General features: G+C 40.0%; 16 protein-coding genes and 2 long non-coding RNA genes across 27 annotated transcripts; 9 read left to right on the top strand and 9 right to left on the bottom strand.

The window, feature by feature from the left end:
* Positions 1–513: 513 nt before the first annotated feature.
* Positions 514–9,100, top strand: LOC116266181 (very-long-chain aldehyde decarbonylase GL1-5-like). Its single transcript, XM_031647294.2, has 10 exons — positions 514–673; positions 906–1,129; positions 1,487–1,719; positions 3,933–4,152; positions 4,788–5,163; positions 6,456–6,563; positions 6,710–6,910; positions 7,588–7,686; positions 7,793–7,966; positions 8,736–9,100. The coding sequence occupies exons 1-10, from the start codon at positions 614–616 to the stop codon at positions 8,913–8,915; spliced, it is 1,875 nt and encodes a 624-aa protein (XP_031503154.1). The 5' UTR covers positions 514–613; the 3' UTR covers positions 8,916–9,100.
* A 913-nt stretch (positions 9,101–10,013) lies between these two features.
* On the bottom strand, positions 10,014–11,771 carry LOC126410605 (uncharacterized). Of its 2 annotated transcripts, XR_007574970.1 has the most exons (3): positions 11,441–11,771; positions 10,387–11,329; positions 10,014–10,304 (listed from the first exon to the last, which is right to left on the bottom strand). It is a non-coding gene; the product is annotated as an uncharacterized LOC126410605 (long non-coding RNA). The 2 variants fall into 2 exon arrangements; XR_007574969.1 differs by having other exon boundaries at positions 10,014–11,329.
* An 8,592-nt stretch (positions 11,772–20,363) lies between these two features.
* Positions 20,364–26,702, top strand: LOC116266056 (very-long-chain aldehyde decarbonylase GL1-5-like). Its single transcript, XM_031647127.2, has 10 exons — positions 20,364–20,462; positions 20,661–20,884; positions 21,284–21,516; positions 23,415–23,634; positions 23,750–24,125; positions 24,638–24,745; positions 24,892–25,092; positions 25,809–25,907; positions 26,013–26,186; positions 26,339–26,702. Exons 1-10 carry the CDS (start codon positions 20,403–20,405, stop codon positions 26,516–26,518), a joined length of 1,875 nt encoding a protein of 624 aa, XP_031502987.1. The 5' UTR covers positions 20,364–20,402; the 3' UTR covers positions 26,519–26,702.
* Positions 26,703–27,745: 1,043 nt separating this feature from the next.
* On the bottom strand, positions 27,746–29,712 carry LOC116266032 (uncharacterized). The gene is made up of 4 exons (XM_031647097.2): positions 29,508–29,712; positions 29,157–29,371; positions 28,128–29,043; positions 27,746–28,045 (listed from the first exon to the last, which is right to left on the bottom strand). Exons 1-4 carry the CDS (start codon positions 29,589–29,591, stop codon positions 27,977–27,979), a joined length of 1,284 nt encoding a protein of 427 aa, XP_031502957.1. The 5' UTR covers positions 29,592–29,712; the 3' UTR covers positions 27,746–27,976.
* Positions 29,713–32,182: 2,470 nt separating this feature from the next.
* On the bottom strand, positions 32,183–36,731 carry LOC116266036 (uncharacterized). 3 transcript variants are annotated; one of them, XM_050080952.1, is made up of 3 exons: positions 35,563–36,731; positions 35,181–35,318; positions 34,797–35,023 (listed from the first exon to the last, which is right to left on the bottom strand). In XM_050080952.1, exons 1-3 carry the CDS (start codon positions 35,913–35,915, stop codon positions 34,981–34,983), a joined length of 534 nt encoding a protein of 177 aa, XP_049936909.1. In that variant the 5' UTR covers positions 35,916–36,731; the 3' UTR covers positions 34,797–34,980. The 3 variants fall into 3 exon arrangements, with proteins under 3 accessions (XP_031502963.1, XP_049936908.1, XP_049936909.1); XM_031647103.2 differs by lacking the exons at positions 34,797–35,023; positions 35,181–35,318 and adding an exon at positions 32,183–32,594; XM_050080951.1 differs by having other exon boundaries at positions 34,795–35,318.
* Positions 36,732–39,380: 2,649 nt separating this feature from the next.
* LOC116265655 (uncharacterized) lies at positions 39,381–40,547 on the top strand. The gene has a single exon (XM_031646422.2). It carries the CDS (start codon positions 39,557–39,559, stop codon positions 40,409–40,411), a length of 855 nt encoding a protein of 284 aa, XP_031502282.1. The 5' UTR covers positions 39,381–39,556; the 3' UTR covers positions 40,412–40,547.
* Positions 40,548–40,767: 220 nt separating this feature from the next.
* Positions 40,768–47,067, bottom strand: LOC116265654 (actin-related protein 2/3 complex subunit 2B-like). Of its 2 annotated transcripts, none has more exons than XM_050080861.1 (10): positions 46,934–47,067; positions 45,993–46,059; positions 44,536–44,746; positions 42,635–42,795; positions 41,915–41,992; positions 41,713–41,845; positions 41,501–41,592; positions 41,354–41,410; positions 41,230–41,278; positions 40,768–41,128 (listed from the first exon to the last, which is right to left on the bottom strand). In XM_050080861.1, exons 1-10 carry the CDS (start codon positions 47,062–47,064, stop codon positions 40,947–40,949), a joined length of 1,161 nt encoding a protein of 386 aa, XP_049936818.1. In that variant the 5' UTR covers positions 47,065–47,067; the 3' UTR covers positions 40,768–40,946. The 2 variants fall into 2 exon arrangements, with proteins under 2 accessions (XP_049936818.1, XP_031502278.1); XM_031646418.2 differs by having other exon boundaries at positions 44,536–44,743.
* Positions 46,965–48,197, top strand: LOC126410606 (uncharacterized). The gene is made up of 2 exons (XR_007575005.1): positions 46,965–47,103; positions 47,398–48,197. It is a non-coding gene; the product is annotated as an uncharacterized LOC126410606 (long non-coding RNA).
* Positions 48,198–49,391: 1,194 nt separating this feature from the next.
* On the top strand, positions 49,392–56,415 carry LOC116265719 (F-box/LRR-repeat protein At3g48880-like). 2 transcript variants are annotated; one of them, XM_031646542.2, is made up of 3 exons: positions 49,392–49,563; positions 51,798–52,294; positions 55,704–56,415. In XM_031646542.2, exons 1-3 carry the CDS (start codon positions 49,402–49,404, stop codon positions 56,224–56,226), a joined length of 1,182 nt encoding a protein of 393 aa, XP_031502402.1. In that variant the 5' UTR covers positions 49,392–49,401; the 3' UTR covers positions 56,227–56,415. The 2 variants fall into 2 exon arrangements, with proteins under 2 accessions (XP_031502402.1, XP_049936780.1); XM_050080823.1 differs by lacking the exon at positions 49,392–49,563 and adding an exon at positions 51,543–51,713.
* Positions 56,416–58,101: 1,686 nt separating this feature from the next.
* On the bottom strand, positions 58,102–62,137 carry LOC116265300 (MDIS1-interacting receptor like kinase 2-like). The gene is made up of 2 exons (XM_031645852.2): positions 58,981–62,137; positions 58,102–58,861 (listed from the first exon to the last, which is right to left on the bottom strand). The coding sequence occupies exons 1-2, from the start codon at positions 61,901–61,903 to the stop codon at positions 58,494–58,496; spliced, it is 3,291 nt and encodes a 1,096-aa protein (XP_031501712.2). The 5' UTR covers positions 61,904–62,137; the 3' UTR covers positions 58,102–58,493.
* Positions 61,981–62,967, bottom strand: LOC126410589 (probable leucine-rich repeat receptor-like protein kinase At1g35710). The gene is made up of 2 exons (XM_050080727.1): positions 62,072–62,967; positions 61,981–62,025 (listed from the first exon to the last, which is right to left on the bottom strand). The coding sequence occupies exons 1-2, from the start codon at positions 62,855–62,857 to the stop codon at positions 61,981–61,983; spliced, it is 831 nt and encodes a 276-aa protein (XP_049936684.1). The 5' UTR covers positions 62,858–62,967.
* Positions 62,968–67,759: 4,792 nt separating this feature from the next.
* LOC116266334 (MDIS1-interacting receptor like kinase 2-like) lies at positions 67,760–79,778 on the top strand. 2 transcript variants are annotated; one of them, XM_050080991.1, is made up of 2 exons: positions 67,760–72,011; positions 79,286–79,778. In XM_050080991.1, the coding sequence occupies exons 1-2, from the start codon at positions 68,735–68,737 to the stop codon at positions 79,666–79,668; spliced, it is 3,660 nt and encodes a 1,219-aa protein (XP_049936948.1). In that variant the 5' UTR covers positions 67,760–68,734; the 3' UTR covers positions 79,669–79,778. The 2 variants fall into 2 exon arrangements, with proteins under 2 accessions (XP_049936948.1, XP_031503360.1); XM_031647500.2 differs by lacking the exon at positions 79,286–79,778 and adding an exon at positions 72,150–72,776 and having other exon boundaries at positions 67,766–72,011.
* Positions 79,779–79,994: 216 nt separating this feature from the next.
* On the bottom strand, positions 79,995–86,440 carry LOC116265163 (cellulose synthase A catalytic subunit 4 [UDP-forming]). Its single transcript, XM_031645691.2, has 12 exons — positions 86,318–86,440; positions 85,669–85,861; positions 84,962–85,086; positions 84,797–84,866; positions 84,324–84,480; positions 83,388–84,000; positions 83,005–83,142; positions 82,696–82,821; positions 82,263–82,475; positions 81,569–82,090; positions 81,033–81,383; positions 79,995–80,759 (listed from the first exon to the last, which is right to left on the bottom strand). The coding sequence occupies exons 1-12, from the start codon at positions 86,396–86,398 to the stop codon at positions 80,175–80,177; spliced, it is 3,174 nt and encodes a 1,057-aa protein (XP_031501551.1). The 5' UTR covers positions 86,399–86,440; the 3' UTR covers positions 79,995–80,174.
* A 4,693-nt stretch (positions 86,441–91,133) lies between these two features.
* On the top strand, positions 91,134–96,007 carry LOC116265164 (probable inositol transporter 2). 2 transcript variants are annotated; one of them, XM_031645692.2, is made up of 7 exons: positions 91,134–91,502; positions 92,282–92,564; positions 93,160–93,230; positions 93,421–93,756; positions 93,910–94,017; positions 94,143–94,739; positions 95,253–96,007. In XM_031645692.2, exons 2-7 carry the CDS (start codon positions 92,432–92,434, stop codon positions 95,718–95,720), a joined length of 1,713 nt encoding a protein of 570 aa, XP_031501552.1. In that variant the 5' UTR covers positions 91,134–91,502; positions 92,282–92,431; the 3' UTR covers positions 95,721–96,007. The 2 variants fall into 2 exon arrangements, with proteins under 2 accessions (XP_031501552.1, XP_031501553.1); XM_031645693.2 differs by lacking the exon at positions 91,134–91,502 and adding an exon at positions 91,559–92,096.
* An 819-nt stretch (positions 96,008–96,826) lies between these two features.
* Positions 96,827–98,888, top strand: LOC116265935 (protein PROTON GRADIENT REGULATION 5, chloroplastic-like). The gene is made up of 2 exons (XM_031646945.2): positions 96,827–97,169; positions 98,665–98,888. The coding sequence occupies exons 1-2, from the start codon at positions 96,906–96,908 to the stop codon at positions 98,767–98,769; spliced, it is 369 nt and encodes a 122-aa protein (XP_031502805.1). The 5' UTR covers positions 96,827–96,905; the 3' UTR covers positions 98,770–98,888.
* A 715-nt stretch (positions 98,889–99,603) lies between these two features.
* LOC116265934 (peroxisome biogenesis protein 12) lies at positions 99,604–107,825 on the bottom strand. 2 transcript variants are annotated; one of them, XM_031646943.2, is made up of 10 exons: positions 107,426–107,825; positions 107,230–107,335; positions 106,729–106,880; positions 105,584–105,830; positions 102,979–103,088; positions 102,288–102,362; positions 101,186–101,272; positions 100,579–100,665; positions 100,163–100,300; positions 99,604–99,916 (listed from the first exon to the last, which is right to left on the bottom strand). In XM_031646943.2, the coding sequence occupies exons 1-10, from the start codon at positions 107,531–107,533 to the stop codon at positions 99,845–99,847; spliced, it is 1,182 nt and encodes a 393-aa protein (XP_031502803.1). In that variant the 5' UTR covers positions 107,534–107,825; the 3' UTR covers positions 99,604–99,844. The 2 variants fall into 2 exon arrangements, with proteins under 2 accessions (XP_031502803.1, XP_031502804.1); XM_031646944.2 differs by lacking the exon at positions 101,186–101,272.
* Positions 107,826–114,099: 6,274 nt separating this feature from the next.
* Positions 114,100–117,258, top strand: LOC116265885 (peroxygenase-like). Of its 2 annotated transcripts, XM_031646858.2 has the most exons (6): positions 114,100–114,202; positions 114,344–114,493; positions 114,607–114,692; positions 115,861–115,961; positions 116,509–116,628; positions 116,819–117,258. In XM_031646858.2, the coding sequence occupies exons 1-6, from the start codon at positions 114,100–114,102 to the stop codon at positions 116,964–116,966; spliced, it is 708 nt and encodes a 235-aa protein (XP_031502718.1). In that variant the 3' UTR covers positions 116,967–117,258. The 2 variants fall into 2 exon arrangements, with proteins under 2 accessions (XP_031502718.1, XP_031502719.1); XM_031646859.2 differs by lacking the exon at positions 116,509–116,628 and having other exon boundaries at positions 115,861–115,955.
* A 132-nt stretch (positions 117,259–117,390) lies between these two features.
* Positions 117,391–118,817, bottom strand: LOC116265884 (acid phosphatase 1-like). The gene is made up of 3 exons (XM_031646857.2): positions 118,298–118,817; positions 117,847–118,056; positions 117,391–117,683 (listed from the first exon to the last, which is right to left on the bottom strand). The coding sequence occupies exons 1-3, from the start codon at positions 118,684–118,686 to the stop codon at positions 117,506–117,508; spliced, it is 777 nt and encodes a 258-aa protein (XP_031502717.2). The 5' UTR covers positions 118,687–118,817; the 3' UTR covers positions 117,391–117,505.
* Between the last annotated feature and the right edge of the window lie 3,079 nt (positions 118,818–121,896).

Here is a 121,896-nt window from a genome sequence, read left to right as displayed (position 1 = left end):
CATGCAAATGACTTACAAGGCACACCCTTGTCATAGCACCATGGCAACATACCTCAATGATCGTCGAGCACAGGTGGTGAGCAGAGAAAGAGCCACATATAGGGCAGGTGTGGGCAGTTGCCCACCTAAGCCCCATAAAACCTCTTAACTTAATGCTTTAAAAGATTTGCTCGTGGTAACCTTTTAAAGGTGTAGGGGTTGTTTAATTAGTTCTTTAATGAGCGTTCATTCACCAAAAATTTGGCTCCGCCACTGGCGGGGAGGAGAATGACCTCGTAAGGGCGTCGCAGTCAGTTAGACAGCGAAGGGCAACCGACGGTGTGGATGCAAAGTTAGGTGGCCTTGGTAGTTCCCATCCGATCCAGTCCGTCCATTTCACCAGGCGAAGGAACACTTGCTGCATAATGCATATGGTGTGAGCAGAGGGAGCACTCGCGCATGCGCTGACGCAGCAAAGTGGTAAAAGTCCATACGAATCAACGAGTGGAATTTTCTTTTTCCCCTCTGCCGTGGAAAAAATTTTCAAACAGTACAGTCTCCAAGGGTCCTCGAACTCTTTTCCTCTATAAATAAGGGCGGAGCACAGCAGGAGAGAAGCAGGAGGAGATCAGAGATGGCTTCACACCCAGGTCCCCTTACCGACTGGCCATGGGAGAAGCTCGGTTCTTACAAGGTGATCAATGCTCCCTGTGATAACGCTCAAAAGAGCAGCATAGCTGTAGAAAATGTCGTCGCCTTTCATACTCTGTTTCAGTTTCATGTTCATCACCGTCAGGTTCTTTTTAGTGGCTCCGTTTCTGCAGGGTCTTTCTGTTTAATTTGTTGACGAGTACTCTTTTGTGTTTTTACTTTGGTTTTGGTCCATCTTCTTTTGTGTTTTTACTTTGGTTTTGGTCCATCTCCAGTATACTGTGCTGCTGCCCTTCATTGGCCATGCCGTCCACACTCTCTACCACAGTGAGCCAGAGGACAGGGACTACACTCTCCTCTGCCCTTTCTACCTGCTAGTGAGCAGGCTTGTCCACGACCAACTCTGGATAAGTTGGTCGCGCTTCCAGAATGCAAGAAGCAAGCACCAAATCCAGAGCAGAGGCCTCGAGTTTCAGCAAGTCGACCGAGAAAGGCGCTGGTATCTCTCTCTCTCTCTCACACACACACATTCCATGACGCTGTGTTTTTATGTGTTCCGGCACGTCACCATTATTGCTCTGTCAACTTGTTGTGTGTTTTGGTACCAAGCCGTATCTGTGAACAGTGGACTCACAGAGAACCATGAAAACTCCAACCTGGTCAAGGCCATCGGAGCTTATACATGGATTCCAGCATGACCCCGTGGGGTGGCCGGAAAAGTGGGCCGGCCGAGCTGAGGCGGGGTAAACTCCGGCTCCAGCTTGGTCCAGGCCGTGCTTCGAGTGGGCTCAAAACTATGCTGGTGTTGGTTAAGAAACTTGAGATTGATAAGGGCCATGTTGATGATTCTGTGCAGGGACGACCAGGCCATCATGCACGCCATTGCCATATATCTGGGACATGTGCTTCTTCAAGGAGCCTCGCACCTGCCTCTGTGGAACACCAAGGGCTTGCTCTTCACTGCTCTTGTGCATGCTGGGCCGGTGGAGTTTGTGTACTACTGGGCTCACAGGGCTCTGCACCATCATTTTCTCTTTACTCGTTATCATTCTCACCACCACTCATCCTTCGTAACAGAGCCCATCACCTGTAAGTTCCCCTGCCTACCTTCCTCTGCTTCTGTCTGTGTGTCAGAGAGAGAGACAGAGAGAGAGAGAGAGAGAGAGAGAGAGAGAGAGTAAGAGACGGCATTCTTGAAAAATGGCAGCCTAAGAATCGGGCTAAAATCCATCCCATTTGCCTGTAGAGAGTAGTATTCTCCTAAGAGGAACCTTCAGTACACAGGCCACTTGATGGGCTCTCTTTTTGAAACTAAAGTTCCTGCACAATGAACAGTGAATCCTGTAAAGACATGGTTAAGTTGGTAGGTAAGAGACTTGAGACTTGATCTGAAGTCTTTTTGCAACTTAAGGCCCTTCCACATCCTTCTCCTTATCATCTGGCCACTTCATTTCAGTTTCATGTTCGTCTCTGTGCTTTCATTTTGATGTTAAGCATGCTAAAAGCAGTCTATGCCAACTGAAGCACATCGAGTTCTCAAACTTTTTAAATCTTGAAGGTCTGAAATCCGACGGCCTGGGTATTTCCTGCATGCTTACTCAACTACCTAGATGCTTTGGGAACCAACGTAGTCCTGAAACCTTTCTTCTCTCTTTCGCTCTCATCTATTTAAGGTCGGTGGGCCACTTCAGAAAGGTCAAAAGAATGCTCTTTGATGAGCGAACAAACTGATTTCCTTACGCAAAACATGACTTGAGTATCGATGTTTTTTGGTAGAAGAAACAAGGCCTTGAAATTCTTCCGGAAACCTGTTAGGGATTTGAAACCTAAAAGATTCTCTTCATTAAATAAAGTATACAGATTTCACAATCAGTATGTTAAAAAACAATATTATCGGTGGTATTCATAAATTAGAGACCCGCTAAACAACGTTTCATTATAAAATATACGTGTGCATAATTGCCTGTCATTTTTTGTTTATTTTCTTGCGCTAATGGTCTAACACGTCTGATCTATGTGCAGCCCAGCCATGGATTATTTTACTTTGCATATTTCCATTGCGCATGATTTTTTAAAGTTTCTGTACATTTATCATATTACATGTTGTAAGAACGGTTCAAAAAAATAACATTTTTTCTGTCCGTCGGTTTGGCTCTTATTACCTTAGTCCTGCCGTGAGCCTGTAAGCATTGGTGGGGATCTCTTGAAAACGAGGCAAGAGCCGACACATGCCGATTCATGCAATAGTTAAATTTTTTTCCCAAAAAAAAAAACTCTATCAACCTAAGACAAACTATGAGACTTTACTTAAACCCTTTGAGAGAGTCTCAGTTGTCGGTTTGTTTTCGTCCACAAAATAGTGGAATCGTGACACGCTAGTTGAAGAGTGTACTATATTTCACCCAAATTCCGACATAGCTCATAATATGGGGTAGAAGAAATAGGAGGGTTTTGGGTCTTTTTTGAACGACAATTGTTAACCTCTTACTCACCGAAAAGATGATTGTCATATGCAGAATAAAATCATACTGAAGATTTGTGATGAAAATGCTGGAATTGATTTTTCATTGATGTTATTATGAGCCTTTGCAAGTACAATATTAGCCTGCACTAGTAGCAACATATGCTCTTATTGAATTGCTATATGCCATAATTCTTGTAGCAGCTTAAGCTGAAAATAAGTTCTCTCTACTAAAAGGATACTTTGTGAGGTGGTTTGTTCATATGTTTACTCTGATCTCAGATCTGAGAACTTAACTAGCATTATTTCTACAACAACCCTTCCATGGATCCAATCACCCAACCATTTCCCTTCACGTGCACACTAGCTGCTCAAAAAATGAGGACCAGAGATCCCTCCTTTGAAAACCTCAAGTTTGGAACTCGATCAGGACTTAGAGCGGCTTGGTTTGGTTGCCCATACCGGTGCCATAAAAGTTTCATATTTTCATATTGATGCACATAACTTTTTGTTAATTTATATATACTAGTGCCCCTAGTGACATTAGTTCAAGAAATCTGAAACCCTTCACTTAGATTGAGAGAAGGGCATCTATACATGACTAACCAAATGATTGGAGACAACCAACTGAACGAGTAAATTTTGTGGGACTCCTCGGCAACTGTCACAGGAGCCCACATATGGCTCGGCCACCGCAGTTAGCCGCTTGACAAGCCCGGCCGCAAGTGGTTCGGCCAATGGGCCTCACCTATTCGAACGATTTATGTCTGACATTGCGGCTGCCATTGTTTTTTTTGGTGTACAGAAACATAATCAATCATTTGTGCTCTGTGTATCACAGCTGTTGTTCATCCCTTCGCCGAGCATTTACTGTATTTGGCCATCTTTGCTCCTGGGTTTGTGGTCCCTTGGATCACAGGGACGGGCTCGCTCGCCGCATTATGTGGCTACATGACATTTATTGATCTCATGAACAACTTGGGCCACTGCAACTTTGAGTTCATCCCGAAATGGGCCTTCGCCATTTTCCCTCCACTCAAATACATTATGTACACCCCCACGTAAGTATACATCTTCTCTTGCCTCTCTGCCTATGCGCTAGTCTTCTTGCGGTTTTGTATTTCTCTACCTGCCGCCATGGGTGCATGTGTATTATGTACGTGTTACCAGACATTGTTGTTAAGAGCAATGAATTTTTATGGTGGGTCTGGCCTTCGGTCACTGTCTTTTATCTTTCAGAACCAAATTCCAGCACTTCATATGGTTAGACCCATCTCCAGCTTCATGATTTAGAAGCTTAGAACCTACAGGCCCTCGTGAGCGGTTGCCCACACAGGCCCACATGTAACTCCGCCCCCGGTTTGTGATATCCCGTAGAAATCTGCCGGTTCCTGCTGCGATATAAAGAAAATGGTCACTTTCATATTAAAACTCCCTGCCCTTTCTTTTCTTTCACAGTAAGTGAACCACCAATTGTAGGTGTCTTCTGATTAGCCAGTAGCCAACGTTGCCTGCAGTTTCTTCTTGTTTGATGTTATTCAGTATATAACTCTAGGCACTTGATTTTCTTTATTGGGCCTCCCAACTAGGTTCTGTTTCTTATCTAAATACAAATCAAAGCTTACTTTTAGAACCTAATTGATTAGAATATGTTTTGCTAACTTTGATGTGTGTTATTGTGTTTGGTCAACATTAGGTTTCATTCCCTCCATCACTCCCAAGTTCACATCAATTTCTGTCTGTTCATGCCCATATACGATTACATGTACGGTACGGTCGACAAGACTACGGATTCTCTATACGAGACGTCGATCGACGGACGGGAACAAATGACAGATGTCGTCCATCTAACACATCCAACTAGCATCCACTCCATTTGGCAAATCCGGTTCGGCTTCGCCTACCTCGCAGCTGAACCATACTGCACCAAGTGGTACTTCTGGCTGTTGTGGCCTTTCACTGCTGTCTTGGCACTGTTGACATGGATGTTCGGGGCAACCTTCACTGTCGAGAAGATCCGACTTGATAAGCTCAAGATCCAAACATGGGCCATCCCACGCTTCGGTTTTCAGGTGATATTCAATACTGCTTTTTAAGTTTGCTGTTGTTCCTCTCTGTAGTAGTCAACGATTGTCACTCTTCTCACTAACATCGTCCCCGTCCCTCAACAATTAAGAAGCGACAAGAAGGACAAAAGAAGAGCGACGAGTTAAAGCTCTTTTTTGCCAATTCAGTGAATCCAAATTAATGTATGAAATAATTGCGACTAGGAGCCCTCCAACCGAATGCTGCCCATCATTAATTTCCTAATATTTTGTTGTTTCTTTAAATGCCAAAAGCATTTAAAGAGACGACAGGACACCACAGGCTGTCTGATTTTTCTGTACATTTTGGGCCCCTGTGGTAGTTAGGATCAGAAATGAAGATTTGGATTGAAGATCATGGTTGTTGTTTGGGAGAATCATGCTGCGAAAAAAATATTCAAGGGAAACGAGAAAATAGGGCGTCCTCGTGTTTCCATCTGCACAGGGAATCAAAGTTGGTAGCTCCTTCAATAATGTTCAGTAGGTAGACCATTAAGAATCACAAGAAAAAAGTAAAACATTCTCTTGTTCGTGTCTGCACGCAAATCTAAAAATGTTGACTTCCAACGCCAACACGTCATTGCTCTGTCCTCCATCAATTAATGGCTTTTCTTTTCAGCTGCAAAACAGACTTCTGCTCAAGAATGTATTGGAAGGATGTGGACGAATGTGTAGTTCTTTTGATAGGAACAAGTAATTCTAGCAACTCAGCCTCTAAGTGAGGACCTTAATCTACTGAAATATATCTTTCTTCAAGTTTGATGCTAAAACCATCGTTTTGATTTGTTGTTCCTGTCTGGTGGATCTTAGAATGAAGTTGTGGGCACCACTTACCTAATCCAGAAAGTTTGCCGTTGGACCAAAAATCTGCCACCACCACGCAGCATATCTTAAATGCGAGTCCTACAAATGTACATGCCATTTTACCCATTTCATTCCTTAAAATGAAATGAAAGTGGTCCTTGCTGTTCTCCTCCATTAATAAACCTCCAATCCTTTTACTGCAAACACGTTTGCAGCAAAACCTCCATCGAAGTGATCGAGGACATCCGATCAAAGAACTAAATCAGAATTGTTTCTGCCAATACTGCATGCAGTTCCATACTTCTTCTTAATAACGTTTTTAATTATTTCTTTACTTTCATGTTCTTCATCTAAAAACTTGATTTGGCATCATTTCCTTTTGGGAGAAAGGAAAATGGAGAAGACCCATCCATCACACGTATATTTATTGTTTCATCTTCCTTGGTTGCTCCCATTTACTGTTCATTTATATGCAGTACAATCTCGCTTGGCAAAGAGAACCAATCAACAGCCTGATAAGGAAAGCCATCAAAGACGCAGATGCGAAGGGCGTGAAGGTCATAACTCTAGGCCTTCACAACCAGGTCAGGCTCGTACCGTCTACACCTGCACCAGTGCGCCACGTGATTGGTGAATGAGCCATGAGAAGGCGCACTTTCCTCTCAGCAATATTGGCAAGCATTATGATGGGGATTTTGACAGATTTTTATTGATTTGTACGTGAAAGCAGAACGAGGAGCTGAACGAAAATGGCAAGAGTTACTTGGACGGCGTCGGGAACGTGAAGGTGAAGGTGGTGGACGGCTGCTCTTTAGCTGCTGCAGTGGTGATGAATAACATACCACAGGGGGCTAGGCAGGTCCTGGTGTGTGGCAGGCTCACCAAAACCGGCTACGCTGTCGTGCGTGCTTTGTGCCAGAGAGGGACCAAGGTGAAATCCCTGTTCACCTTTTCTTCCCCTTCTTTTACCGTGGTGAATTTCTCAATGTATATTTGTCAAGCAGACGTCAACAGCAACATTAATCTACTGGGTTTCTTCCCTAATGCTCTTCTAAATTCATAAAGCAAGGAAACCATTCCCCACATAAGTACATCTTATATTCTTCCGGTTTGGGTATTTCTAAATTCATAAAGCAAGGAAACCATTCCCCGCATGAATACATCCTATATTATTCTGGTTTGGGTTCATCAGATATCTTAAGCACCTCCATTTTCGAAGATTTATCCGTATCTTTTGGCTTAATTGAACTTCTACATGTGGTTATACTTGCTATTCACTAACAATCAAGCTCTAGATTGGAGTCATTTTATTCAAGAAAATGAATGGAAGATAAACCATCGGTTCTTTTCGTATCTCTAAAAACTCATGTATATAAGAACAAGGCTTCATTTGCAGAGTTCCTGGTAAGTTGGCAACTTTTTTTTTTCTGAGGAACTTCTGCTAAGTAAATTATGCACAACTCTTGTGATTGAGATTGAACATATATATGACTCTGATGAATTGATTAGGTCATGATTAAAAATACGGCGACGATTCAGGTTTATAGTTTGTTACCGCCTATTTAAACTAAAGGCCTTTAACACTGCACTTTCTTGGATTTTCCCCAGGTTCTTACAGTCACAGAGGAGGAGCTTCAGGGTCACAAATCGAAGATCCCAGCCGAGCTCCATGACCGTCTTGAACTTGTTCACTACTATGACTGCAAGGTTCCCTTGCTTGTTTCATCCGCCCTGCAACTCAAACTGCCACTAAAATTTTCTCTGCACAAGTCCCTTGAATTTAGTCTCCCTGAGAGTCTCATCTACGTTTCAGGTATGGCTAGTAGGAGATGGGCTGAGCACTCAAGTGCAAAGGAAGGCACCAAAAGGGACACTCTTTGTTCCGTTCTCTCAGTTTCCCCCAATGGCTGTCCGCTCCGACTGCACTTACCACACCATTCCAGCCATGGCCATTCCCAAGGCTTTAGAGAACGTGCACTCTTGCGAGGTGAGTCCTCTGGAGCACAGTTCAGGAGTCTTCAGCACTCTTTACATTCTAAACTTACCATCTCCATACATCATCGCTGCAGCGATGGTACAGAATATATCCTTGCAAACGGTGATTGTGTTTTCAGTAATAGCAGCCCTGCTCTAATTGACAGGAGACTAACTAGAATTCTGGGGTTAAAGGATCAAACTAGAACATGATTCGCCGAAGGAAAGGAATGTGATTCGTTGGCCTGCCAATCATCATCGAAATGTTTTTTTTGATTCAATTAAACAAATTCCAGCACTTTTTTGCAGACAAATATCACAAAAACAAGTTGCAGTCTTGTAGATCTTATGCCATTAGTAAACGTTCATAAACTAAAAAGATATTGAAACGAATTAAAATAGAGAAACTATAACAACTAGAGCATGAACGGATTTCATATTTCGATCCTCAAAACCCAGGGTTGTGAGAGTTAGGCCCTTTGATGTTTGTTCTTGAATAGTATACCTAGAACACAAAAAAAATTTATGTTTACACTCAAAAGGTTATTTTGCATACCATTTGCTTTATTCTTTTGCCAATTTTTTTCCAACAAAAACTTGACAGAAGTCCATACCCTCAGTAGGTTTTAATGCCATTTTAAGCGTTTGGTTGCTTCCTGGAACACATTTCTGCGCTGCCATTGCATGAAAGCAGAGAGGACAAGATGATTCATTTGCATTTCAGACAGAACTTTTGAAAACAAACTAGTCTACATATGGCTGATGAGTGAAAATGTGTGTAGAATTGGCTGCCAAGGAGGGTGATGAGTGCATGGCGTATTGCTGGAATTGTGCATGCGCTGGAAGGGTGGGACACTCACGAGTGCGGTGAGAAGATGCTGGATATGAAACAAGTATTCGATGCTGCTATCAGTCATGGCTTCCGCCCTCTAGGAGTTGCACGTTCCATGCAATTTCCATAAGCCTAAGGCGCCTGTGATGTGAGCCTTGATGCTACCCAAGGGGTCCTCCTGCTTGGCTTATATAAATAATGTACTTTCAGTTTTCCCTTTTTTTCCCCTTTTAATGATAAACTCAGCTTGAAGTGCTCACTATTGGCTGTTCTGTGCTTAAAGTTCCTGATAATGGGAAACCTGAGTTGGTCATAGATTCTTCTCTGTTCAGCAGAACTTGGGTCATCTCCTGATGAGCTTTGCCTTAAGACGTCGTACTGATTAACTTGGTAAGGCAATGCCTCTTACGGGCAGGCTCATTTAAGCGGTCTGGTGCCTAAAGAGTTCCTCGGCATTAAGAAAAGAAAGAAAAAAAACTTCGACATTGGCATTGGGAAAACCTTCAACATCGGCATTGGGAAACTTATTGTTTGCAAATAATCTCCGGATAAGTTAGCAATTTCAACCCGTACCCATGTGCCTTTTGAAGAGAGACAACTGTAGCCTTTTTTTTATTTTCACAAATTTTAGTCCACAATCACCAGACTAGCCAATCATAATTTACAGTGGTAATGTATGTTGCAAAAGCAAAATAAGACATGGTTCCCTGGAAATTCAATTGAAGTGTGACATGTGTAATGTGATAAGATTACAAATTTATTTTGATAATAGCATCTGTGGCATCCCATGTAAGGAAAACTGGCCAGAATATTCATATCCTGAAAGTTTTGGAGGTCTTAAGAACCTTATCAACTTGCATCTCATACTACAAAGTACCTTGGTTTTGTAATTTTCCGGTATGAGCTAGTTACTAGCAGATTAAAATCCGCCACACCAGAATGCAAGATTTGGGTCAAGTCAGAGGCAAGTGTTTTCACAATTGAACTTCAAATGCTATTGGTTGTAGACACAAGTTTTTTCTGGGGGAATGGATTGCAGTTGACAACATACCATACCTTGGGGAAAATATGATACTAGTGGTGTCGAACACATGCACGACACACTGCAATACTGACTTGTAGCAGCAGAGCACAAAAAGTCTGCTTCTAGGAATTGAGTGCATCATAATCCATTTCATTTTAATTTTTATGCATGGTTTAGAAAACAAGTGAGTGGCACCGCGACGAATAACAAATGCTTCACACTGTTGCACCGAAGTTCTATTTCCATCAAGCAAAAAAGCCATGCATAACTGCACAAAAGACCCAGAGAAATAATCTTTGTACCTCTAGAAAACCTTCCGAACCTTGAAACAACATTAAATTCCTCTCCATTTTTAAACTTTTGGTTAAATCGCACAAAAGTACACAGTCTTTAGCAAAACAGCAGCAAGGAAGACGACTGGAATATGCTTCACCTTAACCTTCACCTATCTTGCCTCACCTGGAATGGGTTGGAGTAACAACTCACTCTTTGATCCTGCAGCATATAAAATTTGTCAACTTTATTTTTATTTTCATACACATAATCTTTCAAGTCACTCTTCTGTTTGATTTGGTACCTCTCTGTATTTACTGGTTGTATTTGGTATTCCTTTAATCTCACTGCTAAATTTCTCTGAGAATTCATCTGAGGCCGAAGATTTACTAAGTTTGTCACTGGGGACTGGTATTCTTATCCTTGAGGATGCATCCTATTGATCTTTTCATCTGTTAATGCCCCAAAAACCACTCCACATTTTCCAATGTTACTTAAGTAAAGAGTAGCATCCCTGAAATTCTCTGCAGTCGTGCCAATAGGGCTTAACCAATTCGAGAGACTAGAATCCACCCGCATTTCTTGCTCTGTATCTGAACTGAAATTGATCAATGCTTCTTGTTCAGAAGGAATGTTCTCTTTCCTTCCTAATACTGGTTTGTTCCCGGCTTCTCGGGACTTCAGAGCTTTCCATTGTGATGCATTTTTTACGGGGTTTAGCACGGGATGAACATATTGAGATCGCCATGGCTGGTCTCTGATTCACAGCTTCATTTTTGGTTGATGGAGGTGAAACACTTTTTGGTTTCTGACTCAACAGAAGAAGCAGAATACCATTCAAACAGCTCCCCATGTTCAACTTCTGCATCGTCATCATCATCAGTAGGATCATCATCAATATCATCACCTTCATTATCATCATCATTTGTGCAGTTACCGTATCTGTGAGAAAAACGGTATGAAACACTGTAGGTAGTACAGTCATCGTTGGGAGGTGTCAGAGTTTCGCATTTGTTTTCTTTTTATTCATATTCTGATCCTTCGATTTTTTCTTTTATCATTCTTCTTCTTCATTAGGAATCTCCGAATAGGTTTTTTTACCTGGAGATCAAACTTGGCCTTCCTCTGGGATCTAGAGCTCAGAACCTGTTGGCCTTCCTCTGGGATCTAGAGCTCCGAAGCTGTTGGCCTTCCTCTGGGATCTAGAGCTCAGAACCTGTGTATGTCCTGTTTTCTATGTTCTCTTCCTGAGCGAGTAAAATGGGTTCTTACAAGGAATTTCTAAAAACAAAAGTGACAGAAAAGCGGGAAAATGAACAAGGAGGCAAGAAAACAGAAAAATAAGCTTAATATCGGACCTTGATTCTAAAATCGAAGTCCCCCGGATCTCTGCGATGGGCGGCATAAGGGAATTGGTTGGAGCCTTCAGGGAACAAACTTGTATCTGAGAATCTCTCGCGATTGGCTTCAAAACACAAGTTGGAACTGAGGTTCTATGATCGGTGGCTTCAAAGAGCAAGTTTGCACGTTCGAACAAGCTGCTAGCTGAGATTCATGGCGTTCATAATTCTGAAAATAACTTCTATAAGACGAATTTTGCCTCAAGGAATGTCCCTACTCTTTCCCTTAACTATGATGCAGATTACTTGTAAGCGTGGACACATGGTAAAGCCAGATCTTTGTAGTGCTCGGTACAGTTTCTAGTTTCCTTCAGTTAATAGATGCCCTGCCTTCTGTTACACCACAGTAATTAGCCAACCTTTTGCTACACATGTTCGACTGGTTGTTTTTACGTCCACAATGTACTTCGCTTTACACCTAGAAACTTAAAATTAAAGATCTCTCTCTCTCTCTCTCTCTCTCTCTAGAGATACTTATAATGGGACCATAGGGTTGCTCATTTGTCGCAAGGCTGGCTTTTAAATTTTAGGCATCGTGTTACTTTTCCTGTTTTGTATTATTGTGATATTTTCTTGGCCACAACGGCACCGTTATAATATGCTCATCTTTTACTCTAGAGAGAGAAAAAAAAGATCTACAGAGAGAGAGGGAAGGGACCTATGGATGTGAATCTGTTTAATATAGATTCAATAAATAAGCCGTGAATCCATTTTACTGTTTAAGGGGCTGCCCAAGAGTTCCCAAGGGTGCATCTCATAGAGCCCGTTCATTCAAGAAAAGGAAAAAAAAAAAAAAAAACCTTACTTAAATGGGCATAAGATAATTGGTTGGTTGGGCACGTTGACATGTAAAAGGCACATTATTCATTCGGTTTTCATGGGTGCTATTCTTGTACTGTAAAAAGTGATATCATGACGCTCAAGTTCAAAGGTATACCGTATCATACTCAAAACTCAACGAAGTCAAAGACCCCAAAAGCAAGAAGAATCAGGAGACCTTGGGTCTCCTTTGGCGATGATGTTGTAACCTTGTGCTCATGGCTGACCTGAACAAAAGAAAATCACAGAAATGACGTTTGTCTTAAAAAATTTCTGATCGATATATGCCCAATCGACAAAAAGAGATTACTTGAATTTTTTGTAAGGCAAGTGAATTGAGAGTTGCTGCGTGATTACTGAGTGTAATGTCTTCATGATATTTTGCTCATGATCTGTTTTAATTTCAAAGGCTAATGTAACCAATGATTATTGAAAAAATATGCAGGATGTGATTGATTTAGGTAATCTGGTATGTGAGCCCCAGCAAGTACACCTACATTTCTCTCCGCAGGTAATGGTCATGAAAATTGCAGGTCAATGCGTGAGTACACCTCCATTTCTCTCCGCAGGTAATTTCCTAGCAGAAATAAAATAAAATAAAAAACACACCTCACTAATTTAAATACTAATGATAGTAACTAGTTTTGATCTGTCAATGACATGCGTGCTTTTATTACTAATGTCAATTTTAATACTAATGAAAGTAACTAATTTTGATCTAATCGATAAGATAGGTTCTAGATTTTATGAATTTACTCTAATTTTTTAAGACAGATTCATGAAATAGTATGCAACAGTTTCCTTAGTCAAACAATCCCCTAAGAAGATTTATTAGTCTTCATCGTGCAATTCGAATATACAAAATTGTAATTTTTTTGCATATTTGAAGGGTTTTATATGTTTGGGGCAGGCCTTGGCTGTGTCACGAGCAAATAATAAAGCAAAAAGAATTGTCAGTTAGCTATTACAGTTTTTTAAATAAATTGTTAGGCCTTTAAAAATTTTCAAATTTTTATTTCATGGTTACAAGTCTGTCCGGCCCTTGTAAAGAGATTATTTTGAAGTTATAATTTCGTCCTTCTCATGAAAAAATCATGGCTCCACCCCCCGTCAGTATGTACAAATTTGGTTAGAACTTGCCCACATTGGATTCTTGCGCACATTGGATTCTCTAGATCCATCGTGGAAAATGACAACTGTGAATGCAGACATCTATGACTTCTGTATAGTCGCAAGCCTATTGTGTTTCAGTGTTCTTCTGTTTTCAATATTGGAGACACGTGAATGCTGGTAGAAGTTTTGTAAAGAAAAATAGTATTCTTTTTTCGCACACGGCGTCCTTCCTCCTTATATATATACAAGTGGTTCTCAGAGTGGTCTTTAGCTAAATTCGGATTTTAATCTCTTGTCTTAGAGAAGGTCCGCCGTTCCAAATCTTGTTTTATGCGTCGGTTATTGATTTTTGAACTTCTATTGAGAGGACTACCAGCATCGCGAAGGCGATGTTTCTAATGCGATTAACTGTAGATCAGCAGGTGCATGTGACCAAGACTGAGCCAACCATGTCATTATTCCATCATGGGGGTAGGTGCGTATGCCCTACCACCTCATTTGTATAAGGTTGGCTCAGTTTTGGTCACATAAATGTGCTGGTTTATATATATACAATCCCATTCGATCAACCGCATCAATCAATTGCAATGTCTTCTTCTGCAACATGCAAAGCATGCTCGATCTCCTCCAAGCACTCAGCCATACCTTCTCTAGTTTAAGGTTGACAGAGCTTGTTTACCGGCAGCTCGGCTGACTATCCAAGGTTTAATAATTGATGGGGGTAATGTAAATATGTGCTAATTGGATGAAATATAAATAATGTAACAACAAGTCACTCCCCATATCAGGCTCGGACCTCTAGTTTGGCGGATTCTACTTTGTTTCTTAGTAACTTCAGTTCCAGTCCTAAAATGGGTAGTAACTAAGACAACTAACTATTTAACAACCCATCTTTATAAGAACCTTAATATTTTTTACAACCCCAATTACAAGATTAACCTTTTCAAAGCGGAATATTACAAATAAGATACAACAACAAGACTGGTTTTTGACAAACATGAACTGTAAAAAAATTTTGTAAACATTATCTCTAGTACAAATAAATCAAAACTATTAAACGTGACTTGATTTCGTAGCCAAGGATGCACTATAAACACCTGGCCAACTTTGTTAACTTTGCTTTGAGACTTAGCAAAAATGATAAAAAAATATTACTTCCCAAATTAAACAGCTGCTAGAAGATAGACCCCCTCTTGCTTTATTGGTTTCTCATGCCTTCAGGCGACCCTTTCCCTTTCAAAATTTCATCTCCATCTCATGAGTTCAAAGAAGAGGCACCCCATAATTTAGTCCAAAGAATGAAATGACCTCAAGAGTAAGCAGGGGCCCAATATTTAATTTGCTTGTAAGGAAGACTGAGGGAATTGTGAAGAGTAATAGTTTTGTAAAGTAGACTGGCATGTGCCTGGAGTACTTGCATATGATTAGTATTATAAAAACCAAAGACAATTCTAGTAAGTGCTTAACATACTTGTCATTAGTAAGTGCTTAACATTCAAAACTAGTATCAGTTTTTGATAGATCGAGCTTTCATCCACAGCCTTTACTTCTCTAGTAACGTCCTTTTTGATAGGAAGTAAGAGGAACAGATCACGTAACATCAACGCAATGGGGCCACTACCATATTTACAATGAATTTTCCAATTTCAATATTTTATGGAAGCAAGAATCCATATTCAACATGCATACGAAGGAAAATGTCTGTTCCATCGTAAATGACAGTTCGACTGAACCTAGTTAAAGGTCTATTTCTCATATCGTACTTAATGTACAAATTGATAATGACAAGTCTGCAACTCTAGACCCACAAGTAAATTCCAACAGAAACACTAGTGTAATAAATAGTGTGCCACCCAAGGAGTAAGGAAGGCAAAATAATGAATATACTTTAATCGGCTGTTTGGTATACTTAGAATAATGGAATTTTAGAATCAAAATGTTTATTTAAGAAAAAAAAATAAGAATTATTAAACAAACATGGTATATTGTTTCCAAAATTAGGAAACTAAGGCCTGAAATTTTGAGTTTGAGAAAGAATTATGATTCTGTAACAGCCAGTCGTATTTTTCCTCGTAGAGAAGAGAATTGAGTATCATACATACCAATAAGTGAGTTAATTTGTCCGTTCACATGTTGTGGTAGTTCGCACGTCATCGTTTCAAACTTTTACTAATTATAATTATGACCGTCGTTATTGTTCTGTAAATGTCTCTTCTCGGTCACTATTGTAATAATTAAGTATCATGTTATATATATATATATATATATATATATATATATATATACACACATATATATAACTTTTCGATGTCATCAGTTAGCTCACTTAGACACTCTTGGCTCATTGTCGGTAACTCACTTAAAAACTCTTTGTATGTTGCCAATGGCTTTTTTGAAAACTTTTGGCAAGTTTTTTATTTATTTATTTAAGGGTGAGTGATTCATTTCACTACCCCTAAGAGAGGCCACTCACCCCCTCTCCGTGCCCATCCTTTGGGTTTTCACAGAGCATGTTTCGGGGTCTTTTTATGGTCCAGAGATAAAACGCATTAGGACGTGACAATGACCACTACAAAACTCAAACTTGAGTTATTAGAAGTGCTGGACCACCTTGCCACCCAATACGTTGCCAAGGGTTTGTAAGATATTAAAATATGTAATGTTCAGATTTTTCAAATATGGGTGGTGATAGAACTTAGTACTCGACGAGCATAAAATTGATCATGGGGTCCGGCACGACAACTAAGTGGGCCAGGCTTGGATTGCTGGCAAGGACTTCGGGCTAGCCCGAGCCCCAATTTATCAAGCCTTGGCTCAGGGAGGGCCCGATGCCTAGCCTTCAATGTCCCACTCTGTTTCATGTGAAATAAATAACCATTTTAATGAAAGAAGGGTGTCTGAAGACCAGACCGTTGAGGACGATTTTTCCACTTCTCCTTTAGAAGTTGCTAACCATTGTTTTATTTGAGATGCACTCAAAGTACTACAGTGAGTTCCATATACCTCGATTGCACCAAATGCATGGATCAATTCCAAAATAAATTAATCTACTTTAAAAAAAATAAATTTCACAATTTGGGAAAAAGCATTGAAGAGAACAGGAAATCAAGATCAACATTGTGATGGATATCTACCAAAATTTTCCAGCCAAGACTCTTTATCTACTTAAATGGTTTTTGTCGAGGTTAATGTCTGGAAAAAATCATACGAGCTAAAACAATGAGAATCTAATAATAAAAAGTGATTGGTGTGGCCAATGACACTTACATTGTCCTGTTGCTCACATGAAGAATGCACTTAGAGGGATCAATCTCATACTCGTAGCATTTGATAGCATTTGAGATAATGACAAGAAGTAGTATGAGATAATGATTGAAGTATAAGATAATGATGTGTATGAGATAATGACAATGGTATGAGATAACAACAGATATATGAGATTACGTGTACGAAATAACAAAAGATATATGAGATAATGACAAATATATGCGATAACGCTATGAGCAAGACAAAAAAAAAATCCCAAATTTTTTTATGGTTTCATTTTCCGTCCCTACAAAAAGTTTCTTTTTGGATTAATCAGAAGTATTTTTTGTCATTATTAAAATCACGCATGAAAAATCCATACATGGCATGGTGTATATAACCAACTCTTTGATTTTGATTTTTAAAGTGTCTTTTTTTTCAATCTTCTCTTATTCATATGATTTAATGGGTTGATGCAAAACATATATTAACTTGATCATTCGTTAGACTTTAATGGTATTTGTATAATAAGAAAATTGAACAGTTCCCATGGCATGATAATAAAAAATCAACATTTTTCATGAAAAAAACTTGAATCAAAGCATGTTTTATATCAAATTAGTCTTTATAACTATGTGAAGATGTTTATATATATTGTATTTAAAATAGTTTTTGAACAAAAAATCAATGGGTATATATATATATAATGCTGGCAGTAGGCTCACTTAGAAACTATTGGTACGCCACGGATGGTATGCTTTGGTGTGATGCTAGCAGCCAGCTCACTTAAAAGCTATTGGTACGTCGCTGATGGTTCCCTTGGAGACTCTTAACATGTCACCAATGATTCCCTTAAAAAGATAAAATGTTAAGAGTTTCAAATAAAAGTAGACGTCCGGCACCCGTTTTGGCTTGATGGCTGGGCTGCTGGCAAAGGTGTGGAACCTACCCGGGCCAGTTTGATGTCCAGCACTATTGTTTTGTGATGATACTTGGCTGAAATTTGGAAGATGGCACTGGCTTACTCTTTTTTGTCCATTGTAGATTAAAAAAATTAAGCATGAATTTAAGCTATTAAGCATAAGACCTGTTGATAATGTGCTTGTGATTTTTGCAATTACTAGGAGGCTGCGTTTTCTTTTAAAAAAAAAGTCAATCTACTCAAATACTCAGCTCCAGCACTAGATCTTGAGGCTTTGCCTATTCAAACAACAAATGAAATTTAAGCAAAACCCTTCTCATAATATCCGACCAACCCACTTGATGCCCCACTAGTTGAGGTTGTCTGGGCATACCCTTGTCATAGCACTGTGGCAGCACATTTGAATGATCGACAAGCAGCACATTTGAATGATCAACAAGCTTGGTGGTGAGCAAAGGAAGAGTCACATATAGGCAGGTGTGGGTAGTTGCCTACTTAACTCCATGAAAGATTTTTACTTTCATATTGATGCTTCAAAAGTATGGACATATCAACGAGTCAGGCTGGGCTAGAACTCACGCTCGACTTGAGTCGGCTCATACTCGAGTTTGACTCATCTAGTAAACGAGTCGAGTTAGAGTTTAAATTAAAACTCGAGCTATAAAATGAGCAGTGTCGAGTTAGAGTTTAAATTAAAACTCGAGCTATAAAATGAGCAGAGTCAAGTTCCAAGAGATCCTTTAAACTCAACTCAGTTGGTATATGTTTCATTTTTATTTCTTCCCCTTGCTTTCTTTTTCATTTTTCATTTCTTCCTCCTTACTACTCTCTCGCTCCTTCTTATTATTCTTCTTACTCCTCACCGCCTTTTTTTCTCGAGCTGCGACTGCAAGTGGCAACCCCTCTCTTTCTTTCTTCTTCTTCTTTACCACTTTTCTCCATCTCTCTTTTTCTTATGGGCTGCAACCACAGGAATGGAAGACATGGGGAGGTACTCTCTCTCTCTCACACACACACACACCTCTGCTTCTTTCTATCTCTTCTCCTCCTCCTCCTCCTTCTTCCCCTTATCCTCTCTCTCTCTCTCTCTCTCTCTCTCTCTCTCTCACGTTGAAGGTTTCAAAAGCCCTCGACCTGGTTCAGGGTTTCAGAACAAGAACCCTCGATCGAGGGTTTTGAGAATATGTAAAAAATTGTTCATAAATTAAGGTATTGACATGGGTGAGATGGATAGGCACCTAGAATCACTCCCTCTTTGCTGCTGCCACCAACATTGTCTCACCTTCTTTTCTTCGGAATCCAACGGCTAGAGTTTTTCTGATGATACAAGACGCCATCAATTATTTGCTGATCAGCCGGAGATTTAACGACTAGTAAACACATACATTTCTAGCTAATTTGATGATTGTTTGTTTATAACAAGATGTTTATAACAAGAAGACGATGATTATTCCCTTGGCAATGAGCTTTAAATGAGTCGAGCTCGAACTTGTCCCATAAAGCTTGGCTCATGCTCGAGTCTTGAGATCGAGTCGAGCAATATATGAGTCGAGCTGAGTTCGAATTGGCTAAGTTTGGGTTTGACTCTCTCATTTGAACATCTCAATTAAAAAGATTGGCTGATGTGGTGACTCTTAAAGACGTGAGGATTCTTTAATTAATGTTTTTTTATCCAAAACTTATGGCTCAACCACTGGTACAGAGGCGAAGCTGGTTTTATATACCATGTCATGTATGAATTTTTTGTGTGTCATTTTAATCATGACAAAAAACGCCTATGATTAATACAAAAAGAAAATTTTGTAGGGACCAAAACACAAATGGTAAAAAGAAGATTTTGATAATGCATATTATTATAACTTATATACCATGCAAAAAAGCATTTTTATTTATTTATTTTGTCCTGCTTATAGCATTATATAATATATCTGTCATTATCTCATACAGATTATCTTATACTTTTGTTATTATCTCATACTTTTATCTTATTCTATTATCATTATTTCATACTCATGTCGTTATATATTAGTCATTATCTCAAACGTTGCGAGTATGAGATAATAAGAATGAGATGACAACAAGAGTGTGATAATGATAAAAATAGAGGGCATGTGATAATGGGTATGAGATAATGGTAGAAAACATGAGATAATGAGTATCAAATAACGATATAGGTATAAGATAATGGATAATGACAAAGGCTATGAGATGATTGGTAATGACACAGGTTATGAGATCATGTGTAGGAGATAAAGGAGAAGGGTAGAAAGTAATGACAGAGATATGATATAATAATAAAGACATAAGATAACATCATAATTAAAATGTTCATTGTAGACATGTAATGGTTGTGCATTAAAATAAATATGCATATTAATGAGTGACGTTGTTATGAGGCGATATTAATGAGTAACCTTCTTATGAGGCGGTGTACCGATCTAGTATGGAGGAAGATGACGTCGTATGAGCATTGCTGTGGGGCCTCGTAATCACTAAGACAGCGAAGGGCAACTGACGGTACGGATGCGAAGTATGGTGGCCTTGGTAGTTCCCACCCGATCCAGTCCGTCCATTTCACCAGCCGAAGGAACAGAACAGTCGTTGCTCACCATGCAGAGGGACGCCACGCGTAGAGGCTGACGCAAGGAAGCGGTAAAAGTCCATACGAATCAAACTTGTGTAACTTTTCCTCTTGCCGGGGAAAAATTTTCAAACATCCAACGGCCTAGAACTCGTTTCCTCTATAAACAAGGGCGGAACGATCCCACTTCATAGCAGGAGAGAAGCTGGGAGAAGTAGGGAGTCAGTAGGATATGCGAGATGGCTTCACACCCAGGCCCCCTTACTGACTGGCCATGGGAGATACTCGGTTCTTACAAGGTGACCAATGCTCCCTGTGATAACGCTCAAAAGAGCAGCATAGCTGTAGAAAATGTCGTCGCCTTTCATACTCTGTTTCAGTTTCATGTTCATCACCGTCAGGTTCTTTTTAGTGGCTCCGTTTCTGCAGGGTCTTTCTGTTTAATTTGTTCACGAGTATTCTTTTGTGTTTCTTCTCTGGTTTTGGTCCATCTTCAGTATACCGTGCTGCTGCCCTTCATCGGCCATGCCGCCCACACTCTCTACAACAGTAAACCCGCGGACAGGGACTACACTCTCCTCTGCCCATTCTACCTGCTCGTGAGCAGGATTATCCACGACCAACTGTGGATCAGTTGGTCGCGCTTTCAGAATGCGAGAAGCAAGCACCAAATTCAAAGCAGAGGCATCGAGTTTCGGCAAGTGGACAGAGAAAGGCGCTGGTATCTCTCCCTCCCTCTCTCTCTCTCTCTCTCTCTCTCTCTCTCTCTCACACACACACACACACATTCGCTGTCTCTGTTTTGTATATATGCCGGTACGTCATCATTATTGCTTTGTCAACTTGATGGGTGTTTGGTACCAAAACCATATCTATGGACAGTAAACACACAGGGAACCATGAAAACTCCATGACCGAGATGGTCAGTGCCATCGGTCTAGTCCATTGGATCCTATACGTGGATTCCAGCATGACCACGTGGGGTGGCCGGAAAGTTGCCTGGCCGAGCTGAGGTGGGGTGAACTCCGTCCCCAGCTTGGTCCTGGCCGTTCTTCTTGTGGACTCAACTGTGCTGGTGTTGGTTAAGATTGATAAGGGCCATGTTGGTGATTCTGTGCAGGGACGACCAGGCCATCATGCACGCCATTGTCACATATCTATTGCATGTGTTTATTCCAGAAGCCTCGCACCTGCCTCTGTGGAACTCCAAGGGCTTGCTCTTCACTGCCCTTGTGCATGCTGGGCCGGTGGAGTTTATGTACTACTGGGCTCATAGGGCTTTGCACCATCATTTCTTCTATACTCGTTATCATTCTCACCACCACTCATCTTTCGTCACAGAGCCCATCACCTGTAAGTTCCCCTGCTTACCTTCCTCAGTTCCTTGCTTCTCTGTTTGTGTATCAGAGAGAGTGAGAGAGAGAGATGACACTTTTGAAAATGGCAGCCTAAGAATCGGCTAAAATCCATTCCATTTGCCTGTAGAGTGGTTTTCTTTTAAGAGAAGCCTTCAATACAGAGATCACTTGTTGGGCTCTTTTTTTGAAACTAAAGTTCCTGCAGAGTGAACAGTCAGTCCTGTTAGACATGGCTAAGTTGGAAAGTAAGAGAGTTGAAACTTGGTCTGAAGTCTTTTTTCAACTTAAACAGCCTCCTCCATATTATCTGCCCACATCATTTCTACTAGGATTTGACAGAGATGACTTCGAATCACTGTGCTTTCTTTTTATGTTAGGCAAGCTAAGAGCTGTCTATGCCAACTGAATCACTTTCAGTGCTGAACTTATAGGTTCTGCCAACAGACTCCCCTCGGCCCTCCCTGCTGAATTCTTTAGTCTATTGAAGGTCTAAACTTCTAAGTCCTGGAGCCTCTTTTGTTCCTCGATCATTTCCTGCATGCTTACTCAACTAGCTAGATGCTTTGAGAATCAGCGTAGTCATTAGAGATGTCAGGAAACCTTCTTCTTCTTCTTTTGCTTTTTTTTTTTCCCTCTTTCTCTTGCTGTCATCTGTTTAAGGTCGGTGGACCACCTTGGAAGGTCAAAAGGATATTCTTTGATGAGCGAAAAATCTTACTTCCTTACTCGAAACGTGACCCGAGTTTCATATGTCACATGGATGTAGGTGCGGTTGGGGTACGGATATTTTAAAAAATGTAGGTATGAGAGTACCGCGGGATATGTATGTATGCAAAATAACACAAAAAGTAAAAGCAATATTTAAATAGACAAGTGATATAGATAAAAATTTTATGTTAGTGAATAATAATTTTAAAAATAAAATGAAAACTGAGTTGAAAAAATTTAAATCAAATAAAACTGTGCAGTTTGGATCAATTTCAATCTGTGGCTTGTATCCAGAAACAGCAATCACAGAGCTTCAGGAAGGTAGCTCATTAGCATCAATAAGCATGATGAATTTGAGATACTTGATCTTGTACGTGACATGGGGAGGCACGTAGGAACTCAACAAGGACAAACTTGGCAGCGGGGAAAGTACTCAAATGTGTCCATATACCCACTTTAAGTAAAAGTATGACAACACGAGTGTGTGGACTGTTATTGAAGTACTTATGTGATTTGAGAAGAAAGGTCTTTAAAATCTACCTTCTCACAGCCACTTAAAACTTTGGAATGTGAAAGATTTCAATATATTCACAATCACTATGTTGAAAAACAACATCGACAGTGGTATCCATACCGGTAAACAATGATTCATAATAAAATGTACGCGTGCATAATTGCCCGTAACTTTTGCTTACCTTATTTTCTTGCGCTATATGAAGAATGGTCTAGCATGTCTGATCAGTTGCAGCCCAGCTATGGATTATTTTTCAGTTTTCCTACGCTAAGTTTTCCATACATTCATCATATTACATGTTACAAGATCAGTTCAAAAAGTTGTTTTTGCTGTAAGCCTGTACGCGTTGGTGCTTATCTCGAAGGCAAGAGTAGGATGTCAACAGATTCTCGATTCAAAATGGATATATTCTTATCTATATATGTTTTTCATATATTTATATATTCCAATACGAATACCAACAAAAAAAAAATTATATCCGAATCTAAAATCTTATTTCACAATCTGAATCTAGTTTTTACATTTATATCTGAATTTATATCTGTATCTGAATCCGAATTTTAAACCAAATTTGGCTTATTTTCCAAATGTAAAAACCCTTCACATTAAGGGCGTCATGTATTTTTTATGCACATAAATATAATCAATCATTTGTGCCCTGCGTTTGGCAGCTGTTGTTCATCCATTCGCGGAGCATTTACTGTATTTGGCAATCTTCCTTCCGGGAGTTGTGGTCCCTTGGATCACAAGGACGGGCTCGCTCGTCGCAGTATGCGGCTATGTGACATTTATTGATCTCATGAACAACTTAGGCCACTGCAACATTGAGTTCATCCCCAAATGGACCTTCGCCATTTTCCCTCCACTCAAATACATCATGTACACTCCCACGTAAGTATACATCTTCTCTTTATCTCTTAGCACACATCAAAGCTCATTCTAAGAGCTTTATTGTTAGATGCTTTGCTAACTTTGGATGTGTGTTACTGTGTTTGGTCAACATCAGGTTTCACTCTCTCCATCACTCCCAAGTTCACACCAATTTCTGTCTGTTCATGCCCATATACGATTACATGTTCGGTACGGTCGACAAGACTACGGATTCTCTATACGAGACGTCGATCGACGGACGGGAACAGATGACAGATGTTGTGCATCTAACCCATCCAACTAGCATCCACTCCATTTGGCAAATCCGGTTCGGCTTCGCCTACCTCGCAGCTGAACCATACTGCACCAAGTGGTACTTCTGGCTTTTGTGGCCTTTCACTGCTGTCTTGGCACTGTTGACATGGATGTTCGGGGCCACCTTCACTGTCGAGAAGATCCGACTTGATAAGCTCAAGATCCAAACTTGGGCCATCCCACGCTTCTGTTTTCAGGTGATATTCAATACTGCCTTTTTAAGTATGTTGTTGTTCCTTTCTGTAGTTAACGTCATTGTCACTCTTCTCACAAACATCATCCCCGTCCCTCGACAATTAAGAAGCGGCAAGAAGAACAAAAGAAGATTAATGTATGAAATAATTGCGAATAGCAGCTCTCCAACCGAATCCTGCCCATCATTAATTTCCTATTTTTTTGTTGTTTCTGGAAATGCCAAAAGCGTTTAAAAGACAGGAAGGACACCACAGGCTGTCTGAATTTTTCTGGCCATTTGGGCCTCTGCCCGGTAGATGGTAGTTGGGAACTTGGGATCAGAATTGAAGATTTTGATTGAAGCTCTTCCGAGCTTTAAGAGTTGAAGATTTTACTTCCATGTTCTGTATCTAAAAACTTGGTTAGGGGCCATTTCCTTTTGGGATAAAGTAGTAAGGGGAAGACCGAAGACCCGTCACGTATTTATTGTTTCGTCTTCCATTGTTGCTCCCATTTACTGTTCATTTATATGCAGTACAATCTCGCTTGGCAAAAAGAAACAATCAACAGCATGATAAAGGAAGCCATCAAAGACGCAGATGCCAAGGGCGTGAAGGTCCTAACTCTAGGCCTTCACAACCAGGTAAGGCTCGCACCGTCTTTACCGGCACCAGTGCACCACGTGATTGGTGAATGAGCCGTGAGAAGGTGCACTTTCCTCTCAGCGATATTGGAAAGCATTATGATGGGGATTTTCACAGATTTTTGTTGATTTGTACGTGAGAGCAGAGAGAGGAGCTTGACGAAGACGGCAAGAGTTACTTGGACGGCGTCGGGAACGTGAAGGTGAAGGTGGTGGACGGCTGCTCTTTAGCTGCTGCAGTGGTGATGAATAACATACCTCAGGGGGCTACGCAGGTCCTGGTGTGTGGCACGCTCACTAAAACTGGCTACGCTGTTGTGCGTGCTTTGTGCCAGAGAGGAACCAAGGTGAAATCCCCATTCACCTTTTCTTCCCCTTCTTTTACCATAGTGAATTTCTCAATGGATATTTGTCAAACCGACGTTAACAGCAACAATAATCTAGTGGATTTCTTCCCTAATGCTCTTCTAAATTCATGAAGCAAGGAAACCATTCCCACATGAATACATCTTATATTCTTCTGGTTTGGGTTTTGCTAAATTCATAAAAGGAAACCATTCCCCACATGAATACATCTTATATTCTTCTGGTCTGGGTTTATCAGACATCTTAAGCACCTCCATTTCAGCAGATTTATCCGTATCTTTTAGCATAATTGAACTTGCACATGTGGTTATACTTGCTTATTCACTAATAATCATGCTCTCGATTGGAGTCAGTTTATTCAGAAAATGAATACAAGATAAACCATCGGTTCTTTTCATATTTCTAGAAACTCGTCTATATAAGAAAAATGATTCATTTACAGAGTTCCTGGTAAGTTGGTATTGGTATCGGGTGTTCGTCAATTCCAGCCCATTATCTATGGATAAGGTTTTTTTTTTTCTGAGGGATTTCTGCTAAGTAAATTATGGAGAGAACTTGTGATCAAGATTGATTAAAACAAATAATGATTCTGATTAATCGATTATGTCATGATTAAGCATACAACGAGGATTCACGTTTATAGTTGCCGCCTGTTGAAGCAAAAGGACTTTAACACTGCACTTTCTTGGATTTTCAGGTTTTTACAATCACGGAGGAGGAGCTTCAGGGTCTCAAATCGAAGGTCCCAGCTGAGCTCCATGACCGTCTTGAACTTGTTCACTGCTATGACTGCAAGGTACCCTTGCTTCTTTCATCCGCCCTGCAACTCAAACTGCCACTAAAATTTTCTCTGTCATGTCCCTTGAATTTAGTCTCCCTGAGAATCTCATCTACGTTTCAGGTATGGCTAGTGGGAGATGGGCTGAGCACTCGAGTGCAAAGGAAGGCACCGAAAGGGACGCTCTTTGTTCCGTTTTCTCAGTTCCCCCCAACCGCTGTGCGCTCCGACTGCACTTACCATACCACTCCAGCCATGGCCATTCCCAAGGCTTTAGAGAACGTGCACTCTTGCGAGGTGAGTCCCCTGGAGCCACAGCTCATGGCCTAATTGAACTTGTAAACCCCACCCTCTTCTTGGTTGGATGAAGCCTACATATGGTTGCATTTCACATAGAACATTTGAAAAAAACTAGTCTACATATCGCTGATGGGTGCAAATGTGTGCAGAATTGGCTGCCAAGGAGGGTGATGAGTGCATGGCGTATTGCTGGAATTGTGCACGCGCTGGAAGGGTGGGACACTCACGAGTGCGGTGAGAAGATGCTGGATATGAAGGAAGTACTCGATGCAGCTATCAGTCATGGCTTCCGCCCTCTAGAAGTTGCACGTTCCTTGCAATTTCCATAAGCCTAAGGCGCCTGTGATGTGAACCTTGAAGCTACCCTAGGGGTCCTCCTGCTTGGCTTAATGAATAATTTACTTTCAGTTTTTTTCTTTTTTCGCCTTTTAATGATAAACTCAGCTTCAAGTGCTTACTATTGGCTGTTCTGTTCTTAAAGATCTTGCTAATGGGAAACCTGAGTTGGCCTTAGATTCTTCTCTTCTTAAGTTTCAACTTTCAATTTGTCAAACGACTCAAACCCATTCATGTCTGCTCAGAGCAACTTGGTTCATCTCCTGATGAGCTTTTCCGATGAGCTTTGCCATAAGATGGCTATTAACTGTTCGTGGCATCAAAGTAGGATTTCAGGAAAAGAAGGGAGTAAGGGTAGTATGTCTTGTCTGACTGCATCAAAGGACAATTGAAGTCTGCAGTAAAAAAGCTAGAATTTCACAAGGGTAGGGACAGTATCAGCATTTGATGGATGTTTTTGCATGATTCACTAAAGAAAACGAATACAGTGCCATCTCTTAGGATCACATTTGCAGCTTTAAAGTTAGCAATTTCAACCGGCACCCGTGTGCCTTTCGTGAGAGAAAACTGTAGCCGTTTTTTCTATGTTCACAAATCTTTAGTCCACAATCACCAGACTAGCCAATCATAATTTACAGTGATAATGTTACGTTGCAAAAGCAAAATAAAAAGTGGTCACCTGGAAATGGAAATTCAATTGAAGTGCGATATGTGTATTGTGATAAAATTACAAATTTATTTTGATTGTAGCATCTGCTGCCACCCATGTAGGAAAACTCGCCAGATTATTCACATACTGAAAGTTTTGGGCATCTTAAGAACCTTATCAACTTGCATCTCATACTACAAAGTACCTTGGTTTTGTAATTTTCTGGTACAAGATAGTTACTAGCGGATTAAAATCTGCCACAACATTTGCCAGTTTGGGTCAAGTCAGAGGCAAGTTTTTTTTCACAGTCGGACTTGAAATGCAATTGGTTGTAGACACAAGTTTTTTCTGGGGGAATGTATTGCAGTTTGCGACATAACATATACATTGGGGAAAACATGAAACTAGTGATACCGAACACATGCACTATAGACTGCAAAACTAACTAGTAGCAGTAGATCACAAAGTCTGTTTCTAGGAATTGAATGCATCATAATCCATTTCATTTTATTTTTCACGCATGGTTTAGAAAACAAGTGACACGGCGACCAATAACCAATGCTTCACACTGTTGCACCAAACTTCTATTTCCATAAAACAAAAAACACATGCATACACAAAAGACCCAGAGAACTCATCTTTGTACCTCTACTAAACTTTCTGAACCTTGAAACAACATTAGATTCCTCTACATTTTTAATCTTTTCGATAAAATGCACAAAAGTACATACAGTCTTTAGCAACACAGCAGCACACACAATCACGCTGGTACGCAAGAAGGATGACTGGAATATGCTTCACATTAACCTTTAGCTAAAGCCCTTTCTAGTCTCACCTGGAATGGGGTTGAATGCCAAGTCACTCTTTGATCCTGCAGCATATAAAATTTGTCAATTTTATTTTTATTTTCATACGCATAATCTTTCAAGTCACTCTTCTGTTTGACTTGGTACCTCTCTGTATTTACTGGTTGTATTTGGTATTCCTTTAATCCCACTGCTAAATTTCTCTGAGAATTCATCTGAGGCCGAAGATTTACTACGGTTTCCCCCTGGAGACCGGTATTCTGATTCTTGAGGAGGCATCCTGTTGATATTTCCATCTGTTAATGGCCCAAAAACCATTCTAGATTTTCCAATGTTACTTGAGTAAAGATTATCATCCTTGAAATTCTCTGCAATGGTGTTAATAGGGCTTAACCAGTTTGAGAGACTAGCATCCACCCGCATTTCTTGCTTTGTATCAGAACTGAAACTGATCAATGCTTCTTGTTCACATGGAATGTTTTCTTTCCTTCCTAATATTGGTTTATTCCTCGCTTCCCGGGTCTTCAGAGCTTTCCATTGTGATGCATTTTCAACGGGGTTTAGCACGGGATGAACATATAGACTCCGATCGCGTGCATGACTGATCGCCATGGTTGGTCTCTGGTTCACAGCTTCATTCTTGGTTGATGGTAGTGAAACACCTTTGGTTTCTGACTCGACAGAAGAAGCAGAATACCATTCAAACAGTTCCCCTTCTTCAACATCTGCATCGTCAGCTTCATCTTCATCATCATCACAGTCATCATCAGTAGGATCATCATCAGCATCGTCATCTTCATCATGTGTGCAATTGCGGTATCTGTGAGAAACTGGGTATGAAACGCTGGAGGTAGTACAGTCATCCTTGGGAGGTGTCAGAGTTTCGCATTTGTTTTCTTTTGATTCATATTCTGATCCTTCTTTTTCTTCTTGTTCTGTTGGAAATTTCGGCTCTTCTTCATTAGGAATCTCCGAATATGTTTTTACCTGGAGATCAAACTTGACCTTCCTCTGGGGTCTAGAGCTCAGTGCCTCTGTTTTTCCTGTTTTCTCTATTCTCTCCCTGAGCGAGTGAAAAGGGTACTTACAAGGGAAATTCTAAAGACAAAAGGGATACAAAAGCGGAAAAATGAACAAGGAGGTAAGGAAATAGAAAAAATAAGCTTAATATCTGACCTGGACTCTAAAATCGAAGTTCCCTGGATCTCTGACGTGGGCGACTTAAAGGAATTAGTTGGAGCCTTCAAGGAACAAACTGGTATCTGAGAGTCTGTCGCGATTGGCTTCAAAACACAAGTTGGTAGCTGCGGTTCTATGATCGGTGGCTTCAAAGAGCAAGTTTGAACGTTCAAGGAGCAAGCTGCTAGCTGAGACTCATGGCGTTCATAATTCTGAAAACAAAATAAAGCATGAATTAGGACAACAAATCATCAAAACCAGCAGCAAGTAATATGCATCAAACTTCTTATTCTTTTTCTTGACCACGAAGCGAAAACAGTTATCAAAATGGTAGAAGTTAGAGCATACCGTGTTCCTCGGAAGGACTTTGGGCTTTTTCTTTCGCCCTGTTCTCCCGTTAGAACCACCAAAACAAGCAAGAAAACAACCCATGTCTCAGGTAGGACTGAGTCGGAGAATGAGCTTGATGGGGACGATCTACGAGATGAGGAAATGGTGGGTGTTCAAGGAAGCATGGAAAGAGAAAGGGGAAAATGTGTGGGCCGTTGGTCTTCTTCGGACATCGGAGAAAAGGCTACCCTGAAATGCAGGACAAAATGGTCAAATAATTCGAAAAATATGACCGTTGGTACTCCACTAGGTTGGAAATGTATAGCTGTTGCGTTTTGGGGGACGTGGGGCACATAGTCGCAAGTATCTATAGTCGTTTGAAATAAAGCAAACAACAAAAGAAATGTTTGAACTTGAAGTGAGGCGCTCCCCTTTTATTTATTTATTTGTCTAGTTATTTATCTATTTATTTGGCCTCTCTTTCAATTTCTCTCTCTCTCTCTACGTCAAGTCCATTGTTAAGGTTTTTTGGCGCTCTATCTTATCCCTACTTTTACTCATCATTTTTGCTTTTGTTTTGTTGTATGCTTTGGCTCTTAGATTTGTTGGATTTTTTTTTTTGTCGGTCCTCCTTCATGCTCTCACAGTCTTTCGGCCTCCTGCAATTGTCCTGAGAATGTTGATCAGAACATTAAAAGCATTCTCTAAGATGGTAATCAGGCCTCGAATTGTCTGATTGCGTCGGGTTGAAAGTGTTGGGGTTACCAACTTTAGTTGAACGTATAAGTCATTTTTATGTTTTTGGTGGTAACGTTTGACAACTGACATTCCTCCATCGACTTTTTCATTTGTTTCAAATATGACCTGTCATCTTGTAATGATTAACATATTTTTCTCTCTCACACCTCTTCATATCACTTTTGGTGCAGTCTGCCTTTCATTTTTCCTCTGCTTTGTTAACCTCCCGTCGCTCACCCTTCTATTCTTGCATCTTTTGTTTTTCCGTAGATTCATTTTGTCTTCTTGTTACCTAGACTCATTTGGTTCTTCTTTTGCATGGTTTTCAACTCGGTCCCTTTAGTCTTCCGGCCCCTTTTTCATGCTATTGTTTTTGTCTAGCTTTTTCTTGTTGGTCACATCAATACATTTGACTACTTACAATGTCTTGCTAATCAGTGGCTTGTCTGTCTTGCCGTGGCTAAGTCTTGGATTCACCTTTTTACCTCATGTCATTTCTTTTGTGGTGTTCTTCTCTCTGCATGGTCTTCCATTGTTCGCAGCCCTCTAAACATGTCCTTCATTTGTCTTTTTTTTCTTTATTGTTCTTCTCTCACCTGTCATTTTCTTGGGGTCACGTCTAAAAGTTGTGACTTATATCCTCTTAGTGGTGCATTTGGAAGGAGCGCAACAATAGGATTTTTAGGGTCGCCTCCTCATCACCGGATTCTGTGACATGCCTTATACAGGATGATGTCCACTTTGTTATTGGGCTAGGGCACTGTCTTTCGCTTGTTGTTGTGTTACTCTGTCGCTTTTAGCTTTAACGGATTGTTCTTATATATATAAGACTTGTCTCCAAATTTTGTTATACATTCTTATTTTATCAGCTCTTTCTCTCTGTCTCTCTCCCAACAACTAAATACATAATGAATTAGATACTTAAAATTCACTGCGCCGTGTCTTCCTCTAATTGTTGATGCCTCATCGACAACATAAACCTTCTTTTATTACTTTTATATATTAATTTACTTATTCTCTTCTCCCTATCAAAAGAGAAAAACTAACAAAGGTGGATTCAATATACCGTTGTTACTGAACTCCAGTACGACCAATATAAATTTAAGAATCCTTCGAAAAGATCTGAATGTTGCCCACCTGCTAGGGTCTTCATTTTTAGCTCTCAATCTGAAATATTATACGGAGTTCCTTAAAAATATTGAACAAGATATATGAAAAATGCTTCACTTACTCCAAGTTTGGCATTGTACGGGTTGTCCTTCTTTTGTTTTCTCAAGGAACCTCCTCGAAAAAAATTATGATTTGGTCTTTGTATTCTCAAATCTTGATGTCCATCCCCTAAATAACTTTGTTCATATGGTTTCAAATAACGTACCTTTATTTTCACATGCAGTACCAGACATTGTTCTTTATGTTGAGGAAAGAAAAAACTAGACCTGAATAAAAATTTTGATAATGTTCTGCACAAGATAATTCATCTCACAACCAACCTGTTGTGGAGGAAATTTACCAATGTGTCACATTTGTTAGGAGCATCAACGGGTCAGATGTCCACAGTACTTAACTGGTCCAGATCCATATCCAAGTAAGAGGTGCCCGTACCATATATGAACTGCAACATATTTGGATAATGGATCTCTCACAGGAGAAAGACATAGGAGGGTCCGGTAGAAGATATGGATCAAACTAGGTAACGCATGATGCAGCAATATGTTTTATGGTTATTCTCTCGAATTTTTTCCATCATACATTTAGAAGTTGGGTTAGAGCAGAGAATCTGATTTAGCGCGAGACTTCGAAGCAATAACTGACCCATTTTATTAATCAGATCTGTACAGGCATAAGCTTTGTGGTGCCAGAATAGGCCAAACTTTAATACATATTCTGCTCATAAGATATGGTTGTACAGGTTTATAGCATACAGTAAAAGGAAAAAGAGGATTCGTAACTGGAACAAAGAAATCAAAACTATGATTCAGTTATTATTTTGGACATAGTTCCAACAGCTTTACAGAATACAAGAAATTGTCAAACTGTCCTTATATTCAAATTCAAAATGATAATGTAAGCATCTACATATAATATTACAATTAAATTGGATCCAATAATACAGATATTCCAAGGAAAAATGACAGCTCCTAATATTCTTCCCCTAGTCCATGACATGTTAATGACCAATCCCCAGATTTTTAGGGTGAAGGAGAACAAAATGCATAGACCCTCTAAGTCAAAGAATGTTAGCTTGCTGCCAGTAATTGTTTCTTTCGCAGAGTGTTGCTCCCGAATGAAGCAGCAAGTGACACTCACATTAGCACACATACACATGAATCAAAGCCATCATCATCATAATCATCATCACTTGAATCACTGCACACAATAAATGATATGGAATTAGGAAACAAAGAAAAAAGCTTCATACACCAAAGTAAATGACGGAGAATCAGTTTGTCTAAATCTCTATCTTCTTCACCACTACATCATGACAAAATAAAACAGAAGAATGTTTCCTTTTGAAGCATATTAGGACTATTCAGCATTCTATGTTGAACGAATTTATAAAATGTAAAAGTGCATGGGCGGGGCATGCCTATCAAAAAGTCAAGCACGTGTAAACTTGGAAATGAAACTTCTGACGCAATGCAAATTTATTGTGGCATGAAAATATGATGCATCTTATATTCTGAAATGTAACAGTCCCTGCAACAACATTGATCAACCATAACTTGGTGATTAATTAGCTCCATGAATCATATATTCTGAAACAGCATGTATGACTAATGAGAAGCACGGTTAACACTTAAGTGCCACCAGTCAGTTATATCATAACTTTTTTCTCTCAAAGTCAATTATCCTTGATTGCAGGCAACCTGTGGTACACTACCATTCAACTTTCATGTTGGGTAAATGTGTGTTGTCTACAAAAGTCAATTAAAGATTTCATCATCTGAAAAGAGGATGCAAGGAGTGCATGAAGATGATCATGCCATTCTTGAGTTTCTATTTGTTGGTGGAGGGTCGGGTTAGTTTTTGAATTTCTCTATTTGTGGGAGGAGAACTCAATTAGGTGTAGAATTTTTCTGTTGGATCTAGATGTTCAATTATCAGAGAGTTCCAGTGGCTAAGCACGGTCCTCTGTTTTCCACTATTTTCTGTGTGGAATGAATTCAAAAAGAGAAGAGAAAGGATAAAATATGAATGATTGACCAAGGGATAATGAAGGGAAAAAAAAGAAAAAAAAAAAGGGTTTCTCGATCTCAACAAGAAGGTATGGCATACTGACAGAATTGACAGAGGAACCTTAGAGACAAAAAGTGGGATTGGAAGTTGATGGAAAAATGGTTTAAAATGTATTTTAATAGGAAGAACATGGAAAGCAGACAAACAAGTGCAAAAACGATGACTGGGCTGAAGCTTGGCAGAGGCTAAATTGGATGAGAGTATGGAAACTATTTCTTAATAAACTTTAGGTTCTTGGCATTTATGGCAGCTGAAAGGAAAAGATCAAGCAGAGAAGGAAGAAAAACAGAAAAACATGTCCAGTACGTAGATTGTAGAGATTGATTTCCAATGTCAATTGATCACTGAATCACAAAAGTAAGATCCATAATCTAATTCATAAGATATGTCATTATGATGGGTTTTAGGAAGATGGAGCTCTAGGATAGATAGACAGAACACTCTTGTGACTGAAAGAGATCAGCACTAGGTTGAACATTCTGCGAGTCCAAAGAGACAAAAGCTATAAGGCTTGACATGCACCCTAGCATATTTATTCTTTTGAGTTGGCAAATGGCTGCCATATCAAATACATTGCATATACCACTATCATTTGGTTGGTATCTGGATTCCTTGCAAACTTTGTAACATACTTATCAGCCATCGTTTCACCCTCATCCATCTCATGTGCCTCGACAGCATCACTTTTCAATTCTTTAGGAGAGCCCTCAATACATTGAAAAAGCATCACATGTAGCTAAAATATTCTACACCAGGACCTCGATACCAAACATAACCATATCAGTGATGCCTTAGATCCTTAATCGTTTGTAGATTACTCAGTTTCCTTTTTAGTTCTGGAATGACCGACAGAAAATGATTACCAATTTCTGCATCAATACGCACCATATGCCTCTTCTATAGAAGTTATTGAACAAGTAGAATCTGCAGGATGAAGAGAAGCCAACTACTACATCTGCAGCATCTGAAATAGACAGTCTGCTTGGCATGCTAAAAAATAATTTGAATACCAAAGTTTTATCCCTATAGCCCAAAAACTGAACCGATTAATAACTCAATGCCTAACACGCAGTCCAAACGCTAGAAGAACATAAAAAGCTAGTTTAAAGATGAAATCCATAGTTCCACCTTCGCATGCACATGTTGCAGATAGCTGCTCCATGTACGTTAGTATCTCGCACAGACTAAATATACAAACCGTGTTCAGTGCCAACACATCAAATGTAGCAGCGCTGCAGGTGAAGAAGCATCACCTTGCATTATTTCCTGCCCAAAAGTAGGGACATCAGTTTACTATTTGAATCTGTAAACCTTAACCGTTCATCTTGGGGGCAGCTTTTGACCGGCATGCTGCAATCCATAAATGCTTCAGCACGTAAATTAAGATAACGACAAAGCCACTTGAATGCAAACACATAAAAAAACAGAAATAGTTTTTTTCAGCAACTTAACTGTTTGAAGAGTCTATTCTGAATTATTCCAACTTCCAAGACTCCTAAATTCCAAATGACATCTTTTAATCATAATCGGGTCTCCTAGTGTTTATGCATGTGATATATCTGCAAGCAAGGATACGCCAAGAGAAACCTTCCATCACCGACCCCATAGCAGGTTATGCATCTAATTGATAAAAACTCACATGGTCTGCGGTACAAAAGCAAAGTTGGCTTCAACCTCACAGTACCTACTGTCAATCTGTAAGGTTTATAAATTGACCTTGTTATAACCGTCCAGGGTGGCTTGTACAGTATTAGGTGTTGATGAGATGCACGCATGGAGACGTATTCCAGATAGCAAAGAAAGGTACACCAAGGTTTATTTTCTTTTTCAGAAAACTGAAACTGCGTGTTTAATCTGTATGAGGTATCACCAAAAAAACCATGCATTACTCAATGCAGTGTTCAATAAGTGTTCAATGAGAATACATATTAGAAAGCTACAGTCCTCAACAACGAGAAAACAGATTGCAAAGAAATGGAGAAAAATGGAACGAGCAAACAATAAGAAGAAGACGAAGCATTGATTCAGAAACTCATATACCAAACAGAATTCACAACGGAAAGGACGACTAATTCATAAAAGGTTCAACGAAGATTACCTTGGAACGAACTCACGAACATGCACGAGCTTTTTGCCGTTCTCATCGTTCCACTGAACTTTTCTCCTGGAATTCGCCGGCGCGTTAGCCATTCTCTTGGAACTCCTGTTCTTCTGGGGAGACATCAAACAATTCGGATCCCCAAATACCATTGTCGCCTCACCCTTTTCCTCTTCTTTCTCACCGTCATCATTACCATGCTCCTGTTGGGGCGTGAAATCCTCTTTCTCGATGCCGGCAATTTTCTTATACTTCTTCCTCTTCTTCTTCCTCGTCTTCTTCGAATCGTCACGACTCGAAGCACTAAGATCCATTGTAAAAAAATTACGCACGGACCTTTTTACCCGATTCATCAAACGTGTTATTTGACCGATCCCTCGTCAAGAATCCATTCAGAAGGAAATCAAGTAAGGAGCAAAACGAAACACCCATCTTCGCCATTCCTTCATTCAGAACAAGATGAAGATGAATGATGAACCCAAACTGCTACCTTCCGGCACAGAAACAAAACAACCCGAAAATGGGTGCCCACCAAAAGCATCATAACTTCTCAATTCTGATCAACCTCACCCCACTATTCAAACAAAACAGGACATAGAAAAGGAATTGCAGGTAAGAAAAATGGAGAAAACTACTGATCGATTCTCATGCCGTGTTGCATCATCGATACTGTGATTAAACAAACAAAATCTCGAGAATGAAGTCTCTGGCAGGGAGTAAAGCTGACATACAAGATCGAGGTGATCAATTTAATTAATCAAGGATGAGGCATGCGAACGGAATGAATAAGAACAAAGAGCCAAAGGTATCTGATTCTGATAATTAAAAGCAACAATAAAACTGATCTCGGAAAATTCGGTTCTTTGTTTAATCATAACACGTAAGATCTGGTGGCATGCTTAGCAATTAATTAAGGATAAAAAAGAAAAAGGAACGACGGTGTCGTTTGAGGGAAGGAAGAGAAGTTGGAGGTTTGTTTCGGAGGGAAACAAGGAAGTTGTCCAATCGCGTTTGGCTGACGATTTCGGCAATCCGATCTGAGTCCAGTAAATTGCTCGACTCGGCTCCCCTTACTCTGCGTTGGCTTTGGCTGAGCGAACAGCTTCGTGGAGGACAGCCACGAAGACGACCCCATTAAGGTGGTGACTCGGCTGGAGATGAGTTGTGAAGGCTCCCCTTTATTCTCTGTAGAGTGGTGTGTTCGTTTAGCTTTGATGAAGATAAAAAACTATCGATTTCGATTCTGTTTGGCAATTGTACGTTTTAGAATAAGAAATTTTAGACGGATTGTCCGAAACATGCGCGAAATAAATTTACTTGTGCGAGATATTCGAATCTTGCAGATCGCGGTTGACTTCTTTTTAAATTTTATGATGAAAAGGCAAGCTAAAAAGTCGATATTATTTATAAAAGCGACAATTTCCGATTGAAGATTGAAATGCTCGAAACGTCATTGAAAATATTTTGATACAAAGAAGCATGCGTTCTTGAGCTAACGCTTCTATAAATATGATGAGCTTATATCCATGAGAACAACATCCATAATCACATTCTATTTTATGCGACAATGACATAATGTCCTTGAAAAAAATGCATTTTAAGATCATGTGCTTCAAAAATACAATATAAGTTTGTACTTAGAAAGGCCGAAATGTTCCCACATATAAGAAATTTTAGTCGTAGCCCATAAAATTATTTGTTAACAACAGGTCGCAAGTGATTAAAATTGGATCTAAAAAGACAGAACTAGAAACAATATATCATTTTTTTAAAATTTCAGCAAATAGATTTTAGCGGACCTGAATTGATTTAAGAGTTGGCTGTTATTTACGCATAAAAAAATATACATAGATCCGTCTAAAAATATGAGCTATTACATGGTTCGACCCTAAAGGGTTGTTTGGCAATTGGAACGTTCTATGAGTGTAACATGAATTTACTTCAAAAATTAGTTGTAGATTCATGAAACACTAGGGCTAAATGTTTGTGAATCTGCTCAAAAAACTTGGATAAATTCATGAAACACACTAACAAATTCATAAAAGATACTGTAGATTTAATACTAGTAGTGAGTCCATTGGGGATAATTCGATATTAAATCCATTTAGTCAGTTTGGGTAAAAAAAAAAAAGATCCAATTACTAGTTGAATACGACATTCATGACCAAATCTAAATTTGAGTTGGGGACTCAGAAACAACACTAGGATGTGATAAAAATCCAACCTCATATGTATAAATGATGAATCTTGTTCTAGTCATATCTGAATTTAGTTTAGAAAATGGGATTACAATCTGGATTTGAATCTAGAACCAACCACACGATAAATGCTGGACCCAGCCAGAAACAAACTAACCAGACCTCGTTGGTGCATGTAGTTCCCTAAATGAAGGTATCGGATTCAATAGCGCTAGGGTCCAACCTATACAATCTACCAACTACTTTTACAGTTTTTTACTTTTGGGTAAACAACACTATTGCAATAGGGTCCAGAGCTTGGTTGGCACCTAACCAAAAGTTAGTATACCATTATCTTGGCGCTACACTCTATCTTCATAAGGTGAATCGGTGACGCATCGCTAATATGCCAATCAACCACTCTATGCCCCTTGAGGCAGTTTACTGATCACTTAAACCTCACACATTAAACAATAAATCCAACTTACGGAATCGATAATTGAGAATGCTATCCAATTTTATGATATCTAATTCAATTTTGGGTTATGAATGTACATACCCACTGGCACATGTAGGGTGGTGTGTGCAATTGACCACACTAGCCCATAAAAATGTTTTATTTTTTTATTGGTACGTCTTCAATTTTGTATTTATTTTCATATAAGTACTCCTTAATGATTAAAAGTTAAGTTATTAGTGCCCATTAGCTAGAAATTTCTGTTTCCACCATTGGGGTGTTTGTCCCGCAACTAATTCAAATTTATGAATATGATCCATATAAATATGAGGGGGGGGGGGGGGGGGGGGAGGATAATCAAATTCAAGTACTGGGTCCAACTGCATCTCTGGCTTATTGTTCACATTTATTCAGCCTTACTCCTTAATTAATTTTTAAAATTAAACTTGTCTTCCAATTATGTCGGTCATAAAATAACATCGAAAAAGGAGTTGTAAAAAGAGTCAAATGATATGAAGTTCATTCATGCGTGTATGGCGAGCTACTAGCTGTGACTAAATTTAAAAAATAAAAATGTGCAAATGTGGATGGTGGGTTTGTCAATAGTTCAAGGTTGTATTCGAGAAAAAAAGAAATTCACACAAAAAATTATTCTTTTGATGTGCTTATAAAGATCTGCTCGAGAAATTATAAATACCTCACTAAGTTTATAAAATGATTTACAAAACACATGCTTTACGAACGGAAATTTTCGAAGAACTTAAAAACGTTTTTCTCTTATACGAGAACATTTAAATGGAAAATTTTTCACAAGCTACACCATTTTTAATTGGTCTTTTCACCATTTTGTTGTACACTTATTTGAGTATGATGTGAAGTCCAAAGATGAAGAAGTGTACGTGACAAATGATAAATTAATGTCTAGTCGCCTTAAAACAATACGATTTATATATATATTTGCAGAAATTATCATTTTATTAAGGGTGAAATCATATTTTAATATTTTCGTTCATAAAGCGTGAATAATAACCTGCTCCGTACATGTATGCAGCTGTTATATATATATATATATATATATATAGAGTTGAGCAGCAGTCATTTGTGACGGTAAAAAAACTCAAAGTCCGTATGATCCAGATAAAAACCTGTACATTAGACGAGACCCGATTCGACCCGAAACATATTCCACGACGACTGAGTCGCCACCCTCTCTCTCTCTCTCTCTCTCTCTGACTCTGCGGGTCGTCGTCTTCATCCTTCATTTCTTCCACCAGCCACCGTTGCTCCATTCTGTTCCTTATTCTCTTCCGTCGAACTTCCGAAGTCTTAATCTGTCTTCCATGAGCGGCAGGAGGACTCGATGGGCTCGCTAGCAACTCATTTCTCGGCCTTCCTCTTCCTCTTTCCGCTGGGCGTCCGGCGCCTCGTCTGCGCCTTCTCCCTCTACCTTAGGTCTCCTCCCCATTACCAATCGCGGACATGGTACATTTCCGAGCCCAAATGGAAGAACCTTGACCTTTACGTCCTCTGCGTCACCCTCCCCCTCGCCGCCTTCTCTGAGGTCTTCTGGTTCCTCACCTTCAACGGCCAAGGAGCCTATCGGTTCTCCTTCTTCCAGGAAGCTGCCGTCATCCTTCTCTTCTGGCTGATCGTCCTCATCGTGCTGATCCGCGAGAATTTGGATGTTCCCTTCTTCCATGAGAACGTTCTCTTCCTTTTTGCCGGCGTCGCCTTCTTGGTCGATTGCGCCACCCTCGGCAAGGACGCCGGCTCAGGCCTCGCCGGCCGGTCTTACCAGATTCTTGCGGGGCTGAGCCTCGTCTGCTCGGCTTCTTGCCTTCTGCTTTCCTACCAGCCGAGGGCATTCGTCGCTGAGTTTGCGCTTTCGGCGGGGCTTGTGCTCAAAGGGACGTGGTTCTTGCAGTCGGGCCTCTCGTTGTTTTCGTCGGGCTTCTTGCCTAGCGGATGCCATCGAGCTGGGGGGCTGAATGGTAGCGTGAAGTGTGAATTGGAGGAGGATGGTTTGAGGGGAATGGCTATAATCGATCTTTTGTTTGTGGGGCACGCCCTTGGGGTGTTGATTCTGAGCGTCGCCATGTTTGGAATGATCTCTCGTAAGCACGACTCTAGATTCACGGCTGGTGGATTATCTCTGGGAGAGAGAGAGTCAGAGGCTATGTTGATGCACCCGCTTCCGACCTTCGAACTCGAGTGAAATTGTTCCAAAATGACTGCTTGTTTTGTTAAAACCTTTTACCCTTCCTGGTAGTTTATTATTGGGGCTTGTGCTCGGTGTAATCAATTACGATGATGGAAGAATATGCTCTGACTTTGTGCCGCTTGGCGAGCCAGTTCCGGTCTTGTTCGGTTTTGCTTATGTGATTAGTTCGGGGACAGACAGGCCTCAGATATAGCACTGCCAAAAAATTCTCAATTACATTTGTCTGACTCGAGTTCTGCAGTCAGTTTCCGATAATATATATATATATATAATAGGTTCACCAACTAACCTTATTTCGGTCTTATGTTCCTGTTCATCAATCTCTGATTGTAGGTTAAGATTTGTATGTGACAAAGTACAAACAACATTGCAGCTACTGTGATACATTCATTTTAAGTTTTTAACGCACACAGACAGTAGCTGGTTTTGCTGTTCATGTTAGCATAAATTATATGCCGAAATGTTGCTGCTTGTGCAAAAGAATATGCCATACATGTTTCTTCTCAAATTTCTCTTTCTTACAATTGTCTTACTCAAATTTTCTCGAGGAAGTGAATTTCATTATCTTCATCCAGCGGCGTCGCAACTGAGCAAATCCATGAATTTTGATTCTCATTCGTCTTTTCTTCAACTTACTTTTAAATAGAGTGCAACTTCTTTTGATTCTCTTCGACTTTGAGATATTGATCAAATTCCTCATTTGCTTGCAACCTGTGTTGAAAATGTGGGTGATAGTTGTTATTAGCAGCCTTGTTCTCTTCCCTTCATAAGTCTAAGTTGTTGACATGCACCAATTTTCAAGTTTTTCTCACCTCGATTGGGTTTATGTTCTTTTCCCACATTTTTTGCACACTGCAATACCTGAACTGGCAAGAGAAGCCTTTAGTTACTGTGCAGTGTTTAGCAGAAATGACAAAATTTAAACGATTTCATCACCTTCACCATGCAATCCAAACGACTATTCATCTGTCTTCCTATGAAACCTTTTGAGTGCTGCACAGATGATTAGGTGTTTTACTTTATCCAATATGAAGGTGCTTTTAAAGTTTTGCCGTTGTTTTATGCTTTAACAAAGCCACCAACCTTTACATGACGTTTCACATAGGCACAGAAATTCAACAAGCTCCAGATAGTCTTGTCTATTTTTTCTCTCTCCGTGTGACATGGCAATATCTCTGCATTTAATTTGAATATAATGTCTAGTAATCACAAAAATCATTGCATAGAAACTTCTGCAGCTTATTTTTCTATGACCTAATGCTACTTTTAACAAGGAGACTAAATTTAAGCTGTACCAAATGAGACAAATCCACCATTTGTGATCAAATCTTTGATATGTTCTCCTCTTAGCTCTCTAGGAGGAATTGGTGACCATGTGCAAAAGGGTGCTTTCTTCCAATTTGTGGTGCATCTCATATCCATGACTGCCTGTAAGATAAGCTGAATGAGAAGCAACATGTGATGATTTCAATTATCAATTACCTCACTCTGCAGTACCTGGAAAAGAGCTGTTGCAATAACCACATCTAGGTCGTCCTTGAAGTGCATAGGAAATATCACTGTAGTCTTCTCAGCCTGCCAGAAACAGAAACTCTCATAGCATCGTCCTTATGTGTGAAATAAGGTTGATATGCTAGTATACCATTAAGTTCTATAACGTTACTTGTGTTTATGCATTTAAGTCTAAGCTCTCTATTTCCCTTGAATTTGAAGTGATTGAGGTATCCTTTTGGAATTATGAAGTCTCTTTGTTGGTAAATTGGTAAAGGAAAAGCCATCATGACTAAAGCAACTCATACTTTTCATGAAACGTTGTCAATTTTAAGTAAGATGTAGTTGAAATATGCTGGTGGCAATGGTTGGGTCCCTATATGGGTTGGTGTTTAAAGAAAGAAGCATAACCTGGTAAATTTTGTAAAAGGATTTTCTATTACTCAAATAAATAGTTATCTTTTTTTTTTTTGAGCAGGTTAACAATTCAACCAAGATCATGCTCTTATTTGACGACTTTGCCAGAGGAACCTATTGGGAGTGCCTAACCAACTAAAAACTACTATCTTGATTTTTGCAATCGTTTAAATAGTTTGGCATCTTGTGACCTATCAAGGGACATTCACCTTTAGTTTTTAAAGTAGGCAAGCTTCCTAATTATTCTTGTGCATCTGAATGCATATTCTGTATAACTAGCTAAATTAACTGTTCAACAGGAACTTTTACCTGTCTAACAATGAAGAAGTATTCTCTTGGATGGTAGGCAATTTTGATCGGCCTGGATATTCCTTTTAGGTTCTTTTCATTCCTCAGCATGTCTCTAAGTTGTGATGCTAATATTGTTGTTCTCAGTGAAGAAATGCTCTTGATCAGCTTCATGCTCTCCTCTGATACCAAACAAAAATGGATATCATGGTAAGCTCATTAATTTACAAAGAAAGTAAAGAGCTTGAAGATGTATCACCATAATAACATCCTCCAAGATTTACATGTTCTGGCAATGTATTATGGAGGCAATAATATTTTTCTGGAACAGTACCTTAGCAAAAGCCAACAAAGTCCAACAGATAAAAGGCCAGTGACTGGCTTGATTAGTATGAAATATACATGACTTTAGGAGGTCACTCATTGGGAGACAGCGAGAGGATATCTGGGTTGCATGGTGAAGAAAGAAACAAGTAAAATAACTGAAAAACAGAATGATGGATACAGTGCATTCCCTGTTAGGGATATAAATGTTGTTTGACCACATAGTTTTTTTTTCTTGTTTACATTTTTTTGACATTATTACCATGCGTGTATAGTTTGTGTAGATGAGGATGGTGAAATTCCATAAACTGTGTACTTATGCATATAAATAATATTTATGCTGATAAAAATGAGATCTCAAGGGTCGTTTGGCAGCAGGGACCCTTTGTAAGTGTCCCATGAATCTGCTTGTTCGGGGTCGTTTGGCAGCAGGGATATTCACAGAGTGGCCCTGATGCCAAATGGCCCGTTCGGGGTCCTGTTTGAAGTGGAGTCCCACTTAGAGTGTTAATTCTTCAGGCCCAGCTTCTAGGTCTAAATGCTTAGAATCTGGTGGTTATTTTGGCCCAAATTGGTTTTGAAGATATCCTTCTGAATCTGATTAAGAACAAGGAAAGCAGACCAAAGAATGAACTGAATTGGGAAAATATTGAGAATTCAGATAAAACAATATGTGAAAAAAATGCAAGATTGAAGGTGATCAAGTGGCAGAGACATTGTTAAGCTGTGTTCCATTTCTACAGGAACAACATAATGGTAAAACAAAACAAAATCAACAAGACCCAAAAGAGAAAGTAGAAGGAATATTCCTAACTTTAGGTTTGAATTGCACAAGCATGAATTTGGTTAACATAGCCCTTCATAAAGGCCTGGAGATCCTCTTGGATGCTTAATTACCTACTGTTTGTAAATTTATGTATAGGGTTCTTAATTTTTAATCTTTTCAGTACAGGCATATTTTGCAATTTCTTTTTTTTTTTTTTTCCATTTCACTGTCTTTCTCAGGTTTGTCTTCTCCAACTATTTTGCATAGCTTGAACAGTAGAGATCAAATAATCTCAAGACTGAACAACCTTGATGGGGTCAATTTGTTGGAAAATAATTGTCAGCTGGCTATCTAATGAATAGACGTTAATTGAGAATGTTCCTGTTAATGACTAAAGAAAGTGAACTTAATATAGTGGTCATACTCTATTTCATAAAGTTGCCTTTTTTTTGGTCTACTCGGGAAGCTGGTGTATGTGGACATATCATCATTTCTTCTGTTTTTCTTTTCCTTTCTTTTTTTTTTTAAAAAAAATTTTTTTCTTTCAAGAAAGGAATCATGATAAGCTGCTTTATCCCCCTTCTCTGGGAAGAGATCTCTATCGAATCATCGATATACTATTGGCAGGAAGGATCATGATTCATCATGCTTGGTTGGTTCTGTTCATTGATGATATTCCATTGATGTTCTTGAGTAGGCCGATTGACTTTTTGCTTGGTGTTTTAACCAACTCATCAAGATGGGCGATTATGCATGCACCTAAAGGTAGCAGTAACATGCTTGTTGACAAGGACAATCAATAGGAATGAATACTTAAAATTTAGTGTCAGACCTTTGTTAGCTGGAAACCTTGAGAAGTCAAATCTCAGTGTGAGTTGATATCCTTCTTCTGTAGGTTCAACAATCTCCACTAAATCTGCACACAGTTCTCTTATTTCTCGTATTACATCAGTTGAGAGGTCTTTTGCAATCCTTACAAACGGAGAAAGTGGTGCAACAGATATTGATAGTTGAATTATCTTTGGGTTCAGACCTGATGCCTGCTTACATATATTACAAAAGACAGAGATCAGTAAGCCATGTGATATGCAGTTTCATTTATAAATCCAACAAAAATATATAGATTCTTTGTTCCTTTCATATTACTTGCACTGGCTAGCATCAGTGCAGGACTTTTTAGGCATCAAAACTTGTTCACTTTCAACCCATGAATTGGTTATTCCTCAACAAGTCATAAAGGGTATAACGAACATACCTTGTCGCCACATTGGATCAAGAATGCGATCAGAGGGATCAAAAACAGCTTACTCATATAGAACCATAATGACAGCCCAACCAGAAAATAGCGCTGTATGCAATATATGGATAGAAAGCAAGCAACCAGGATCATTCAATACGACAGTATGAACACGATACCAATGCAAACCCATGGAAATACCCCTTCACAAAGAAAAATAGGCACTATGTAACTTTCACATTGGAAAAGAGTGTTCATTCAATGTGGTAATCGATGTTGGTGCCAAAATTTGGTCACATATTCCTTGTCTTTCTTCCTCTTAAAATTTTTTAGCTATGAAGTTTTCATGATAATTTTTTATTAATGCAGTAAATAATATATATATATATATATAGTTCATGAAATATGTGGACTAAATAAATAGGAAGACTATCTGCAGGGGTAATGAACCTTCCAGTCGATCAAATTGATGGTTCATAAGTTGCTATCTGTAAAATTACCTTTTCAAAGTTAAAGTGCTATTATCATTAGTGAACATAGTCATCCTATTCATTAGTGCCATACGTCTGTAGGCTTTTCTAAATTTTTTCATGCTTCTACCCACACTCATGAGACATACCTTCTGCCCTTGAATTCGAATAAATGATGATTCTAGTGCTTATGGTTCTTGTTTTCCTTTATGTTGATAAGATCTTAGTCTGCTTTCACCTTTTAACTTGCTGCTGATCTTAGTCTGCTTTCACCTTTTAGCTTGCTGCTGATAGTACATGACTTTGTTATATGAATTATGAAGTGAATGGTAGAATTTAAGAAATTCTTTTTCAGGACTGCTGCATGAAATATAAGCTGCTTATATGACTGAAGGATTCAAGGCCTGTAAGCTGTTAAGGGACTAGGAAGTGCTAAATTAACTAATGTGGGTAAGGTTATGGTAATCACAATATGCTCTGTACAGAAATAAAAACTGTCATTTGCAAGTTTTGTGCACATCCATATGAAATTCATTATGTGAATATGATAAGAAAGCCTTGTTTCATTGAATACTGAAGTACCTGAATATGATATTTGACAGCTCCATATTCATATAAATGATGATCCATTTTCGAAGCTGTATCAATGCTGTCATAAATAACAAATAGTCAGAAAATATATTTCAAGGAAATGTCCATCTTATGCTGTAAGGCTAGCTGTTTCCTGCACTGTATTGCTGGGAGTTGTACAGGCTAACAGGTGACAGTAGAGAGTGAAGTTGAATATCATTCTAATAAAACTTTCAGACATTTTTATTTCTCTTCTCTTTGGATAAACAAGATTCAGGTGTGTTTCTAAACTGTCCATATGCATTGCATAAACATCTTTTGATTTTTTGCTATTTTATTGGAATGATACTACAAGTTATTAAAGTTTAAGAACTATATAAATCACGGCCTTGTGTGGGTTCATCCATGTCATGGGGGACCAGAGCTAAAATTACTTCTACATCAAACCGAAATGTGAGATTCATGAAGCTCATGAAGGCAGAGCGTGCATATCATGCAAAGGAATGAAAACTATCACAGGTTTTCTGTGTCTACTGACTTCATGACAATGTCCAGATATAGGAGATGCACTGATATGACAAAATCTCATGATGACTAAGTCTATAACATGCTGATCGATAAAGACAACATCCATATAGTTAATATCCAAGAAGCAGGATGTAGTTGAGGAGAAAAGTACTTAAATGAAATGTTTAACAATCTATATCTGTCTGTGTCCACCTGATCTATGAAGGACAATAACAAAGGCCACATTAACAGTTAAATCACATTTTATCTCAAAAAATGTTTGTAAACAATCTTTAAATCATGGATGAGATTGTGTGTTTCATTGTTCTTGAATTTCAGTACTGGATGCTAACATTTCAGGATTCGGCATTGACTGAAAGCACATCTAGAAAGGCCATAGATTGTGATAGAAAGAGTAAAGAAGAGATGGGAAGCATTACAAATACCTTTGTAGTCTACTTAGCAGTATCTCCATTAGTGCAGGGGAGTGTTTTTGCAAGCAAGCCATGGTTGAAGCAGTTTGGTAGTTAGGTTTGACATGTCTGGGTGCAACAAAATTTATCTTGGTGGACTTCATGGAGTGCGTGGAGTGTCAGCTTTCACATTGGGACATAATGTAAGCATAATGTTTATTCTTGGACTACAAGAATGCACACAAACGCTTATTCAACACATGATGATTCAGCTAAAGTGCTGTCTCTGTGGATGAGGCAAGCATACGGCCATAGGTTTCAACTGAAATGATGGTGCTGGTGCTCCCACCTCTAGTGGTGGGTCCTGTTGTAACATCACTGCAATCATATGGCTTTGTTACCTTTATAAGCCCTACTAGTAAAGTATCAGGCATTTTTTATTACTGAATAGGTTCTCCCATGAGTTCCCTGACAATGCTTAATGATGCATGATACAGGTGTATCTTCAATTGATCAACGGGGCTGCACTTATTGAAAGTGTTCTTTTGCCAAATGCCGAGTCAGTAGATCTTGCCGACTGCAGACCGATTCTTTCTGAGACTCAAGGGCTTTCCAATACCAACGCGGAGCAGAGGTTGCCATGTAAATTGCAATTTGCAAGAATAATAGCTTCTTTGTTTTGGGCACCACAAGAATTAAATGGCAGCAGCACCAAAGGAAGTGCACCTATGCTACGTGGAATTGCAGAGTAATTTCAAATGCAGAAACATCATGCGTCTGTAGCATGTGGATCCGGCAATGGAAATAATTGCACGACCCTTAGCGTCAAAGCTTGATGCCCATGGCAGCGTGCTTCTTGCTTCAAAGTAATTCCACAATTATGTCTGACGCTTTCTAGGAAGGTCTCCTTTCCACATCTCTCCCTCAAGTCATTTTGCAATTATGTGATGGTTCTTTCCAGGAAAGTCCCCTCTTTCCTGTCCCTCACTCTTGTGGGGTTTGTGCGTAGAGAAAGGTATGTTTATCTGCAGAAATGGTCCTTCAAACTTCACAGTGATCTTAGACCCTCCTGTCAGCGTCCAATGCAGAGGTTGGGAGCCGCCAAAAGCATATCACTAATGCTCATAATGTGAGGTCCACTGCAAATGACATGGCAGTTTCATGTTCCTATCGCGTCTGTGCAGGGGCAGAGGGGTCCCCTGAACCTCTCCCTCTTCCCTTTTTTTTAAATTACATGTAAATTTTAAAAAATTTCACTTGTCTTATATAAAAATTTTAAAAATAATATTTTATGATCTCCCACTGTAGCGAGATGGTTACATCTGTGGACGCAAAATATTGAAAATCATTTGTTCAAAAAGAAACTCTGAAAATTCCATACGCAAATCAGAGTATTTGCAAATGTTTCAAATCAGTTTAACTCTCTCGACTTTAAATCTCCATATAAATATTGGATTTCTCCATTTTTATACACTTCCATATTCGCATTCTACTATGCACTTCGATATATAATATTAGTTAACGATATAAGAAAAATCTTAAAACATTAAACAAGGTAAGAACTAACATATGGCACCCTTGAATTGAATCGTATATTGGCCGAATCATGCTGATTTTGACAACATTCGTATCGAGTCGTATCACCTACTCGCTGCAATAAACCCATAAAGCAATATATTTAAAAGATGGCAAGTAAGACTCCCGAGTTGAATTATGTGTCAAAACCTTAGAGTTTGTTTTTCAATAAAAGCAATTTTTCTTAAATAAATATTAACAAAAATTACATTATATTTCTTAAAATAACAAAAAAATATTTTCAAACTATTCGTTCTATAAAAGTTTAAGAATACAATGTTCTTCAGATTCGCAAATAAAGCAAAACAAGGGGCCATATGGCTTCTCAGTTCTCACAACATTGTCTACTCCATCTGTCTTCTCGTAATTGAGTGAACGTCTTGTGCTCTTTCTTTTTGCATATTTTAGTATTCGAATCAAATTTGTGAGCAATTTATATTTTTAAATTTTTAGTTGGCATTTAAACATTAATTTTGATTTTATATTTGAAAAAAAAATAAGTTTCCATTTTTGGCCCACTCAAGTAAGGTGGCAAACTTTACACCATGGGAGTGAGGATTGGTTTGTTTCCTGGAAATTTCCAGCCCACGTGAACCCCACTCTTTACAAAGTGAGGTCCTCAAACTTAATAAAAAATTCAGTTAACTGCTGTTTTTGTCATTATTTAAAAAAAAAGTTTTTTTTTTAAATTTCTATATAAGTATGTTTTTGTTAATAAAGCGTAAAATCCTGATCATGTTTGCCAGATTTGGATTTGGATTTCTCAAAACGAGATCACTTGTTTGGTAGGCATTGAAGGATAAAAATCAGAATGTTTGGAAACTAAGAAGTGTTTTGAAATATTTTCAAAATTATGGGAGCGTAGAGGTGATTTTGTTATAAAACGCCTTGTCGTGTAAACTGTTGGGTCGAAAGGGAAATTTCACATGAAGAGTAGGTGCGGTTCATGTAGAGGATTTCATTTGCACCGTCTTCTTCTCTCGTTCACTCGACACCTCTCTTCTGCTCTCCATCGGCCGCCGATCGTGGGTTGCTCGTCATGCTTCGCTGAACATTTGCTGGAGTTTCCGGTGGTCAGTTCGTTCCAGGTACTTGTCTCTCTCTCTCTCTCTCCCCCCGTCGAAGTGGAGGCAGAGGAAGGCCTCCGTGTCGATGCAGATGGTTTCACGTACAACCTCTGCATCGAAGCTGAGAGTTTGAAACCCTCTGCCTCAACACAAAGGGCAAAGGAAGCTCTCTGTGTCTTTGTTAAAACTTGTATATATATATATATATATAGAGAGAGAGAGAGAGAGAGAGAGAGGAAGAGTCCATCGCAGTCCTTTCCATGGACGGCCATTTTTTCTCTTCGGTGTTGCTCTCTGTGCAGAGGCCGTCGCTCGCTCAAAAAGATGAAGTGAGGCGCAAGCAAAGGTCAGATAATTGTTTTTGGAATTCTCATCGCATCCCTTCAGGTGGAACGAGAATTTTGGAAATAGTTAGATATGAAGATCAGAAATCTGAATTTTGATTCCGTGTCTATAGTGAAATTCCAGGCGACCAAACGTGCCCTAAGAGAAAAAAAAAAAAAAGGAACAAAAAGGGAAATCAGGGAGATCTTTTCCACGCACAAGAAAATTTGCACCCTACTGAGTACTGACTTGGTGAAGCGGTTGGCCGGACGACTCTTACTGCCCCCACAGGATTGTTTTAAAATTATTGATTTTATTTTTATGTTAGCACTTAGCACGTCCTTCCGGTGCTTTTTTTTGTTTCCAATTTGCTGATCATCCAAGCTATTATGTGCATAATTAATTTAATTGATACGATCCTTGCAGAGATGTTACGTGTAAAGTTGCAAATTTTTTATGAAGAAAGTGACAACTAGTTTATTTTTCACCGAAAAGGAACTTCATATCAGACACTTTACAATAGTTAACACTTATTATTTCAAGCCTTCCATTACTGGATCCAATATTAGTTGGTACCGAACTTCACTTTATATTAAGGTTGTGTTTGTTCCATTGCAGATTTGAGATCTGCAGTTTTATGGATTTAAGATTGGATCTCCCCATTATCCAACTTTAAATCCATAATTTTGAACTTGTAACGTGAGTTTTAAATATATGCTATTAAGATCTTCAGTTTTAACAAACTGAGGGCTTCTTAAAACACACATTTTTATCGTCGGATTTAAAATCCGAGGCCATCAAACACAACTTAGTATATCCATTTCTTCTGAGAATATACGAGAACTGAAGTAAAAGTAAAATTGCTGTCAAACTCAAAACTCTGAAGCGATTAAGTTTGTGAATTGAACCTAAATTTTTAGGAGAAGTGGAAGAAGAAAGAAGAAAGAAGAACAAGAAAGAGGAGTCAAAAGGTATCGTCACTAAATCTTTAGGAGGTTGATACAATGGACGTAATAAGGATTAGTCGAGTTTTCATTTAGAACTGCCATGGGGTCAATTTTCTATGCTATATTAACAATGCAAAAGTTGGAATATAAGTGGAGTGTCACCTCGAGAGGGATGAAGAGAAGAGTGGCGGCCTCCAGTTTTACTCGATCTGCGGAATATCTCATGATTTATACCTCAACCGATTCATTTAGATGGCATTTTATATACTAGAATCATTAAATTTTAGAATCAAAATGCTTATTTTTTCAAAATTTAAATTATTAAACAATCGTTGATATTTTGTTTTTGGAATCAGTAAACTAAAACCTGAAACTTTGTTGCCATTTCAATTTGAAGAGGAATTATAGTTCTAAAATTTTCATTGTTCAATCAACATTCCAGACGATTAAACACCCCACAAACTTGAATTTTAGAACCGAATTTAAGCCGAAGAAGTTTTTTATTTTGCCCTGAAAAGAGAAAAACCGTTCAAGTGCTTGTAAATGATGTAGAAACACATAAACCGTAAGAAGATCCCTTCAAAATAAAGTGAAAAAAGAGAGATATACGACGAACTCGAAATGCAGAAATAATAAGTTTCACGTGGTCTCTGCTCCGATTCTGTTCCATCTTCTTAAGAACGAAAGAATTTCGTAGGGATCCCCCAGAAAGGAGATGGACGTCCTTATTGAGTTTTCAGAGTAGAAGTCGGTAATTTCCGATGGACGGTTCCCACCTCTCACCGTCACCGACTCACCGTGCCATGGAAGCCCACTTGCAGAAAGTAGACGATGGTAAAACGAGAAAAAGGAAAAGCCCAAATCCAAAAGTGCAGAGAAATCCCTCGTCTCCTTCGTCTCGTTAAGATCTCTCACCTTCTTTCGTCTACGTGCGTTCCTGTCCGCAAAACCCTAACCCTAACTCCGGAGGGTTTCTGGTTGCAGATGAAACGTGCGGAGGAAGACGAGGAGGACGAGGACGAGGGGAGCGCGAAGAGGGACGGTGGTGTCGTCTTTCGACCACCCCTGGACCCCAGCCCGAGCTCGAGGGGACACGTTTTCCAGCTGAACTGGACGGAGGACGATGAGGTGGACGAGGACGAGGAGGACGAGAGTGAGAAGAGGAAGTGGGACGAGATGGACGAGGACATCCTGATCGTCATCTTCCAGAAGATCGATCTCGAGGACTTGCTGCTTGGTGTGCCGTTCGTCTGCCGCTCGTGGAGGGAGGCGTCCAAGCACCCACTCTGCTGGAGGTCCCTGAACTTCCGGTCCTGGGAGCGTCTTTTCCGTAGGTACTTCTCCCAGCCCGCGGAGCGGATCGTGCTCGACTTCTCCAAGCTGCTCAGATACGTGGTTGACAAGACCGGCGACAATCTGAGGTCCATTGTCTTCCCCAGGCGCGACGTCACCGACAGAACCCTACTCTATGTCTCCCAACGGTATGTAGGTGCGATTAAGCCATCGGCGTTCATCGACGATCTTTTATGTTCTAGCACTACTATAAGTTTTTTCGTTTTCTTTGGTTTGCTAATTATATGAAATTGGACGAAGGGCGTGACAATTTGTGGGGGAACTGGGGTCTTGCTATTGGCATAAAATTGTTTTGGTTCTTCGGTTTTAGGCGGGATTAGGTTAGCGGGAGCAGGTGGCCAGAAATCACCGCTTTGAATGTTAAGTTATGCTGATCCATTTATCAATATTTTGTTTTTTCTCCCTTGAATAAAAAATCCCCAATGATTGGTTTAAACTTTAACTATATATGGGGGGAACGGCGACGCATTGGTTTTCCCATCGAGTTTTAGCTTCTGTATCTTGTTTCTTTTTGTTGTTCGCGAGTCCGATTGCTTGGTAGCCGATACATACTCTGTTGTTTTGGCTCTACTTTGATCCATCTTAATCCTTGTCGATCCACAGCTGCTTTCAGTTCTTTCAACGTGTAATCCTCTTACTTCACCCGTTTGCTTGAGGATGGATATGGTTTAGAACTTAGAAGCGAAAGCAGTCCTTCAGAAAGCACTATAAAATCTAAAAACATGTAACGTCCGGGAACATGACCATGTAGTGTGGTCAAGATGGAAGAGTATATGCACTAAGGGTGGAGTGTACTAGTCTCATTTTATAGTCATTATTCAGATTTTCGGAATTGCTTATCTAGGCTAGTATACAAAAAGAAATCAAAACTTGGAGCCACTTATTACGTTACTATGCGAGAAGATCTCAAAAAAGACTAAAACATTCCTGTTCTAATGTAGTTTAATAATTGGCGGTTGAGTTACGTTGCTCCTCTAGTTCAAGAAGCGACAACATGATACTAGTAATACTTATACTACATATGCATACTTCCATTTGTAATGTACAAACTAGTACACACTTATAATCTGGTTGTGAGGTTGTTTGGTATATGAGGCTTCCAACAAGTTGTCTACTATTAAAGTGGCTTCTGACAGGCTGAATGATTTTGTTTGGTGGTGCTTAAAATTTTCACTTCACTTTCACTGGTGCTCTTTTTGCAAGCCTATGTTATATTATGAAGGGTTGCAGCACATTTGAGCCGTTAGAACAGCTGGCCCATGCAATTTCTAGGCCAAAAGATGATCCTAGTGCTCCCAAATTCTTTGCCTCAGACAATTAACCAACCTCTCAAAGAATGCTTACCAAGGAAATATTTTACTGCACATTTGTAGTGTTTTCTTGTGCTTGGATGCAATATGGGATTTTGATATCTTTTTGTTCTTCGGATTATGATCTACCTGAAATAGGTCTGAGAGTCATTCTGTCTCTGTTGTTGATTTGTTATCTTCACCTTTGAATGATTTGGGATCTTCAGAACACACTTTAGAACCTTAGATATCAAATACATATCTCAGATACATGGTATCTAAATAAAAATCCCAATATTTACTTTCCTTGTCCAAATTCTCTCAAGTCCTCTACAAATGGATAACCTTGAATGCCTGGTACGTGAGCAACGACCCTATTCGGGCTCCTCAAACTTGACCAGGTTAGTTGCAGAAATTATGGTAAACTGAAATGGTTGTGCCGATCAAACCTTTTCATTGTTAGTCTTCGTGATGTACCTTTACTTTATGCTTGGTACCATTTTAGGGATCCTCTCATTCTCCTTCCTTCAAAAACAACTTTCATAGAGTTGGGTTGCATATTATCTGCAGTCCACCAACCCTCACATAAACTCACTTGAACTGTTATGCACGAGAAATGCAAAAAGGTAGTCATTGCTTTCTCTTGTTGTTAACGGACTTGCCAATCTTTGACTCCATTTGTGAATACTCGCAGCTTCCTGCCTTCAGAGTGCTCTTGATGGGGTGGATCGAGTATCTCAAAAAGTAACTTTGAGGCACTCTATCTAAAAAGTACATCCTGAAAATCAAATATGTTATTGTGTCAACCAGTCATGTTTTCCTGTTGCACCTTGGGAGGTGGAAGAAAAAGTTTTAGAATATGGAAAATGCCTTGTCTCAGACAGAGAATCTTACGTGGGATGTTGCACACCCCTTCCATGGCTCAAGCACACCCCAGCGCAGTCTCTCCTAAATCCCAAGCCAGGTGATATACTATTGTTTGTTATCAAGGTTCCCACTTGAATTGATCACCTCATTCATTACTTCCTCAAAACACCTGATTGGCCAAATCCTTATGCCGACCAAGTCATTTCACAACTCCCACAACATCCATGAAGTACACAGACCCTTTCAACCAAAACCAATTTTATCAATATCAGATGTGTCAGCTGATACATATCGTAATGACACCTAGCTTATGCAACATGGGGGCTGATAGCCCCTTTCAGAAATTGGCCGATATCATTATGGGTTGATAAAGCAATAAAACTAATATTATATATATAATTTAGACTCTTAAATCATTTGTTTAAGGCTGATACAGGCCGATACAGAGTGATGGTATCGCCTGTACATAATCTTTTAAGGTCTTTGATACGAGTCAATTTACAACTTTGATCAGAATCAATAGAAAAAGATAAGATATAAGTGAGCAAGTATTTTGCTAAAACCAATTAATGAGATCTTTAAAATTTGAATAAAACATGACCATCATAGGGTGCACTGATGTGTTCAACAGGACCAAAGTATCCTCAAAATATTGAAAAATCAAATCTGGTGTCTACCGTCAGAAAATTGGCCAAAACAAATCTTAAGAACCTTCCCTCTCCAAATAGGTCAAAGACCCTCTTGAAGGGATCATGTTTGTTTGCATCTTAGCATATGGATTATCCAGACCTAGAATACACCTACCTACAGTGGCTCAGTGAGTTCTGGCCATTTACAGCTTCCAAGGGCCTCTTTTTCCACAGGGACCAAGAGATTGGATCTAGCCATAAGAAGAATGCTTGGTATAAATAACTTGCATGTGTTAAGGATGCCACCATTGTTCATCCTGAGCCATAAGAAACTCTCCATAACCATGCACTGAAGACTCAAAAACCAAATTTAAGCATCTTTCTGATGAAAAAAAGTATTTTTTCAATTCTGTTATGGCCCTTTTCTGTTATTACTCTGTCTTTGGAAAAAGAGGAAGAAGGAATGATACAATTGGTATGTTGTTCAGCTCAGCTAACTGACAAACTCTTTATATAATTTCAGTGCATGAAAGATTATAAAAGACTGAACTGTCTTTAACTCTGACTAGTTACAATTTGATAGAACAGTTATTCCAAAAATGTTGACTGTTGACATAAATATTGATAGAATTCACATCTCAGAAGCTGAAGAATGTTCTCTTAGAAAATTGAACATGGTCAGTACTATACTTACAATTTAGAATGAAACTACGACCACAAATTAACTTAAGCTTATTTGACTTTGTGTGCAGTTGTCCTCGGCTTAAAAGCCTTGATTTTCAGGGCCGGTGTGATATTTCTAAAGGAGCCTTCTGCAAGGCGCTCTGTAACTGGAAGGAACTTGAGGTCATTAACTTGATTACTCCTCCACTGCTTTGCAAAGAGACAATCTCAGAGATGGGTAAATGTTGTGAAAATCTTGTTCAGCTTAGAACAAGGGGACTGATATCAGAAGAAGAAGTATTCGCTGTGGCTTCGGAGCTTCGAAATTTGAGAGTGCTCAATTTGAGCTTTTCTTCATTAACTAATAATGGTCTATTGACTCTTTTAAATGAATGCAGAGCTTTGGAATACCTAGATATCAGCAACTGTTCTCATGTTAAAATTGATGATGAGATACTTGATAAGGCTTCACATCTTAAGGACTTCAAGTATGGGTGTATTGAAAGTGATGATGAAGAAGATACTAGGCCCGTTAGAGGCCTCATCTATGAAGAGTACGTGTTTGGAAGTGATGGATCATACCATGGTGAAGTCCATATGGTATTCTCGTAAAGTAACTAATTTGGAGGTATTGCTAGCAAGCTATGAAAGTATCTGCCAAAGTTGGGGAAATACATACTTGACTGTATTTTTTTCTTTTTCCGGTTGTTTGATAGTGCAAGAATTTTTTTGCTTTTTTCTTGGAAGTCTGGACGTTAATACTTTGTACATGGTCTGAAGCTTTAAAGCACTTTCCTCTCCTGTGCTCTGTCGTTTTTTGCAAAGTTTTTTTGTGGTTTTTGTTCTGCGCTTCATTCTAAGGATCAATATATAAATTCCAAGGCATGCAAAATATCTGTATCGTCGATTAAAATATTTATTGAAAGGTTACTGTCAATTTGTTGAGCTGCAATACTTTCAGCTTTTGAACAGTTGCAGTGAGGAGCTTCTCCATCATGTTAGGTGAGATGTTAGGGCTGGACTTGCTTTGTCAATGTCCTGTTCTGAATATATTTTGTCATGCATCCTGCAGGAACTTTGGTATCAACAATTCTAACCGATCTGAATATTGTTTCTTCTCCATCTGACAACCCATAGGTATAATTTCCAATGAAGCCCGTTGGTATAATGTGACCAGAGGCTTTTTAGCATCTTTTTTTTTTTTAGCTGGTTGAGCCGCCGTGGACAGTATTATGGGAAAGCTTGGAGAACAGACTAACAAGGTTGACACTTGATTCACGTCTTCAACTTGACACTTATTTACATTTTCTTCTTACCACGCTCTACCCTCGGCCTCAGGAATCCCTTGGGGCTAGCGACTTTCAGTTTCATGAATTAGTAGTACCGACTTATTCTGACAATTATGACACTAGAATCTGAACCTCAGTTTAATATTATAGGGCTATAATTTTTGCAACGGATTGACATAAAGCTCCAGATTTCTATCTAACCTCCTCTGGCTTTCCTAAATAGATCTGTATTCTTTGCAACGGGTCATTGATTGACTATATAATTTATTTGGGTTCGTATTTACAAGCTGCCTCTCATTCCCGATTTTTATGGTACAAGCTCCGGCTTCGCTGAAAACTACCAAATAGAAGTTTCCAATGGAACCTTGGGGATCCTTTCTTTAATAACATAAAAATATATGTGCAGAAGTTAAGTCATTGTATGCTAAATACATGAAAAATAAGGACCAACGGTAAAATGGTCAGATCCCCTTCAACATGTTGTTAGTGACGACCTTGACTGGAAGACGATATATGATGCCTTCAATTGTTGTCCTTTGAAGTTGACATCACTGTCATTTCTTTCAACTTATTGATACTCCAACCAGAAGTAAGCGACAGCAACAAAAGTAAGCTCCTATTTGATAGTTGTCAGCGAAAATGGGAAAAGACAGGCCTCTAAATAAGAATGTCCCTTTATGAAAAGATCAAGTGGTCGGTTTGATTCTTAATAAAGCGCAGCGCTCTGCGGAAGGGCGTAGACACCAGGTGACGCCGCCAGTGAGAAATCCATGAATGTATTTGAAGCCACGAATAGCAGCAGGAGCATCATGTGCCATGTTCCGAATACTGTCCTCATTTAACATTTTAATTTGTTGAGGGGAATTCAATTTCTTTTGATTTCACGTATCACAGAGGCAAGAAGCACATTATTATGCACACGAAGCGTTCGATTTCGATTTGTTTTGGTCCTCTCTGAATTATTTATATTCCTGTAGCCAACTTTTGTCCAAGTTCCGTTTCTGTTGAGAACAGCCATTTATTCACAACTTTGATTGTGCCGTTTGCAATATTCACATTTAGATGTGAGATCTAACGGGCTCCCAACCAAGTCTAACCATCATTTTAATTCTCAAATGCTAATAATAATTAGGAAATTTGTTCCCAGATGCAGATGAGCAGATGACAGCATGATGAGTAGGAACTTAAAATGGGCAGTTAGAAATCCAGCTTTTTATACTGAAAAGATCAACCAAACATGTCTGGCTCCTAGCAGTATGCAAGATCTTTCCATCTTAATCACGATTGGCTTGATAGAAAAAAAAAATGGTGGACCAAAACTGCAAGATCAATTGAACCCAACCCATCTTCTTGGCGTCAATTCCTTCCAAGAGTAGCGCGGTCTTGACGTTGATAACAGAAAATGATGCTGGGATTGAAGTCGAACATGAGCAACCTTTTCATCAACTTTTGCGCCACAATCACTAAAGCATGGGAATGGTTGGCTCCGTCATCGGGTTATGACAGCAGAAAACATTTCTCGGTCAAATCAATCATGTTCACAGAGCAGGAAAGCCACACTAATTCCTTCATCAGTCCCAATCTTGTTGATCAAATTTCCTCCTTCACAAGATTGGTAAGAGAACCAAAGGAAATCGTGTCAAAATTCTTCTGGACGGGAGATAAACGCCTAATAGATAACCAATGGCTTACATCCTCCATTGTGGGTCTCATCTTCGGGTCGGAGCATATACAGAGGAGTGCACATCTCACGACTGAGACAATATCTATTGCATTGCTGTTTTCTGGAACCGGAAGACGGCGATCAAGCATGTCTTTCAGCAATAAAGATGATCCTCGCTGGGTCGATAAGGATGATAAGAGTTCTCCCGGATGGGTTCCCTTTACGACTTCCAAAGCAAGTACGCCGAAGCTGTATACGTCGCATTTCTCCGTCACTTGCATGATATAGGCTAGCTCTACAGTTTAATGGTTATATCCAGTTAAAAGAGAAAGAAAGAGAGAAAGAGAGAGATCAATTGAATATAACGATTTCTTCCTGCTCTCAAAGTTTTGTATCTGGCTTTTACGGTTTTACCTGGTGCTATGTAGCCATAAGTTCCTGCAGGCATAGTCCTGTTGGATGAGTTTGGCTGCAACAACCTTGCGGTGCCGAAGTCGGAGAGACAAGCTTCAAAATTTGAATCAAGCAGAACATTATTGCTAGAGATGTCACGATGAACAATAGGTGATTCGCGGCCATGATGCATGTAGGCCAAAGCACGGGCAACGCCTGAAATGATGTTCACCCTTCTTGCCCAGTGCAGTTCTACAGCCCCTTCATGACTCTTCAGCATGTCTGCCAAGCTTCCTTTGTCCATGTATTCATATACCAAGAACATGCATTGCGAGTGTGAACAGAATCCATAAAGCTTGACAATGTTACGGTGGCGTATTTCTGTCAGAGTGCTGATTTCGTTGATGAAGGTTCGACGATCAACTAGTGCATCTTCTTCTGATTGGATTAGTTTCTTAACAGCCACAGTTTGTCCTGTTGGCAGCTCTGCTCTATAAACACTGCCATATCCACCTCTGCCAATGCAGTATTTGTCATCAAAATTTTCTGTTGCTTCAATGATATCTTCATAGACGAGCTTTCCGTCAAAGTTCCATATGGAAAACAAATTTCCATGCTGCGATGCCTCTATGATTGAAATTTGTCTATCACCTTTCTCCAATTTTTGGTAGGCAGTGATGCTTACTATGAGGATGGCAAAGATTAATAGCCCTCCAGATAAAGCTACACTTAGTATGATCACTTTTTGGTGACTGCCCCTGTGTCTGGTTGTGGAATTGCAAGGACGCAAGCCCTGCTTACTACCACATAAGCCAATGTTCCCCACAAACGCATCCCATGGAGCTTCGTTAAAGGCTTTACTATTTGGCAGCGGACCCGCAAGATTGTTGTACGATAAATTGACACTAGTTAGGCTCACCATTCCTTCCAAAGAAGAAGGAATTTGTCCGAAGAGTTTGTTGTGGGAGAGATTGAGATTTTCCAAGGATGTCAGCTTTCCAAGTTCGGGTGGTATGGGGCCTGTGAGAAAGTTCCAGCTGAGATCCAGCAAACTCTGCAGTAAAACCAGATTCCCAATCTGAGGAGGGATGCTTCCATTGAAATAGTTGTTGCTCAGCTTCAAGAACTGCAAGTTCGTGCAGTCCCCAAGTTGTTTTGGTAGCTTCCCACTAAGATTATTGTTTGACAGATCAAGTGACTGTAGTTCGACCAACTTTCCAAATTCTTGTGGTAGTGAACCAGACAACTGATTGTGACTTAGATTCAACTTGAAAAGATTCCTCAGCTCGCCAATCTCTGCTGGAATTTCGCCAGTCAAAAAAGTGACGGATAGTCTTAGGTCCTGCAGATTCTCTGCAGCACTGATGGATGATGGAATTCGGCCACTTATTTGATTGTGGCTAAGGTCCAGGTAAATCAGTTTGGTGCAGCATTCTCTCCAATTCGGCGAGAGTTCTCCAGAGAACTTGTTTCGATTTAGGTACAAATACTGCAGATTTGGAGTCAGTCCAAAGGCGTCTGATATGTTCCCAATCAGTTGGTTATTTTGTAATGCTGCCGAGTATAAACTTGGACAGTTTTTCAGGCCTTCTGGTATGGTCCCAGTGAAACGGTTCCCGTAGGCACTGAAGAAAGCAAGTGTCCCCCCTTTGCAAATTTGTGATGGGATTGATCCGGACAAGCTATTATTTGCTAGCTGAAGCACGACTAGACTTGTCAAATCCTCTATCTGTGTGGGGACAAATCCAGAGAGATGATTGTCGAAAAGAGTAAGGTCCACCAGCATATGTAATTTTCCCAAAGTGGGAGGAATCGGTCCACTGAGATCATTCATGGCGAGGGTAAGATTTCTCAGGTTCACCAAATTCCCCAACTCGGGTGGAATTGGCCCTGAAATTCTGTTTTGGCTGAGATCAAGGAGCTGAAGATTTGTCAGGTTTCCTAACGACTTGGGGATTATTCCGAAGAGGGTGTTCGAATACAAGCTTAGCATTTGTAAGTTAACCATACTGGCAAGCTCAGCAGGAATCCGACCAACTAGTCTATTCCTCCACAGTCCAAGAACAGTAAGCTTGGTGAGGTTCGCTAGTGATGGAGGTATTTCTCCAGTCAGATAATTTCCTCCGATATTTATTATTGTCAAATTGGCTAATCTCCCCAGCTGGTGTGGTATGGGACCTGAAAGTTGGTTGGTATAGAGGCCTAAGACTTGCAGCTCAGTCAGGTTTCCGATGCTCGATGGAATGGGGCCCGAGAAGTCATTCTCACCCATATTCAGAATGTTCAGGTTTCTCAAGTCTGCTATCATTGGTGAAATGGGACCAGAAAACATGTTTCCATCGATCTGCAAATCATTGAGTTGTGTCAGGCTCCAGAGACTTGATGGGATCACGCCACTAAATTGATTGTAAGAAAGAAGGAGTCTATTGAGGTTCACAAGCCTCCCTATCTCTGAAGGGATTGAGCCAGTAAGCTTGTTCCCTTGGAGGAGCAAGACCGTGAGTTCGGTTAGGCTGGTGATCACGGGAGGAATTGGGCCTGAGAAACTGTTGGTAAAGAGTGATAGAACAGAGAGGTTCCTCATGCTTCCTATCTCATGAGGGATGGGACCAGAAAGTTGATTGGAAGAAAGGGCCAGAAACTGAAGTTTGTGCAGGTTGCCAATGCTAGCCGGGATAGGACCTACGAGAGAATTCTGATGCAATGACATAATGGTCAGGTTAGTTAAGTTTCCTACCTCTGGCGGGATCCCACCTGTGAGGTTGTTGCTCGAGAAGTTCAGATCCTCAAGACTATGCAGATCTCCTATGGATGAAGGAATCGACCCCGAGAGGAAGTTGCTGAAGAGGTACAAATTAGTGAGCCTCTTAAGCTTCCCTATCTCCGATGGTATCGATCCCCAGAGCCGGTTTTGGAATAATCCAATCATAGTGAGCTCTGCCATGTTTCCCACAGAAGATGGAATGGGGCCTGTGAGGAAGTTGCCATACAAGAACAATGAAGTGAGTGTATCGAGCTTCCCTATTGCGGAGGGGATTGATCCTGTAAGGCGGTTCCTTGATAAATCTAATAAGGTTAAGCTAGTCACGTTACAAATCTCAGCAGGAATTACCCCAGCAATTTTGTTCTGAGAAATATCCAGTGCAGAGAGCTTGAACAAGTACCCCAGAGTAGAAGGCAGTGTACCAGTGAGCTGGTTGTTATTCATGAACAATACAGACAAGCTAGTCAGGTTGCCGATCTCACCTGGAATCGAGCCAGTGAATCCATTTTCCGACAGAGTTAACAACTCGAGTCTTGACAGACGTCCGATTTCGGATGGAATCACACCAGTGAGGTTGTTACCGTCCAGTGCAAGCTCAGTGAGATGTACCAACTTGGTGAAGAGCCTTGGTTCAGGCTCCCCTGTCAGCATATTTTTACTTAGTCGCAGAACAGCGATCTCAGTGAGGTTGGCCAGAGCAGGTGGCAGGTGGCCGGAGAATCCGTTTGAGGAGAGATCGAGGGTGGTGAGCTTGGGGAGGTGGCCGATCCCCGCAGGAATCTGGCCATACAGATAGTCAGAGGTGAGAATGAGCACCTCAAGGTTGGGGAGCGACAAGAAGTCGAAGGAGTCCAGTGTACCTCCAAGGCTCACGTTTTGGATGTTCATCTCCACGACGCTTCCATTGTTGTTGCAGGAGATTCCAAACCAATTGCAAGGCTTGTTTGTGGAGTTGAGAGGAGACCATGAGTCGTCGAGGGCTCTCGTTTTGAGGGTGGCTTTCCACTTGAGCAGTGCCTCCGCCTCTGCTGCTGCCGCTCCTTCTAATCTGAGCGACACCTCGAGGCAAAGCAGCACGAGGAGACGCAAGAGGGGCTTCATTTTCGGCTTCAACCTTCCCATCGTCGAACTCATAGTGCCGGTGATGGTGGTAATGGCGGCGGCTGCGGCGGAAGTGGTGACGAGCCTGAATTTATCGATAGAAGGTCTCTTCTCTTTGAAGGAGAGAAGCCAAAGTCAGAAGGATGGAGAGAGGCTTCTTCTTTTGGAAATGGCGATGGTGGGCTGCACTGTCTACAGATAATGTCAAACTAACGCGTGAAGACTGCTTGTTATTATTAGGCGTCTCGTGGACGTACACAAAGATGCAACCTTCATCCCGTTGACTCTCGATCCTCAACTCTGTAGCCGATAAATTAAGCACATTCATCCCTTTGAAGCTACGCGCCGCCGGAATTCGTGCTACAGCGGCGGCAACAATGGCGTTCATATCAAGTAAACATGGAAGTGCAGAGTAAGTCAAAAGTATAGATTGAAAATTTCACTCAAAGGGGGCCTATCTTTCTTTTATTTAATTAAGAGAAAAACAATAAAAAAATGACAGGTATTTTCGTTGTTTAATATTGATTAGTACATTTTCTTTCAATCATCCTTTACATGAATAGTATTAGTTAGGTGGCTGACTAACCTTAATCATCTCTGCTTTCACTCACACACACATGTGGGTCGGTAACACTAATTAAAGACACCATAAACTATTACTACACTATTAACCATGATAATACTGATTTAGTGATTAAAATTTTAAAATGTGTCGTTGAATAACAGTCACTAATAGGGGTGTACAACGAGTCGACTCGTTTAAGCTTGACTCATAAGCGAGTTCGAGCTGCTTCATTAGTTAAACGAGTCGAGCTCGAGTTCACGAGCCGACTCGTTTAACTAATCGAGTCGAGTTCAAGTTCACTCGAGTGGACTCGTTAAAGCTCGACTCGGCTCGTCATTAAAATACTGGTTTTAAAAAAACCGGTTCGAGCCTTAGTCGGGCCTTAATCGAGCTCACGTATTCGAGCCTTAGTCGAGCTCACGGTCGAGCTCAAGCTCAACAAGTATGGATGACTGTAAACGAGCTTATCGAGCTTAATCGAGCTCGAGCTCGACAAGTGACTATCGAGTCGAGTTCGAGCTAGGATAGTCGAGCTATATTCGAGCTCGAGCCGAGTCGAGCTCGTGTCTTACTTAGTCGAGCCGAGTTCGAGCTGACCGAGCTCGGGCTCGTGTTCAAATATAATCACTAAATTGGTATTAGCCATTATTTATAATATCACAATGATTTATGGTCGTTATAGTGATGTTTTATGATTTTTTTATAATCAAAATTTAAATGTTAGCCATCCAGACAACTACATTTACTATATGTAAGGTAAACCCTTTTAAAGCTTTTATATATATATATGTGTGTGTTGTTGGATTTTTTTTTTTAATCTTTTATCAAATATTCAAATCCCCCTTATAAATGAGTTGACATTAACCGTCTACTTTTTCATCTTATAATTAATTTTCAAGTTCATTGATCTTTTTTCCATAGTCATCAACCTTTTTCTTTAACTAATAAATTTTTGGTGTGTGGCATCAACATAACATCATGTGTTGCAAGTTGAAGCATGATAAAAACGATACTTTAAAACATCGAAAGTAAGCTTTGTACCCTATGAAATGAGGTGGATGAAAAACCTTGCTAAAGTAACTAAAAAAAATGTGTCGTATTTAAAAAAAAAAACAACAACATAAGTATGCAAAGCTTGACAGCCGCAAATAATTAGGGATGAAAGGGAAATATTAATTATGTGAAAACCCCAAGGAAGAAATTTTAGTGTGCGCATAAAAAAAAAAAATCCACCTAACAATGAGTTGGATTACCGATTTGATTTAAAATCTATTTAGATGATTTCGACAAAAATCTCGATCCAATTACTAATTGGATTTTGGACTCTGTATCTAGTCTCATAACTGAATCTGAATTACATTCCTAACTAGAAGTGGTTCTGTGAGGGTTTTTTTTTTTATTTGTTCTAAATAATTTTAAACCTTGCAAAAGATTTTTTCAAGCATCTGGACAGATTGGATCCGAATTCAGAGTCAGTTTCAACTAAATACACTATAACGAATATCCATATATTATGAAAGCGGTTCTTAAGAATTCAGAATGCAGTTCGGATTTGGTTTAACATATAAAATGTGGGGTTGTTTTAGGCATTAACTATTTTTTAAATAAAGGCACCTGTTTTGTGAATTTGCGGGAAAAGATGAGAGCCTTTTTGTGGTTATCAGGTTAGTCAGACGGCTGATTGTTAATTACTCATTTGTTACGCGATCATTTGTAATCTTTTCTTTAAGTTTTCTTAACGGTCATAAGTCGCAGTTGGACTTGTTCCTATTGGAGTTGTTCAACTCCAATTGTCTCACACAAATCTTTAGGTAATGTCTGTTTACCTCATCTTATCTAATCTCGAGATTCTCAAAAATTTGAATAAATTATCAATTTCAGTATAAGATCCGGTCTTATATAATTTTAAATGAGGAAGTGTGTGATATTTAAGGCTGACCGGAATTCTTTTCATATGGCACTTCCAGATTAAACAAATAGTACCATATTTGCGCACGGGCAAAGTCAAGGTATGGCCTGTGTAGACTTTGGGTTCATCTTAATTTTTTTTTAAAAAAAAAAATTATATGTAAATCTTAAAAGATTTCGCTTGTTTATATAAAAATTTTAAAAAATGATATTTTGATTCTAGTTAAAAATTAAAAACTTTAATTCTGTCTCTCTCATGAAAAAATTTCTAGCTTTGCTCCTGGACCGCATACATAATGTATATGTAGCCAATATCACCTCAGATCTCAAATGTAAGGTAAACATTGTCTCATCTTGTAGTCTTGCGTTGAAAAAATGGTTTTTGATTTGCGAAGTAAATGATATGGAATTGAAAAAAACCAAAACCTTGGAAGATCAAGTCTCATCTTTATTGTTTTTATTATCCATTTTTTCTTCTTGGAGGTCGAGTTGTCCATTGAATACCTTTGAAGTTCAAAGGTATGAAGCTTTGAAAAAGAAGCGATCAACCATTAGGCGGTATGAACCTTCCAAGGGTCTTGCCATTGAAAAGCAGAGCTGCACCTTAATCTAAGCTTTGAAAAGCAAATTCATGCGAATTCAGAGATAGCTTTAAACTTTCTTTTGTATTGTCAAAGGTAGGGTCTGCATGGGTTTGGCCCCATTTCAAATATATATTTTTTTAAATTTATATGCAATAAAAAGAGTTCACTTGTTTTATATAAAAATTTTAAAAAATAATATTCAAAATTTAAAAAGTTTGTTTCAACTCTCTTTATGAAAAATATCTGGTTCCGCCCTTGTTTCTAAGGCATGGTAATCATGAAGAGTTTCCTTTCTAATACAAGAAATTTTAAGGGGCAGTAATATGTAATAAACAAACAAATAGAATTATGTGGGGGGGCTGTGTGGGCTACTGCCCACAGAAGCCCACACCTAATCGATAAACGTTCTTTTCCTCTTTTGCCGACGTTTCTTAAAGTTGCAGACGTTGACTCCTTTCTTGTGGACAAGGGTGCAAAGGCATTGAAATTTGGTAACATGCATGATCGATGCGTCAAAATCATCAGACATACTTTATCCTCCACTACTATTTTCTTTACATTTTATTTGGTTTCTTCTTTATTTTCTTTTTCTTTACGCATATTTTCCATTTTATTTTATTTTTCTTCTTTCTTTCTCATCTTAATGTTTATCTATGTGTCTATCAATGTTAATTCAGAAATAAATGGCATTAGCTTGGTAGGGCAGAAAAAGATACTTTGGCTAATAATTTTTCCCGGCACTTAACACATAGATAAGATATGAATTACTCATGAGCTATCTTGCAAGACGCTCATTGGGAAAACAGAAAAATCATCTTTAATGTACAAAAAGTGTTTTATAAGCGAAAAAAAATTGGGAAATTGATTTTTTTTGTTCTTATAATTCATATTTACAATAAAAATGAAATGTATTGTTTGTCAGGCGATACATCATGGAGATTATATATAATATCCTATCACATCTTATAGCTTCGAGACTTCAATTTGACTCTTAAACACACCCCTAACCTGTCAATGATTTCACTTTCATCCAGAAAGCTTCCTAGTTTGGACAGAGAATTTTTCCTCATATACTTTTGTCTCGCTCCGTCCAATGAAACACAAAAATTCTTGTCCTTAGCTCAAGAAAACAGATGAAGTTGCCAAAGATAAGAGTGCCATGAATTGACAAAGATATTATTGTGTGTACTTTGAAAAGTAATTGAAAAGACAAAAGCTTCTAAATTGTAATAAAATTAATAAAAAAGTGAATAGTACGCGACATGTGGCTACTTTCATATTCGCTTATTGAACAAACCGGCTTGCCACTTGTTGGATTCATCAATTCGTTCCTAGAACTCCAGAACCCCATTCGATTGCTTCAGGTTTAAAATCTATGGATCTGTCAAACTTTTGCTGATGTGACAAAAGATCCACGGTAAAATCTACAATTCATCAAAATAAAGATCATTGGTCGGAGTTAAGATGCACACTTAAGATCCATATTTTACTTCTTTGTATTGTGAAAAAATTGGATTTAAGATTGAAGGGGAGAGGGTCTGGGCTTAAGCCTGCTACTGTCAAATCTTAAGGATCTCAAATTCAAAGATATCAAACACCTTTTATTGTTGAAGTGGGCCTGGTCATGGTGGTTGGTCCTCTTGTAAAGCTAACAGATAAACCGTAGACTTGGCAAGTCTTCGGGCGGAAGAATTCAATGCAACTGTTTGTTTTAGATTTATCTGACAGGTAAGAATGATTTTCGTTAGGTTGCAAAAGGAGTCTTGTATCTTTACAAAAACTTACTTCATCATCAAAACACCAAACTGGTTTTGGGGAGTTTAGTTTTGAACCATACTGAATACAGTCTGCTCGCGAGGCTACAAGTTTCCGAAAGAAGAACCGGAAATCTGCTCACATGTCTTCCTTCTTCCTCCCTTCCTCCCGTCCCGCACGCGGCTTTGCCAGATGCGGCCTTCCAATTTAGGCCGCCTCCAATTTAGACCATCTCAGCGCCGAGTTGCCTTTCCGTCATTGGCATACATATATAGTAAAATATAATATGGTTCGGCAACACAATAATAAAAAAACTGAAGCAATTGTGCATCAATTGGAAGAGAATGACTAACGGTGGTCGGCACCTATTTTGTAGGTCAGGATGAGATTGTGAAGATGAGAAATGGAACTCATTATCCTCAGTTCTTGTGCAACTGCTTCTATTCAGTACATTATCCGTGTGCAAAGAAGAGAACTGTGGGATTCTGCTGTTGCTTCTGAGACAATCGCCTTCTGCTAATGGGAAAGGGGCTTCAATGGGGAAAGGAATTCGTCAGTTCCGGCAGTCCCATTTTCCCTAGCTAAGTGGGAAACCAATTTCTTTAGGTTGGAGAATGGCTGCCCTCTGTCAAACAGCAGAAAGATTAAGTTGATTCAAGGCACCACAGGAAAGAACAGTTTCTACGTTGCTTATAAAAAAGACCCCCTTCTCTCCTGTCCTTGTCCTCATAGTCGCATTGAATGTTGGATTCCTTTAAACTTAATGAATTCTATCCACAGTTTTAAGGAAACACAGTTCCGACTTTTCTTCTAACAGATGCAGTAAATCCCATGACTCCCGCTGAAACCTTCCAGGTTCAAACTAGTTGCAATCGAAACTAATAAATTATTTCATCGTCGAAAGTCCAAACACCACAGTCGAGTATCCAAAAACTAAATCTATTAAATCCAGGCCTTCCCAACTCACCATTCACGCTTCCTCACATGATCATTTCCTGCAACATATTCATACTCGTTTTCATATGCAGTCAAAATCTGGACTACAACCCCTTTTAAAACCCTCCATTTCGGCCTCCACCGCACAACCCGCCCACCACCATGAAGTCACCACCGCCTTCCCTCCTCCCCTTCTTCCTCATCCTCGTCTTCTTTTCATTATTCTCCACATTCAGCTTAGCCAATCTCGAAGCAGAGGCCCTTTTGGGATGGAAAACCTCACTCCAAGGAAGAGATTCGCTCTCCTCCTGGACCAGCAACGGCACATCTAGCAAGACCAACCCCTGCAAATGGAAAGGCATCGTCTGCAGCGCCTCCGACTCCATCACCGAGATAAACCTCGCCGGATTTTCCTTGACGGGCACCCTTGCCTCCTTCAACTTCTCTGCCTTCCCCAACCTCTCGCGCCTCGACCTCAACCTGAACTCGCTCTCCGGCAGCATACCACAGGGGATCGGCTCCCTGACACAGCTTGTCTATCTCGACTTGGGCAGCAACTTGTTCAACGGCACGGTGCCGCCGGAGGTCGGAAACCTGAACCGCCTCACAATCCTTAGGCTCTACAACAACACCCTTGCAGGTGCTATTCCTTACCAACTCACCAATCTCACCAATGTCGTGATCTTCGATTTGGGCTCCAACTTTCTCACCGCGCCGGACCCATCAAAGGTCTCCGACTTGCCATCGGTGACATACCTTGGTCTCTACCTGAACAGCCTGACCGGTGAGTTCCCGGCCTTCGTGCTCCGGTGCCCCAAAGTGGAGTTCCTTGACTTGTCTTTGAACAACCTGACCGGCAAAATTCCGGATGAGATTGCCACACGACTCCCCAAGCTCCGTTTCTTCAACATCACCAATAATGGCTTCCAAGGCCCAATACCACAACAGTTATCAAAACTAGCCAAGCTAGAAGCCTTGCAATTGGGTAGAAACAACTTTTCAGGTCAGATTCCAGAGTGGATCGCCTCGTTGCAGAGCCTACGCATCCTCGAGCTCTATGAAAACAGCCTATATGGCAGCATCCTTGCGTCGTTCGGCCATCTCAAGTCTCTTGAGCGGCTCGACCTGCACCAAACAGGTCTGAATTCAACCATTCCCCCGGAGCTGGGCCAATTGAGGAATCTTACCACGCTGAATTTGTCCGATAATAAGCTAACCGGTCCCCTCCCTCAGACCCTCGCTAACTGGACAAAGATGAGGGACTTGGGCATGTCTGGTAATTCACTAACAGGGGTGATAGAACCCATCTTCCTCACCAACTGGACTCAACTAACTTCTCTGCAACTTCAGAGCAATCAGCTGACGGGAAGCATCCCAATGGAGATCGGATTGCTGAAGAATCTCACGTATCTCTACTTGTTCAAAAATATGATTACGGGTTCAATTCCACTGTCCATAGGAAACCTAACCAATCTGGTACAACTTGACCTCTCAGAGAACCAGCTCACCGGCCCCATACCGCCCACAATTGGAAAGCTGACGCAGCTCAACCTACTCAACCTCTTCAACAACAAACTCAACGGAAGTATCCCGCCTGAGATCGGAAACACGAGTTCTTTGCAGCAATTGGACATGAATACCAACAATTTGCAGGGCTTGCTACCCCAGTCCATCTCCAAACTTCAGAATCTCGAGCTCCTTTTCATATACACTAATAACTTGTCCGGAGAAATACCGTCGAACTTTGGATCCTCTGGAAGCCTGGTTAACGTGAGCTTCTCGAACAATAGCTTCTCCGGCTCCTTGCCTTCCGGGATCTGTGCTGGTGGGAAGCTGATTTACTTCACCGCAAGTCAGAACAATTTCAGTGGGCCGCTGCCGTCAACATTGAAGAACTGCTCTCTTCTGACAAGAATTCGACTGGAGAAGAATCATTTCACTGGAGATATCTCTGAATCGTTCGGAGTGTACCCAAATTTGGTGTACATGGATGTGAGCAATAACAACCTCTTCGGCAAGATTTCCCCAGCTTGGGCGCAGTGCAGCAACCTCACTTTTCTCAACCTAGCGGACAACAAAATCTCTGGAAGCATACCCCCGGAGATTGGCCGGTTATCCATGCTGCGCAGCCTCAGCCTGGGCTCGAATTCCCTTTCAGGTAAAATTCCGGTAGAATTGTTCAATTTAAGGACCGTCTTCAAGCTAAATTTGAGCAACAACGGACTCTCCGGTGTCATCCCGCCTGACATAGGCCAATTATCCAATCTGGAAACGCTCGATCTGTCTTACAACAATCTGAGCGGACCAATCCCCGGAGAGGTCGGCAAGTGTTCGAAACTGCAGTTATTGAACCTCAACCACAACCATCTGAACGGGGAGATCCCGTTCGAGATTGGCAACCTGGTTTCGTTGCAATCACTGCTTGATCTAAGCTCCAATGACCTCATCGGAAAGATACCGTCACAATTGGGGAAGCTAGTGTCGTTAATGAGCCTGAACCTTTCAAGAAATCAACTCTCCGGCCAAATCCCTGATGACTTCAGTGACCTGAGAAGTTTGCAAAGCGTCGACTTCTCCTACAACCAACTCTCCGGCCCACTACCGGACAACAGGCACATTCTGGACTCACCCTTTTCAGCATTCATCGGAAACCCCGGCCTATGTGGGAAGGCAAAGGGCTTAACCGAATGTCCTATCTCGATCGGAAAAAGGAACTCGCGCTCGAAAATCCTGATCCTAGCCATTCTGCTCCCGGCAATACTAGTCTTCATCCTGCTGCTCGCCTTCTTATGCCTAATCTACAGGCGAGACGAATGGTCCGCCATAATCGACCGAAATCACGGGCGGGAGATCAAGATTTGGAACGTGAAAGGGAAACTGAGCTTCACCGAGATCGCCGCAACGACAGAAAACTTCAGCGACAAGTACTGCATAGGCAAGGGCGGGTTCGGGAGCGTCTACCGTGCCGCACTGCCGTCCGGCCAAATACTCGCCGTGAAAAGGCTGCTTCCGTCGGAGGAAGGTTTTCAGGCGGTTGAGCAGAAGAGCTTCCGGAACGAGATCAGGGCGCTGACGGAGGCCCGGCACCGGAACATAGTGACGCTGTATGGGTTCTGCACCAAGGAGAGGAGCATGTATCTGGTGTATGAGTATTTGGATCGGGGCAGCTTGGGGGGCTTGCTGTACGGGATCCATGGCGAGTGGGAGGATCTGAGTTGGGAGGTTCGGGTCCGGATTTTGAGGGGCGTGGCTCATGCGCTCTCCTACCTTCACCACGACTGCTCGCCTCCCATCCTGCATAGGGACATCTCCATCAACAACGTTTTGTTGGATTCGGATCTTGAGGCCCGGGTCTCAGACTTCGGTACAGCAAAGGTTCTTGGACCCAATACCAGCAGCTTCACCGCCGCCGCTGGGTCCTACGGCTACATGGCACCTGGTTAGTATGCTTTTCCTTAAAACGTGTTTGTTTACGTGTGACAAATTGTCTCACTGAAAACAATTCCCTTTTTCCTTTGAGTGGCAGCTGGGATGGAAGAGATCTGCTAACCATCATCTCTGTTCTGATTTTCTGCAGAATTGGCATATACAATGAAGGCGACGGAGAAGTGTGATGTCTATAGCTTTGGAGTTGTGGCGTTAGAGTTGATGATGGGGAAGCACCCTGGCAACGTCATCTCCATCTTGTCGATGGCGGCGGCACAAATTCCCGGCGGCAGCGCGGAGGAGTTCTTGCTAAACGACGTGCTGGACCCGCGGTTGCCCCTACCGACGGGCCAGCTCGCAGAGGAGGTAGTCTTCGTGGTCTCCGTAGCTCTTGCTTGCACTCGGTCAAGGCCTGACGCTCGGCCGACCATGCGGCATGTGTCTCAAGAGCTCTCTGCTTCTACGCTGCCTTACCTCTCTCAACCACTGGAATCGATCACACTGAACAAATTAAGCTACAGCAAGACCTAGTGTGTCATCTCTTTTGGCTTCTGAATATCAAGCCGATTTGTAACCATGGTTTTGTACCTTTGTAGCGTCAATATTCACTTATCTGAGGTTGTCAGGATGGTTAAGAGTTTGAGAGATTGGGTTGAGATTGTCTTCAGTGGTGTTTGATGAAGCTGGATGCGTTAACTTTGGATCTGAGGTCACTTGTATTTGCAGAACTCTTCATTTGTATATGAAGCCCACTTGAATAGTAAAACTTAAATGCCGAAAAAAAAAACAAAATCTTTTCTAGAGTGCAAATGTGGTTCATTGTTAGAAATAGGCAGGAGATCGAAATGGTCCTCAAGGTTCCATAGAATCAAGGGCTCTACATATATTTTTTGTCCATTTCAAAACTTTTTTTTAACACTTTATGAGAGGTATGTTAATCATTCAAGGAAGTGAATTCATATATGAATGTGGAAATTTAGATATTCGGATTCGAATTCATATGAATGTGGATGACAAAAAAAAAATCTATATAATATCCGAATCCGACTTTCAAAACCAAATCCTGTTCTGATCCGAATCAGAATTTTGAATCAAAATCCGATTCTGATCCGAATCGAACTTTCAAATTCAAAAATCCGATTCTGAATCCGACTTTCTAATTGAATATCCAATTTCAATATGAATCCAAATTGTATATTCAAAAAACCGATTATGATTGGAAGAGTTTCAAATTTGATATCCAAAACTTTAAATTGCCACACAAATTTGACCAATAATATTTGAGAAGAAACTAAAGCACAATGATTTTAGCAGCAATATTGAGAACTTAACAAGGGTTAAATCCATTTATATAAATATCTAATCTTCTAAATAACACTTTACAATAAGTAAAAAAAAAAAACATAAGGTAATTTGCATAAAATCTGAAAAAAAAAAATCATTCTTAATTACAAGGAAAAAAAATCTCAAAACAAGGAACTAAGAATTGAGGCTTGAACGATCAGGTTTACAATCACATAAAACCAGAGACATCGTCAATTTTGTGATCGCCGGAAGTGTAGCTCCTTCGCCATTAGCATCCAACATCCTCGGCAATCCAGTCGCCTGAAATAGGCGCTCACCGGTGGAACTGTGAGAAAAGTGGGCAGAGCTCATGGGAAAACGGTGGAAATGCCTCTAAAGAAAGAGCAGCAGACGGTGATAAATCTTACATGATCTCCTGAACTCGTTGACGGAGAATCATCCACAGCCCCCCTGTTTGCTGCTTTTGCGGCTACAGGGTGAAATCGGAAGCGATGAAAAGGGGCAAACGGTGGGGCGGGAAACGGTTCATCTCATCGAGTTCGGGCTGACCGAGCTCGAGCTCTGCAGCTCAACTCCCTCGATATAGTTTCTTCAATCAACAAGTTTTTCAAAACAAACAATTTTTATATCAGCATGGAGTGAATAATAGAAATAAAAGAAAAAGAAACTATTAAACCCATATCACCTATGCCAGTCAACCTAATTCTAGATTTAGAAGTTTTATGTTATTTTCAAATACTTTCTTTGATTAATTTTTTTTTTTTAAATACTTATCTAAAACAACTAGTTTATCAACTGAATGAAATTTTTCAGAGGTTACATGTTTACACAAAATGATGTGTTCGATTAATTAGCTAAATATTTTTTTTCAATAAACAAATTTTCATATGATTTTCGTATTTTTTTTCATATTGAATGTACATATTGAACATTGATTTATACATTTTAAAATAATAACAAATTTTCTTTGGCAAACATTTGATAAAACATATTAGCTTTCAATATTAATGTTATTTTTATACTATTAGTTATCCATTATAAAAAAAAATTAAGTTTTAACAATTCTTGATTGAAAAGATTTATATTAATTTCTGTTATTTGGCAAACCATCCCTTTGTTTTTATTTTGACTAATTAATCTTTTTTCAATTTAGTTGATCAAATGATCCAATTACTTACAAAGTATGCCTTTTTTATCAATTAACTAATTAAAAATTTTGTTGGCATCACAAAAGGCTTATTTGAAATATCAATTTTAAGTTTTAAATATTATCTTGAGAGGCATTCAATAAAATTGAAACCATATAAAAGTTTCAAATATTCAAAATAAATTATTATATTCACATAATTAAAATTGTTTGCTTAATGAAATTTTATATCAAATTATTTTTTAAAATTGTACTTTTTATTTAAGAAGGTTTTTTTAATAGGATATTAGTTATTTAGTTTAAATAAGCTAAAATTTCCTTGACTTAGGGTCAGTTCATATTCTAATTTTTACAAGTATAGTACTTAGTATGATAAAACTAATCCATCTTGCCGTTTAGGTTAGGTTTACATGAGCGAGGGAAACGACATTGTTTGTCTCATTTCAAAAGATTCTGAGCGTGTGGATGCATGCATAATCAACATCACATTTACGAAATTAGAATCCTTGAATTTGTATATACGATCTTTATAATGTATAACAAAGCTTCATTCTGTTTGGATAACAAGGAAATTAATGACATGCATTCATCTCTTTGTGAACAGGGATGCGAAGGAAATGAATCCATGCATGGTAGATACTTCTCTTTGTGAAGAGGGGATCCAAGGGATTGAATCCATGCATAATAGATAGTCTCTTTGTGAACAAGGGTAAGAAGGGATTGAATCCATGTATGATAGATACGTTTCTTTGTGAAGAGGGTTGCGAAGGGATTGAATCCATGCATGATAGATACGTCTCTTTGTGAACAGGTGTGCGAAGGGATTGAATCCATGCATGATCGATATGCAAAAGGATGAAATCCACGATAGATAAGTCTCTTTGTGAAGAGGGGTGCAAAGTGATTGAATCAAGGATTGATGGATACGTCTCCTTGTGAAGAGGGTGATAGATAAGTTTCTTTGTGAAAACAGGGGGTTGAATCGGTAGATATTTGTGAACAGGGGTTTGAAGGGATTGAATCCATGCATGATAGATACATCAAACAGTAAGGACAAGCTCTTTATTCTATTAGATTCTTTACTAGACAGCACAATAAAAACAGATTTTCTTTTCTATATCGTGCCACAGCGATGGATTATGTCGGATCTTCCGCTGCAAAAAGGCTGCCTCTTTCATGGGCGCCCGCGGATTCTTCTAACAGATGCTGGTGGCTCCAAAATAATTGCAATTGAAACTAATAAATTCTTCTCATTGTTGAAAGTCCAAACGACAGTCAAATTCAATCGTTCACACTCAGGCACAATATCATTTCCTGCAACATGTTCATACTCGTTTTCATATGCAGTCAGAATCTGGCCTACCACCCTTTTTAAAACCCTCCATTTCGGCCTCCACCGCACCACCCGCCCACCACCATGAAGTCACTACCGCCTTCCCTCCTTCCCTTCTTCCTCAGCCTCATCTTCTTTTCGTTATTCTCCACATTCAGCTTAGCCAATCTCGAAGCAGAGGCCCTTCTGAGATGGAAAACCTCACTCCAACGAGCAGATTCGCTTTCCTCCTGGACCAGTAACACCACCTCCAGCAAGACCAGCCCCTGCAATTGGAAGGGCATCGTCTGCAGCACTTCCGGCTCCGTCACCCAGATAAACCTCGCCGGATTTTCCTTGACGGGCACCCTTGCCTCCCTCAACTTCTCTGCCTTCCCCTACCTCTCGCACCTCAACCTCAATCTGAACTCCCTCTCCGGCAGCATACCACGGGGCATCGGCTCCCTGACCAAGCTCGTTTATCTCGACTTGGGCAGCAACTTGTTCAACGGCACGGTGCCGCCGGAGGTCGGAAACCTGAACCGCCTCACAATCCTTAGGCTCTACAACAACACCCTTGCAGGTGCTATTCCTTACCAACTCACCAATCTCACCAATGTCGTGATCTTCGATTTGGGCTCCAACTTTCTCACCGCGCCGGACCCATCAAAGGTCTCCGACTTGCCATCGGTGACATACCTTGGTCTCTACCTGAACAGCCTGACCGGTGAGTTCCCGGCCTTCGTGCTCCGGTGCCCCAAAGTGGAGTTCCTTGACTTGTCTTTGAACAACCTGACCGGCAAAATTCCGGATGAGATTGCCACACGACTCCCCAAGCTCCGTTTCTTCAACATCACCAATAATGGCTTCCAAGGCCCAATACCACAACAGTTATCAAAACTAGCCAAGCTAGAAGCCTTGCAATTGGGTAGAAACAACTTTTCAGGTCAGATTCCTGAGTGGATCGCCTCGTTGCAGAGCCTACGCATCCTCGAGCTCTATGAAAACAGCTTATATGGTAGCATCCTTGCGTCGATCGGCCAGCTCAAGTCTCTCGAGCAGCTCGACCTGCACCAAACAGTTCTGAATTCAACCATTCCCCCGGAGCTTGGCTTACTGGGGAATCTTGCATGGGTGAATTTGTCCGAGACTAAGCTAACCGGTCCCCTCCCTCAGAGCCTCGCTAACTGGACAAAGATGAGGGAGTTGGGCATGTCTGGTAATTCACTAACAGGGGTGATAGAACCCATCTTCCTCACCAACTGGACTCAACTAACTTCTCTGCAACTTCAGAGCAATCAGCTGACGGGAAGCATCCCAATGGAGATCGGATTGCTGAAGAATCTCACGTATCTCTACTTGTTCAAAAATATGATTACGGGCTCAATTCCACTGTCCATAGGAAACCTAATCAATCTGGTACAACTTGACCTCTCAGAGAACCAGCTCACCGGCCCTATACCACCCACAATTGGAAAGCTGACGGAGCTCAACCTACTCAACCTCTTCAACAACAAACTCAACGGAATTATCCCGCCTGAGATCGGAAACATGAGTTCTTTGCAGCAATTGGACATGAATACCAACAATTTGCAGGGCTTGCTACCCCAGTCCATCTCCAAACTTCATAATCTCGAGCTCCTTTTCATATACACTAATAACTTGTCCGGAGAAATACCGTCGAACTTTGGATCATCTGGAAGCCTGGTTAACGTGGGCTTCTCGAACAATAGCTTCTCCGGCTCCTTGCCTTCCGGGATCTGTGCTGGTGGGAAGCTGATTTACTTCACCGCAAGTCAGAACAATTTCAGTGGGCCGCTGCCGTCAACTTTGAAGAACTGCTCTCTTCTGACAAGAATTCGACTGGAGAAGAATCATTTCACTGGAGATATCTCTGAATCGTTCGGAGGGTACCCAAATTTGGTGTACATGGATGTGAGCAATAACAACCTCTTCGGCAATATTTCCCCAGCTTGGGCGCAGTGCAGCAACCTCACTTTTCTCAACCTAGCGGACAACAAAATATCTGGAAGCATACCGCCAGAGATTGGCCGGTTATCCATGCTGCGCATCCTCAGCCTGGGCTCCAATTCCCTTTCGGGTAAAATTCCAGTAGAATTGTTCAATTTAAGGACCATCTTCCAGCTAAATTTGAGCAACAACGGGCTCTCCGGCATCATCCCGCCTGACATAGGCCAATTATCCAATCTGGAAACGCTCGATCTATCTTACAACAATCTGAGCGGACCAATCCCCGGAGAGGTCGGCAAGTGTTCGAAACTGCAGTTATTGAACCTCAACCACAACCATCTCAATGGGGAGATTCCGTTCGAGATTGGCAACCTGGTTTGGTTGCAATCACTGCTTGATCTAAGCTCCAATGACCTCATCGGAAAGATACCGTCACAATTGGGGAAGCTAGTGTCATTAATGAGCCTGAACCTTTCAAGAAATCAACTCTCCGGAAAAATCCCTGATGACTTCAGTGACCTGAGAAGTTTGCAAAGCGTCGACTTCTCCTACAACCAACTATCCGGCGCACTACCAGACAACAGGCACATTCTGGACTCACCCTTTTCAGCGTTCATCGGAAACCCCGGACTATGTGGGAAGGCAAAGGGCTTAACCGAATGCCCTACCTCCACCGGAAACAATAACTCGCGCTTGAAAATCCTTATCCTTATCCTGGCCATTCTGCTCCCGGCAATACTAGTCTTCATCCTGCTGTTTGCCTTCTTTTGCATAATCTATAGGCGAGAGGAAAGCTCCGCCATGACTAACCGAAATCAAGGCCGGGACATCGAGATTTGGAACGTGAGATGGGAACTGACCTTGAACCAGATCGCCGCAGCGACAGACAACTTCAGCGACGAGTATTGCATAGGCAAGGGCGGGTTCGGGAGCGTCTACCGTGCCGCACTGCCGTCCGGCCAAATACTCGCCGTGAAAAGGCTGCGGGGGTCAGAGGAAGGTTATGAGGCGGTGGAGGAGAAGAGCTTCCAGAATGAGATCCGGGCGCTGACGGAGGCCCGGCACCGGAACATAGTGACGTTGCATGGGTTCTGCACGAGGGAGAGGAGCATGTTTCTGGTGTACGAGTATCTGGATTGCGGCAGCTTGGAGGGCATGTTGTACGGGACCCAAGGAGAGTGGGAGGGTCTGAGTTGGGAGGTTCGGGTCCGGATCGTGAAGGGAATGGCTCATGCCCTCTCCTACCTTCACCACGACTGCTCGCCTCCCATCCTGCATAGGGACATCTCCATCAACAACATTTTGTTGGATAAGGATCTCGAGGCCCGGGTCTCCGACTTCGGCACCGCAAAGGTTCTTGGACCCGACACCAGCAGCTTGACCGCCGCCGCTGGGTCCTACGGCTACATGGCACCTGGTTTGTATGCTTTCCTTTAAAACGTGTTTGTTTACATGTGACAAATTGTCTCACTGAAAACAATTCCCTTTTTCCTTTGAGTGGCAGCTGGGATGGAAGAGATCTGCTAACCATCTCTGTTCTGGTTTTCTGCAGAATTGGCATATACAATGAAGGCGACGGAGAAGTGTGATGTCTATAGCTTTGGAGTTGTGGCGTTAGAGTTGATGATGGGGAAGCACCCCGGCAACATCATCTCCATCTTGTCATCGATGGCGGCGGCACAAATTCCTGGCGGCAGCGCGGAGGAGTTCTTGCTAAAGGATGTGCTGGACCGGCGGTTGCCCCTACCGACCGGCCATCTCGCCGAGGAGGTAGTCTTCGCGGTCTCCGTTGCACTTGCATGCACTCGGACCAGGCCTGCCGCTCGGCCCACCATGCGGCATGTGTCTCAAGATCTCTCTGCTCGTGCTCAGCCCAACCTCTCTGAACCACTCGAATCGATCACACTGAACGATTTAAGCTACAACATGACCTAGTGTGTGTTCTCTGTTGTTTTTTTTCTTCACGTGCCTTTTGAATATCAAGCCGATTTGTAACTATGCTTTTGTAGTGTAAATATTTACTTACGTGAAGTTGTGAGGATGGTTTTGAGATTGGATTTCGATTGTTTTCAGTGGTGTTTCAAAAAACTTGGATGTGTTACCCTTGTGTCTGATGTCACTTGTATCTGCACAAATCTTCACTTGCTTGTGGATTTGTAGAAAGCCCCACTGGAACATTCTATGATCTTTGATAATCTTGGATGTTGTTATCCCCTATCAGAGAGGCAACTTGCATTTGCAAAATTCTCCACTTGTCCAAGTAGTCAAGTACCAATTTACTTGCATTTGAATAAGTAAATTTCGCATTGTATTACATTAATAGCATGGCCAGGTGCCCAAAAAAGTGGAAAAAAGCTGATGATCATCCTCACCATGAGTGACAATAGAAGCTGCAATGGAGCGAAGCAAAAAGAAGCGGTCTCTTTCTCTTGAGAGACTACCTAACACTCAACACCACACTGTCTGAGAATGGGGCCTTCTTGCTTGGGCAGGAAGGGGTCAATGCGGACCCAAACCAGAGAGAAGATCGATGCCAAGAGAACAGACCACAGGACAACAATGGTAGGAGTCCTGTTCTGCCTGCCCATGAGCCCCTTGAGGAAAGGGTACAGGTGAACTATGACCCAGAAGGCGAAGAAGAGCTTCCCAAACAGGGGTCCCCAGGAGCTGTACCCATTGTTAATGGCATCTGCAACACCTGCAACAACTCCAACCATGTTCAGGATGATCAAGGTCGTCGGCGGGATCAGCAGAGTAGTCCACTTGAAGAGGTAAAGCTCTCCAAACTCGTCTTCGTCACCAGATGCTTTTGCTGTAACTGTGAAGTTTGTATCCACACCTCCTAGCACCTTGAGTAAGCCCTGGAAGACTGCGAAGAGGTGTGCAGAGACGCCACCAATCACCCAGAATTGCTCATTTCGCCACCAATCTTGGATGCTTACTTTGCTCCACCGAAGTTCCAGCACTCCAGTGGCTATGATGGAGAGGAAAAGCCCAATGAACCACAAGCTAGCAAAGCTAGTAAGCTGTTGTATAAAAAGAGTTGGAACATGTTAGTCACAGTAATAGGCTTATATGGTTTTTGAGATACGATCTCTAGAAAAGATGAGCATCACGAGTACCCTCATGGATCTATCCAATAAACATGATCGAGCATCACATACAAACACAAATTATATATAATAACTTATCATTACCGCAATCTTTTTATCAATCTTCGTTCTCAGGAAGCAAAAAAGTATTCATTCTTGATCTTTTCATGCTGGTAGCACAAGTCTTGCGGCGAGAGGAAAAATTACCGTTGGGATGATGAATTTTCCTGTGAGAAGGCATACTGCTGGAATGGTGCAGTAGGCGAGTAGGGGGATGGATGTGAAAGGGTAGACGATGGTGTTGATGTAGGCCAAGCGCTCCAGCCATTTGAGGTTGCCACCATAACCATACCACAGTGGGCAATGCCTGCTGAGGAAGATTTCCACCGAGCCCAGCGCCCACCTAAGGACTTGGTGCAGCCTATCTGACAGGTTGATGGGCGCAGAACCCTTAAATGCAGCCCTTGAAGGCATGCAATAAACTGACTTCCATCCCCTACAATGCATCTTGAATCCAGTCAATATATCCTCTGTTACTGATCCATATATCCAGCCAATCTGCACACATGACATAACCTTTTTATATTTTCCTTACATAGCATGCATGTATTCCCCATTTCTATATACCCACATAGTATGCATGCATATAGTTTAGTTATGTGTGTGTGTATGTATATATATATATATATATATATATAGAGAGAGAGAGAGAGAGAGAAAGAGAGAGAGGGAGGGAGGGAGACCTCTTTGCCCCACTCTGTTTTCTCCTCATAGCCACAGCTGATGACATGAATAGCTTCCTTTATGAGTGAACTGGGGTTGGTGCCGGCCGGAATGCCTCCATCTTCCATGAGAGTCGAAGCGATGAAAACAGGCGACTGGCCGAATCTCTTCTCAAAGTTCTTCTGCGACATCAATGACGATTTTTCGAGTTCTTCATACCCTTCAAGCCCTTCCTCAATCTCTTCAAGCTGTATGAATTTCTCTCTTCTTCTGGAGAACTTGGAAATGGCCTTCTTCTTCTTCCTTCCAAACAGTCCCAAGAGGCCTCCTAATTTTTTGGACTTGGCCTTGGCCTTGGTCTTTCTTCTTGATTTGGTGAAGCAACAGCAGCAACAGCACCATGAAGGCCAGCAGTCACATGTCATCTTGGGAGGCTTCTCTGAGACAGGGGGTTCATAGCCATATAGAGCCTGGCGATTGAACACACATCCTGTACCTACATAAACAGGTCCTTGAATTCCATCAAGACCTCTCATGTTGATCTGCAGATCAGAAAAACCACCATGTTAAGGGCATGTTACAATTTCTTCTTAGTTACACTGATCCATTCTTAGTTACTACTACTCTTCGAAGAAATGCAGCAGTTCATGAACATGAGAACACTGAGAATTTGAGGGAGAAGCGTGTGAATCAATAATTATTTCGTGGACTTACATCAAAGAAGACGATGTTGCGATTTGCGTATCGATCGTGAAGATCGATCCCATCGAATCTTTGGGGAAACTGAACATAGCAAAGTTTCTTCCCCAGTTGGGGATCCATTAAGAAGCACATGGCTTCCCTCACTGCCTTGCTGTTGTTTATGTAGTGATCGCAGTCAAGATTGAGCATGAAGGGTGAGTTTGTGAGCACTGCTGAAACTCGAACCTACCATCAAACACCCCCATAAACAACATTCATCAGACAAGCAGCAAAATAACCAGCAAAACCAAAGCGAACGTTTGGCTTCATACAGAAACATGATTGTGTTTTCGATGAGAATTCTCAAACTTGGTCTAGCCAATTTCATGCAAAAGACGAAAATTTGGTCTAATATATCCAAGATTATCCCGCTTTTCTGGATAAAGCAAGTGCAAAGAACACTCACCAGTGCATTCATAGCACCAGCCTTCTTATGATGTTGGTAGCCGGGTCGCTTCTCTCGCGACACATACACTAGTCTAGGGAGCTCATTCCCATCTATGTCACGCGCACCTTCGCTTCCCAGATGAACCTGGGGCAGACATCATGTCGTTTTCTTAATGAAGCTTACTCACAAAAACATGACAAATATCACGTTTTACATGGAACAAAAACACTTGAAATATTGGTTTTAAGTGGTAGTTCCTAAACAAACAAAATCTTGCAAAATATCATGATTTACAAGCAAATTTAAGGGAGGGAAAAGGGGTAATACTTGGATCATTCCAGGGTGGTCTCTGGTGTTGTTTCCGGGCCATGGAGTGCCATCCTGCATCACCCAGCCCTCTTCCGGCGCTTTCTGGGACTTGGCCACCAATGCGTTGATCCTCACCTTGAACTCTTCATATTCTCGCTGCCCAAAATAAAAAATTACTTTCTCGAACTTTGATATTTTTTCCGGGATTTTAATTTTGTTTTATTTATGCATAATATTTTTCATGCTTATTTTGGGTAACAAGATGAATGATTTGGTGAATCAGGCAGAACCAAACTCATTCTTAGTTTTAATTATATTAAATAATCATAAATTACTTTAAACTGAATTAAACCTTTGAAACTAAAAAACAAAAAAAGGTTCCGTGTTGGTGAGGTGTGTACCTTCATGGCCCTCCGCTCCTTGACGAATGTGGGCTGGACCTTATCCTTAAGATAGTCGATCTTTTGGGAGAAATAAAACTCCGGGGCCCGCGGCTCTATGCTGAACTTCTTGCAGAACGGCACCCACCTCCTTGCGAACTCGGCCGTCTCGGACAGCGTATCGAACAGCAGCATGGACGCTCCGTCGTCCGAGACGTAGCAGCTCACCTTCTGAACCGGGTAGTCAACGCCCAGTATGGACAGCACCGTGTTGGCTGTGATCAGCGGTGGCTCCTTGCTCGGGTCCACCGTGCTCACGAAGACGTCCACCGCTGCGAGCCGGTCCGGTTCGCCTTCCTGCTCATACCGAGCCGTCAGCCGGTCCAGGTAGGTTTCCCGGTTGATCGGGAACCATTTGGGGAACTGATCCAAGATCCATGAGAGCGCGAACCAGATCTCACAAATGATGGAAATAAGCCAGAGGGCGTATGCATCCTTGGCCGGGTTGAGGATCCGGAACCGGAAAAAGAAGCAGAGGATCACGAGCCGGAGCACGATCACGATTCGGTACGGGTTGACCAACCTTGACGGAACTGGGACCTTTCTCCACATAGGCTGACGGGCTTCAGCTATCCTGTTTTTTTTTTTTTAAAAAAAAAAAAGTTAAAATGAAAAATAATTTAAGGTAAAGGGTGCCAAATTGAATATCATAAATCAAATCTCAACTATGAATGTGTCATTTGCTTTGAAACTTATGGGATATTGTGATGTCTCAAAAGTTTTACTTATAGAGGGGTCATTAATGAGATTATTGGCTTGGTTGTTAACTTTTTTAGGGTTAGAATCAAAACTATTAGAGATAAGCTTGGAATCAGCCGGACCCAAGTCAAAGAGTGGGTTGAGTTGTTTGAGAGAGATGAGACTCGATATGCTTAGGAGTTGAAACTATATACATACAAGTAGTCATCTGCATCCACTGGATCATCGCCGGTTTTGCCGTCGTGATGCACCGACGATCCCTTCTTCTCTTGGCGCGCTTTCCACTTCTCCACCCTCTCCTCCCACTCTGCATTCCCATACATCTCCTTCTCCCCCTCGAAGTCCTTGCTTACAACTGCACATGCCATGGCTGCCAGAGTGAGAAGCGGAAGCGAGAAGCGACCCATGTGCATGGGAAGCGTGTTAGGAAACGTTTGAATGCATGAACTTCTAGTATTAAACAAGATAAAGAGAGTAGATCGTAATCGAAACTGAGCACAAAATAATACAAAAATACAGCTATTCGGAGACAAGGGCCTTCGACTTAGAAATGACCAATACTTTACCATCTAACTATTTATAAGTTTAGGCTATGAAAGATTCTTGTAAGAACACCAAGGGGCATGTGAACCAAATGATTTACGATTAAAAAGCAAAAAGATTTAACGTACTGCTCCCAGCAATGGATGAAAAGGCACCACGAGTGGGCTGCCACAGCGGGGCATGATGATCTCCATTTCCCTGTGATAAGAATGAAATGAAATATGATTGGTACTGTTGCTGCCAATTAATGTCAAAGATTATATTTTATGATAGATACTATAATTAATTGATACCGATTGAGTAAAAGGTGAAGATTGGTGTAGTTCATGTGCTTCTTTGGTGTTCTTAATCTGAAATTCATCTTCCAAGTCATTATAATCGACATCGTCCTCTTCATCGCCTTCAACTCGTGGGCTCCCTGCAATGGTAGAAAGGGCTTCTGTTTGTGAACATTTTGGCAACATAAAATATGACAGCGGAGTGCTCCCCTGAGTCTCATCTCATGATTCTTTTAATGCACTTAATTTGGTTTTCAAACAAAAGTATGCTGTTAAACAAGAAACCATTTTTCTTTAACTTGTTTTTAGCCGTCTTTTGTGAAGAGACCATTTCTGAATCATGTTTTTGTAGGAAAACAAGTTGCAGACTTCAAGGTGTCAGATTTGATGATGGAAATGGAAATTGTTTGGTTCATTGATTTTAAGATGATCATAAACTGGAGATTGAGTTGAAAAAAAATGAAAACTTAGTTGTGTTTTCAAAAGATTGAAATTCCCCTCGAAAAGGATAAAATCTCAATTAAAAAAAACTCATTTGTTTCTTCCATCAAAAAGTATTTCAGTCTCTTGAAAACACAACTGAATTTTTATTTTCTTTTTCAACTTAATCTCTATCTTTGAATTTCTTTAAAGCCAGTAGCTTGGATAATTTTCATCAAATCTGGCACATGAGGGACTAGTAGCTACCCGTTTTTCTCTTTTTTTATGTCAATAAAGACTACCTTTGTGGCGCTTGTAGCGGGCATGGCATTTGGGACAAGTCTGGTTGCCTTCCCTCCTTTCATATTCATAGCAAGGACGGCATACCGGGAAGCCGCATTGCCGGCAAGCCACAAACATCTCTCCATTTTCATTCCGGCCGATCTCGTCACCACAAATCCTACATGCCGTTGATGATGAATTCCCCACCACCGTCTGTGCAAGTTCATGTCACCAATTAACGTCAACAAGCCAGCAAACACAAAAGTTATTACAAGCTAATTATGAGAAGATCACAAAGAAAAATCATTCAAAAGAGAGAGAGAGAGAGAGAGAGATCTAATGCAAAGCAAGCAGGAGGAGACTGGACCCACCTCAAATTTCTTGACTCAAACCTCGCCAACTTGGCCTACCAATCTTCAACCTAACCTGTTATATAAGATTCATGTTGCTGCATGGGCATGAGCTAGCCTAATACAAACCTAACCCACTGTACTCTGACGGATCACAACCGGCCCCCTAACAACTTGGTTTTTGTCCGTTAGGACAACTTTGTAACGCCTCGAAATTTTTCATGAATCTTTAATATAACACTAAACGTTTCTCAGAGAACTCGCAGAAAGCCAATCAGCAAACCGAGGTAGTTGAGACATTTGTAGATTAAGAACTTACCCCTTGATCATGGCTGTGGAAGGCATGCAGGTCGTCTCTTCCAGGTGATGCTGCAACAAATGGAAGGTTGGTGGAAGCCATGGCCTGTGAGAGGACGAGGGGCTTGGTGGTGGCATATTGGCTTTTAAATGGGAAAGCAGGCGGAGGGAAAGGTGTACTGCCTTCTTCCCCATACCTAACAGTGAGTTGGGAGGTCGAGTTGAGTCGAAGAGAAGTCATGTGCAGGGTGGCAGTTCCACCACCATGGCTTCCAAACTAAGTCTTTCTGGAGGGTTACAGCCAAACCACTCTTTTAATTCCAAGGTTAATGCCCACCCATGGTTTGGATCTTTATTTTTTTGATATAGCTCCAAACTGAAATTTGGATTCACCACTGGTCGGATCGGGTCGCCGCGATCCATTAGGTCAAGATTGTTCTGCCAACAACCATAGCATAAAAAAATAGTTCTGATGATGCTCGGATCCATTTTGAGTGAGATCTGATCCAATCCACCTGATCAGACCGCGTATCCCAAAGCCGCCATAACTCCTTTCAATGCAAGATGACAAAAGATGTGAACTCGAGGGCTTCTAACTCTGGGAATCTAACAAACTTCTTACTCTTTTATTCCCAAGTTTGAAATTTGTGCCTTGAAGTGAGGGATTCGGTAGTTGAGAAGTCCAAATCCGTAAATGGAATTCTAGAATAGAAGTGGGCATAGGTCTCTACTTCCAACTCTCCACCTATCATTGGCCACCTTCAACTTTTCCTCTTCTTTTTCTTCTCTGTGTTATCTGGTTTAGTCAGTCTTACCGGCACGATATTCGAGATCGTTATGCGGGATCATGATAAAGTTTCACGAGTACTTGGTCTCCAACTCAAAATTCAATAGGTTGCTGATCTTCATCAGCTCACTTTTTAATCTTTTTGATAGCTTTATGCAAGAATGTCTTGACGAGTTTCGTCTCTTTTGGTCATTCTCTGACAAACTGGTAGGCAATTGTAGTTTTTTCTTTTCCTGAGTAACAAGGATGTGTGGCATCAGCAGTTGTTGCCCTGTAGCTATTTCAAATGTTGAGCCATATTGGTTCTAAGAAGAAGGAGGGAGGGCTACCGTCTTTATTCCGGTCTCTACTCATCTAAAAAAAAAAATTGTATAACACGAGCACCAGAAAGGGAGGTGCAGGGTAAGCCAAGGGGCTAAGAATGTTCAAAGAGTCAAGCCAACTTGGGCTCGACTTAAACTTGCTCCGTTAGGCTCGATTATAACTCGACTCGTACTTTAAATGAGTCGAGTTCGAACTTAATTGATAACTTGAGCTTGTAAACGAGTTGGGTTCGAGTTGGATTATACTAATATTTATTTTTGTAATTTTGAAAAACTTAAAATGGCTTAAATAAAAACATGAAATTTTTAAGGAAAAAATAAATATTAAGGTACACTAGTTAAGCAAGGTCGACGTTGAGTCAAGTTCCAGCTGGTCGATCTTGAGCTCCGCTCACTCGTTGTATCCCTACAACAAGCTCGTGTCATTCAGATGGGGCCCCCTAACCTCATCTCGAGTGACTTAACGAGCTTTTGACGTTACTTTGCATCAAGTAAAGTAGAGAGAATCCTTGAGAGATAAAAAGTCTCATGAATTGCTAGCGCCTTATCCTTCTCCAGTGACAAAAGAACCCAAAAAAAAATAAAGCACTACTGTTTTGGTCCAAAGGGCTGGCGGGGAGAGAGAAAGAGCTACTGTGAATTTGCCCACGTGGTGAAAAAAATAGTTAATATAATATGGTTGTAACATTGAATGGATCACGCATCTGCCTTTTAATTCGGAAAAAAATAAAAAAGAAAACTAAAATTGTAATTGTTATTTTTATTATGCATTTAAAGGGTCTAAAATTTTTTGAAAGATTTTAATTTGGATTACTATTTATGAGGACCCTCAATAACAAGTTTCCACCTCCACGCTGATGCAAGGAATGGGTGTTCGTATCAGCATGGTGCATTTCTGGTTGTAATTTAACAACAATCAACTCAACTCCAATATGAATGAGATTTAAGTCATTATTCATCGATTTTAACTTGTTGTTAGATTTAAAAAGATCGATTTAACAAGGATCTTCATGTATTTTTACTTTTTTTGAGTATACTTTATGTGTTTATATGGCATTCAAGACATTCGATGTAGATGCTCAATATTAATGTCGACAAATTTTAAAACATTATATATTCAAGATATGTTAAGTTGGCTCATGTTGAGACAAATCTCTCTAGACCTTCTATTTTAAAGGTTTATTTATAGAAAACGGTTGTGACGTAACAATCAATATAAAAATCGTGTTTGCAGATACATAAAATAAGTTTTAGAAGCCAAACGCATTTATACCATTGATTTTAAAAATTTATAAAATTTTATGTACATATTTAAGAAATATTATAACCATTTAATGGCCTTCAGTAATGGATATGAATGAAATATAATGAAACAGTGCCCCTTTGAGGTTTTCTGTAAAATGAGAATGAAGCCACGTCTAGAAACTTCTGGGAGCTACTGGATTGTTCCGACTCCTTACAAAATGCCCACATGGTACTGATCTCTAGCTTTTTTAATATCCTGATCTCAGCCAATATGGTTATTTTAAAGAAAAAATTATAAGTGTGAATTTTCGAATCTCCAATTTCAAAAAAAATATATAAATATTAACGCCAGTTTGCTTAATTTGAAACTTAGTGAGCTTGACTAATAGGACCAAATAAAGACATTTTGGCATTTTTCATACATCGAAAACATTTTATATTGAGGATAAGATAAGATCAAATCGACAACGTCAAAAAGGAGGTAAGCATTGTTGGATAAAGACAAATTGCCACAATTTCCGATAGATGCTTGTTCCTATTGTTGGAAAAAAAAAATTAGGTTCTAAACAAAGCCATGATATAGAAAAAAAAATGTATAGAATAAAGTTCACAAATAATTATTTATTATTTATATTCATGTCAACAAAAAAAAATATTTGAAATAAATGTCAACTGTTAAGCTAGCAGCATTAGCATTCCAGTCAACATAAGCTGCTCAAACAAAGGCTGAAACCATTTTCCCCAAGGCCGCTTCAAGACTTGAATGGATTTATGATATATAAATTAGAGTATCACATTGCCATTGTTTACAAGTCAAATGAGTAGCATATATAAGAATTAAACTGACGACCAAACTTTACCGACCTACCAACTCAACAAGTTATGCTACATTCTTGAGGGTTAGCCTGACAACAGCGATGTCAAAGACTTCGACGACAGCAATTTGTCATGGAGTGCTGGCTACTGCATAAACAGGTCTGACAATGGCAAGGGCAGTGCCAAGGTAGGCCCGCATGGGCCTTTGCCCCACCTCAAATTTTTTTTTTAATTTACATGTAAATTTTAAAAAAAATTCATTTGTTCTATATAAAAATTTTGAAAAAAATAATATTTTAACCCTAATCAAAATTTAAAAACTTTAATTAGGCCCGCATCATGAAAAATTTTTGGTTTCACCCCTGGACAGTGGGTCCGAACCTAAACCTTTGACTTGAGGTGAAACAGGATGTATTAGAGAAAACATAATAGAACTGAATCTATTTACGGAGACCATGTATCGTTTGGGTTGGATCTGTTCTCTCATCCGGGCAGATGTAGAACTACCTTGAACCCTGGATGCGATCGGACCACGCACCCAGACCTTGTTGAAATGATCTGATCCACAACAGCTTGCACAGTTAGATGCCAAAATATTTTTTTTGCTAAAGAATCTCATTTCTCTCCTGTAAATCCGGGGAGATATTGGACTTATCTATTTAAAGCTTATCCACTTCTTATCAAGTATTGTTTCCTATCAAGTATCATATTGTCCACCTACAAACACAGCGTTAACTTATGATATGGGTTTCGAATCCAGGTGATCGCTGCCATGTTTGGATTGGATCTGCTACTCTTTTGAACTGCAAACTCGAATTGAAGATGTAACTGTAATTGTAATTTTGAGAGGAAGGGAAGGTATAATTGTCTCACGAGTCGTTTCCCGCACACGGGAAAACTTTAGATGAGGACAATTTTATCTCGAATCTTACTTCGTCTGTCATTTTGTCTGCATTCAGTGCAGACCGAAGCAAAATTGGCTTGGAAGTTCCAATCAGCTCCGGACGCTAATTAAGTTCCATCACTCACGGTTTTTTGGCCGATCCATGGAATCTGCCAATTCAGTTTGCAAACTGATCTTAATGATCCTGTCACCTCTTTGTGTTTGACTTATGTGGTCTTGGATGTACCAATACTTCTCTACTAAATTTGACGGAATCTAATTATTAATGTATATAAATTGTTGAAAAGTTCTTTGAAACTATATACATAGACAAAACGCTTCTGGCACTGTTATTGAGGTCGGTGCATAATTGGCGCCTTTTGGATTCTAGTAGGCTGCAATGCATAAAGTTAAATATCAAAAGTTTTTTTTTTTTTTTTTACTTTTCCTTTATTTTCAATGTAAAAATATTCGAAACTATTATTTTTTGTAGGCATATTAAAATGAAACCAGTGCAATATTGGTCAACATGGGTGTGCCATCCGGTGGTTATTTCTTATTATTTAATCATTTTCTTTAGAGCATCTATCTATTTTTGAAAAAATATAAATATGGTAATACTTTTCACCTTTTCATAGCTGATTGATAACCCGGCCAATCGGATTCATTTTCTGATCTTACGTTTGGGACAAGAAAAGAAATTGGGAGGGTCAAGCTTCACCTAAAAGCTTGTGACTTGACTGTTGAGTGACACGTTTCAGAAGTATGAAACTTTTTATCCGGTTTAGCCGCCGGCATAGAATCAGAGAACTAACCTGTTCTTTTCCATGATTATGGATCAGCTTTAGCTGGGTGGGGGTAGAAGACGATCGCCAATAATTTAGGAGTGTTGATCCAAATACTAACCGATTGTTTCGTGTTTTATGGACGAGAGACGCTGGCAAGTGCAAGCGATAGGCCTTTTCCAAAAAGGAATGTACCAGCTTTCACATCCTTAATTTGGGTAGCCTCCTCTCTGTGGGATAGATATGCACGCATTGAATTCATTTTCATCCCCTTCTTTATAAAGGAGACTGCTCCGATTTTTTGAGCGCGTGTCGAGAGTGCAGAACGGAGAAAAGTGGAGGTGGCTGGGTTGGAGAAGCAGAGTGAGGTAAGTTGTGTGGTGCTCTCTGCTTTTTTCCCTTTCTTCTATTCTGTTTTGCATCATGGGGTGTCCATTTTATTTTCTTTCATATTGGCGTCGTTTCTACTTTTGGGTGTACTTTTCACATGATCGAGAACGTCGGCTTTTAATGTTCTTTGTTGTGATTTTTGGATGAAGTTATCATTCTTCACATGTCACGCGGTCTTGAAACTCGTCTCTTTTTCCTTTTCTCCGTTCCTTGTAGTGCGGGTACTATTTTTTACGTAGGCATGAGTCACGACTTGCGGTTCCATAGATTTTCGAATTCATATGGAAGTGTAATTGGTTATTCGGTTGTTCTGTGAAAACTAATAAAAGTTATTTTGTGTTCTTGTTGATCTGTTGCCGCTAGAGATTTCAAGGTGTTACAGCAAAGGGTAACTGCAGACTTATTTGTTGTATCGAGAACTCTTCCTTTCCCATTGTTTTGTTAATGCGTGCTCCTCGTTCTGGACTTTCTCTTTGTTGGGGGTTTTAATTTTGGGCTATAGTCTTTATCAACAATTCATAGCTCCTCATATTGGAGCTTATAGCAACGGTTATTGCCATTCAGAAATAATGGTGCCACCCTCTCCTTTTCTTGTTGCTGAATTACTATTTGTTTTATCTCGCTGCGTCATGAAAATCCTTACGTTCCTGCTCGCATTAACTTTTTACATTTTGTTGCTGTAACTTTCTCTGGGTTTGATTTGTCAGATAAATGAAACCATGACCAACATGATTTTCTCTTGACATTTGATCGATAGGTGAAGCATTGGTTCGTTTCTGGTAAGGCAGGACGAGGGACACAAGTTTTCTACATACATATAGTCTGAAAGAATTTCTTTGTTGTAACAACTAGAGTCACACAAAGAGAGAATCAGGCGCCAAGGAGTTTGGCAACAATATAGGGAAAGATGGAGGGTCCAGTTCACAAACCAAGTAAAACCGAGTTCAATGAATACTCAACTTTGATGCTGAAGAACCCGTATGTTCTCAGGCTTGCTTTTTCTGCCGGGCTTGGAGGCCTCCTCTTCGGCTATGACACAGGTAGAGATTATTTTGGATTGAATGAAATTGGTGCCAGTGACTAAGTCTATCTTTTTCTCTTGTTCTGGGTAATCAGTGAAATGTTGCCAGTTTGCTGCTTACTGCCTGTCTCTCTGTGGGGCCGGAGTATGTGCCTAAATGTTCAGAAAATGAGTCGTGGAGAATGTGGCCATCGTCTTCATTCTAATGTTTTTACCTGAAGAAATACCTTAGTTCGTGAGCTTGGTTCTTTTTCACTTGATGACAGACACAAGCAATAGGATAAATTCCACCTTGCTTAATTGAGGCACAATTTGTCATACATTAAGAGAAACCAAAGATTTAAGATCTCTATCCATGACCGATTGACTCAGCCTTCATGTTACATTCTCATGGTGGATAAAGCTCTAGACGTAGGTGTGTAAAAAATGTCAAGCTCTTCCAATCTCTTGACCGTCAGTTTTCACATACGACATTTTGGTGTAAATTCCTCAACCGTCGTACACCTTGGTTTTTAGTATCGGCAGCATAGCAGGAGGGTAACTTGTTTTTATGTCAGCATGTTGTAGTTTGTAGATTTTGTGATCCAATTCTCGGATTGTGCTTACATTGGCAGGTGTGATCTCTGGTGCTCTTTTGTATATTCGAGATGATTTCCGATCTGTGGACCGTCATACTGTTCTACAGGTAAAACTCTTTCTAACATTACTGAGCATTAAGGATCAGCACTTTGTGAAGTGTGAAACTAAGAGTAGCTCGATCCAAACAATTTAGAACTGCTATAAGCAATGAGCAGATCAGCTTTCCCTAAGTGAGCTCCGGTATGATCCGTTTGAAATCTGGCTGAAGTGGAATAAATTTTGATACTATTTTGCAGGAAACCATCGTTAGCATGGCTGTAGCTGGTGCTATAATTGGTGCTGCCCTAGGCGGCTACATGAATGATCGAATTGGCCGGAAGAAATCAATAATGATTGCTGATGTTTTGTTCTTTGTTGGTGCAATCGTCATGGCTGTTGCCCCGTCACCGGGTGTGATCATTCTTGGAAGGATTTTTGTGGGTCTGGGAGTTGGAATGGCTTCTATGACTTCACCTTTATATATATCAGAAGCTTCTCCTGCTAAGGTCAGAGGTGCATTGGTAGCCACAAACGGCTTGCTTATTACTGGAGGCCAATTTTTGTCATATCTCATTAATTTGGCCTTTACTAGGGTGAGTACTAGCTGCTTCCATCTTGTCAAATTCTTTGTTAAGGTGAATCTTACTGTGTCCTTTGAGAAAATTTATGTGGATCTGTTTGTGGGAGCACCCGTAAATGAAAGATGCTGGAGTCTGTCAATAGCATTTGATTTTGTCTTCATTTAGGCTCCTGGCACATGGCGTTGGATGCTTGGAGTTGCAGGGCTGCCTGCCTTGGTGCAGTTTGTGCTGATGTTCTCTCTTCCAGAATCCCCAAGGTGGCTCTTCAGAAAGGTTGGTTCAGATTTCCTTCCTCAAAAAGTTTATTAAGGTTAAAACAGCTCCATCTAACTGTAGCATATGATTTCTTTCGCCAAGTCAGCCCCTCACCCTTATTTCGTGGAATTCTGCATGTACAGAACAGAGATGAGGAAGCAGCTTCAACCTTGAGAAAAATTTATCCACCATCTGAAGCTGAGAATGAGATTGCAGCTCTGCAAAAATCTGTTCAAGCCGAACGTGAAGATGAAGGTGCTGTGGGAAAGATCAGTATTTTTAAACTCCTGAAAACAAAAATTGTCCGCCGGGGTCTAACAGCTGGAATCGGGGTTCAGGTGGCTCAGCAATTTGTGGGAATTAATTCTGTCATGTACTATAGCCCAACCATAGTCCAGTTGGCTGGGTTTGCTTCGAACAAGACAGCTTTGGCACTCTCTCTCATCACCTCTGGCTTGAATGCCGTTGGGACTATAATTAGCATGTTCTTCGTCGATAGAACTGGGAGGAAAAAGCTTATGATCATAAGTTTAGTGGGCATGATATTAACTCTAATATCCCTAACCATTATTTTCCATGAAAGTTCAACACATTCACCAGCCATTGGAGTCTCACAGACTGCTCACTTTGGAAACTTTACATGTCCCAACTACAAAGCAATGCCTGCAGCAAAATGGAACTGCATTTCCTGTTTGAAGGCTTCAGCTGACTGCGGGTTTTGTGCTGACAGTTCAAATAAGGTTAGTTGTTGATTTAGAAATTAAAAACTCTTTCAATTCAAAGCATGAAGAAATATGCTCTATTTTTTGTTTACTGTATTTTCTTTCCATACAACACGTCAGGTTTTTATCGCAGTACACTTTTTGAACCACCATGACAGTCTCCTCACATTCATTTCCTCAAGTTTGTCTTGTTACGTAGCCCTTGGTTGTCTTCAAATTGGTGCTTGTTTTTTTGCTTCTTCTAGCACTTGCAATGGTCTTTGAAACCTGATCCCAACCCAGCTCCACTGAAATTGACGTTTAAATGCTTTTTCCGTCTAACTACAGATTACAGTTCAGTTGTAAAAATATGGTACCAAGTCTGAATTCAGGACAAAGGCATGGTTATAATAGCCAAAAATAACCAAACAGATTCAGATTCTGTAGGATGTGCAACCTGAAACTAGACTGAGCATACCTCTTGGACAAAGTCAAGTTCTATTCGAGACTAAATTCTCACTGTGCTAACTCCAGCTTCGGATCTTGGTGCAGCTTAACCCTGGTGCCTGCTTAATAGTAAATGATGGAGCAAAGAACGCATGCAACGTAGAACATCGGCAGTGGTACACAAGGGGATGCCCCAGCAGCTTCGGATGGTTTGCCTTGACTTGCCTTGGCCTCTACATCATCTTCTATGCGCCGGGCATGGGCACTATCCCCTGGATCATCAACTCAGAGATCTACCCATTGAGGTACAGGGGAGTCTGTGGAGGGATTGCTGCTACTGCCAACTGGATCTCCAACCTCATTGTTTCACAGACCTTCCTGTCACTAACAGAAGCGCTTGGGTCTGCGTATACCTTTCTACTGTTCGGTGTTTTTGCGTTCATTTCTCTCGGCTTCATCTCCCTGTTTGTTCCTGAAACCAAAGGGCTACCATTTGAAGAGGTGGAGAAGATGTTAGAGCACGGAAGAGTGGGACGTTGGAACAGGGAAGATGACATCGTCCTGCCCAAGTGAATAGCAAAGCGTAGAGGCTTCGGTCTCACAACTTTCTTGAAGGTTCTCAAGTTTGCTAAAGTTCTTTTGGGCTGGAGAACTTGAGAAAATCGCTGGTGGCTGATAAAGAAGCTGCCGGCCTGCCGCGAAGGCGGCATTTTTTTTCTTTACATGATTTTCTCTGTTGTTGGACAGTTACGTTTCGATTATTAGTCAAACTTACTGTCTCTCTCTCTCTCTGTCTCTCTCTCTCTCTGACCTTTGTACGCGTTTACATTTCCTTAATTTATCAATTGTATATTTTTTAATGATGAGAGTGCGAGATGACCTATTTAAATGAGTAAATGGCACATGTTATGGTTACATATCGGCCCTTGGAGGAAAAATAGACTTGCATTACGGCCACATTTATTTTCTTGCATTCTGTATACTTTCTGCAATACATTAATAATGTACATGTGCTACACCTGTCGATGTTATGGTAATTAAGTTTTATAAAAATAAGTTAAAAAGCAAATCTTCCTTTTGAAAATGAGCTCGTCTTGTTCAAATGCGCTAATCGGGCTCTTGTGAAGCACTGCAGAAGAGATCACTCTCTGCTTTTTTGACTCCTAAATTTTAAACTCGTTTCTGTTCATTAACGATGCATTCAATTAAGGGTCTTCATTCCAAATAATCGAACTCGAACAAGGTCTCCTTGGCTTTGGCTCGACCTGCGATAATGAAGTTGTACACGCTTTTTTATTGGCTTAAATTTTAGTCAGTTCATGTTATTACGGCCGAAATCTTACTCAATATTACACGGAGAAGAAAATGTGAACAAGGTAACCGCAATTTTTCTGCAACTTTACCATCCTCGAGAGCCTTCATGAACTTCCCATGAAAGAGTCCAGAAAGTCATGAATTCGGTGGGGTCTCATAGTTACGAACGTGGCTCTCAGATTCTCTGTGGTTGCAGAAGGTGCGGGGCCAAATATAGCGAAGACGACTAGTCCCAGACGCCATGGCTACCAATCTCGCTCTGCCCACGTCATCGCTTACTTAGATCCCCCTCTGCAGCCCACTACTTCTGTGGCCTTCCTTGCTTGCTTCCTGTGACCGAACTTGCTCCCACTAAAAGCCGGCCAGCAGCCCACCGAACCAGGCGAAGGTCAGACCTTATAAAAGCTGAAGGTCCTCTCCTTCAAGCATTGTAGAGGAAGAAAGATGGCAGCGTCTTCCATGAGCCTGACTTCGTCTTTGCGTGGAAGCTGGGGTTCGTCAATAGCGGGGGAGGAATGCAGCAAGTTGGCAAGGTTGGTACCGCCGGCGTCGGTGCGGCAAACCAGGCCCGGCCGATGCACCCCTGTCATGAAGAATGGGAACGAAGGGAAGGGCGTGTTCGCGCCGCTGGTGGTGCTGACGAGAAACATCATCGGCAAGAAGCATTTCAACCAACTCAGGGGAAAAGCAATTGCCCTGCACTCTCGGGTACTTCATAGTTCATATCATACTCTCATACTCTCTCTCTCTCTCTCTCTCTCCCGCCATAATGATTCACTCCACTGACCGTCCTCTTCTTTGCGAAGCAACCACCATTGAATCCATGAAACCAAAAAAAAATTGGATTTTGGAAAAGCATCGAAAAATGAAAACAATAAAAAGATTTTCGAATAAGCCGAAAGGGTTACAGACTAAAACGAAATATACAGTCGACCAATTCAAAAAGAATAAAGAATAGTTGTTGAACAATCATAGATGCAGTAAAACAATTGAAACCTGTTGATCCACAAAGCGTGCTTCGATTCAAATTGATTTTAGCTTACACAGATTGATTGTTTACTCAATGAATTATGCCTGGAAATGTTGATTTCTTACTTGTCTAAATTGTACATGATTAGACCCGAAGGTGTTGGGCATAAGAGAATGGGCCTTGGCTATCATGTGGGCAGGCGATGCTTCAAGTTCTATGAGCGTCACTCCATGCCCAAGCTCTGGTGAATCACCTGGGCTGAAGGAAGAACATCCGAAGAACCCCAAGAGGTTCTGTATGGGTTTCCTTTAACCTTGTTCAAGAGAAAAAGAAATGGCACACTTTATCTTTCTTATCATATTTCATTTGGTAGGATTCAACCTAGTTCAGGGAATTTTTTTCATTTTCAACTGGATATTTTGAACTCGGTCTAACATCATATGATGCCAAAGCATTTGTCTCGTATCATAGAGAGAAGCTAATGACAATTTTTTCTTTTTTGCGATATCTGATATCTGAACCGAAATTTTTTAATTAAAGATTCAAAAGGACCTGTCTGCTTAGAAATACAAAAACTGAGAAACTATTTAAAGATGAATACAGACACTCGTTAGATTATTACTGCTAGATATAATAAGAAATATGCATTTTGTGGCTGCATAACACCATCTACTTTTACAAAAGTTTAAACAATGTAATTCTAACTGATGTACCATGGACCAGACCTGGGAATGAAAGAGAATCATCCCACTCAGACCGATTCAAATACAAATTTGCTTGCTTCCTCCCCAATACTTGGTAAGCGATCTGCCAGAAAAATATAAAGGCTATATATCCGGAAGGCCCTTAGACCGATCAGTTTTTCATATATCCTGGAAGAGTTTGATGGGCCCAGTTTAGTCTAATGACTGAACTAACTTGCTTGTTACTGGCCTTATTAAACTACCTTGGTACCAACCACTCTTTGTACATTAAAGAATGGTAGCTCATACCGAGTTCAATGTTATCACGTTGTGTTTAGGCCTGTACGTAAAGGAAATCGAGTTCAATGTCATCACTTTGTGTTTAGGCCCGTACGTAAAGGAAATCGAGGTCCACTTGAATGGTCTGATCATGAAAACCAACAATACATCCATCGCTTTAAAATATAACTCCCCGCAATCTGTAATAGATTAAAATGCTCATCTGTATCTTACATGATCATTTAACGCGTGATGCTGTTGGTCCTCCTAGATTATTACTGAGTTCTGTAAATCAATCGGTGCGGACAGCAAACAGAGGCAAGGCTTGATTCAGTTGGCAAAGAAGAACGGAGAGAGACTTGGAATGCTGGCCTGACATGAGCAGTTACAGCTTTTCTTATGTAGTTTAATGGTGCTTATAGTGTACGAGATGCAAATAACTGGTCATCTTTCCTAATGAGACACTTGTTCCAACTAAAATTTTGCAAGACATCTTCTACAGGGCGTCACCAAGGTAACAGCTAAGTAAGATATCGGCTAAGCTTGATTTCAACGCACAGAATATCTCATGTTTTGTAAACAGTTCCCGATGGTCGTACCATAGAAACCTCCTGCAATGTAACTCGTATCCATCTTAAGAGTGAGAAAGCAGATTGTCATTCACGGCTCCGCATAAGAGGGTACAGCGTCAAATATACAACACACAACGTTTTGATTATAGAGATATGGAAAGTATGAAAAAGCAACAAACTTCAACATCAGTTTGACGTACCCTTCACAGCTCCAATTGGTGACCTCTGTACAATTTTAGAATCACTATTTTAAGAAAAGCATCTTCTGTGATAGTCAAGTGGAGTTTAGCTCAACAGTCCCTACATTGCTTTCTCCATTTCCCGTAGTACCTGCGTTCCTGAATCTCATCCACTGCAACGTCACAGATAAAAGTAGAGGAACCAGATAGCGCTGAATAAGGCTGTAACCTAAAAGACGGCCATATTCGATAGTCCTCCAAAAAGAACGTCTTCAATTATCCTTAACAAAAGGGATAGTTGATGCCTTGTGCATTTTCCTACTAGAAGCCTCTAAATGTCCCCTAGGCCAACTCGTCACCAACATTCTCCAGCCAGCTCAAGCCCATTGGCAACAGAAGATCAGGTAAAACCAAAATCCGGTCAGCCCCTTAGCTGTGTTACACACACACACACACACATAAAGGCCACGAGTTGCTTACTTTCAGTGCATGTTAAACTCATGCTTTTTGTTAAGTCGGGGAACAAAATTTGAAACCAATATATCACATCACATTTCCCCGGTATAAAATAAGGAAATATTGGAAGAATTTCATTGGCACGTGCTAATGAATATAGCTAAATGAGTGTTTGGGAGGCCCACAAAGGAACCTGCCCTAGGATCAGCATGCTCTGCTTCGACTCGTACCATCTACACAATTTCTAGGCGTCATGAAAGAGCCTCCTTATCTGATCAATATTCACGGGCATCAACGTAATGGGACATCGCTTATACTGCAGATGAAATAAAGCAAAGGGTTAAATGGACATTAAACGACAGTAGTAAATGCATCTCAAATTAAATTTGGCTATTGTAAAAACTTCAATCAGGTTAATGTTAGTTTATAACTTTATTCACCAATGGTCTTCCAATTTTTTACATTGATTAGCAACTGTGCAAATAAAAAAAATTCATTAAACTCATGGCGACAACCTAATTCAATAAATTGCTTTTGATGTAAAACGAAATGAATCACTCACCTGGGAAACGTACTTAAATATGCATGCATAGCAGAAGACAAACCCTGAGACTGAAACTACAGATGGATTTGCGCGCTTCTGTGTGCACAAAGGACACAGAGACCTATCTGGTGGCAAGGAAATCCCTCCTTCGGCAACCTGCAAGCAGTTACAAAGTTATATATAGTTGCGTGATTCACTAGAACCTAAGGAAAAACCATGGGTCCCATCCAGATAATTCCAAAAGGCCTTCTCGCCAAAAACCCATGTAAAAATCAGAACGAGAGGTTCTAAGCTGCAAAAAGAACCAGACTGACAAATAAACAACAACTATACAACTTGTTCATGCAATGTGTGATTAAGCAAAAAGATGGTAGGAATCAAACAGCAGTTCTGTGCCAGTCGCTTTACATATTCTCACATGGAAAAAGACTCACCTTTGGTGGTGGTGGTGGTGGCGGAGGAGGATACACAGTTGGAGCAGACATTCTCTCTTCAGCAGACTGGTACCACCATTCCATCATCTGTAAAATTTAATATGTGAATCAAAGGCCCAACACTAGCCTGAACTTAAAATCGCTCTACTAAGAACTTCAGCAAACGCATGCATGCACACAAACATAAAGAACATTTAGAAAAGAAGGAGAAAAAATGAAGCAGACAAGGAGAATCTAACCAAAAATTGTACAAAAGACAATACTTAAACGAGGAAAGCATCAAAGGGAACTCAACAAATCTTCCATGATGAAGTGGACAATTTGCTGGTAAACAGATAATAGCTTGCAACCAGTAAGTAATAAAGAAATTAAAAATTCAGTAAGGCACACAGAAGAATCCATAGATAGCACATGCATGATAGCATGAAAAACATCCGCATGCAAGAGACAGAAGCTGGGAATCCACTACCTAGTGGGTAATCACTTTGCATTTTATGCAAATGAACTTAGTCCAGCCATTTGTTTACCAATAGAATCTGTACATGTATTGTGTGTGTGCAAGTTGCCAACCATTGCATTAATTTTAAAACGATCAAAATGCACTCACTTTGAAAAAGAACACAGAGGCTATTAGTCCAGTCTGAGCGTAATCCAGGGCAGCATATACAGAGGAAAGCACTATTTTCTGGATAGTCTGCAACATTTCATAGAAAAAAAATTTCTAATCAAAGACTGATTGATCCCGAAGTATTAATTTTTGAATGATTTTCAAAACTCTACACTGAATTATCTCATAAATGCCCATGCCGCAGTCACCATGATGCTTGACTGGGATTCTCCTAAAATTATTCTATAATAACTTCAAGGCACTAGAAGATAAATATGGCTTACCAATAATAATTTGCATCAGTAAATAATGAAAATCTGATTGTTCTTGGATCCAATCTGAAAGTCCATCGATCTCACTATATGCTTCTAATCTAATACTATTAATACACAAATCTTACTTTAAAATACACTCATGTATCAATGCCAGCCTTTACCATTCTTTTTTAATGTTTCCATCATCAAAGTTGTTGCTTTTGAAACTACGGGTTATTACTTTAATAAATAACTAATTTGACAAATATTTAGTAATTATCCTACAATAGGTACACATAACCACGACATTGTGTCCATTTTGATTGAGCTTTCCAATTTCATAGTGCTTTTAAATGGTGTGGTAGATTAACTTCTTTCCAATCTTATAATACTTTTTAACTTATTGATTGTCTTTTAATTCAGTTTCACAGCGCTATTTAATGTAAAATGGATTTCACCAGTTTCTATGCCTTTCTTCATTCGTGGTTTGATATTCTAGTGCCCTCAGCATAAAGGAACAACAATCCATCCTGCATTTCTTGGTTAAACTATACTACAGTCATGCTAGTGTTAACTGTAATGGAGGTCCTACGGAGAAATAGCTAGGTGCCAGGATGTTAAAAAAAACTTAAACACCTCTTTTTCTTATTAAATGAAAAGGTCGTCTAGTTCAAAACTCAAATTATGACATCCCTTCTCTTCCACTTCACACCTCAGACCAGTGCACTGTTCTTATAGAGTTCTAATCTAACTTGAAATTTGTAAAAGGCCTTTGCATTTGAACAAGATGAAAAAAATCAAAGGATACAGTAAAGAAGTACTGCTGGCAGAGAAGAATAACCATATACCTTGAGCCAAGCAGGACCACGTAGCCTTTGATACTCGTTAGTTCTGCTTCTTGCAATTCTTGAAGATGAATCCATCTACCTTGATTCAATTTCATCATACATTTGTCAGATTGTCAGACACAATTCTACAATAGCTTTTCTCTCAAATGAATTTATCTCCCTAAAAAGTCTCTATTCTTTCTTAGAAATTTATATGATGCCACCATAAAGTACAATGGCACAAACAATGAAAGTGTTCAAAACAAAATAGAAATATAAAAAACTTCACGAAATAATCTGCAAAAAGTCAAAGAATCTTATAATGAAAGGAAAAGAGAGCATTGAAGATCTTATGGCTATAAAATTCCAACTTGCATGGAAGAACATTAAGTATGAAGCAAGCCTATCTATTCATGCAACAAAATAAAACTGAGATGAAAAGATACTTTTCGACCAATAACGCAAAACCTTTTAAAGAAAATTATATAAAGAAATTTACATGCTTTTGAGGGAAATCAGAAAATGTAAGTCTAGCCAAATGAAGATATATGGCACACATGCTCATCAACAAATTCTAAAACATAACACATCCATTTCACAAGTCCACAGCAGCCAAAAACATTTAGAATTTGAGCATGGAGACTCTGATCAAGTAAACAACAAGGGCAAGCAACAGTAGTAAAAGAAACAAAAACCAGTTGGATTTGCATACCAGTTCCTGGCCTGTTGCGCGACACACATGAATACCAAGTATATGCAGCGCAGGCGTGTAGAAGCCAGTGGCATCCAACAGATATAATAGTTGATAAGCAAATGAGAAGCCTGGAGACCAATATTTTGATTCAGAGGGAAGAATGGATTTCTTATTTCAGTTATAAAATATTTGACTCTGAAAATGAACACAAGCCCATTCCAAAGAAGACATGCAAGGGACTTTATAATTCAAGCAGTATAAACCACATCACATCACAGTAGTAAAGGTTCATCATGTTTTTGCACATCGGAACTGAATTGGTTGATGATGAAAGCCCTAATCTATTATGGTCATTTTCATAATTCAACTCCACCATTTCAACCCCAAGGTTGACAGAAAGGCCACTAACTCGCCCAGCATAATCTAGAGAGAACTTTCAAGCTATGTCCAGAAAACAAAAAGATCAATTATGAACTTTGATAACTCCAACAAACTCCCGATGGAAGTCATCATGCATGCTCTCTCTCTCTCTCTCTCTCTCTCTCTCTCTCTCTCTCTCTCTCTCTCTCTCTGTGAAGAAGAAGAAGAAGACAATGTCTCACATCTCCGAGCTGCATACACTGCTCTCACATTTACCTATCTCTACGCTTGTCAGTTTCAACTTTCAAGGGAAATCAGTTTTTAAAATATTAATTTTTATGATTTTCATTACTTAATTAATAACTTAATAGGGATCTCAGTACATCTTGGTTGCAGACAAGAGTGGATTAGATTCATCAATTTATTAATCCTAGAGATCAAATTGTCATACAACAGAGAAACTATTACAAAATTTCTCTGTGATGCTATTCTCATTTTTTTCTAATAGATTAATAATGTTCTGCAGGATTTTTTCTATGCCTAGTTAGTAAATTTCAGGCCCTACATTGCATTCATGTCTAGTTCTCCTCCAGAATAAAAAAAAAATGGTAGTGATGAAAAAATAAAAATGCTATTAAATACTAAACTAAGAATGGCAGAGATATACAATTAACAACAACAAGAAACAACAAACGTGCAGTCTCACAGAGACGAAGTAGAATCACCAGAACTAATCCATGTACACGAAAGAAGCTGGGAAATGCACATCGCAATTCAGATATATTGCAATTTACAGCTACAGACCAGGTGGCACAACTTATTGTCTATGCCTACAAAATCTGTCAATGGAGAGAGAAATGTCCAATGCAGATTTATTCAATTGATATCTCTAATCAAGGAAAAAAATTTCCAAAAATTCTTACAGACTATGTCACACGGGTACTCCTCTTAAGGAGGAGTACCCGCATGGTACGGGTACGTTACCGGTACGTCCGTGGGTGCAGGGGTGCTGCGTTGACGGTACCGGGTACAGTCAACGTACCCAAGGTCATTTTCAACCTCTTTCAAACTTGATCAAAGTTGACCGAGTCCATTTCCGTCCAATTTTAATGTTAACCTTTTTTTACATTTTCAAGTTTTAAAAAATTTAACGTTAAATAAATCGAAACCCTAAAACCCTTTTTCGTTTCGTTTCATTTTGTGTGTTTCTTTTTCTCTCACCGACGACTAATGACGGCGACCGGCGAAGGCAGGGGCGGAGACCCGCGGCTGCAGGCGACGAACGACAACGGCAACTATCTCCGGCGACGGCAAGCGCCGAACAGCGACTGTATTTGATTTTTTTTCATCATTTTCTGGTTAATTTTCAGGCGGCGAACAGCAACCTTTTTTTGAATCCTCTTTTTTGTTCGTCGCCTGCAGTCAGCTCCCTTTTTTTTGTTCGTTTTTTTTTTTTCTGTTCCGTGTTCCCTCTTTTCTTTTTTATGTTACTTATGTTAAGCACGTTGTTTGTAATTTTTTGAGCTTCTGCTGTGATTGCCATTGTCTTGTTTAGTGTAAAACAAGACAATGTCTTGGAGGGAAACCGTGTTTAGTTTAAAACAAGAGAATTTCTGTAGTCGGTTCCCTTTTCATTTTTTGTTGAGCAGTATACTTTTAGTCACCTGCAGTCGGTTTGCTTTTTTTTTTTTTTTTTTTTTGTGTTCCCTCTTTTGTTTGTTATGTTACTTATGTAAAAGTGTATGTTGCTATTTTGTTTGTGCTTCTGCAGTGATTGCCATTGAATCAAGAATGTTGATACATTTGTATGTTAGTTACTTCCATAGGATCATGATTTATGAATATGTTATTCTGTTTGTAATTTTTTGATATATATATATATATATATATATATATATATATATATATATATATATATATATATATATATATATATATATATATATATATATATATATATATATGTCGCGGGTGCGTACGGCCCGTACCCCCGCACCCAAATTTTTTGAAAATGATCCATACCCACACCAGTACCTGTACCGGCATTCGTGCCCACACCTATGTGACATAGCTTACAGAAGTGTCATAGCAGCAAATTAACTAAAGAAATATAGATAGAATAGTCATGTAACTTTTTGCTTTAAACCACTTCTTATGTGCATAACCACCATAACACAATCACCAACAAAGGTATTCACAAAAAGAGAGAGAGAGAGAGAGAGAGAGAGAGAGAACAAAAAAAAAGAGAACTTCTTTTCTGTACCTTCATTGACTGCATGTAACCATGGATATAGGGAAGCCACAATTTTTTTCAACCTGGTGACCCCGCTTACTGAATCTGAATGTCCTGAGTCTACATTTTCAGTTTCAAGGTGAAACTGTTCTTGCAGAAGATGATCCACATCATCCGCACCTACATCACCTTGCCCCCATAGCGTGGCTTGAAGTGATGCATTCCTTTGTCTTGTATACACTAGATGCAACTTTGACTTCACATATGGTAGAACAACCTGCAATCAGATACTTAGTCAGCTCTATCCATCTCTTAGAAGACTCAGGAACCGCATACTGCTATCATGAATGATGTTTTAACTTTTAATACTGCCAAAACTAAGAAAGTCACCAATTTTATATAGTAGACAAACTAATAAGCTGTCTATGACATACCAAATATCAATTTTAAGAAAGAAGTAGTCCTTCGGCTTGGTAACTTGGTCAAAAATTTATCGCCAAAGAGATGAAAAGAACTAGCAAATCAATTGGCCCACAAGACTGCTCAAGTATAATATACAGGGGCTTTTACGTGATGCAACATGAGCCTGTGTTAGTAATAACTAATAACTAGTAAAGTGAAGCATGCAAGGGTTAAAGACATGAAAACTTGATCCCCTTCAGCATGATGAAAAAACAACCACAACAGCAAGAAAAATTAAGACAAGCAAGCGTGCTTCTTGAACAGGCATCTTCGTTTGATTTGGTAAAGTTATAATTATACTAAATGAACAAGTGAGTGCAAGAAAGGAAGGAAGTGTTAAGAAATAATTCACTCAAGACATTTTGCAGTGCAAGCACCATCGAACTTCTATACATTCGGGAAGCACATATGGAAATTGGAATTGCAGGATCCTTCGCATCCACAATTCCACAGAAAGTCATTTCTTTCGTTGTTTTCTCTTATTCATGCCTAACGTACTTGCATGTAGTTATTAATGCCTAATGTTGTACTGGAAAAAATCACAACCTTAATTTCTCATATGTGATAATGCTATTTCTCCACGATTTATGTCTGCAATTCTGACTCAGAGAGGCCCCTAAGATAAGATTTCAGCATATTGAAATGATATAATCGACAGCCTTAAATTGGAAACCGTACATGAAAATGAGAATAACAACCAACGATGTTCATACCAGAAATGCGAGGGAAAGAACTTTTTGGTGTCTTTCAAGTCCAGCATGTTTAACTCCATCGCGCGAACCAACAGGCAAAACATCTTTTCCCCTGGTCGATATCTTCACAGCCTTTCTGCGCAAACCATACAACGACTCGGCGAAAGAAGCATCTGCAGATCAGGAAAATCACAAGTCAGAGAGCTGAATTCCAAAAACAGCCGCACCAGTAATGACCCAAAATAGGCACTTTAGCTTTTTGCCTCGTTCCCAAACAAGGACTTGCAGTCACACATGACAACCAATAAATAACATAAATAAACGAGTCGCTAATTTTTCCAACCGAGGAGAAAAAAAACAAAAAAAAAAAAGACGAAGCAGCCAACGGCAAATCACAACCAAGACGAACCCCTTTTCCATTTCTCTCTGTGGCTACCCACTAACGCCGGCGTAACCTCGATGCAAAATGAAGCACGGAACTTCAAATACGTACCAAGAAAAACGAAGAATAATAAGAATCACCTGTGGTCCGCAAACTGTGGGTATCAAGAACCAACATCAACAATGCGAAGAACTCGTCCTCGTAGTCCAACACCTTGTGTAAAACCGGCTGTCTCTGAGCCAGCACCTGCGCCGTTCAATCGCCTCACTAGATTACTCCAAAAAAAAATAAATGAAAACAAAACCTTAACCATCTGAGTGCAAGAATGACGAATACCCCGATGGAGTAAGCGAGAGCAGCCCGGAGACTGGAGGGGAGCTGCTGCGTAGCGGCCATCTCGAAAAAGGTGGGCCGAGTCCCCTGGCCACCGACCTGGAACAGCATCGTTTCGTCCGATAGCCCTCTAGAGAGAATGAAGGCAGTGACGGCGGACCCCGCTAATTCCCGCCAGTTTGAGGAGGCAAGAAAGAGGGAAGAGCGACGGACATGACCAGAACCGTGGATCCTCTCCTTCTCCAAGGGAATTGGAGAAAGGAGGTGTCCCTTCGGCTTCAGATTCCTCTACGCCTGGACGAAGGCGAGGGAGCCTCAGGGAGGGCCTCGGCGTCGAATTTGGGGAGAGGGATAGAGATCAGAGGAGCAGAGGGCGGTGGCGGGGAAGTAACTCGGGCGGGCGTTCGGGTATTTGGGATTCAACCCGCTAGTCGTACCTGAAAGTTCGGTCTAATAGGGTCGGATTCAAATCAAATACATTATTTCATATATCCGATATCCAGATGCAAGTGCAAATGAAAAAAAGTTCATGTCAAATCTAAAACAAACTTTTATATTCACAATATAAATCCGGTTAGAACCCATTTTTTATGTTCGCAAATGAATCCGATCCTAACGTAATATGTCAACAGCTGAGTTTCAAAATATATGCTGATCATAAAAAAATAACTGGTCATTTTATTCGGTTGGGTATTTATTTAAAGGCGAATTCAAATAAAGCCTATGCTATATTATTTATTAAATTTCAATATTCAAGTTCTTAACTCGATGTTGTTGAATTTTCTATTAAGCATGACTTATTGAAAACAGTTCAATCGTATGTCTGTTTTGAATCCAATCCGTTTACATCTCTAACTTAGATCCTCGCACTTGAACTTGCAATAGCATCGTTGGTTTTTCAGGTAAGAAAGAAAAGTACAACAGCCATTTAAAAAGTTAAATCAACATAATAATTAAAACATCTGAGTTGACATAATTAGAAAACTGTATACTTAAACATTAGGGACAGCTTGACGTAATAATTCTTTACCTTGAATCCGCTATCGGCACCTAAATCCTGAAAGCACGTTTCTTACTTTCTTTCCAGTTAAGCATCGGCAACTCATTGGAAATCTATTATATATCCAAACAATTGCATCCACGCTATGTTGCAGAATAATTATATCATGTCAATAATCAGAGCTCATAGTATTCACTTTGACAGTTCAATTGCTGTTGCCTTTATCAGTTGTGCATGCACATGCACATGCACTTGCTTCATAATCCATAAACAACATAAGTTAACAATATCATGACAATCATAATCTATGAACCAGAAGATGATCAATCATATGTAATTGAAAAAAGCTTATTCAGTGGCAGAGCTCCCACCAATTACTGTTAGACGACGATCGCACCAATTTAGGAGGATGAAATATTGGACGTTGCAGATTTGGACATCACATGAAATTAGGAATGATAAGCTTAATTTTGGTATGATGTTGTACTAGCACGAAATCAGGGATATGAACGCTGTTGGTTCCTAACCATGAACTCTATATATATTACCTTGTAAATCACTCATCATCAATATACAAAAAATACCTTTTGTCATTCTCTATTTCTCTCATCATCCCTATTCTTCTTGTTACGTTTTTATCACGTTTTTATCATGGTATCAGAGCCAAAGGATCAATGAATAGAGATTCATGGCATAATTTCATAGAGCAATAGGGACATTGTCAAATTGAATGTTGTCCACTCAAAAAAATAGTTCATACTTTCTTCATCATTCAGATAACCTTGGTACGTGTCTTGTATCTCAGCAACTTACTGGAGATAATTATGAAACGTGGAAAAGAGTCATGACCATGGCTCTCTTAGCCAAAAATAAGTTGGGTTTTGTCGATGGTACTATACCGAAACCCACGGCTCCCCATTACCTTATTGTTTCTTGGGAGAGATCCAACAACATGGTATTTTCTTGGCTACTTAATTCTCTTCACAAGTCCTTTCAACAGTCGTTTATACCAAAAACGCTGCGGGCATTTGGAACGAATTAAACGCTAGATTTTCTCAGTCAAATGCTCCATGCCTATTTCAAATCCAACAACAAATTATTAACTGCAAACAAGGACAGTCTTCAATTAGTGCGTAGTATACTAAAATCAAAGGCCTTTGGGATGAGTATGATTCGCTAGTCACTCTTCACACATGTGAATGTGGAGCCATGAGAAAAGCTCATGACATTCAAGAACATGACAGACTAATTCAGTTCTTGATGGGGCTCAATGAGAGCTATGGAGTGATCCGTAGTCAGATCTTGCCCATGGCTCTCGTCCCTAACACGTCCAAGGCTTACGCCCTGCTGGTTCAAGAAGAATGCCAACGTGAGCTTCATGTTCTCCTACAATTTGACATTTCAGCGGTTGTTGCGAAGAAACAAAATTATGACAACAACCGATTTAAGGGTCGAACCAGACCTCAATGTGAACATTGTGGATGACTTGGGCATATTAAGGTCCACTGCTACCATCTTCACGGCTTTCCCAAAAAGAGCACTTTTAGTGGCAAACGACAGCGGCTTCAAGCAAATCTTCATTCTACCAACGATGCATTGTCGATTTCTCCATCCACAAAGCCTCAAGAGCAATCAACTTCCTTCACACCAGAACTATACCATCAGTTTATTGAATTCATAAATTCCAAAACACCCAAAATCAACCTCGCCGGTATGTTAGATTCACCTATTGTCTGTTTGGCTCATCTTAAGTATGGATAATCAATACTTGAGCTACACATCATATTACCAATTGCTTGTCTAACCTTGTTTCTCCTTCTTTAGCTCAATCTAATCCTGTTAAACTCCCTAATGGTTTGACCACTCCAGTCACCCATGTTGGTCAGTTTTATTTAAATTTTTCTATTATCATGTAATTACATCATGTCTTATTTGTTCCCACTTTTTCTTTCAACCTTATATCTGTGTCCAAATTGGTGCTGAAAACAATTGTCGAGTTACCTTTGATACTCATTCTTGTACCATTCAGGACCGACGCTCGATGAAGATGATTGGGAAGGGTAAAATGTAGAATCACTTGTATATCTTTGAGGATGAAGAACCACGTGCCGCCGCGGCCTCGCCAAAGCAATCCATTCTATGGCATGTTAGACTCGTTACCCTTCATTTGCTCGCCTAAAGTCATTATTTAGTTTTACTGATTCTCTTCATGTTAATGAGTACTGCTCCATATGTTATCTTGCCAAGTAAAGTCGTTTACCTTTTCCTAGTAGTTCAATATTCACCACTAGCATATTTCAATTGATTCATTGTGATATTTGGGGAGCTTATAATGCGCCTTCACTATCTAGCGCTCATTATTTTCTCACTGTTGTGGACGATTTTTCATGTTGCACGTGAGTTTTTCTCGTGCATTACAAATCTAAAGTATATTTTTATATTCAAAAATTTATCAATCTAATAGAAAATCAATTTCAAACCTCCATTAAAAAAAATCTGCAGTGATAATGGAGCTGAATTTTTTTCGGCAAATATGAAAATTTTTTTACATCATAAGGGCATCGAGCGTCAAAATTCTTGCGTCAAAATTCTTGCGTCGCCACTCCTCAACAAAATGGAGTGGTTGTATGCAAACACAAAGATCTCTTAAATATTGCTTGTGCACTTCGTTTTCAAGCATGTTTGCCTATAAAATTTTGGGGAGAATATGTTTTAACTGCTGCTTATTTACTCAATCATTTGTCTACTCATCCTTTACAAGAAAAAACCCCTTATGAAGTTTTTTATGGACAAACTCCCAAATATGATCATATTCGTGTTTTTGGTTGCTTGTGTTATGCTTATAACATTGGCAAAACTCATAAATTTGACTCACAATCACTTAAATGTGTCTTTGTCCGATACCTTTTTGGTCAAACTGCCTATAAACTCTATGATCTTGATACTCATGAAATTTTCACTAGTCAAGATGTTAAGTTTATGGAAAACATATTTCCTTTTCAAAACTACAAAGACTAAGATAGTGGCGTTGTTATACCTCTACCATCTCAATAATCATTTGAATATGAATTCCAACCTCACCCTACCAGCCCACAACAACCTACTCCACCTCAATCACCTACACCAACACCTTCACCACTGGCACCAATCCCACCATCGGATCACCACCAATCTCACATCGTTGACACTATTACCCCCTACCTTAAATCATATGACACTCAATTGCGGCAATCAACTAGACGGCGTGTTCCACCTGCACACCTTAAAGATTATCAATGTCATTCCATCACTTAGTCTACATATTCTGAATCGACGTTGGCACATATGCAACCTAAAGGAACCAGGAACCCCATGAGCCACTACCTTTATTTACAACAAGCTTTTCTTACATTTATTTTCAATCACCATGAGCCATCAACCTTATAAGAGGCAATGCAATATCAAGAATGGAGAACGCTATGACTACTGAAATTTGGGCACTAGAAGCCAACTCAACTTGGAATGTCATTTCTCTCCCACCAGGAAAACACCTTATTGGTTGCCGATGAGTATATAAAATTAAATATCATGCCAATGGTACCATTGAGCGTCATAAGGCTCGCATCGTTGTTAAAGGGTATACTCAAACTGAAGGCATTGATTAAACAAAGACATTTTCTCTAGTTGCTAAAATCACCATCATTTGATATCTTTTATCAGTTGCAGCCATCAAAAGTTTGAGTCTTTTTCAAATTGATGTCAACAATGTCTTCCTCTATGGTGATCTACATGAATACATGACACTCCCTCTCGGGTTTACCCGACAGGGAGAGAACAAAGTGTGTCGGCTAAACAAATCCTTATATGGTCTCAAACAGTCATCTCACAATTGGTTTTTCAAATTATCAGAGACCCTCAAATACCTTGGCTTCTCTCAATCTAAGGTTGATTATTCCTTGTTTTTCAATATCAATAAACAAAGCAGTATTTTCATCATTGTGTATATTGATGACATAATCATTGCAGGAGACAATCGTGATGCCATCGAGAAACTGAAAGTCATCTCAATAAAAAATTTCAATTGAAAGATTTGGGAGAATTAAAATATTTTTTTGGCATTAAAGTAACTCGATCCAAGAAAGGGATTTTTTTATCCCAAAAGAAATATATGCTGAACATCTTACATGAAGCCGCATACAGTGGTGCCAAACCTAGTGACACACCCATGGAGCAACATTTAAAGTTGGATGATGAAAAATAACAACTATTACAAGATCTTACGTTTTTTAAGAAAATAATTGGTCGTTTGGTCTATCTAATCATTACACGACCTGATATTTTGCACAGCGTTACATGTTGAGTCAGTTCATGTCACAGCCAAGAACAACACACTTAGAGATGGCCTTCAAGATCCTTTGTTACATCAAATCTATAATGAGTTATGGGGTTCTGTTGTCATCCCACAGTGACATGATAATCAAAGCCTTTTATGATTCAGATTGAGCATCTTGCCCAATGACAAAAAGATCCACTTTAACTCTTTACATTTTTATTGGAGAAAGTCAAATATCTTGAAAAGTTAAGAAACACAATTGTCTCAAGATCTTCAGCGAAAGCCGAATATAAAACGATGACATTGATCTATTGCGAGATGACTTGGATAAGGTACATTCTTAATGATATTGGAGTTATTCACCACCAACCAATGGAATTGCATCGTGACAATCAAGTTGCAATATACATTTCTACAAATTCGGTGTTTCATGAAAGAACTAAACATATTGAAATTGACTCTCCTATTGTTTGAGAGAAGATTAAAAAAGAAAATTTGTACCAATCAAATAGACACAAAAAATCAAATTGCAAACATATTTACTAAGGTGTTGGGAAAGGACTCATTCGTAAAATTTAGATGCAAATTGAGTCTCGTCGATCCTGAACACCAACTTGAGGGGAGTGTTAGTAACGATCACACCAATTTAGAAGGATAAAATATTGGACGTTGCAGATTTGAAAATGACATGAAATTAGAAATGATAAGCTTAATTTTGTTATGATGTTGTACTATCACAAAATCAAGCATATGAACGTTGCTGGTTTCTATCTATGAATTCTATATATATTACCTTGTAAATCATTCATGTGAATATAAAAAAAAATACCTTTTGTCATTTTTTATTCCTCCCATGGTCCCTATTCTTCTTGTTACGTTTTTATCGATTACACGGCAAAGTCATCAGGTGAAAAGGAAAAGAAGGCCGCCATAGTTGGCAAGATTTAATCACGTTGGTCGTCAGATTTGTGTCCCGCCATTGAAAATCCTCCAGCCCCTGCTCTACTCTTTGCTCTGCTTTTCATGTTTAATTTTTCACTGGCAATACTTGACCATTTCGGTCAGACCTAAGCCTGGCGGTGGTGCTGTCGCTTGGTCTTCTGCATTCTTCAGTTCTACGTGTTGCTTGGCTACCTTCGCCTTGGTCTTCTGCCTTCTTCACATCTACGTGTTGCTTGCCTACCTCGCTTTCGATACGTGTTCTTCTACGTGTCGCCTTCTCTTTCCGGAGCTCTCACCTCTATTAAGAGCCTCGCTCATGAGGTCTCAGCATCCCATTTCATCTCAATCTCATTTGTTCTCACTAAGTTTGAAGGCCGTCTGTTGCTTTGTGCTCAATAGAAAAAGACCAGCGGAGAGAAAGACATGGCTGCTCCGGCCGACCCTCTATCGACGGTGGCTCGCAGAGCGCCGCTCACGGCAGAGAGAAGGGTCCGGACCGACTTGGACGACGCTATTCCTAAGCCATGTATGTATCTTCTACCCACTTACGTGCTTGGTTGGGGTGCATTGTGTTGTAGTGCTTAGATTCAAAGAGGTTGCAGCTGATCACATTCAGTATTTGGCTTCCTTTCTTTGTCTCTGCATGTTTTGTTTTGTTCTTGAGAAGACGTGGCTAGAGCTCTGGCAGCGGTGGACGCTGAGCATAAGAACGGGTCGCCGGGGCACCAGCATCACGACCTTAGTGTTCTGCAGCAGCATGTCGCCTTCTTCGACAGGGATGGGGACGGCATCATCTACCCGTGGGAGACCTACTCAGGTTCTTGTTCATTTTATTGCTTTTCTGGCTTTCTTCGTGTTCTTATATATGTGTGTAAGGTTGATAGTCTGAGAAATTAAATAATACGGCGTGATTTGATGATGGTGTTTCAGGGTTTAGAGCAGTTGGGTTCAATATCATTATGTCGCTTATTTCAGCTGTGGTCATACACCTTGGCTTAAGCTATCAGACTCTCCCGGTACTCTCTCTCTCTCTCTCTCTCTCTCATATATATAGATATATATATATATATATATATATATATATATATATATATATATATATATATATATATATATATATATTATATATATATATATATATATATATATATATATATAGTGTGTGTGTGTGTGTGTGATTTGTTGAAGAGGTTCAAGCCATGAACTTGCAGAATCTCCTGGAGTGTTGGCTTTTTAATGGGTCCATATTTTGAATAAAGAAAACCGATATTATCTATGGCTATTGAATTATAAGAACTGATATTGACGATACTTTTATTCGTTTTTTGCAAAAATGAGACCGTGGCTGAGGTGTAGTACATGGTTAATATTGTAAGTGTGAATGTGATCTCTATGGTTAAACGTTTGTATGAATACACAAGATGATGGACATGGTTACTGCTGTAAATGTGATTTACATGATTAGTCTTGCTCAATTATCATGAATATATGGGTTTGAATTTAAGTCCCCTGAATGTTTTACACGTTAGCCATTACAAAAGGTATTGTCTGTAATGAGAAGACGATCCTACGTTGTTAGATGTGTTAAAAAGTTCCAATTTTGTAGGAACGTCGTTTGAAAGATCCACAATTCTAACTCTTCTAGTCCATTAGTCACAAATCATGTTACAGTCGCCAATTAGAAAGTTCAAAAAGTTCAACTCATGTGGTGAAACTTTTCTATGACAGATATCGTGATTTGACTCATTTTCGATGTTTTTGGATCTCTTACAAAAATAAAAGAAATATGAAGAAAAAGATTGCATTTACTAACAGTATCAAACGATTTCATTTCCGATACTGTTACCTGCACCAACAAGATTTGCAATATTAGCAAACATGAAATGCATTTATCATTTATTTTTTCATTTAACATGGTGGCTTCCAATACGTCTTCTTACTCAGCTACTGTCAGATCTATTTTCCCTCTCCAAAATAGTTTTTCTGGTCGAAGTTAGCTGTCATCTTCCTTTGTGAAGGAGTTAAATTTGTTAAGAGAATGTCTTCTTTAGGTTTCTCTAGATTCGTCCATCTTTATGAATAAGGGAATTTATGTGCTATTAGGCATTACGCAAGTAGTGCATACGCGTGCTCGTGAGATTGTATGAAAATGGTGATCCTTTCTTTTGGCAATTGCTTTTGCAGGGATGGCTCCCTTCTCCCTTCTTTCCCATATATATTCACAACATCCACAAAGCTAAGCATGGCAGTGATTCTGGAACTTATGATACAGAGGGAAGGTATGCGTCTCTAATTACAAGTTTTGTGATTGTTATGCACATAACTTAATCAATCAACTTATAATGCCATGGTAGATGTTCAGATGATCAAGCTGTTCTATTTTCACAACTGTGTTTCTTTACTTTTTTTTTCAACCCACTTGGGTTGAATGTGAAGGATGTTTAATTGCAGCACAACATCGAATTAACACTTGACAGAAGTAAAAATTTTTTTGCCTTTTCTCAGTTCGCCACGTAAATGTTTTTCGGCGTGTCTGACATCATTTATCATCTAACGAAACTGTTTGAGTTTTGAGATGCTAAACTCTATGAGCTTTTACTGACGTTGATCTTCAAGTATACGATGCCTTAATGTAAATGGTATTAGTTCCTTAACCTGCTTAGCAGCAGTTGCTCTGTGTGGCTTCAAATGCAAGAAGAAGATTTCTGTGTCTTTTCGGTGCAATTGCATAGCTAGTATTTCTTATATGAAGATGACAAACTCCAGACAGATTCTTTCAATTGGAAGAACGATTCTCAAAGAAAAAAAAATCCTGTGTTTTTGCAGGTATAGTCCAGCAAACTTTGAGAACATTTTTAGCAAATATGCTCGTACAAAGTCGGATGCTCTCACATTCACAGAGCTCTGGCAGATGACTGAAGGCAATCGAGTGGCCATGGACCCATTTGGCTGGTACTTATTATTTTTCCTTGTGATCCTTGTGAGCAACACATTGTGCATATCTATATCATGTATTTACTTGTTTTTGCTACTCAAGATTGCAAGATAACGAATGAACTGTAATACCCATTCTTTTTCAGTCATTTGACCATTTTTCTCATTGATGGTAACTTGTTTTATTGCACAATTTATGGTAATCAAGGATCTCAAGCAAGCTGGAGTGGATAATACTGTACATTCTGGCGAGGGACCGGCAAGGTTTCTTACCGAAGGAAGCGATAAGAGCATCTGTGGATGGCAGTTTGTTCGAGTACCTGTCCAAACAGGAGTCTCATGTCAAAGGAACTTAGTCAAGGATGACAAGGATTGAGCTTTAGCTGTTCCCAGAAAGTTGTCTAGGTATTCAGAAGTAGGCCTTGGACCAAGTTCCATGTCCTGTCATGTAAAGAAAGTTGGGAGTGTGTGAATGTTTGTGTCAGTGCATTTTAGTTATCAACTGCTGCTGCTCATAAATCTCATATAAGCTTTCGCGATTTCCACATATTCGGTTCATGTGGCTTCTTCAAGGTTGTGATCTTGTTCACATTATACTTGTTTGCCTCGTGTGTTTCTTCAAGCTTATGTCTTTTTTCAAACCCGGAACACGTTTCCTCCTCTGGGTTCTTCTATGTTTTCGTTCTTGCATACTTGCTTTCATGTACACAGATTTTGGCTTTGTCCAGTTCATGTAGCTTCCACAAGTTTATTCCTGTGTCAGAGAGAGAGAGAGAGAGAGAGAGAGAGATCCAAGCATTACATATGAAGGACACTGCTGCACATGCTCTCGGGTCTACGGTGGGACAACTTATTGATACAGGGAATAGTGGTTTCTAGGGTGTTAGAGCTTGGTTCATGGTGCGTAATACATGGGGTTTGGTAGCTTGAAGGTCCTCAGGCCGGTGGAATACCCTAGTAAGCTGCTCCACTGGTCTGCAACAACTCCCCAGATGCGGTAGCCCTCTGCTACAATTTTGTTCCTCTGCTCAGCTTTGAATGACTCTGCGGTCTTGCCAGCATCTTCGTCTCCCCTGTAGATAGATTGCAGAGAACATATGTTAAAATCATTTTCTGAGACAATGTTCATAGGAAAGAGATTGGAAGCTTGGCGCTCTTCTTTGAGTACATTTGATTGTGATGACAACTTGGTTATCTGCCTTGAAATAAAAGAGGGCTTGTTACTTTGTTCCATACCTTAAGATGAGGCTTGTCCATCCTGCATAGCCAACTTTGAGAAGGTTGTCCACTGTTGCATCCCTCAAGTGTTCGTTTCTTCCAGACACAAGGAAGATCTTCAACCCTGCCCTTTTGATATGATTATAAAGGCACAGCGTCGGCTTCAAGGGTGGAGCTTTGCCACTCTTCATCCACTTCTCTAGCAACGTGATGTTCAGTTTCTCACCCCTACAACATGTTCAGAATCTTCCACATCACAGAAAAGCAAATACTTTATAAAAGAATGGAGACAGGAATGAAAGATTCATCATTTTTCAGTGACAAATTTCTCTGTTGCTGCTGCTGTTGAATAACATGAGGTGTCTGGTGGCGTTCATCTTGCAGGAGTTAAAAGGTTTTAAATTTGAGCAAGAAATGTTTACAGGATCTGCATTGCTGGTATCAGTAAAGAATAAGTTGAGAATTTTACCCAAATTGGTGATTCTTGTAATAGGGGACCGTTGACAAGAGAGTGTCATCAATGTCGAAGATCCAAGCATCTTTGCCATCTTCATCTAACACAAAGTTCTCTGTGATATAGAGGACCACCTGTTCTGCGGCCCTCTGAACATCAGTCTTGTACTGGGTCGAGGTCATGTATTTCCCAATGTACTCAACACATTCTTGAGGAACGACTCCATACTTTCTGATATTGTGTAGCTCAACATTGATCTTCCAACTTTCACAATAGTTCTTGATACTGATATGAGGAACACCCTTTTGATTGACGTGCAAGATATTCCAATCACCGCCTCTCCCCACTGTCAAGACTATGCTCAAGATCAGCAGAGAGAGACTTTGAGCAGAACTGCTCACCATCTTTCCTGCAACTTCAAGATGGAAACTTTTTGAGAAAGGGACGGAGCAACGAGGAAGAGAAGTTGCGAGCAGCGAGGCTATGAAGCAATGGAGGTCCAACGCCCCTTGGGATAATGACAAACAGATGTACATGAGAAAACACATGCTGCAACATGTCAAAGTTATTAGATTGATCTGCTTTCACGTGATGAGACTGCAGGAGCTAGGCTGGCAGTGCTCTCTCTGTCGATAATTTCCTGCCGATTTCAAGTCTAGACGTACGCTATGTTTGAATGAGTTGCAAACGAATCGGATCCGAGGCAGTAAAACGAGGGTTGATCAGACTCAACAAAATCGAAATTGGTACACTAGAAAGCGACAAAATCTTGTTCATACTACTTGCAAACTTGGTTTATTATATTTGCAAATAAAGTTAACATATGTCTGTTGATCAACATTTAAATTGTCTGATCATGATGTTACAGAGTGAAGATCACGCAAATCTACAAACTTAAATCTTCTTATGGTAAATATATGGTGGAAAATGAGACAGGGTTCCAGAGTGACAGCCCACAGGAGAAGGTGGAGGGATGACCGGTTGGTGGCGCGCATTGATGACTGTGAAACAAGTGAAATAATTGCGAGGTTGTAAAACTGTGAAATCACAAACTCCTGCTATGCTTCCCACCTCTGTCTTTAGTCTGCATAAAGGAATTGGATGTATCCTTTTTTAACGGTTCAACATTCGCCACCGACTCTTTCGCCGTGTTTCACACATCTGACGGGACAAATGTGGTTAGATTGTTTAGCTTGTTTTACGTATCTACCAACTTTGTTTGAAACTGATAAGTTTCATTAAAAAAAATGCGGAACTTGTGATCTTCGGATAGTATCTTTTCAGATGAACAACTCAAAACCCTTAATTGTGGAGATATGACATGAGGCATTGTTTTATGTATCTTTTTAGTATATCAATTTTGCAATCTGGATTATATTATATGTTATATTATTAAAATTGTGCATATCAAAATTCCAACTCAACTCAGGCAGGTAAATCTCTACTATTAATAATATGCAGGGTTTCATCGGAAAAATATTTTATTTTTAACATTGTTTTGTGTTTTTTTACCATATTCTATTAAACGTTTCTTCCCTTGATTCGTCAATAAAATCAAACTCAGGGAAAAGAAAAAAAAATTGAGGTGACGAGGACGTTTAACAAAATCCTGAGTTACCTTCGCTTCGTCCCTTAATTAAATCAAGATATGAACTGCATGAAACGGCAACATCGTCGACGCTTCTGACATTGTGGGTCTTAATATGAAAATTTTCCTGATCAATTACAATTACATTTCTTCAGCCTATGCAGATTGCCGACATCTTGTTGACACCAAAATCTTCCTAATAATGTTTTCACGATCTGCGAATTCTTTCACAATCTGCACGTTGAAATTGTTTTTCCTTCACAGCCTTTTCTCCATGCACCTGCACCTGTTGCATCAACTGGTCAAGTCCTCCACGTATACATCGCATTGTTCAAAACTTTCAAGTGAGACGTTTGTGACCGTTTTCAGAACTTGCTTCTTGAAGCAAACAATGAGGTTTTACAATGTTCTGAAATAGTTCTGCTTTCAGGTTTGTTTCTCTCTAATTTTAGTTGCTCGGTATTTTCTGTTATATATATATATATTGAATTGTTCTTGATTTCTACTCCTTTTTTTCAGTGTCCATATTATTAGTCATGGTTGGAATAGTCACAACTTCATATGCTCCTTCCGCCTTAGACGCCCACCCGGCCCTGTACGGGGCCAGGCCCAGGCCCGATGGGTAGGTTTGGATCCGGGCTTGATTCGACCCGATTAATTTTTTAAATTATTATTTTATTATTAATAATGTATATTTTATTATTTAAAAATATATTTATAATCAAACAAACATGATGTATATTTAAAAAATAATTTTTAATTTAGATCGGGCCAGCTCGGTTTCCGGGTATCGGACCCGGGCCCGACTTGTAAGAACCGGGCAGGTCCCGACCCAGTTCTTACTGGGCCTGGGCCAGCCCAATGCCCATCCTTAGTTCTCCTTGCCTCCAGGGTCTTGAGCTATGTCTAACTTTGGGTGTGTGGCAGACTGTCTTTAATTGGATGGGGTACCTTTTACTTTTTGGAGCACAAAAAGTAGTACATGTGGGAATCAACGCTACCCAACCTAACCAGCTTGAAGCATGTCTTCAATGAATTTGCCATGTGTTATTAAAGAAGGTTAAAACTTGAGGTCTACCTAAAATGAGTTCTCTCATTGTTAGCCTTGTCCATCCTCTTCAGAAATTATTACTAGATTTTCTGTTATATCCTGGTCCAGCGTTTCCTACAAAACATTCACAGTTCATCCTTACTCTGAACTGACATTAATTACATACACCCAGCAGTTGATTCCACTTTTTCTTGCCTTTTTCCTTAAGCTACTTCTTTGTGGGACAATCCATCACATTTCTGTGTATGTTATTATGATGCCAAGGCATCTAATCACATTATTGTCGTAGCTTGTATCACATTTTTTCTTTAAGTTCTGTTCGGTTCCTGTTTTCTTTTCAAATCAAGCGAGATCCTCTTCCCAGTTCATTTGCAGTGTTCTTCATGCACCGGGGAACTGCAGCGATTAATATATTGGTCTAAAATATGGAATCATTTCTTTAATTACATTTCCATGTTTGGTGAACGAGAAATGTTGGTTACTATGAATGAAGGGAGAGAGAGAGACAGAGACAGAGATATAGAGAGGACATATTCACTGAAACGGTAAGCTAGAAGCAGACTTCAGAAAATCAAAATCTTTTGAACAGGTGAAGGAACTTAAAGAAAAAAACTTTTCTTTTGTTGGTGTTTATGTTAAGCGCCTTTTGGTGTTTTGGATAATAGAAAAAAGGTATTTTCATACATTGGCTAGTAAGTAACTTGTTCCGTCTAGAAAGGTCACAGACACAGGGGTTCATTTGTAAGTATTGACTAAAACTTGAGGGCCTCTTTGTTATCCTACGAAGTCGAGCGTGCATGCATCTGTTATATAGGCGCAAAAGATGAGAAACCCATTTGTAATTTTTTCAATTTTCTAGCGGTGATAAACTCAAGATAGCCGCTCAAATTCAAATTTTCTATCCACTCAGGCTTTTTCATTTGCACAATAGTTCCATCTTCGTTTGGATTTTTGTAATAGTCATTGCTTCTTGGA

Source organism: Nymphaea colorata, chromosome 12, assembly GCF_008831285.2.
Source record: "Nymphaea colorata isolate Beijing-Zhang1983 chromosome 12, ASM883128v2, whole genome shotgun sequence".
Classification (NCBI taxonomy): Eukaryota; Viridiplantae; Streptophyta; class Magnoliopsida; order Nymphaeales; family Nymphaeaceae; genus Nymphaea; species Nymphaea colorata.
The sequence above is the reverse complement of the archived record's forward strand: the minus strand, read 5'-3'. Positions and strand labels throughout refer to the sequence as shown.

Bases quoted from the DNA above. Each gene is read 5' to 3' on its own strand.
- LOC116265654 (XM_050080861.1), bottom strand. From the start codon at position 47,064: ATGAAGTCCACCAAGATAAATTTTGTTGCACCCAGACATGTCAAACCT. The intron at 42,796-44,535 runs GTCTGACACTAA...GTTTGGTATCAG, and splicing joins AAGGTTTCCAGCTAACAAAG to AGGAGAGCATGAAGCTGATC. The intron at 41,593-41,712 runs GTACAGCTTAAA...AATTAAATGCAG, and splicing joins TGGTGGATTTGTCTCATTTG to AGATATTGCCATGTCACACG.
- LOC116265719 (XM_031646542.2), top strand. From the start codon at position 49,402: ATGAAGAGTAGGTGCGGTTCATGTAGAGGATTTCATTTGCACCGTCTT. The intron at 49,564-51,797 runs GTACTTGTCTCT...TTCTGGTTGCAG, and splicing joins CGGTGGTCAGTTCGTTCCAG to ATGAAACGTGCGGAGGAAGA. The intron at 52,295-55,703 runs GTATGTAGGTGC...CTTTGTGTGCAG, and splicing joins CTACTCTATGTCTCCCAACG to TTGTCCTCGGCTTAAAAGCC.
- LOC116265300 (XM_031645852.2), bottom strand. From the start codon at position 61,903: ATGGCAGAGCTCACTATGATTGGATTATTCCAAAACCGGCTCTGGGGA. The intron at 58,862-58,980 runs GTAAAACCGTAA...ATTAAACTGTAG, and splicing joins TTATGGCTACATAGCACCAG to AGCTAGCCTATATCATGCAA.
- LOC116265885 (XM_031646858.2), top strand. From the start codon at position 114,100: ATGGCTGCTCCGGCCGACCCTCTATCGACGGTGGCTCGCAGAGCGCCG. The intron at 114,203-114,343 runs GTATGTATCTTC...GTTCTTGAGAAG, and splicing joins CGACGCTATTCCTAAGCCAT to ACGTGGCTAGAGCTCTGGCA. The intron at 115,962-116,508 runs GTCTCTAATTAC...TTGCAGGTATAG, and splicing joins GATACAGAGGGAAGGTATGC to TCCAGCAAACTTTGAGAACA.
- LOC116265164 (XM_031645692.2), top strand. From the start codon at position 92,432: ATGGAGGGTCCAGTTCACAAACCAAGTAAAACCGAGTTCAATGAATAC. The intron at 92,565-93,159 runs GTAGAGATTATT...TTACATTGGCAG, and splicing joins CCTCTTCGGCTATGACACAG to GTGTGATCTCTGGTGCTCTT. The intron at 94,018-94,142 runs GTTGGTTCAGAT...CTGCATGTACAG, and splicing joins CAAGGTGGCTCTTCAGAAAG to AACAGAGATGAGGAAGCAGC.
- LOC116266056 (XM_031647127.2), top strand. From the start codon at position 20,403: ATGGCTTCACACCCAGGCCCCCTTACTGACTGGCCATGGGAGATACTC. The intron at 21,517-23,414 runs GTAAGTTCCCCT...TGCGTTTGGCAG, and splicing joins CGTCACAGAGCCCATCACCT to CTGTTGTTCATCCATTCGCG. The intron at 25,908-26,012 runs GTACCCTTGCTT...TCTACGTTTCAG, and splicing joins TTCACTGCTATGACTGCAAG to GTATGGCTAGTGGGAGATGG.
- LOC116265884 (XM_031646857.2), bottom strand. From the start codon at position 118,686: ATGGTGAGCAGTTCTGCTCAAAGTCTCTCTCTGCTGATCTTGAGCATA. The intron at 118,057-118,297 runs GTAAAATTCTCA...AACATGTTGTAG, and splicing joins TACAAGAATCACCAATTTGG to GGGTGAGAAACTGAACATCA. The intron at 117,684-117,846 runs GTATGGAACAAA...ATCTATCTACAG, and splicing joins TGGACAAGCCTCATCTTAAG to GGGAGACGAAGATGCTGGCA.
- LOC116265935 (XM_031646945.2), top strand. From the start codon at position 96,906: ATGGCAGCGTCTTCCATGAGCCTGACTTCGTCTTTGCGTGGAAGCTGG. The intron at 97,170-98,664 runs GTACTTCATAGT...TGGTCCTCCTAG, and splicing joins CAATTGCCCTGCACTCTCGG to ATTATTACTGAGTTCTGTAA.
- LOC116266181 (XM_031647294.2), top strand. From the start codon at position 614: ATGGCTTCACACCCAGGTCCCCTTACCGACTGGCCATGGGAGAAGCTC. The intron at 674-905 runs GTGATCAATGCT...GTCCATCTCCAG, and splicing joins AGAAGCTCGGTTCTTACAAG to TATACTGTGCTGCTGCCCTT. The intron at 6,911-7,587 runs GTGAAATCCCTG...GATTTTCCCCAG, and splicing joins TGTGCCAGAGAGGGACCAAG to GTTCTTACAGTCACAGAGGA.
- LOC116265163 (XM_031645691.2), bottom strand. From the start codon at position 86,398: ATGGCTTCCACCAACCTTCCATTTGTTGCAGCATCACCTGGAAGAGAC. The intron at 82,091-82,262 runs GTAAGTCCACGA...TCTGATCTGCAG, and splicing joins GCAACATCGTCTTCTTTGAT to ATCAACATGAGAGGTCTTGA. The intron at 81,384-81,568 runs GTCTCCCTCCCT...TCATGTGTGCAG, and splicing joins AAACAGAGTGGGGCAAAGAG to ATTGGCTGGATATATGGATC.
- LOC126410589 (XM_050080727.1), bottom strand. From the start codon at position 62,857: ATGAGTTCGACGATGGGAAGGTTGAAGCCGAAAATGAAGCCCCTCTTG. The intron at 62,026-62,071 runs GTAATTCCTGCT...TAACCTTATTAG, and splicing joins CTCAGAACAAAATTGCTGGG to ATTTATCAAGGAACCGCCTT.
- LOC116265934 (XM_031646943.2), bottom strand. From the start codon at position 107,533: ATGCTGTTCCAGGTCGGTGGCCAGGGGACTCGGCCCACCTTTTTCGAG. The intron at 101,273-102,287 runs GTATATGGTTAT...GAAATGTTGCAG, and splicing joins GTGGTCCTGCTTGGCTCAAG to ACTATCCAGAAAATAGTGCT. The intron at 100,666-101,185 runs GTGAGTGCATTT...TAAATTTTACAG, and splicing joins CCTCTGTGTTCTTTTTCAAA to ATGATGGAATGGTGGTACCA.
- LOC116265655 (XM_031646422.2), top strand. From the start codon at position 39,557: ATGGGCTCGCTAGCAACTCATTTCTCGGCCTTCCTCTTCCTCTTTCCG.
- LOC116266334 (XM_050080991.1), top strand. From the start codon at position 68,735: ATGAAGTCACCACCGCCTTCCCTCCTCCCCTTCTTCCTCATCCTCGTC. The intron at 72,012-79,285 runs GTTAGTATGCTT...GGTTTTCTGCAG, and splicing joins CTACGGCTACATGGCACCTG to AATTGGCATATACAATGAAG.
- LOC116266032 (XM_031647097.2), bottom strand. From the start codon at position 29,591: ATGGGTTGTTTTCTTGCTTGTTTTGGTGGTTCTAACGGGAGAACAGGG. The intron at 29,044-29,156 runs GTCAGATATTAA...TCACTCGCTCAG, and splicing joins ACTTCGATTTTAGAGTCCAG to GGAGAGAATAGAGAAAACAG. The intron at 28,046-28,127 runs GTACCAAGTCAA...TATATGCTGCAG, and splicing joins CAACCAGTAAATACAGAGAG to GATCAAAGAGTGACTTGGCA.
- LOC116266036 (XM_050080951.1), bottom strand. From the start codon at position 35,915: ATGAATCGGGTAAAAAGGTCCGTGCGTAATTTTTTTACAATGGATCTT. The intron at 35,319-35,562 runs GTAATCTTCGTT...TACCTCATACAG, and splicing joins GTTCGTGAGTTCGTTCCAAG to ATTAAACACGCAGTTTCAGT.